The sequence below is a fragment of the Siniperca chuatsi genome, linkage group LG23, assembly GCF_020085105.1.
Source record: "Siniperca chuatsi isolate FFG_IHB_CAS linkage group LG23, ASM2008510v1, whole genome shotgun sequence".
Taxonomy (NCBI): Eukaryota; Metazoa; Chordata; class Actinopteri; order Centrarchiformes; family Sinipercidae; genus Siniperca; species Siniperca chuatsi.
In genome coordinates this window covers 2,430,641-2,574,247 of record NC_058064.1, presented here as the reverse complement: position 1 = coordinate 2,574,247, position 143,607 = coordinate 2,430,641, and the positions used below count along the sequence as shown (strand labels likewise).

Genomic DNA, 143,607 nt, shown 5'->3' with positions numbered 1-143,607 from the left:
GATAAATAGGCTGGCTGACCCAGCAGTGGAATCCAGGCTGAAGATACTGTTTCCAAATAATCCAGACAACCCACGTTCGAATCCACTAGAACTGGTACTGCCATGCTAGCAGCAGAAAGGTTTGCTACCTCTGTACCAGCCCTCTGACTCCTCCTTGAGACCCCTAATTCTCTATCAGCCCTTCAGACACCTCTCTTACCCCCTTTAGACCTCCATACCCCTTGATCAACTTGTAATACCTCTCTTTCAGCCCCCCACACCACTCTATAGACTCTATCATCCACCCAAAACTATTCCATCATCTCCTTTTTTTTTAGACCATCTATCTCACCCCGTGCCCTTCCATCAACCCTTCAAACCCATCTATCATCCCACTATACCCCCCTGTTAACCCTTTAAAACCCACATCTTCCCTTTCAACCTCTCTACTGGCCTTCATCAGCCCTTTATGTGATGGGCACATCAAACCCTGCCAAAGGTGAGGAAATACTGATCATATTTGAACACAAGAGACGGAGACCATGTGGCTATTCAGTCTCTGGAGTTTATTCTAAAATGATACGAGTGCAGATTTCACAATAAAACAGTTCCTGTCACAGTATTTTTCTACCACTTAAGTCTTTGTCAATGGGGGGTGAGATGTTGTGTGGGATATCTGAAAACTTGTAACCCTGAGCTGTTGTTTGGTTTGTCACATGGCTTCATCCTCAGTGAAATTAATCCCCAGTAAATTCTGGGAGAGTTATGTAATCTTATGTCTTCTTATCATCTTGTATGTGTATGCCAGCAATTCATACAGCTGTTCTTAAGGCCAACAAAATGCACTACATTTAATTTTGTTGTCTGTGAATATGTTTTATGCCTGTTATTTTAAACACCCATCTAGGGATGTGCATTGGAAATTAACAGCAGCTATAAATGCTGTGATAAACTGCATGGGATAATTATTATGCAATTCTCTATGTATACTGTATCTGTCCCTATCAAATAAACATTAAATGAAAATTAGATGAAATACACATACACACAGCTTTGGAATATATATATATATATATAGTCCATTGTCCTACATTTTTTACAAACGCACAGACAGGTGACAGCTTAAGTGTTCTTCTGACGTGTTTTTAACCCGAGGAGGTTCTGAAATTTTTGTTGGTACCTTTTTATGTTGGTAATTCCTTCAGAAATAATCTTCAGGTTGCTTTTTATTTTTAAAATTTCGAGTGCAATCATAGTTTTTACAAAAACATTTGCCTGGATATGAAGAGTCTTTTATCTTATGTCTGTATGCTGATGTTTCAAGAGCAATCAAGTCTGGCAGTTTTGTTTCCCAGTCCAGGGCCTAAGATGGAAAAGGAGGATTTTCCAACCTGTTATACAGACGGTGTAGTCCCGCATTCGTCCAGGAGTGTTCCATCGTAGAAAAGGTTTCAGTCGTAGTCATCTGGACACTGTTTTCAGAATCAAGACGTTTCGGCTCCCATCCGGAAGTCTTTCTCAATTGTGAATGAGAATGTCCAGGTGACTACGACTGAAACCTTTTCTACAACCTGTTATACAGTTGCTGTTAAAATCACAGGTAGTAACTCTGATGTTATGATCTCCTCGGGTTAATAGAGCAGTAGTCAGATGTGGTGAAAGTTTAAAAATTGCCTCTTTTCTACAATATGTCTCTGTTACATAAGACCACTATAATACTGCATACCATCAAATAACACGAAAGAGATATAATGATTCACAAAAATAATTGCAATATTTCTTCAATAGCAAGCTGAAAGACAAAAATGCTGCAAGGCTGCACTTTTGCTCACAAATTAAATCTCTCTGCAGCATGCCACATCCTCCCTCTCCTGCTTTCGCTGTCGCTCTCTTAAAAGGCAGAAATGGCATTAAAAAAAAAGAAGAGATCATGTATTGACCACTGGGTCAGGGGCTGGGTACGAAGGGTTCCCTTCAGTATCCCTTCATTGCAATGGACGCTCCTCCTGCGCTGTCATAACGTTTGACTTGATGGATCATCAGGAGGGAGACCAGCAGGCCCAGCAACTATAAAGACAGGTAGTCAGTTAGAAAGACAGACAGACAGGTTACAGGTACAGTAGACAAGCTGTCAGACACCTTGAATTCACACCAGAAGTGAAAGACATTAAGCAAGCCATCATCTGTCCAGTCCACACTGCGTGCAGCTGCTGTTGTGAATTTAAATGCTGACTGGAGGCCAACAGTTGTTATCAGTTTACTACCTGCATATTGTTAGTTTAATAGCTGAATGAGTTGTTGAGCTTTCTGAGTGGAGCTCAAACGACAAACTGTCTTCAACCACTATACGTTTGCTTAACGGGAGGCCCCGCTGGTTCTGGAAGTGTTTTTCCCCACTTTAAATTTAAATTTTAATGCTTTTAGAGATCCTCAATGTTTCTTAATATAGAAACATAAGTCTTCTGGATAATTTAACAATAGGTTCATGTTATGGCGTTCAGATTAAATTATTTCAACTTTGTATCTGAGAAATAAGGATTTTTCCGGCAGTTTATTAAGGAAGATTACAGTTCTCCACGGGCCTAAAACTGAGACCCGAACCCAGCCTGTACTTGCGTCTTTAAGACCCGACCCACGTGAACCCAACTGACCCAAGGCCATTATTTGCTTACTAAATTATATTTGAAATTAACCAAACCCAAACCCGACCTGAAGATACCCGACGCAAGATAACCGCTCGAAATCGATCCAAAACCCGACACTTTGTTGGGACCCTGTACCCTTCTAATTTGAAATTTTAGGCCAACATTTATGCTGTATGGCCAGCTGTGGCTAAAACTAACATTAGCTAAGAGCTAAGTGCTAAGCAGTTTACTTTGCAAACATGAACTCAAGCAGCCCTGGCCACAGTCAGCAAGGTAATGTAATCTTTGCATCCAAGATTTGGTTATCTCTTAAAATCAATATACAATCAGCATGGTCCAACGTTAGCTATCTGTATTGATGGGTGGTCACCAGTAAAGTAAACGTTGGTGCTATTCCTAACTACATAATGACTTCTTTATGCCTCAAAGTTTAGACTCAGAATCTGGAAGTGGACTGAAGTGCATTTTGGGACTCGTAGTTGACTGAAGTGTGAATTACACAGGCTTGCACCTTTTTAACTTTTCATTAAAAAAACATTTTCAGACACAGTTGCTGATCTTTTGTACTCGTGATTCACCCAGGAGAGTTCCATGTACGTCCAAGCCTTGCATTTCCATGACTGTCCGACACCTGACATTGTCCGTGCAGAAAATGATCGTGAATTTTATTTTCTGGAAATTACTCCTCACACTTTGCAACTCCTTATTACCAATTATTGGTCTGTGAAATTTAGAAAACCAATTTTCAGTATGAGGAGCAAGAGTTGGTCAGGAGTCCACAAGAGGAAAACAGGGGTTAATGCTACTGTTTATATTGGTGTATTTTCCCTCCTCTGAAGCTTTATATATCACAATAGTGATAATGGATCTTGAAAGATTGCTGTTGTTGACAATATCTTAACAATGCAGTCACAGAACATGACAAAAAACAACAACATATGCGAATAACAGCGGAGCTTACTGCGGTGACAGCAAATCCAAATAAGAAGCCCATGAAGATCTTGAAGACGAAGTCGGCCAACGAAAAGATGAAGTCACCACAGGTCTGCAGAAGAGGAGATGGAGAAAGGGTCATTATCTGGAAACATCACAGACTAGTAAATTGGATGGTTGGTTGATTGCTTGATTGAATACCTGTTTGTAGATTTGGTCTGGGCCTTGGGTTCCCTGCAAGAAAACAAGAGGTTATGGTTATCATACTAAGAAAAGCAAAACAGTCAACTGCTATATATATATCCTGTTATAAAACCAACCTGAGGTCTGGACATACATTCTGATCCAAATACTCTATATTCTGCATGTGAGCTGCACTGACAGGAGTTAGGGATAACATCACCCCAGTCCTTGGCGCTCACCACTCCACAGCACTGGACCTGCAACCACATGAGAGCGTGAGTTTCAAGAGGTGGAAACGGTCTTTAGCAGTAACCTGCGTTGTAGATGATGGGATATCAATAATATTAAGTGAAAGAGAGAACTTAAGATAAATTAAGAAATAATTACACCAAAGTATTGAGCACATATTAAAACCTTTCTGAATTACTGTAAATCTCACATAGTGGTTAAGGTTTTTTATTTAGCTCAGCTGTAGAGATTTTTTGAGAAAGGCTATATTTTTCAGTTTCCCTTGTTTTATGACTATATTTGAACAACCCCCCGTACATGTTGCTTAAAATTCTCCATATCGGGGAGGAAATATGTGTTTGTAGCAGCATGATGGAAAAGTGTTTGGATTATACAGTAACTTACTTTATGTCAACAAGAACACAATAAGGATTGTTGAACCTCCTTGAGGGTTTTTCTGCGTGCCCTGTTTTTTTATTTTTTATTTTATTTTTGAACAACATAGCAGCTATTATTGTGACTGTAATCCAAAACTTTCAAGTGTAAAAATGTGATTATATGAAGGTTTTCTGTATACTTGAGAGTACCCTCCTCTAACATCCACTGGAAAGCATTTATCCTAGAAGAGCCTACAAGAAGCAGTGTTTAGCCTAGCTAGACTAAACTCAGAGGAGTTAGAACATTATACGCAGAACATTACAGATTGCTGTAGGTCCTCGAGCATAGTTCGCATGTCATCGTTTTCCACGTAGATCTTTGCCACCTCAGAGGAGGCGCTGTGTAAGCTCTCCTTCAGCTACAAGAAGAGAAAGAACAACATTTGCATCAAGATAGACCGAGAGAGAAAAAACAGAGAGAACAATGTTAGCATCATGGTAGATTTGCTCTGTAGTGAGTAGTAAAGTGAGACTTCTGTCACTTCTGAATATATTTGCACTAGAAAATATGGAGTAAATTTGGACACAACTAGAGAGATCAATGTTAGCGTAAGCAATGGTAGCGTTAAGATGGAGAGAGCAGAAAAACAATGTTACAGAAAAAGAGAGAGAGATATTGTCAAGGTAGACAGAGAAAGAAGAACATTAGCATAAATATTATACGGGAGAGAGAAAATGGTAGCATCAAAATAGATATAAAGAGAGAACTAGATATAGACATCATTAGCATCAAGAAACTGACAGAGAACAGTGTTAGCATCGAGATAGATGGAGAAAGAAGGAAAGAGAATGAGAGACAGGATGTTAGCAGCGAGATAGAAAGAGAAAATATTAGCATCAAGATATAGAGAGAACGTTAGCATCAAGGTAGATAGAAAAATGCAAAATGAAATATACAGACAGAAAATAAACAAGATAAAATGTTAGCATCATGGTAGACATGTGCTGTGTCTGATTTATTCACTATTATAATCTATTATATACAATTTACTGTGAAGAGAATGGGAAATTAAGATTACGGACACTCATTTTATGCCTTAACTAGCAGGTGTAGTGTCTGACTGTAATTTTCACATTCATCAAAGGCAAAGCAACACGTAGAGGGATTTCTAGCAAGAAATAGTGTACATGCTATGGACACTGAGACTGAAAGGAGTGATTTTAGACGCAACTAGAATTATCATCAAGATACAGAGAGAGAAGTAACAAAGCAGCAAATGTTAGCATCATGACAGAGAGCAAAAAAACAATTAAAGCTTTAAGATAGAGAGAACATCAGGGTAAACAGAGTAAGATTAGAATCAAAATAACAGAGCAAGACAGATGATGATAGATGATAGATACAGAAACAGCACTGGCATCAAGATTGACAGACAGAAAAAGAACACAATTAGCATCAAGATAACAGAAGGAGACAGTATTGGTAACATACAGATATGTAGAGAGAACTTCAGCATGCTAATAAACACAAGGAAAGGGAGAAGAACGGGGTCAAGTTAGGGGGACGAACATTTGCATCAAGACAGATCAGTACATAGGTAGCTTGATAGGTAGATGACCTGGTTCCTTGTGACAGCAACAATGATGCCAAAGATCAGCATGATGATCATTCCAATCCCCATGAAGCCTGCAAACTGTACATGAAACAATATGAACAATATTCAAAGATATCATGACACATTTCTTGTTTTGTTGATTGAGTGGCTCGATTGCCCAACAAAGTGATCAAATTAACAAAAAAACGGATAAGCTGATTCTCGTGAGTTCTTCCTCTGTTTGACATGGGCTCTGGTACGTACTATTTTGAGGGCGAGGCCTTTCTCGGAGCAGCCTGCATAGATTCCCAGGCAGGAGATGCCGAGGACGCCGATGGCAAACACCCAAGACCAACCCACGGCCGGGCCCCCAGTCACCGACAGCTGCTCCGCCATGACAGGACAATAACACAACACAAACACTGAATTAACAGTTGAATAATAAGGCTGGCATTATTCTACATTTTTCTTATTGTAAATAAATCCCATGAAAAAAACAAAAAATGTGGGACTCCGCGTCGCTTAATACTTTCTGTCTTCCCTTGTAGAGTTTTGTATAACCCGGTACGTGTTGAAAAAAATAGTCGGCATGCTATTCAAATACAGGCTATGATCTAAAAACTCTAAAAGGCTTTTAACGATATTTATTCAAGTTTTAATAGACGGCTAGATATCTTCGTAGCCACAGTTCAGGCAAAGTAACAATGCAAATGCCACTCAAAACTGATAAATAATGAATGGACAACAACAGTTATTATAACTAGAGGCTAGAAGTAGCCTGTAGAGATTAACCGCTGCTCAGAATCTGTGTGACATTTGAAAACGAGAGCGGATCATAATCAGACAGAGACAGTAAGAGAAAGTTGCAGTAAAATGTGTAATGATTTTTTTTAACATAAGAGCACACCATTTTTTTTTCAAATGTAATTTCCAGACAAACAAAATTTTTATGGGCCAATACTATATAAAGGACCATATGGGTATCAAGTTTCAGCCCATGGAAAAATGGATGTTGGAATGCATGAAATCTATCTAAAACCTGATGATGTGTTTTGGAAAATCCTCAACAAAAATGGAAAGTAAATTTGATTAGTTAAAAACAATGAGCGGAACAGATATATTCCATGAAGAGACATGTTTTTTCCTCTCAGTTTTCTATCTGATAACATTGTCAGAGCCATCTTGTTTTTCTGTTCCAGAGAAAGTCTCTCGTGACTCCCCCGAGCTGCATCTGTTCTGCATTAGGAGAAATCAAAGCCTCCACTACGTCTTGGCAGCTGCTCGCCTCCTTATAAACACTCACAGTCCCTCACCTTAACTTGTTGCAAACATTTAGTATTTTCAGATGTGTACTACATGCCGGATTATACATGTGATGTCCTGACTAACAAAATCAGCCTTGATTTTCACCAACGCACAACAGCTGCTTTTGTTTTATTTTCAAAGCCCAAATAAAGAATATTAACGTTCTGCCATAACCGAGTCTGAACCTACATAGTATTTATACTGCTGGCTGTAAGTGGCTATGCAAGGTTATTTAAACAATGCCATAAAATAGAAAGCCCCAATGATTTTAAAAAAAACTACTCTGTTTTTCCACAGAAAGACACTTGATTCTTGTAAGTGTTCGCCCTGTGAGTCACATTACAGTAAATCTGCTGCTCATTCTGCCAGCAGACATCCTGTAATGGGACGTTGTAAATCTTTGGCAGCGACCACTGACCCAACAAAGACAATGAAGGAATTCATCTGGCAGCTCCCAGCACACAATCATGATTTCATACCCCAGCAGATAAACATCCCCATTTCTGGTTTAGTTTCTGTTGACAGCTTCTGTAGTCTGTTCAACAATTAACACGGCCTATGTGATACGATTTTCTGACAAGTGATAGAAGTGGACGTAGTGTGATGTTCTTATACTGAGATAAAGTTTGGGAGTGAGAGGAGTTTAGGCCAAGAAGTCCGGCTCAACGTGTTAATCAGTGAGCTTCAGAGGTGCTGTTAGGCAGATATTATTACCTTTGGACAGAGCCAGGCTAGCTGTTTCCCCCTCCCTCCAGTCTTTATGCTAAGCTAAGCTAACTGGCTGCTAGCTCCAGCTACATATTTACTGTACAAACATGAGAGTATCGACCTTCTCATCTAACTCTCAGCAAGAAAGCGAACAAGCGTAAAGGATAATTCAGCTTTTTACAACTTGGTTTTTTTTCAGTTATAACATTCTACATTCAGATTATATAAACCACTTTGTTTGGAAGTAAAACTGAAAGTGAACACACCTGAAATGGCGGTAACAGTCCCTCATTGTATATGTAAACTGTGCGTACAACTACGACAAGTATGGTGGGTTAAATTCCATCTATAAACTGGGATGGATGTTTACAACGGACAGTTTGGGTAATAAGTTTACCGTTCTCCTTCATTTTGTCTTTCAAAAAACTTCGGCTGATCTGAGTGCTGTTTACAACCTGTCTGATTGCTGGTTTTTGTTGTCCTGTTGTACTTTTAGTGCTGTTGCTGTGTTCCCACATCTAATTAACTTTATGAGTGTAATATTATTATAACCCATAGAAATGATGGCCAAACTTGAAATGAATTCAATTAAGATCCAAGTTGTAAAAAACTGGAATTATCCTTTAACTCCAACGTCTCTTAGCCATGACTGTGATCATGGTTAAATGGTTAGCCCATTTGCCAAGCATTATTTGGCTTTAATAACATAATGCATTTTGTTCAGGGGGACACATTTCTGTTCAAAAATGATGTACTGTTTGGTTCAGGTGCCAACTTTTTTTCTATTAATCCCCACATCACTCAATTTAGCATATTGCTACCTAGTTTAAAAAAAAAAAAAAAGAAAAGACACCGAGCATAAAAGTGAAACTGAACTGTATTTGGCCCTTATTTCATTGAGATTACTTTTGTAAAAAAATTTAAAAGCATATATTTCTCTTTGAAACAGTCAAGTAGTCAAGATTTTATGTTTGCATTTTGATGCCACTGTGTAGAACATGAAGTGGATTCACCACTGTTGTTGTTGTTGTTGTTGTTTACCTGTTGGTTGTAGGTGCTAGCCCTCACCGCCCCGTAGATCAGCAGACATCCGATGATCTGGGGATAAATCACATTAGTTAGTTTGTGCTTTAACAAAATTGATGTATGGAGGCTGAAGTGTGCCACCAAAATATTGATTCTTTTAAAAAACTAAATTAAAGAGTGGACAAAACAAAGTGTAGACAATGTAGAAGGACAAAGAATTAGCAGGAAATCAGATATATTACTAAATGGATTTTTTTTTTTTTTTTTAGAAACAGCTTAAAAAACAAAATACATGTTTAACTTGTAGACCCTGCTAGACACCCCAGTGTCTCCATCTTTACCAACACATTGTTTGGCAAAACTTTGTCAAACCGACATAACTTTATTTTAAATTCTAGTGGGGATCTTAAAGTTTCCAACAACACAACATGAATCATTTAATTTGTGGAAAATTTTTATAAAATGATGCACAAGACTTTTAGAATATTTCCATTTGGTGACATGATTCAGCCATAAGAAACATCTTATACTAGGCTTGAATATTTCACTCGGTGTAAATATTGTACAAATAACAGTTGGAACAAGCTAAAACATAATATAAATGATACCAACATAAATAAAACTTAAAGCAGGGTTCCCAAACTCCCAAACAATCAAGACGTTTCGGCTCCCATCCGAACCTGACCTTCTTTTGTTTCCATGATGGCCCGGTAACAATAGGCCTGATTACTGGGCCATCTTGGAAACAAAAGAAGGTTCGTTTCAAGTGAAACTAGGCAGGGTAATCAGCAGATACTCAGGAAGACTCCTTCCTGAGGGCAGGGCTTAAGTAACACAGAGTAGCTTAAATTTCGGAGTTCTCAGACCATTTTCACAATTGAGAAAGACTTCCGGATGGGAGCCGAAACGTCTTGATTCTGAAAACTGTATCCAGATGACTACGACTGAAACCTTTTCTACGAGTTTACAGGAAGAGAAAAGATAGATTTTGGTTTAAAAATACTCAGAAATGATTTTTTTTAAAACACATATTTAGCATGTTATAAGAGATAAATGAACAATTAAGACAAGGACACTAGACGTGTATTTTTCATTTCACTGTGTCTTTAAAAGCTTTAAGTGGCTGGAAAATAGTGTCACCTCTCAGAGGAGTTTGAGGGCATAAACCACCAAAACCATGAATATGTAGTTTTCACATCATCAAAATCTATCAAAATTTATCCAGGCATTACATTTGTACTCGTGCCTGTTGGGGTTTTCATTTTGTCTCTCTGGTCTCCTGGTAGAGTTTCTGTCGTTTCTGCACAGAGACACTAGAGGGACACAGAGCTCTAAAAACACCAGAGACATTGTCTGTCACGCCTGATCATATCAAGTGAAGGCTGCTGCAAACACTCACGTACGCTGTAAACATCCCACCCTGGAAGCATTTCCTGGAAGTCCATATTATATGCAATACATTCAAGAATCTAATCTAAATTAATCAAATCTAATTTATGTAATCTAATCTAAGACATTCTAATCCATATGATCTAATTTAAGAATTTTATCAGACACAATATTTCTGTTTAAATTAATTTAGAAAAATAAACCAGTAACTGGCAACAGGAACTCGATAATGAACCTGGGAAAAGGAAAAGGGTGTGTGTGGGTAGGGGTTGGGTGGGGGGTGGGGGGGTGAAAAAGGAAAACACATTTGAAAAGCTTTGTTTTTTATTCATGAATCACATTTAGTCTGTTACACATTTTTTGTGATAAAGTGACACTTTTTATGCTGTTTTGTTTTATTTTCCCGGCAAAAAAGGGAAAGTGCATCTTAACTGTAATCTGCCTCTTCGAGCTCCACCCTCTGTACAATGCTTCTCTTCTTACATTCCTCTCTTTTTTTTTCCATCAGCGCTGGAAGCTGAAAACATGCCTTCTCTGTTGTAGAAAGGAATGAAACTACACGAGACGAAAAGGGGGTCGGTGGGCTGGACTGAAACGTGAACCAGATCTCTGCTGCAGAGATTTGGCCTTTCCCTCTTTTTTTCTGTCTGTGTTACTGGAAGTGACTGTTTACTGAACATGAACAATAAAACAATCTGTACCTCTTAATTGTTCTAAAGAAAATCATTTAAACATTGATACTTCACACCTTTGTTTGATGTTTTATCACTTCACTTTCGGTTTAATCAAACACTGTGATGTTTTTAGTGTTGTTTTTGATATATGTACTTATTTGAGGAGTTTAGACTTTATTGTTAACAAAGTATCTTTTTTCTCTCTTTCTTGTTAGTAAAGCTGTATCTTTTGTGTTCTTTTGAGTATACTAGACCTTTTTCCACCCTCATTTTTTGTTTAATAAAAGCTGAAAATTAAACAATTAGCCAACTTTTTACTATCTTTTTCATTTAGTTTCATCTAGACCATACCCCCCTATTTGTTTCAGAACATATACAATTAACTCTGACATGTTTAACAAAAGACAAACTTTTTTTCTGGTGGATTTATCCTTCTAGTTTTCATCTTCTTTTTTATCTTTTGCTCCAAACACAAACACTAAAGAAAAATAAATAAAATCAGAAATCATCAGAAAAGTGTTTCTACTTACTGCAAACAGCACATTGAAGAAGATGAAGAGGCACTTGAGGCATCCGTTAATTTTTCCCATCTTCAGTTGTTAGTGATTGACTCTGAGATGAAGAAGTGAAGCTGTGTGCATGTAACTGTGTGTGTGATGATGTGCGGCAGTGTGTGCTGCGATGACCTTCCTGCAGAGTGAATGTGAGTGAGGGTGAGGGGGGGAGCGCAGAACTACAACACACAGAACTGATCTGCAACAGGATTCACACAACTGTGAAATAACAAACTTTCATGCATAAGCTGCAGCATGAAGTGCTTCACATAGAATTATGTTAACACTAGAAACTACAGTGAAACTTTAAATAGCAGTTGTTAAAGTATCTAAATTGATTCATTTTAGCTCCTTTTGATTTTAAAAGGGTTTTTAAAAGTTTTTCGGGATTCAGTTCAGCACTTTGAGCTGGCTTTTTTCTTATTTAACTTTTATTTAATTAGAAATCTTTACAAAAGAGACTTATAAAAACACAGACAATTAACTTACAATATTCACATATAGGACTCGAGGCATGTAAAACGCTGACAGTCTTTATAAAAACACATTTTGATTGTGGCATTTGATTGAAGATTCTCCATCTAGATGATCTAGTATGAAAGCTGTTAGAAACACGAGAAGTATTTGACGTGTCGACAGGAAGTTTACATGTGGCTTTGAAAGATAAGGCTGTGATATTCTATATTATTTTTGTTAACAAATCCCATGAAAAAGTCACAGCCATCATCTCTTTATACCTCTGACTTTCTGGTTCCTACTGAAGATATAAATCTGTAACAACAAATATTTTTAAAAAGGTTCAGTGATTTAAAACAGCTGCTCACTGAAGTTTTTATTGAACAAACAGGAGAAGATAGTGCATTTGTTGGGGACTATTTTCAGCGGCGGATGAATCCACATTTGGAGCTGCAGTGAGTATTTGGGGCAGCAGGACGCAGTATGTGGGACTGGTTACGTTTGGAACTAAAACTTCTTGTTTAGGGTCAGGAAAGGATTGTGGTCATAGTTAAACAAACTGAAACTTTGAGTTTCGGCATCAAAGTCACACAAAAGAGGTGGTAAAAATACAACAAGTAAAACCATAAAGACCAAATGCTACATGCTATATTTTATTTTCTCTTAAAGAAAAACAGAAATGATTGCACAGAATCCTGAAGGCTTTTCTCGACCAGATTAGATGTCGACTGAACAGTTGTAAAAACTCATTTGCTCCATCTTCCATTGAGATTTGAAATAGCAGCAGTTAAATGCTGTATTGGTGGAACTACATGGTCACACAGGACTTTACTAGACCTGTCGGATTTACTGTTTTATTGTATTTTTTTATTGGTTGGAGCAGTTTGATTAGTGCATTGGTTTTATTGCTGAATGTATGGACACTGGCTTTTTTATGTATATATTTCAATGTATGAATGATTGTCAGGATGCTGCTGCGTATGTCTGGAGATGCAGTGATTCTGAGGCCAGGAAAAGTTTCCCCAAGGGTCGGAGCAGAGAGAGAGCGAGACCGGACTCTTCCATTCATTTAATGACAGAGGTTTAGAAGTCACTGACATGTAATCGTGAACGAACATCAATATTAGCGCCACATTTTAGATTGTTGTCTGTCCCACAACTGATCTGCACTTGCCCTCCAAACAGAGCATGGAAATGACAACGTTTGCCCTGGTGTTGCCAATAACTTGTATCTAATACAAATGTTTCACTGCACTTCTGTTCAGTTTCCTCCAGCAGCTCAGTTCACCCAACACACTCTGAGAGGCCCCGAGTCATTTCAGTCAGGAGAGACTTCATCATGAGTGACAAAAATGTAGTGACATGCACAATAATGATGAAAAATGCGTGATTAGGTGATTAGGCTCCATCGTGACGTCCTCATATTTTAGGGGGGTAGTGAAGCCGTGAGTAGTGTAGGATACCTCCCCAATAGAGATCTGATGTGATGAGGAGTGGACTTCTGATGAACTGGAGGTGAATGGGGTGGAGGAGGGTTAAGTTTGACTGCAGCAATATGATTGACTTGAAGGAGATTGTGGCAAAATCTGGTTGGTTACTGAAAGAGTACACGCCCATATCAGCTGATTAGAGAAGCGGGAAGAGAGACACAGGATTTGCTCCATTTCAGTGCACCACTTAACACGTCACGGCGAGGGCCGGGAAAACTGTTTAAAGGGAGCGTAATCTGTCAGCCAGCGGAAACAGGTGCACCCGGGGTCAGATATATTGAGTGTTGTGGACTGTTTTTTCTTTTTTACTCAAAGTAATGAGTAAAACAGGAGGGAAAAAGGAAGTAACTGTGGGTAGAACAGAGGAATGGTCATGCCCCCGCACATTCGAGGTGTCACTGAACTAATACAGATGTTAATGAGAAAAAACATCCAATCAGAGCTGCACAACCAACTTCTGCTCGTACTGCCTAAAAACAAAAGTCAAGCAGTAAAGTGGGGTCATGAATAAGATGCCAGTAAGTTACTGATTGGGTAATCTGAAAAGCAAATGACATCAAGACATAGAGGTTAAGCTGGTTGAAAAGAGAACATTTTTTTAGATGTCTATCTTGCATATAAGCAATGTTTCACTTCCCAAAGCTTTTTTCCTTGGTTTTCACTTATGTCTCTGCATGTCTTAAAGACAAAGTGAAATGAAAAGAACATTTTCTAACCCTGTGCCTGAGTCAGTTTTTCATTTATCTCTTGTTAAATGCTAAATATGTATCCTGTACCTGCAGTGGCGGCCGGCCTATACGCTGAATACGCAATTGCATAGGGCCCTTGAATCCTTATTTTTATATATATATATATATATATATATATATATATATATATAAAGAAAGTTGCTGGGAGACAGAAGCCAATCAATGGCTCTGACCCAGAACATGGGTCCACTTCCTCAATGGACAGATCATGTCAAGCCAATCATCATCAGCACAATCTGCATCACCCAAAGAGAGGACAGAGAGAGCGAGGAGCGTGCACATGTAATGGCTAACGCACGGGAGAGAGAGAGAGAGAGAGAAAGAGAGAGAGAGAGAGAGAGAGACTTTGACCTTTAACTTCCTTTACTAAAACATGTCTACCAAGTACTAGTTACAGCGCTGTACGACATACACACACACACACACACACACACACATTAAAGAAAACATCATTATATTAACAAAAAACTTTTTATAATCCAATAGCCAGTTTAGTCCCCCTCAAAGTACAAACAGCAGCAGTTAGCCTTGGAGCTACATGTTTGTTGACCAATTACCACTGGGCACGCATCTCAAAAGTCCTGGGCTCTGTGCTAACTCTACGGCCACCTAAACCAAGCTGACCATGGGATGGACTGGTAACTAGCTTGCTAGCTAAAAAGATACATTTAAATCAGACAGCTTTGGAGTTGGTGGAAGGTGAATTTGTTATTGTCAGCTGCAAGAGATGGTTTGTTCTGTGGTATTGAAATAGAAACAAAACTAAAAGGAGGAACTAAAAGCATTTTGCCTCAACCACACCTAAGTAGAAGTATCTCCAGTTACTCGGAGCTACCAGAGCTTTAGCAGCTTGAGTCCAGTCAGAGCTCTGAGGAAATGCCAGGTGCACAAAACTGATATACAGCGGTGTGAAAAAGTGTTTGCCCCCTTCCTGATTTCTTTTTTTTTTTGAATGTTTGTCACACTTAAATGTTTCAGTTCATCAAACAAATTTAAATATTAGTCAAAGATAACACAAGTAAAAACACAAAATGCAGTTTTTAAATGAAGGTTGTTATTATTAAGGGAAAACAGAATCCAAACCTACATGGCCCTGTGTGAAAAAGTGATTGCCCCCTAAACCTAATAACTGGTTGGGCCACCCTTAGCAGCAACAACTGCAATCAAGCGTTTGCGATAACTTGCAATGAGTCTTTTACAGCGCTGTGGAGGAATTTTGGCCCACTCATCTTTGCAGAATTGTTGTAATTCAGCCACATTGGAGGGTTTTCGAGCATGAGCTGCCTTTTTAAGGTCATGCCGCAGCATCTCAATAGGATTCAGGTCAGGACTTTGACTAGGCCACTCCAAACTCTTCATTTTGTACACCACTGTATATATAAATTATATATATATTTATTTCTGTAGCCTTAAATATGGAAGTGCAATTGACTAACTCTTGAAACTGCGACACTTCGCTGTTTTTAACTATTTTGGATGTTTTTTTAAAACTGAAAGTAAAAGATTGTGAAAAGATGTTATTGGCATAAACAGTAAACAGAAAAAAAATATTCTTTTAAATGCTTACAGTATACGTGGTCTGTTGTGAATGTGGAGATTGCCCTGGACTGATGTTAGATTCCTGGCCTGATTTATTAGCCCAGTCCGGCCCCGTTGACAGCAGGTCTTAAATTAGAACCACCTTCACAACACTGCATACTGTCTTTGCTGTTAACATGCTCATTATAACTTAGTGAACTCTGTAACGGCATATTCTCTTGGCCAGATCTACTTTGAAAAAAAGAGATTTTTCACTCTAAGGGCCTCTCTCATTCAATAATTTTTAATAAACAAAGACATAAATCTCCCCAAAATTTACCTGGCATGTTTGGTATTTTTGTAAATTTGGGGAAATTTTGGAAAGTTCTGTGGGTTTGATAGGATTTAAAATGCATTTTATTTAGAAACTAAACCTAATGTTTACAGTGTTTAATGGTTCAGAAAAATTGATACAATATATTGCTGACAGGTTGGTTTGTGTGTTGGATGTTTGTCTGTGGGAGAGTTTTTCGATGAGGTTTTCACAGTTCTGAGGAAACAGGATGGAAACTTAGAGCAGATACCGCAACCTGCTCAGACTGGAAAAAAGGTGGCATCATCATCATCGCCCACCGCAGTCTAAATGTGAGTGCTGCTGGCAGTACTTCTGCATAAACACACCCGGCTGAGGGGAGATGTATTTATTTATTGTTTTTTGCAAAAGCTTTATTATTATTATTGTTGCCATTTCTCATGTCACTCATTTTATTTGTATCTTTGTTGTTATTCTTGTTCTTTTTAAAATCTTTTATTTTTTTATTAGGTTATGAATCCTGTTATCAGAATCAACTCTATTTGCCAAGAATGTTTAAACATACGAGGAATGTGACTCCCGTTTCCAGTAGCTCTCAGCGTACGTACACACAGTGCCGAGACAAAATGCACACGCAGATGAACATACAGACATCAGACATATCTTCGCAGTAACTATATGCAGGTCAAACTGTTACTGTATACTGTGTATAGGGGACTGTGGTCTGGTCGATACTGTCTTATAAAAGCACATCACAAACTGCATCACAGTCGTTGCAAAAAAGTATTACAAATATTGAAATTATGTTGTTTTTAGTCATTATAATAAATGCATATTATAAACAGTGAGACAGTCAGAAAATTGTGTATTATCTAAGTATTTTGAATTTCAACTCAATTTCAACTGTGAGGAAACCTACAAACAGAAAAGCCACAATACAATCAAACACCCTCCAACAGGAAGAAGAACGCGGTGGTGGCGAGGACCCGCGGGTGAGGCCCTTTGAGCAGTGTGCATGATTAACTGGGTCATGTGTGAACTCTGCAGAGAGAAAAAAGAAAACGTTTAAAATAAAATGAAACAAAAATAATTTTGTAAATTAAAAGTATGAAGTGAAATAAAATTCCAGCAAACGTTTGCACTTAAGTTATTAAATATTTTATTTAACATTGAATTTCTACAGTATGTTTTATGCTTGAGTTATTGTCAGTCACTTATTAAGTTTAGACAAATTAAATATATTGCACTTTGCTGTGGGGTGCACGGTGGCAGAGCGGCTAAAGCTCCTGCCTCCCAATAAGGAGATCGTGGGTTCGTGGGATCGATTCCCGGACCAGACCAACATCACACAATCTCTCTGGGTGGAGTCTGCATGTCCTCCCCGTGTTACCGTGGGTTCTCTCCGGGTTCTCCGGCTTCCTCCCACCGTCCAAAGACATGCATGTGTAGGTTAATTGATAACTCTAAATTGCCCGTATTGAATGAATGTGAGAGTGAATGGTTGTCTGTCCTTGTCTGTGTCTGTGTTAGCCCTGCGACGAGTTGGCCACTGTCCAGGGTGTGCCCTGCCTAAGGCCCAAAGTCACTGGGATAGGCTCCAGTCACCCGCGACCCCTAACGGGACCAAGCGGTAGAAAATGGATGGATGGATGGATGGCACTTTGCTGTAATACATGTATATTTATTCAAAACATACTCAAAAGTATGAAAAGTAAGTCATAAAAACATGATGCAGTTTGATAAAAAAAAAACACTTAATTTCAAGAACCCTTAATTTTGTAATAATTTCCAAAGAAGTTTTTTATATCCATTTATAAAAATTATGTTTAACTAAAAGTGTAACAGAGTCTTTAGGTCAATGCACAGCAGGTCAGCTGAGCATGCAAAAATGTCAAAGTTGTCCACAGGTAAGCACACAATTAAAAATGTATGAACAACAACGTAAAAAATAAATGATGAATGAATATTCACTTCAGTTTAAATGGAGCTTTTCTTTGAAGGACATTGCTATTTTCAGTGTTAGTACAGTGCTGGTATCCACTTACATAGTTCTCTCCAGGAAACTTGAACATTATTCAGAAATTAGAGACACCTTCATTAAATAATTCCAAATACCTTCTGCATTTGAAACCAGTCTGTGTGAAGCAGAGTAAGGTCAAAGTAGAGCACAGGTTGAGCACTTTAGGTGAGCTGTGGCTTCTGAAAGGAGGTCATGAGGTTTAGCTGCCGTTGCTGCTGAGCTGGTTGAGATGTCAGCAGACAGTTATCCTCGGGTGAAATCCCCCACCTTTATTCTGTTGTTCATATACAGTTGTATGCAAAAGTTTAGGAACCCCTGACAATTTCCATGATTTTCATTTATAAATATTTGGGTGTTTGGATCAGCAATTTCATTTTGATCTATCAAATAACTGAAGGACACAGTAATATTTCAGTAGTGAAATGAGGTTTATTGGATTAAAAGAAAATGTGCAATATGCGCATAAATTTGGGCACCCTTGTCATTTTGTTGATTTGAATACCTGTAACTACTTAGCACTGATTAATTGGAACACACAAGTGGTTTGGTGAGCTCATTAAGCCTTGAACTTCATAGACAGGTGCATCCAATCATGAGAAAAGGTATTCAAGGTGGCCAAATGAAAGTTGTTGTTCTCTTTGACTCTCCTCTGAAGAGTGGCAACATGGGGGCCTCAAAACAACTCTCAAATGAACTGAAAAAAAAGATTGTTCTACATTATGGTTTAGGGGGAGGCTACAAAAAGTTATCGCAGAAATATAAGCTGTCAGTGTCCACTGTGAGGAACATAGTGAGGAAATGGAGGACCACAGGCACAGTTCTTGTTAAGGCCAGAAGTGGCAGGCCACATAAAATATTGGAGAGGCAAAGGCGAAGGATGGTGAGAACGGTCAAAAACAGCCCACAGACCACCTCCAAAGACCTACAACATCAACTTGCTGCAGATGGTGTCACTGTGCATCGTTCAACAATTCAGCGCACTTTGCACAAGGTGTATGGGAGAGTGATGCGAAAGAAGCCTTTTCTGCACACACGCCACAAACGGAGTCGCTTGAGGTATGCAAACACACATTTGGACAAGCCAGCTTCATTTTGGAATAAGGTGCTGTGGACTGATGAAACAAAGATTGAGTTATTTGGTCATAACAAGGGGCGTTATGCATGGCGGCAAAAGAACACAATGTTCCAAGAAAAACACTTGCTACCCACAGTAAAATTTGGTGGAGGTTCCATCATGCTGTGGGGTTGTGTGGCCAGTGCCGGTACTGGGAATCTGGTTAAAGTTGAGGGTCGCATGGATTCCACTCAATATCAGCAGATTCTTGAGAATAATGTTGAGGAATCAGTCACAAAGTTGAAGTTACGCCGGGGCTGGATATTTCAACAAGACAACGACCCAAAACACTGCTCAAAATCTACTCTGGCCTTTATGCAGAGGAACAAGTACAATGCTCTGGAATGGCCATCCCAGTCCCCAGACCTGAATATCATTGAACATCTGTGGGGTGATTTGAAGCGGGCTGTCCATGCTCGGCAACCATCAAACCTAACTGAACTGGAGATGTTTTGTAAGGAGGAATGGTCCAAAATACATTCATCCAGAATCCAGACACTCATTACAGGCTATAGGAAGCGTCTAGAGGCTGTTATTTCTGCTAAAGGAGGCTCTACTAAATATTGATGTGATTTTTCTGTTGGGGTGCCCAAATTTATGCACCTGTCTAATTTCGTTTTGATTCATATTGCACATTTTCTGTTAATCCAATAAACCTCATTTCACTACTGAAATATTACTGTGTCCTTCAGTTATTTGATAGATCAAAATGAAATTGCTGATCCAAACACCCAAATATTTATAAATGAAAATCATGGAAATTGTCAGGGGTTCCTAAACTTTTGCATACAACTGTACTTTTTAGAATATTATCAATTGACAGCCAACAATGTTGAAGCCACAGCTGAAGCTTTTCAAGGGTTCACCCAAAAAAGCATGTGATACCTTGCTATGCAGATGGTTTTGGTTTTCTTTGCTGAGGTTTAGCCCCTGCTGTGTTGCGGCGGCAACAGTAATGCCAGAGATGCTAGAAACACGCCAGCATGGCTACAACTAGAAATAAATTAAAAAGTTTAGGTTTTGTGATCTGGGTGAGCTGATGCAGTCTCCTTGGTAGTTTTGTGTCTTGGACTTGTCTGTTTCTTGCAGATTTTGTGAGAAGAACATTTCTTGGTCATTTGCCATGGTTGGCTTTGTAATGTAATGGTGCAGTGACTTTGGCTTGTGTGTCATGTAGGTTATTGATTCAGTTGTGTCTTTATATTGTTGGCATTATGACTTTCACTTGTCTGGGCCTTGGCCACCTTTGCGAGTTTGACCTTTGTCTGCCACAAAGGTTTTGTCACTCTGACTTGTAACACAGACTTGTCATGTAGGTTTTCTGACTTGAGCTTCACCTCGGACTTCTCTTGATCATGTGGGCTTTGTGATTCGAACTTGTTTGGTCTTCTAGGTTCTGTGACTTTGACTTGTCGCGTTCACCTAAGATGCATTGTTCACATTTTACTGTCCAGGAAGTGAGGTGGGACTCTGCAAGCAGCCACCACAGCATGCATTTTGCATTTTGGGCGTCATTTCCTGACAAGTCATTCAAATCAAATGATCAAGGATTGGTGGATTTGCAAAGCAGAGTAGCGGCCTTCAGGCTCCAAGTAGCCCAATCCCTGAGACTGTTGGAGAGGCTGAGAGGCCAGGTGCTAGACTCCCTGTCTGCATCAGCACTGTGCTCCTTCAGCTATGCAGCATGTGCAGCCTTAAGCTAAATGAATAACAGATGTTAGTTTCTGTATGTGTGTACTGTGTTTATACAGCAGCAGCTAGTTGCAGCTAGCTAACTGGCTAATTCAGATAGCAGTTGTTGAGCTTGCTAGCTTAAGAGGTAGGGATTGACAGAAAGGTGAGAGGGCGGTGACAGCACCACTGTCATGAAAAGTGACAATATTAAATAAAAAGTGGCATGAAATACAAGCGTTATCGGGGGAAATAGATTATAATTGTGAAATAAAAGCAGACTTTTGAAAAAGAGCTCCGATTGGCTCAATGAGCCAGACCTATTCTGGGGTCAGGAACCAGAGGAGCAGCAAATCAGAGAGGAATGAAAATACATCCTCTGGAAAATTAAGCGTCAACATTGCAAGAAGTGTTGCTGAAACTGACAGTGGGAGTCAGTGGGAGCGATGCGTCTCACTCAAACCAGCGCTGACGTCTCTCACCCACTCATTTGTGTCAACACTCATAAACAGCTGCACAGCGAAAACTAATGCACACTGTACTGAAATACACAGAGACAAGTGCATAAAATAAAAAAGATACAATAAACATAGTAACGTCATGGCAGTGATGGGAATTACGTCTCTTTTGAAGGGAGCCAGATATTATGTGTAAGACGATGTATCATCGTTTAAGTTGGGGGGGGGGGGTACTAGGATTATCTGTGAAATAGTCAGTAGGATAATGACAGAGTAAGATCTGGATCAAACTCAGACATTGGCTTAGCTCAGCAATAAGAGCGGCTCTTCGTTTCGCTGCTGGTCACTGCCTCAGCTACTTTCTTATTTGTTGCGAGAAATAAATGTGCAAGATTCTTCATCTGCAACACACTGAAATATTCTGTGATGCTGATGGTTAAAAAGTGTGAAAACTGTCCTAGTTGTATAACAAAAATAACACGCTACTAATGAGATAGTATGGTTAGTAAATAATTACACAACTCTATACAGACATGTGTTTCAATTTCTTTTGTATGATATAATATGAAACACAAAATATTTCTGCTCCGTTCAAAAATGGTGTTTGTTCATCGTCATGCATTTCTTTGTGTGCTCGGGGGTGGCGTCTCTCAGACGGGAGCCGGCTCCTGGGTATCGTTTGAAAGATTACGATACCAGTTCTAATACCAGTACCCTTAAAGTGATACCGAAACCAATACAGTACTTGATTCACTACCCATCAGGCATGGAAGCATTCAGCTGCGTGAAGTGCCACCACTTCTCCCCATCCAAAGCATTTTTACACAAATACATTTTACAAGTGCTTTACTTTGTGTGCACGAGATCAGTGTAGAGAGGCAGAGAACACACCGGCCTTGTTTATCAGTGTTGAGTAATGGGAAACGTTCAGTATGACTTCAGACCATTCTTATGGCTTCTCAACTGATGCTTTGTCCTCCATGATTTTAGGCTCCTTCTATATAATTACTCAGAGGACAATGGTGACATTTCTGTCGTTTAGTTACTTAGATTTTAATAATCATTTTTCTCATGTATCGTGTGTACCAAATGTTTGTATTTTGTCACTTTTGCTTAAACAGAATGGGGTAATTTCACAAAGAAGCTTTGTTTGGTTTTAACATAACTGCGATACTCATTAGTTGATTAATAAATCAGAATCAGAAAGACTTTATTGATCCCCGAGGGGAAACTCTTTCATTAAAGCAGCTCACTGTCACGTCAGCGCACACAGGAAGAGAAGCACTAAGCAAAAAATAATACAGGTCTATAATACAGGTCAGAAAATAAATTAAGTACCAGGTGGGTATAAGTATAAAATAAAATAAGTGTGAAGTACAAAGTGGGTTGACCGGTTGATGATAATAATACGGTATAAAGTAATAGTGCATGAACTGTCAAGTTAAGTGTAGCTTATTAAGATTATAATGAGACGGAGGATATTGCACAGCAGTAATAGAGTTATGAATAAATATCAATAAATAGGGAATTTTAAACTGAAAAGAGTACATGGCACAGCAGTATTAACACAGAATATTACACAATTATGTCAAGTATTGCAGAGATGTTAATGATCAATGTCCAGTTTAATGACTTAGGGTCACACAGACTGACACTCAGAGGGAGGAGTTATAGAGTCTGATGGCCACAGGCATCTCGCAAAAGATCCCACTCTCCGCTCCGTTCCTCCGCTCATCCAGCCGCAGCTCTCTGAAGCGGCTCTCTAAAGCACCCAAACGGCTGCAGGCGAGGAAACAATGTTGTTTTCAACCACCAAAGATGTGAAAGTAACAATTCACAAGTCACAGAAGTTAGGTTTCATTTTGATGCTGCCGTTTTACCAAAAACAAAAGCAAAACAAGTTTGTCTGTGAATCACAACTCCTGATCATTTGTCACCATGACGGTGTAGTCCCTCACCACTTGTCCTCCATTTCTCACCATCCTTTTTGATGTTTCTACAAATGATTTTCAAACTTTATTTAAACAGCACGAAACTGGGAATGAGATTTGTAAAGAACTCTCTGTCTACAGAGATTTGAGCGTGATGATTATGCTGTTAAAAAAAAAAACACCAGACACGTTACAACAGCTCCACAGAGAAATCACTAAACCTCCTCAAGGGACCGAATGAAAATGTCCTAGAGCGGAAAGGGGGCCATGAAAAGAGAGTGGATTTTTTTCTTTTTGCAGAATGGAGATTAGTCTGACTTTTATTTAGGGGGGTGGGATCTTTAATTTTCTCTAATGCCAGATTTATATTTTATTTCAGCCTTCCCTTGTGAGATTCACTGTATTTTAAAAGAGAGCAAGCAAAATGACATGTATGTATCATAAAGGTGCATTTTGACATATGCAGAGGACAGTGATGGAAGAAGTGCTCAGATCTTTTACTTGATTAAAAATACCAATACGATAATGTGAAAATACTCCATTACAAGTAAAAGTGCTGCATTCATTCTGATGGAACAGCTGATGTCCAGATTAGACAGCAGGAAATATAAGTAAGCGTGCGTGAGAGGAGTGAATGGCAGCCTGTAATGAGAATTACTACGCCTAAGCATGCAGAAGTCTCATCTTCTCAGACTTTTCTCTAATACTTGATTTTTTTGTGAGATGTTGGATCATTTTACATCTTTGAGCCTCAAACAGTTATTTAAATGAAACCATCTAAAATGTTCAGAGGGGAAATGTCTCCTGAGTGGAACTGCTAACAACTCATATGTTTTTCTCAACTGTTGTTTGTAAGAGATCACAAGCCCAAAAAACCCCTGGTGTAATATAAAACATGTTGTATTTTAAAAGATCATCATGTTTTTTTCTTATGTAAAATCTCAATCTGTAAAGTAACTAGTAACTATAATTGTAGTGGAGTGTACTTAAGTTCAGCCCTTGAATTAATGTGATTAATGATTAAATGTGTTATTTTCTACCACTGGCAGAGGACAGACAACATTCCTGTCTCTCAAATCACATTCAAAGTAGCTATAGGACCAACATGTCGGTCTTATAAGGTTAGTCATTTTCTTACGGTCCCTAGATGAGAAATCTTGCTCGTACAGGTTTGTCAGTTTATCGTATACCTTTGTTCAACATGTAGAGACACGCAGCTAGAGCAGAGTAGATTTCTTTGCATTCCTCTTAAAGGTCAAACTGCAGAATCCGCTGCCGTCTTTGTCCTACCTTAAGCCTGACTGTCCCATTTTCTACACACAGATTTAATATGACAGTCACGCTGGTAGCAATACCTTCAACTTTATGTGCTGTGGAAGACACGGCAAGACTTATCGCATGTGGCACTGACCTGAAATTCTAAGTTTAAATTGCTGTTGAGTTTGTTTGCTAAAAAGGGGTCCAATAAATAAAAAATACCAAAACTGACCTAAAAAATAGCAAAAAACTCCCCCCATGGTTGCAAAAAATCCCCAAATTATAGCAATGGTCCTGAACAAACACTTAAAAAATCTAAATTTAACCAAAAAACACCAAAAGATATCTCTAAACACTTTTCATTTAGTTCATCAATAGTAAAAGCATGTATCACACAATCTGAAGTGCTAGTCTTACACAAACTGCAGCTGATTGGTTAGATCCATCTGGCACCGTGTGTCATACAATGAACCTGGAAGTTCACTGTCATTGCGCAGTCCGCGGGTGTCTCAACTGACTTTGCGCAACATGTGAAGAAATCTAACGTGTGAACCACAAACCAGAATCTATCTATTCCCACATATGAGAACAGCATAGATTATCATGGGACACATGATGATTTCTGTGTGAAATGACCCCTGCAGATTCAGATAACACTATAGAAACAATAGTGCACATACTTTGGTGTACTTTTGAGCTGTTTTTCATGGTTTGGGCCTCTTAATGAGGGGAAATCTTAAAGCTACAGCGTGCAGATTTCTCAGATTGTGGCAACAGTTTTCTTCAGGTTTTCTGCCAGGGCTCAGTTCTGGCAGCACTTTTGTCCAGCTGTCGCTGTAGTCCTAGTTCAGCAGGAGACAGTAGATGTAGTAGTACTAACTAGTACTAGTACTAATCCTGGTCTGTTCCTGGTCTCTTGGATGCCAGCAGGCTCATAATTATAAGGCTGTGGTCCCTCATGTCTGTGTCAAAACCAGCACAGGGATCCATATTTATTGATGTTAATAATAATCCCTCAGATGACACAACATCCGGTTTGTCTTTCTTTACTGTAGTGCATATAGATGTATGTAGATGTTTTTTTTAAATCTAGTTTCACTGGTTTCTAATTCACTGAGGTCTCCAACCTGCAAGCCTCTTAAATGAACTCATTTATTGATATATCAATGTCCCTGAACTAGAATAATGTTGAAATAAAATGGAAATATAAATAATATTTTAATAATTCCATTATTGTTTTTAATGATTAATGAACACACACACAATAAAGGGCCCGTCCGAGGTAATCAGATCTACATCCAACAAGTTGCTTTAGGACTGTGGTGACCTTTCCCAGAACAAGATCTTTGACTGAGAATAGAAATTAATTAATAATGGATGGCTCATTCCCATAGCGGATAGAAAGCAGAGGTAGAACATTTTGCCTCGGGCCTTGAGCCTGGAGGTGCCAGGCTCTGCCACCTCCCTTTATGATACAGGAAAGGCCCTGACTGGGGAAAGGATCAGATTTTGAAAACACTAGTCTTAAACAGGATGTTAGCATGTGCTGATGTTGAAAAACCCAGAGCCCATAAAGGACAGGAAATTCCAGCCCAATCACAGCAGTCAACTAAGAACTCGCAATCCTGTAAATATGTCATCATATGACTATATGTTTCTACATTGTGATTTTATGAACGACTGTACGTGTGGGGGAAACTGAATAAAGCATTTAAAAAACTTACATTACATAGCTTAACAGTGAACTTGGCTGAGCACAGGACTGTTTAGTTTTAATGCCGGACGTGTACTGATGTGTTTTCTCGTGTGTTTTCACTGTTAGGTCTTTTGGTCACATGTTAAGTTGATGTTAGTTAATGTTGTGCTTCACACAGACAGTCTTTGCGTGCTAACGAACCCGGCACCGTTATCCTCAACAGACCACACACATACAGCTCCGGTTTAAACCAAGTTAAAGGCAAACACACCCGGCGGAGCGGAGCGTTAAAGCTCCCGCTGCACACGCTTTCTTGTCATACGGAGGCAGAACAGAGAAACATACACACATACTTGTTTGACACCATCGTGGATGCATGCACGCACACACACTTTGTTCTGTAGTACAGTGCATTTAGAGTTAGACTTTGTGTTTTTGCTTTGTTATCTGTTGTGTAAATGGACTGTATAGCCCCTTTCTAGTCGGAAAAGACTAGAAAGGGGCTATACAGTCCTTTTCCCGACTAGAAAGGGGTTTCAGTGTCTTGCACAAGGACACTTCGACACGTGGGAAGCCAGAATCGAACTGCCGGCCTTCCGATTGGTGGACGACCCGCTCTACCACTAAGCCACAGTCGCCTAGTTCACACTACAAGAGTGAAAACCTCTGCTATGTTGAACTCCAAATCCTTCAACCTGCTAGCTATTGGTGGTCATTCTGGTAATGCCCCATATAAAGAATGTGTTCCCTGACCCATCGTCTGATTCTCTGAACTGTGGGATTAGACTTTAACACAAACAGCCCACACACTGATGCACACATTCCTAATGTGGGCTGATTATATCATTACTGCCATCTTGTGGCCGCAGGTGGAAACTACAACTAAAGACCACACAAACATCACTGACAAAATAAACTTTATTTATAACGCACTTTTCAAAGACGACAGCCAAACATGTCATCACAGCCAGCAGCCGTTCCTCTTTTAGTTTTCCTCGCAGCAGCTCTAAGCTGAGTGCAGACGTCAAGAGCTCTCTGAGAGGAGTCTGTTTCTGTGAGTCACTGCCACTGCTTTTAATATATCACATAAACATCATGACTGGATAAAGTTTTCAAATATCTGTTCAAAAGCAGAGATACGATTTATCTACACGCATGCTGTTTTGAAATGAAATTCAGATTCCTGAAAGAATGGATGATGTGGTTTTATTGAACTCTTGCGATCATCACCAGTAGTATGACTTGATGCCTGGGTTCTGGGTGAGGGGTCAGAGGTCAGGTTAGGGAGGGTTTGGGTTGGTATTTCACTCTGTTGAAGTCATCGACGGCAGTTTCTACCGGAGGCGTCTTCCAATATTCCTCCAGACCCAACGCCAGACACAGAGCAATGGCCGCCATCTGCAACACACACATTGTATGATGGCATTCGTTATGTTTAGGCATCACATGGTATAGACTGTATAATGTCGCATTGCTTATTTTCGTGTGGTATTAAGAAATGAGTGTGATGCCATTCAAAAGCCAAATCAGAGCATCTGTAGCCCCATTCTCTAATCCAGATGACTTCTAGAAACTCAAACTTTCTTTCTTTTTGCCATTCCATGCTGTATTTCCAGCACACTCTCAGAAGTACATCGTCTTTGGGGTTTTATCTTCATAATATCATCATACAAACGATGTAAAGCAATGACAACAGAACTGAAGTGAAGCAACATCAAAGTTCATTCAGCTTGGAATATCCATCCATCCATCCATTTTCTACCGCTTGGTCCCCGTTAGGGGGTCGCGGGTGACTGGAGCCTATCCCAGTGACTTCGGGCCTTAGGCAGGGCACACCCTGGACAGTGGCCAACTCGTCGCAGGGCGAACACAGACACAGACAAGGACAGACAACCATTCACTCTCACATTCATTCAATACGGGCAATTTAGAGTTATCAATTAACCTACACATGCATGTCTTTGGACGGTGGGAGGAAGCCGGAGAACCCGGAGAGAACCCACGGTAACACGGGGAGGACATGCAGACTCCACCCAGAGAGATTGTGTGATGGGAATCGAACCCCCGAACCCACGATCTCCTTATTGGGAGGCAGGAGCTGTAGCCGCTCTGCCACCGTGCACCCCCAGCTTGGAATATGTATTATATAAACAAACCCCAGTTAACCTGCACCTCCATCCAACCCCAAGGTGGCTAAATAACATATACAAATCTGAAACTCAAATTCTTTAAGAAACTTGAACGTATCTCGAATCTTATTTATTATTGCAGAAACTTGTGAAGTCAAAACTCTTTTAAAACGTGTATTTTTCAAGAAACTTGTAATGCTCATCCAGAAACACGTAAACTTATCTACAAAACGCTTCTGAAGACGCACAATAATCCTGCCTTAAAGCTTGTAATGCCTCCAGACATACAGTGAACTGTACTAGAAACCAATCTAGAAACTTTTATAGCATCTTGTAAACTCTAACACTTCTAGACTTCTAGAAACTCGTTACACATCCAGAAATTCATTAAGTCCTAGAAACTTATTACATTACAAACTCTATCTTGTACCACTTCCAGAAACATGGAAACTGTTCTAGAAACTCATCCAGAAATACATGAACTTATCTAGAATCTTGAAAGCTCTTTTATCAACTCCTAGACACGTATGGAATCTGTCAACTTCTGGAAAGTCATTAACTCCTTGAACCAAACTTTTCTAGAAACACGTAACACGTTCAGAAACTCATAAGCTTTGGTAAAGACTGGTAATGGTTCAAGAAACATATAAACTCTTCCAGAAACTCCTAAACTGTGTTAGAAACATATCTAGAAACACGGAAACTTGTATTTATCTAACCCATAACTCTAACTCGTAAGACTTCCAGAAACTCATCTAGGAAGGTGTAAACCTTTTACAGCGTCTTGTAAATGCTTCCAAATCATAAACATTTATGGAAACGTATTACACACCAGCAACTCGATCTCTTAAAACTCATAACACTTTCAGAAAGTCCAATTGTTCTAGAAACTCAACTAGAAACACACAAACTTATCTAGAATCTTGTAAACTTTTCCAAAAACCATGAACTCTCCAGAAAACCGTATTCATATCCAGATAAACTGGATGTGAACTCTTCTGGAAACTGTTCATCTTCTCCCTCTGGTCATTATCAACTTGCATTTGATGCAGTTTGTTAGAGTTTGTCATGGTTTTCCAGACTTTTCCTTCTCATGCATCAATCAATGTAAAGTCTGCAGCGAAGATACAAAATGATGCCAAAGTTTTAAAGAAACAACATAAAGGAAAGAGAAGGAAGACAGCGTGTAATAGTTTACCGCGATGGTGGCGAAGGCTGAAATGATTCCTATCCTGAGTTTGATGGGGAAGCTCAGGTAGCTCTTCAGGATGTGACCACAGGGCTGCCACAAACACAGGTCAAAGGTCAACATTAATAAAAACATCTTTTTTCCTGTTGGTGTACATTAGGAAACCTAATTTCCTCTGTTAACCCTCAACAGTGAGGTTAGCGTAAGTTAGAGAGAAGCAGCCCCGCAGGGTGAGTATCTGTTGAAAGCTGGGTTTTAATACTGGTCTTTCATATAAAGGAGTGCAGTGTGGGGAATAACACTGAAGCTCAGATCAACATCCGTCTGTCCAAACAGACACCACGACGAACAGAAGAGGTCATTTTATGGGAAATGTTTGTCTGTTAAGCTGAAAAAACAAGCAAAGTGAAGCGTAGATCCAGTAGCAGCAGAGAGAAGAAGCAGAACTGTTGACAGAAAGGAAATAAAAGACGAAACACAGGAAGAGAAAAAGAAGGGAAGTAGAAGAAAGAAAGAAGAGAAGGGAGGAAATCAGGAAAAGTCAGAAGTGGCAAAGGGAAGAAAGGTAAGGGAAGTAATGAGACCATGCAGTTACCTTGGAGTGAACCCATAATTTATCTGTGACCTTTGGGCTCGGGGGGTCACTGACCACCATCACACAGGGGCCCTCTGAGCTGGAGTTACCAGGCTGAGAGCTGTGAGACAAAGGAGAGAAGAACAACAAAACCTGAGCAGCATTTCTGGAAGACAAGCGAGACCGGAGCCACAAAAACATGACGAAATCAAAAGCAGGAAATGTCGTTTTTAGGGGGGGTTACTATTTCTGTCCCTCTGGTGCAGGAGCCTTAGGATGTCAAGGTTTGTCTCTCAAACAATTGTAAACTCTCCAGAAAGTTCTGAAATTCTTCGAGAATCTTGCAAATCCTACTAGAAACTCAAGCACGTGAGAAACACAAAAACTCTTCTAGTAGCTCAGACAAAACCCAAACTCTTCTGGAAATCCAGAAATTCATCTAGAAGCTCAAAAGCTCTTAGAGTTTTCCACGTTCCGCTGTCTTACCTCGGCTGCAGCTCGGAGGCAGGAGGTGCGCAGAAACAAGACACAGGAAGTTGATTCTCCCAGTCCTCAAAACTTCTCAAACCACAACAAGAGTCCTGAGGAACAGACAGACGTTTTGACTCGTTAAAACTCAGCCTCAGGTTATCTTCAGTTTACTCTGACTAGTCGTCAAATTGAACTCAGCAAATTTCGAAAGATCAATTATCATTTTGGATATATAAAACTAAGATTACTATTGCAAAGACAATTGTAGATATCTGAAACTGGAGTTCAAACTCAAACCTGCTGTTCTTTCATTAGCAGAGAAATAATCTCCCACAGCAGCGATAAATTATTATGTAATTTTGTGCAACTTCACTGATATTTTGTTATTCTCTGCTGGTAGTGTGTGTGTGGTGTGTGAGAGAGAGAATGGATAAAATGCATTTGGTTTATTGTTTTCAGGAGTTGGTCTGTGTAACGTGTTTTAGAAAATATGGAGAAACGTTCTGTAATATTTCAGAGCGCTAAAAGGCGAGGCTAATGGCACAAACTGACATGTTTCTCTACATTGTGATCTTTGATGTGATTCCTTCTGCTTTATTTCAGTCTCTCACCGAGGCCTGGAGTTTGTTTAGTTCGCTCTGGATGTAATGATCTGCTCTGTGGAGGGGAGTTACGTTCAGAAACACCTCCTCCACTGCGCTGTCCATCTGCACAACAGAATACAGAACAATACAGTGGAACAGTGATGGAGAAAAGCAGTTAGGAGAAACAGTAAAGATAGATTAACTTTGATCTTTTTCTTAATAAAAAGTTTACAGTTTGTAAAAAGGCAATTTCTAATCATTAAAATCAACCTCTAATCTGCTTTCAGCATACATATAAATAAAATTTCTCAAAAGTACCACAACCTTCTGGAAGTGAAATACTGAATTACTGGATTAATAATACTAAATCACGTTACTGCTCTAATGCACAGTTTGAATAAGCAGGTGTGGTCCTGGTCCTTAAAGATTTCAATTACTTATATATAAATCCTTGATGAACATATTATATTGTATTATACACAAATTTAAACATGTTTTTTTCAAGTGTTTCCACATGATCAATATGGAGCTCCCTCTATGCTCTTGAAATTAAATACAAATGTAAATGATACTCAAATTTACATGACGACTCTCAGATTGCTGGGGTCATGAGGATTTTGGCAGCTAAAAATATATTATCACAGACAAGAAAAGGTGGAGAAACTGAGCTGTGCCCTAAGAAGATGTGTACTGCCTGGATCATTCATATTGTGGGGCTGCGATGAACACTGCAGCCTCTGGGGGGCGCCAGTGGCGGCTAAGAGTTATCAGACAGTAATAAGGGAGACAGAGCCACAGACAGGAAGAGTTACCTGAGCTTGAACCTGGACCAGCGGAGAGGCAACAACCATCAGAGCTACAAACTCCACGAATATCAGAGCAGAAAACTGGAGAAGATAATCACAGGTTAGCTCCGCCCCCTCTGTGTGTGTGTGTGTGGACATGTATTACTCATGTTGTGGGGACATAAATATGTTCACACAGTCACATTGTGGGGACTCTACGTCCTTTTGGGGACAAAACGCAAGTCCCCATAATGTAAATCATTCAATTTTAGGGTGACGACTTGGTTTAAGGCAATGGTTTTTCAAACTGGGGGGCGGGACCCTTGGGGGGGCCGTAGAGCCACTGCAGGGTGGGGGTGGATGACCAGGGGGAAAATATGGAGTGGAACAAAGTTGAATCAAATTCCTTTTTTATTTGTTGTTCCCTATTATTGTTAATGCCTGATACGAATTGAATCTGTGGTGGTGGTGGTGGGGAGGGGGGGCTTCTGAAGGGGGACATGACAGAAAAAGAGAACCACTGGTTTAAGGTTAAGGTAAGGTTAGATTAAGGTTGGGTTAGAAGATAGATGGACTTCATCCCATGGATGAAGGGTTAGAGTAAGTCTCCAGGAAATCAATGTAATATCCTCTGAAGTGATGGAAACACGACTGTGTGTGTGTGTGTGTGTGTGTGTGTGTGTGTGTGTGTGTGTGTGTGTGTGAGTGTTTGTGTGAGTGTTTGTGTGTGTGTGTGTGTCTCACCACCAACAGCAGAGGTTTGACGTCCAACGTCGCAGCACAGATGCCCAGAATAGACAAAGCCACTGTGACCGGACCGAACACCTGCAGGACCAGTAAACCATCACTACTGGACAACTGGTCAAACAACTGGGAGAGAGAGAGAGAGAGAGAGAGAGAGAGAGAGAGAGAGAGAGAGAGAGAGAGTTGGCCACTAAATTCATCCAATCCGATTGAAGCTGCTGATTTTATTACTTTTTTTTCTAGAAAACGTTTAGCATCTTCCCGTCATTAGCGGCACATGGAAAATAATTCAAAGCTCTGTGATTGGATGTTTCTAATTGAAATGCACCTTGGGATATAGTCAACTTCTCCCCCTCAATTTCTACGTCCACAAACTTGTACATATAGTTAGTTTATTACAACTTTGGGTTGCATTTGTTTCTGATATTATAAAGACTTGGTGTGCATGTCATGTACCGCCCCACCTTTAACTATCTGAGGTAATGTGGGTGTGGTTTAATGTGAGTTAATAAAATGCTCATTTGATATAATTTTATATATATATATATATATATATATATATATATATATATATATATATATATATATATATTTAGCACTTATTTGTTTAATTCCCTCTCCATTAAGATAATTATGTTACATCCAGTCTTTGGAAGGAAAAGGGGGCTCAAAAATAGACCAACAGGCAGCACAGGACAATAAAACTTTAATTTTAAAACACACACACACACGCACACGCATACACACACACACACACACACACACACACACACACACACACACACACACACAGTTACCTCAGCAACTGGTGTGTTGCCGTCGATGGAGGAAAATCCGACGCCCATCATCACCACGCCAGACACCTGCAGGGAGGTAATGAAGGGAAACGTTAAAGAAAAGTTAAACTGCTGTGAATGTTGAGTTTCACAGGAGGAAGAAGTCTTTAACAGCAGCAACATTCCTCTGAAACTGTTCTGCTTCCCCAGAGAGACGCTCATCAGACTCCCATCAACTGGGAACTCTGACAGCTCTGAATCACAGACGTAATCTGTCTCGCAGTCAGAGTTTAAACTTTCACAAACACTCCTGCTGCACAGAAAAACCCATGAATGTCTTTAGATTCCAGTTTCTAGGCTCCAGCATCAGTTTTAGTAAATATTCTCCCACTGAAACATTTTCTTGCAACTAGTTTTTGCAGCTACAGTACTGCAAAACAATAAAAAACGAAGTGTGAAGACAAACATAAAATTTAATAAATGGAATATATATATATATAAACACTACAGCATGTAACACAAACAAAGGTGTGATGCAAACCTATTTCCAGAACAGAAGTGAAAGTCTGGTTACTAATTATTGTTATTAACTGATATAGTGTAAACAACACAGGAGCCACAACAGGAAGCAGCTGAACAGGAGCCAGTAAACACAAATCAAAATAATGGAATGAATAGGGTCAGTGTTAGAGTGAAAATATTAGAATTAAAAAGCTGTTTTCCAGCTAGTTATAATAATATGAATGACCAATATAAATTAATGCTAAATATAAATGATGAATCATGATCATTTTATTAGATAAAATGAACTTTGAATATTTTGGAGGCAACAGGAAAAGGAACGAGTGGATGAAACAAGGGCAAGAATAAGGAGAGCACATTAGGAGAGGAATGAGGGGAAGAAGCGAGAAGAGGAAATATAAAGAGAGTGAGAAGAGGAAACAGTGGGAGGAGAAAACAAGAAGAGGAAATGAACAGGAAACCTAAACAAAGATCAAGCACTAATTACACGAATAAAAACATTATGTATAAACACATAACATATATAAACACATTACATACAGTAAACAACATTTTTGTTTTGAAAAGCTCTTCAATTTGTTTTTAATGGCGACAGTGTTCATTAAATACATCTATGACAACTCTGTACTGCAAATTTTTGTTGCTCATTGGCTAACTTGTCAATACTGATATCAGTTAATCAAACTTTATTTGTATAACATCTTGTACAGGTTAGTGCAATTCAAAGTGCTTCACAGGTGATTGACAAGCTAATAATATGACAGCACAAACACAAACAGTGAAACAATTGGAGACAAATGCACATGGAAAATATGTTTATTTTATTATTTATCATAAAACTCAAGATAGATTAAAGGCAATAAAATATTTAAAACAACAGAACAATATTAAAGATAAGAATTATATAATGGCCATAAAACATTTTGATTAAAAGCCAAGCTAAAGAGGCAAGTTTAAAGTTTACATTTATCACTTTATGCATTAAAATGTAAAAATACATCTAAAAAAAGAACATCATTTTGCCCTGTGTCATCAGAAGACACAGTCACAAAACAGTGTGTCTTCAGCATATAGTATCGTCAGTAACATACTGTATACAGATTAAAAAGTAGAGGCCCTAAAATCGATCCTTGAGGAACCCCACAAGTTATCTTAGAGTATTTTGAGAAATGAAAGCAGCACTCAGATCAAGTAGTACCAAAATTTAACATTTATTGGCATCTAGTTTTAAACTAATATCCTTTATTTCACTTGTACAATGATATGCCTGACAGAAAGAAACCATTTTCTCTAACATTTTACTTAGTTGGGAGATTACGGACAGTTTGTAGTTACTTGGTATATCTGTGATAAGTGAGCAGCTTTTTAATGTTGTAACTAATTTACATGCTCATTGGGAGATTATTCTATAACAATGCGTCATATTTTATAATCTAATTTTATAATAAAAAAAGTTTTTAGAAAAAATGGAAATAGTACAATTTCATGACAACCTATCTGCTGATGAAGATCATGTGATATGAAAGTTTCACATGAGGTAACGGACTGAATGGACCTTGTGGTGAAATTAATTTTTCTTGGAAAACAATTAAAACTGCTGTTTCCACTTTGAACCTCAATTTATAAAGTGAGTGTAAAGTAATTAAACTGGCATGTAACTGATCTATAAAAGCTATTAGTCAAAAGTTTTTAAAGTGAGCATCAAATGCATCAGTTAATATAATATATATTTAAAGAATGCCCTCATTAATAAGATTTAATTTATATTTTTTACCTCACATTTTTGTATTTTACAAAAAGATTTTACCACTATATTTTATTCCAGCTTTAATTTCATTGCACTAGACAGTAAAAGACAGTTTTGAATAAAGCTAAATAAAAGTTAGAATTCAAATAAAATACATATGTTTGAAGAAATTATTTAATTTCTTTTCGTTATCCGATTAATCTCCCCGCTGCCGAAGAGTCCAGCTGCTCATCATCACATCCATCATAACCAAACACAAACATGCAGTTAGCAGTTAGCAGTTAGCTTACCAGTAGCAGCACAGTGACACAGATGGCAAGTCCTCGCAAGTAACTCCTGCAGCGAGCCATGACCGCTGTCTCAGAGAGTCAAGCTAAAATAGAAACAGAGTAAAGACCAGAGCCGACCCATTGTGTGCGTGCGTGTGTGTGTGTGTGTGTGTGTGTGTGTGTGTGTGTACTTGTACTTGCTACATAGTGAGGACTGAAACATGTTTTTTTTACCTACAGAGTGAGGACATTTTTGGAAAGTGAGGACATTTTGGCCGGTCCTCATAACTTCAAAGGACTGTTTGAAGGTTAAGACTTGGTTTTAAGGGTTAGGTTAGAATTAGGTTATGTTTAGGGTTAGGGTGAGGCATTTAGTTATGATGGTTAAGATTAGGGTAAGGGGCTAGGGAATGCATTATGTCAATGACTGTCCTCACAAAGATAGAAGTACAAGGATGTATGTGTGTTTGTGTGTGTGTCTCTGTGTGTGTGTGTGTGTGTGATGGATGTTGTTTAAAGATCAAGAGTGTTTGGCTGCAGAACGAAGAACATGACCAAGTTTGGAAGATCAGCTGGAGAGGAGAGGAAACAAGAGAGGAGAGAAGAAGAGAGGAGAGGAGTAAACAAAAGAGGATGGGGGAAAGAGAGGAGGAAACAAGAGAGGAGAGGTTACTCCAGGTAACAATTGTATCTAATAAAGAGGAAAGGAAGGAGGAGAGAGTGATTGAGAAGTAGATATGAAGAGAAGGAAGAAAAACTGGAAGAGAGAAGGAAGTGAGAAAGAGGGATGAAAAAGAAAGTGAAAGTATGATGAAGCTGAAAGAAGGATGGAAAACAAGGAACAAGTGCAAGGGAGCGGTGAAGAAGAAGAATATCTTTAATATAATTACATGACTGGTAAAGGCATCTATAGACTGTGATGACAATTTAATTTCATATCTGTCATGGGTCTAATCAAATTTTGGTCTCATTCTTTATCATATTGAACAATATAAATTTTGAGGCATCTCAATTGTCTTGATCATTTTGAGATGTAAATAGAGACATATCATCATCTTGCGTCATCCATCTCCATCCCTCTCATCGAAAAACCTCCAAAGAGGAGGAGGAGGAGGAGAAGGAGGAGCGTTTGAAGCCGGTCGTGGCAGGAAGAGGAGGAGGGCAATATAAAACACCCATTCTGCAAAGTTAGTTTGGGGTAAATTAGCAGAAGCATTTCACGATATCACCAGTGAATTCTGTATCATTTCATGTGGGATTCTGATTGGTGGGAGTGTCGTGGGTCGTAGCAGCAGTCACGTTGAACTTGGTCCTAAATGTTTCAGAATTTGGACACAGCCGTTCTTTGCCAAAACTCTAAATTGTCGTGTCTTACAGTGCGTTCTAGGGCCACCATTTTTGATTGTTGACCAAAGATTTCACCACGCTCCATCTTACCTTCACTCGTGAACAAGATCCTGAGATACTCAAAGTCCTTCACTTAAAGCAGTGACTCGTTCCCAACCCGGAGTGAGCAATCCACCATCTTCCTGAAGGTGTGGAGTCATGTCCAAGCTGTTTTGCACTTGTCTGCAAACCAAACCAAACGTGTACTGGAGATGCCAGTCTGTTGAGGCCAACAGAGCTACATCATCTGCAAAAAAGCGCCATAACAACCAAAATGTTTGGTTAATTCAGTTGTAATTTAAGATATCAAAGATAATTAGGTTTAAAATATTAAAATAATAAAGGAATTTTCAGTAGATATAAGAAAAAAAACATGTCTTAAAAGTCGAGATTGAAATTTTATTCTTGGAGACATCAGTTGACAACTGAGCTGCTTATTGGACCTTGTGGTGAAATTTCTTCTTCATGTCTTTAAAGTCTTTAAATCTTGTTATTGAAGAAGCCAAACGTCCTCAAAGTAGAGCAGAGTAGAATATGTAGATAGAACAATAAATACTATGGAGTAGAATAAAACATTTTTCAAAAAAAGTAGTTTGGAAAACATTGGGTTTGAAAATTTATTTTTGACCTTGGAAATAGTAGTTTGATTTTAAAATAAAATCTTAACGCAAGACTTTTTCCTGAGCTTTTAACCACTTATCACTGTCTTCGTCAGGTCTTCTTTTGTTCAGTTTTAATGTGAACTTAGAACCGGTGATGACAACTGAGCTATCTCCATCTGCTGAAGAAGACCGTGAGATGCAGTTGAAAGCTCCAGATAAAGCTAGTAAGTGAACCTTGAGTTAAGATTTTTATGCTGTTGGTTTTACTGCTACTAACTATTTACTTTTACCAACGATAACTCAATGTACCTGGGGGGTGGGTGGGTGTCTTCTTTATTTTATTTTTATTTTATTATTATCATTTTTAGTTTTTATTGTTCTGTTAATTACTGTAATTATTTGTTATGTCTTCATTCCATATAATTTATATTTTACGACAACATGTAAAATGTCATGCCAGTAGAGCCTGTTGAATAGATATGAGAAAACAAAATAGAACAGAGAGGAATTCAGTGGCGTCATTAAGCACAGTGCTGTGTTTACTTTAGACTAAAAATAACTGCAGGGGGCGGGCTGACTGTCTGGGTGTGTGTGTGTTTATGCCCATACGTGTGTGTGTGTGTGTGTGTGTGTGAGCGTCAGTCATAAACAACGTTCCTGCTCTCTGCTGGTTTCCCAGCAGACACTCGGTGTGTTTCCAAAACATTTAAATATCCTTTGTATTAGCCAACACAGTGATAATGATACACGACGACAGACACCTCAGCTGCTCACCACTGTAACGTGATGGAAGCCAACTGGAACGTTTTCATGCATCACTGTCCCTCGTTAGTAGCGTAAACACCCACCAGATGCCAGATGCAACTCTGTTCTATGAGTAGTTTGTTGGTTTGTTTTGTCCCACATTTTCATATTTTGGTGTATAATTAACATTGCGGCCTCCAGAGGGCGCTATTAGGACTTTATGCTGTTAGTGGCCATTCAGGACGGCAGTGGCACACTGTTCAAACAACGCAATGTCAGTCAGAGACGCTTGCATCAAGGAACTGGCCATTTATCGTAATGGTTATACGGTTAAATTTGGCAGATTTGAGGCAAGCAAGGATTCTTCTGGGAGAAGTAAACTCACAAGAACAGAGATCTTAAAGTAAAGTCAATCCCAAAAGCTTCAATGCATAAAGAGGAGGCTGGGCCAGAAGCAGTAAGCAGTGTCATGTTATTGAGGCCGTATGTAAACCTGTGCGATATGACTGATTTTACTTTACTTTTCTTTTATTATCCATAAACTGCGGGATCTGCTATTAGCTAAGATGACATACTTTCAATGGTGCCAATTAGCCAAAATGGAAACAAATCTAGGGCTCAGAAGTGAGCTACCTGTAGCTGACATTACAACAGCTCTTTTCATGAGCATTTACAGGGTAAATGCCTGACATGTGTTTCATGTCTGTGTGTTCAGCTTTGATTGAGTCATGGCTCTGAGCAGGAGTACACATTTTGACACAAATTGCAGCAATTCAACTCGTGCAGATCTTTGCCTCATGTGACTCTCCCTCACCTGTTTAAATCCATCCACCTCATTAATCATTTTACGTCTCTTCCCTGCAAAATAGTACATTAGCTGCTTTTAATGATAAAAAGTATCAATATCAGGATTGATATTAGTGATTGTTGCCCTGGTATTACTTGGTATCGGACCGAAATCAAAGTTTGTAGCGTCATCCACCTCTTGTAAACAGTATTTTCTTTTGCGGTCTCTCTCTCTGTCCCTTCCTCCTATTCTCTCTCAAGGTGCCGTTAGCTGATTACTTTCCACCTGTGAGCTCCAGGTCTGACTCCTCATTGGTCATTTTGAATCTAAGGGACCCAATTACCAACAAGCACGCCTCATATAAGAGGAGACGCCAAAGCAAGGGCTCAGAGAGAGTTCAGCCTCGTGCATCTGCTGTGGAAGAGTTTCTTGTAGAAAGCGGTACGTGATTTTTCATAAGTGATGATGAAAGCGCACGGTGCATTGGCCAGTAGTGAAGGGCGGATGAAGCTTTCTTTCTGTTTGTGCTGAAAAATGATTCAAAGCTTCAGGGCTTCAAACACAGTGACATCTGGTGGATATAAAGCAGATAGCAGCCCTTCGAGCCTGAAGCTCTACAGCACCTCTCCGATTTTAGCCTCAGAAGCCTGCGTGTTATTATTAAATCTGTTACACTTTTGTTCGGAAGTGCTATATTAAATGTAGATGTTATTGTGCAATATGTAAAATAATTAATAAATGCATTGTCAAACAAGCCAAGATATAAAATATTTGTTCTGACACTAAATATTTATGTACCTTATTGGTTTTCATTTCATACATCACCATGTTTACACTACATACACGACCATGTTACTATCGATGACAGTCTGCTGTAAGACCATGGCGCATCTAGTTTTCCAGATCTTTAGACAGACGATGCTGATGACAAGTTGAAACAGTTCTTTTTGTTTTGTAGGCAAATTCTCTTCAAGGAGGCCGTACATGACAGAGTTGTAATTGACGGTGAAGGATAGTCCGAGTCCCTTCAAAGTGGACCAGACCTCCTGAGCCCTGTAGCAGTCCATCAGGAGGTGCTGTTGTGTCTCATCGGAGTTGCAAAAAATCATTGGACAGACTTTAGTGGTGACGTAGCAACTCCATGAAACCACAGCTCTCACAGGGAGTCTGGCGACAGAGACGAGCCACCGGACATCACGAATGCTCTCCGAGAGGTTTTTGCTTTTTAATATTTTTAATATTTCTGTGCATTCACCATCACCCACCTTTCTATATTTAATTAAACCACCATATCTACAATCATTAATTTTGTTAAAAATGATTTTACTTGTAAAATCACACCAGTTAATCTGTAAGTGCTGATATTGTGCAGTGAAATCACTGTAAGTGAGTTTGTAATAAGGGACACGTCTGTCCCTGCCCCGTCTCTTCTGCCACAGTGAGCCGTCCCCGACCCAGAGAGCATTCCTGGAGATGGCAGCACTTACTCTTCTTCTCCCTCTAATGTTCCGTTCACATAGTTTAGCTGCAAACCTTTCTAAACTGTTAAACTGAATGAGACTTTCTGAAGCAGCAGAGACATTTGAAGCTTCAGACGTCATCGGTCAGGTGATTTTCTGTCATTTGACGCGAGCTCCGACACAACGTGCTGAAACAGTGACGCCACAGGAGTGAAACAAGCTTCAGAGCTTCGGTATCATCCGCCCATCTCGAAAGTTTTCAAGTCTCTGTGTAGAGACGTTAGCGAGGTGTTTGTGTTTTCTAGAGGAAGAGTTCAGTTAGGGTGATTTATTTTATTTTATTAATACTGCTTATTTGGCCCAACAGCTCTGTCCTGTTCCCCCCACTTTAAGAGAATATCTTAACATCTTGCGCAATTAACAGTGTAATATTATTGCATTATATGCAATATATAATATCCTTATTTATTTATTTATTTATAGAGCACTTTTCTGAACCCCACGTTGCAAAGTGCTTCACACACAGGCAACAGCTTCACAACATGCAGCTCATTAATGCAATCTGATAGAGTAATAAGTAATAAGGAAATACAACAACTAAAACCGCTCAGTGTCGCCAGCAAAAGGGCAGAAAATCAGGAAAACCTCTCAGATGAAAGTATGTTTTAAGAGGAGATTTAAAAGCGGTCGCTGATGCTGCTGACCTGATTTCCTCAGGCAGCTCGTTCCAAAGCTACGGGGCTCCGCTGGATGTGGTGAACTAACAGAGTATGTGACACACTGTGCTCTAACATATCCATCTATAAATCCTGCACACTGTATATAGACATGTACACATGCATATACTGTACATAACCACCCTCTTCATGTATATCCATTCAGTGTTTATCTCTTTGCACTATTTGTATTGCTTACTATCTACAGAACACTTGACTTGTATATAAACATTGTATGTTGTTGGTATTTATATATATTTCACCTACTTGTATGCACATTATAGTTAAATGTTTGTTTACCTGTCTTTGTTCAGCCTTGTTGTCCTTGTTTTTAGCCGTTTGTCTGACTCTGAGAGCAATGAAAAAAACCAGTCACATTCCTTGTGTGTTCACATACTTGGCTGATAAAGCTGATTCTGAAATAATCTGGCCAAAGGTCCACTTACTATCTTTCAGAGGTTTCAACCGCATCTTACAGTCTCAGACTGTCCACTGGCTCCTGGTCAATGACCTTCGACCCCTTCCAACTCGACGCTGTAACTGCCTTTGGTTTAGTGTTCACAAGACAGCTGATGTTGTCTTTTCCGGTGTTCATTCAGTCTCTAGTAAGTGGACCTTTCTGAGCTTATTTTGTTATAGACAAAAGTAAACTTGACTGACTACGTGAGACTGGATCCTGTGAACTTTGTAGAAGCTGAATGGTGAACTTTAGGTACTTCACAGTTTTTATTCCTGTAAGAAAAGAACTGTTTGGATTTATGTGGAGGAGGAAGGAAACTGAGTCCTGGCATTTATCAAAAATTCAACATTTAACGACTTCACTTGTGACACAGACAGAGAGCCGGACAGCTGCAGCCAGAGCTTCCCTTCATCCTTTATTGTATTTAGACAGCTGGAACGGTGATAAAACCATTTTAAACAACAGGCTGCAGGCGCTCACACAGGAACACATCAGGTTCAGGGTGTCAAAATAGTGAACAAACAACATCCTCTGTTATATTTCATCACGGCATGCAGAACAACGATGCTCAAAGTGTGGTCCGGGAACAATCAGAGGTCCTGGAGTGGGGTGAAGGGGGTCCACGGAAAACATCTAAAGAAGATAAATTTATTCTTTCTTTTAAGCTTTTTTTGAGAATATTGAAGAATATGGAAGCCCCTTCTTGTAAGAAAATACAAATTCTAAAGCATCTCATATATATATATATATATATCTTAGCAACTAAAAGTTATAATGATTTCAGAATTTAAATGTACAATTTTTTTAATTTATAATTATGGGAATACATTAGAGTTTTTATTTTAATCTATTCTAGTTTCTATTTCCCTGGTGGGAGTGGACTGCAAAATAAAAGACAAGCTATTTTTGGAGAACTTCGTATATATGAGGACACTTGATGTCCCAAACAAAATTCAGTTAGGTGACAAAAAAATTACAGTTTTCAACCTGTGCCAGTAAAAAAAAAAAAAAAAGAAATTATAAATGCAACAGCAACAAGATTCAGTGGAAAGAAACAAGAAATCAAGTTTTACTCCACAAGATTAAACTACTTCTACACTAAAAATAATCAAGTTAATCAGTAATCTAACAATGTGGTCTAAGATATCAAATCTATGCAGCAGTGTCATATTCAAGGGTTATTGTTTTATAACGGCAATATTGTTACTATATCTTCTGTTAGAAATGCACAAGCACACACTACAACTTAAACTTCCTGAGGATTATTTTGTAATATTTTCCAAAAATGGCAGCAGATATTGCAACAGACAGTTATAGCAGTATATGTTTAGACATAATACTATGGTAGCCCATTCCTGCCAAAAAAAATAAACATAAAACATAAGCCATTGCAGAAACACCAACTCTCAGATCTCTCAAAACTATGATTCAGTACTTCATTATAATAATAATAAATTCGATTTTAAGCATCTTTCATGTAACACAAAGACACTTTACATGCAGAAAACAGCAAAGCAAAAGTCTTAAATCTGGATTTATGAGTATTTAAGTCATTTTTTTAAGAATTTGTCATAATTATGAGAAAATGTAATAATATTGACTTATGTATAAATAATTCATATGAGATTGTAACTTATTATGGGAATGGGAAATTTTATATTTTTAATCATACGTAATCACGTATTTATCGATTTATTATTTTGGCAGTAATGGACTTCCATACTTAATAAGCCCCAGACAACACAAAGGTGATTTAAACAGCGTTTTTGACAATAATTTTCCTTCATTTTGTTCTTTGAGGCCACAGTATGAACGGAAACACAGACTAGTGTTTTTGTTTTACTAGTTAAATACTTTGGTTTTTATATGAGTGTTTGGTAAAATTTCTATAAAGTAATTGTTACCACAGGTTTTCTGTAAAGTTAAAGGAACACTCTGATATTTTGAGAAATCCACTTGTTTTTTGTTTTACCCCAATAATAATATCACTTTTATTTCTGTGCGTTCAAGAAGAAATGTGTTTAATTTATTACGTTAATTAAAAACATATATTTTACTCTCCCATTATCCTTCACTGGTTCATTTTACACCTCTTCACTTTAGGACACATTGAAATCATCTATTTTACATTCTTCACATGCAGCATTTCTCATGTTTGCCCAAGATATTTCTACATTTAACTTTTGCACTATTTTTGTCACTATTGAGACTCTATACAGTACACACACCAGGGTGTGTATTAACTGTTTTAATGGCATGAAATTTAAACCAAAATATCAGAGTGTTCCTTCACAGTAAAAGCACAGGTTAAGTTACAGTTGCACAGAGGTTACATGATACATGTTCCATGGGTCATTTGGGCACTGCTGATTGGCCGTTGCCAGGCAGCAAGGGGGCGCGGCCACGTGTGGGTGTTCAGGCAGTGGTGGTGGTGGCGTCCTTCCTGCCAATCTGACAGTAGAGAATCATGGCGAAGACCATGCCGAAAATCTGCAGAGAGAGGAAACACATCAGATAAGCAAACACTAAAGACAGCCACCATACTTTAAAAATATCATTTAGTTTCTTTTTATGCTGTAAATCATTGTCTGGTCAAAACATTTTTTATATTTTGTCTTTAGTTAAAACATTATGTATCTGTAATATAGTTAAATATTATAAAACATTATGTTTTAATACTATATCATTTATGTTTGATGGTTGTATGAGTTCTCATCATAAATATATTTACTGTAAATTCTCAAATAGCGGCCTCAACTGCCGAGGATACCAGGCCATTATATCTAATTCCCTCTTTTTAAAATGTATATTTGGTCATATTTTAGTTTGTTTTCTGATCTGTTCTCATCGTGCTGTTAACACAAACTCAACGCTTCCTGTATCGGTTTCAAATTAAAACCCCTTTTGCGTTTCAGTGGACAGAATCCCTTCATTTCCTAACAAGGCTTTAACTGTGAAACATTTGCAGGACCGTGTTGTGGAAAATCCAGGGACGTGCACGGTTCCCTTGCGGTACTTAAAATGTAGCTATTGGCATCTTGTGGCACAACTTTTCAGACTGTTTTTTTAACATACAAAGTTTTACTTTATTTTACCTCAACGACACTTAGTTATTTACATATACAGATTTTAAATATTTTTGGTTGTTGTCTCTTCATCTTTTGTGAAGCACATTGTAATGCATCTTTTTGTATGTTAATTACATGTGTTAAATACTGTAAATATAGGTTTTATTATTATTATTATACACCTTTTGAGGTGTTGAAATATATAGTTTATATTAACCGCTTAATTAAACTTGAATCTTTACTGACAACAAAAAGCTACCAATAAAGTTATTTACATTACAGATAGTTAAAAGCCTTGGTTGTCGCTCCAAATATTTTTAATCTGACTGTTTTTTGTGGGGAATGAAATCGTGTGTGTATGTTTGTGTGCTGACCAGCAGGATGGCGATGGCAAAGGCGATTCCCAGCACCACCTCCATGTTTTTCTCCATCAGACTGATGATTTGGGTGGAGCAGGGCTGCAGGAGCAGACCATGACATCATCATACTGTGCATCACATGGTTTTATGTTTTGTCCAGTTTGTTCCACGTTTATTCGAACTGATACCAAAACCATCATTCTATTATTTCACTGTAATTACATTATGAGATTATATGTTAAACAATGGACTGATTCATTTTCATAGATATTAACTGACACCAGTAGCTGTCTGGAAGGAAGGACATCAATCTAAAAACTCTAAAATATCCAAAACCATGAAAACGGGTTCACAGCTAAGCTTCTGTGCAGTCCAGTGATATTGCAGTCACACCCTCGTGCTCTGGTCTCACCGTGTTGTAGATGGCGGAGGACTTGCAGTCTGATACGGTGGAATTGCAGCGGCAGGAGTCAGGAGGCTTCTCCCAGTCTGATGGTCCGTTCACAAGACCACAACACTTCAGCTAGAAGGAAACAACACGAGACTCAGCTGTCAGCAAGGCCGCAGCAGAACAGCAGCTCGTGTTCGGTAATTACTTCCTGATTCAGTTTATCCAGAGCTGGCTGAACCCAAACTGCTGCCACACTGGAGCAGCAATTCAATTTAGAGCTGAATCGATTGACAGACAATTAACCGGGAGGTATTTTGGCAATTGATTAATTGTTTCGGCCATTTTTAAAGCTAAAATGCCAAACTGTCTGGTTCCAGCTACTCAACTGTGAAGATTTACTACTTTTCTTTGTCATAATGTGACAGTAAACTGAATATCGTTGGTTTGATCAAATAAAAACATTTGAAGATGCCACACTGAGCCCTGGGAGATTAAAAAAAAGGCATTTTTCACAATTCTTTGACAAAACAATTAATTAATGATGAAAATAATTGTTAGTTACAGCCTTAAATCTTTTTTCCCCACAAATATGAAAAATAATTACAATCCAGGACATGACCTCCTCTGCATAACAAGTGAGCACACATAGGGTCCCAACCCTGAGGTTGAGAAACTAGTTCCAGTTCTCCCTCTCGATTGGCTGCAGACTTTATCAATATCATATATTTATATTGTCACTGTGTCTGTGAGAGAAACTTGGTGGCAGCCTGATGCATGTGTGCCCTCTAGTGGGTCTCCATGGCAACTACAGTTCAACTGATAGGAGAGCAGATCGATATTTGCAGCAGATAACTGGCTGATACCAACTGTGTGTGTTCTTCTATCTTTGTGAGGACTAAGTAGAGTTTTAGACTTTGGGAGTGACGACATGCTATGGCCGGTCCTCACTTTTCCGTTTGTGTGTGTGTGTGTGTGTGTGTGTGTGTGTGTGTGTGTGTGTGTTACCTCCTTCTGCAGTTTCTCCAGGTCTGCCTTCACATTATCTGGTTGTGTTTTCAGCGGGACAAACTTTTCCAGCCGCTGCTTCACCCAGTCATTCACCTGCACACACACACACACAAAATAAACAAACACAAACCACGTCCGTCCTCCCAACAAACTGCTGAGACAGCAGGTGACGCGAGGACGCCGTCACTTCCTGTCTTACCTTCGCATTGCCCACGGCGCCCAGGATGCCCGCTGCCAACAGGAGGATGAAGATGAGGAGGAGGCTGATGAAGAACTGAGGGAATAGAGAAGCAGGGTTGATTTTTTTTATATGTAATTATGTGAAGATGATAATTATCTTCACCAAAACTTCTCTATTCACATAAGTCTCTGACAACTGAGCCGAACATCAGCAGTTACAGCTGAAATTTTGAAAGAGAATATTACTTTACATTTTGAAAGTTTTATAATATATGTGAGATGTTTTAATACAGACTCCACTCCTCCATGTTTACCTGTCGTCTTGCTAAATTCTGTATAATCTACATTTCCACAATCAGTACAACAGTTGTGTCATACTCACCACTCTTTTTATTCACAAATTGTTTGTTTTTATTTTGCTTCTTTATTTGTTTTTATCACTGATAAGCTACTGTTAATGAAATGTAATACTTTCTGCAGATCTCTTCAATCTTAATCACAATCTATAATTTATTTAATTACTTTCTGAACAATAACTCTGCTAAATAATAAATAATTAAACGAAGGCAATACAGGGTCTTGCTCTTTTTACTTAAGATGCAAATAAGACATTACGTGACAATAACGCCATTTCTAACTGAAAGTATGAGAGCCAATTTCATCATAATGAGTTATTTGCTAAATTGATATAAATACATATAAATGCCCCCCCCCCCCAGTTTCTGAAATCATTTGCTCTATCCACATGTTGGTACAAAGTCTGGCAGGAGGAGCTGCCTGAAAGGCTTAACTCAGGGAACAAGATCGATTTTGTCCAAGTTCAATGATTTCAGTCAGGGATGAATATTGTTTAAAATGTACTGGCACCTTTGGTAAGTGTTGTTCTATAAAAAACAGAAGACATTCTTCTCTGAAATCTTCTAAAATCATGATTTAAGTCAGAAAATATCCAATAAGAAAGAATAATGTGATGATTCCCACCAGCAGCAGCATGCAGCGGTTCTCTCTGATGGCTCCGCAGCAGCCCAGGAAGCCGAGAACCATGATGACCACTCCGATGGCGATCATCAGGTCGATGCCCGGAAGAGATTCATTGGTGATCTGAAGACAGGACGAGGTGGAAGACAGAAAATCAGTATTTTACACAATAATAACATCTGGATTGTGTGATGGGCTCTAATAAAACATTAAATAAGAGGACAGAAAGTTGGATTCTGATGCTAATGAGGAAGGTGACAATCGTACATCAGGTTTCTGAATTTAGTACAACTAAGAGCGATTTGGAAGAGCTCAAGTTTAGATGGTGAAAACCTCGACTCAGTGTGCAAAAGAAGGAACAAAACAGTGAGTTTTCATATTAATCTGCATTAGTGTGGATGTGGTGTCAGTAACAAGGAGGAGCTGCAGGAGTCCTATTAATAAACTGCGAGTCTCACCACGTTTCCATCCTTGCTGACTTTCAGGTAGATGGAGACTCCGAGGATGATGCAACCACTAATCTGTAGAAACAGAGAGAGAGAGAGAAGAGATTTAAATACAAACTGTGCAACGAGCATCACTTGAGTTAATTGGTGAGAATCTGGCCACATCTGGTTGAGAAAACCTGCAGCAACTCAAACTCCACAACCTCACACACACGATATCTCAAAGTCTAACGGGCATCTGGAAACGTACTGAGAAGATCTTTGATCTTTGACAGCTTATGTCAGACAGTTCAAAATGTCTGAAATGCAGAAGCTACTGCATGTCATATTATTTAATGTTCCCTCATCTGTTCGTGTCTTTTGTTGAACAGTAAATCAAACTGGATCAAAGACAGAACAAGCAGCTGATCCTCAGTGAGGATCAGGACTCTCTGAGGACTACATGGAGAGACTTGTGTCCAGCTCCTCCGTGGGCGGGGTTCAGGATTGATGAGTGACATGTATTATTCAGCACTCGAACAATTAGCCGACACAAACACACCACTGTGAGTAATAATCTGCCATCAATATTTCATCCTCCGAGCTGTCGGCACGCAGCAGAGAGAAGCCGGAAAACAGAGACGAGTCAGAGGACACGGCCGCAGCGTTTCCATGGAGACAAACACAGGGCGGATAATTACAGCATAATGTTGATTAAATGGATGCACATGAAGAAGAATACAGAAATGCACTGCTTCAGTCTGAGCTCACAGGAAATTTGCATTTAATCAAAATAAAAGTTGTTTTTTTGTCACTTTGTCATTTTTAATTAATTTTATGTTTTTATTTAATTTTTGCATGTTGCCTTTATGTAAAGTCTCATTCGGTTATGTGAAAGGCGCTTCAAGTCAAATTTATCATTATTATTATTATTATTATTATTATAATACAAACACTTTAAACACCGCAGTACTTTATATTAAATCTTGGCCTGAACCTCTAGATACAATAAAATAAGATCAAATCTTACAGTCCAGAGTTTCTAAAGTCTCTAAACATTACATTTATTCTCTCTTTGATATTATTTAAATGTATTCATTTACTTCATGATGTAATAAAGTAATAACAATTGTTTATTTCTAAATAAACAATTGCACTTACCAAAATCACAGCGATTACAAAGTAATTAACAAATAAAAACAGATCACATAAAACAAATATTCAATACTAAAAATTATGTAACAATTTAAATCGAATGCCAAGAAAATTAGGAACAAGGATGTATACGTTACATATACACATAAAAACACAAATACAGTATAAATGATACCATTTGTGCACATTTTTACACACATTTGTTCAATTTAGAGCTGAAAGGATTATTCGATTAATTCGAATTAGTTGAAAATGAATCAGGAACTATTTTAATAGTTGATTAACTATTAATGATACTACTTCCAGCTTCTCCATTGTGGTGATTTTCTTCTTTTTTTGTGAGTAAAATTATTTGGTTGTGTTTTTTATTTAAGTATTTTCAAGCCAAGCAGAAGATAATCTCCACATTAAGCGATGATGAAAATAATCTTTAGTTGCAGTCCTAAACTTAACTTCCCTGTTTCATTTTATTTAATTTTCCCAAAGTCAATATTTTCCATTTACTTCATAATGTTAATCACTCTGTGTAACATTTGTGTATGAAATTCTATTCAAAAATACTAGGCTACATAAAAAAAGATGGATCATTCACTTGACTTCTGAATGAACGGAAACAGACATGACAAACACAAAAAGGACATGACCTGTGTGCTTACAATGGAAGCACACACACATACATGCAGTGCCACCACACCCTCTGAATAAATACCAGCCCTTTACTGAGTCACACCTGCACAAACACACACCTGACCAGTGAAACTCGTGCAGCCACAGTCTGGTGATGTTCCTGACCAATGAGCAGCAGCCTCAGCTGAGTGTTGAAGTCAATGCTTCAGGCTCAATCCTCAAACACGGCGCCATTTACTTTACTGGTGACATTATATTGACCAAACGCTGTTTACTGACCTAAAGCGGCTCGAAACGATATTATTATAATCATCAGTGAGAATGTGAAAACAATGTGAAAGGTTTCGCTCATAGTGATGAACCTCCAGAGAATCCTCAGCTGAACCTGCAGCTCCGCTCGGCTTTACGGAGCTTCATCGTGACTTTCAGCTCGTTGTTTATCTGTTCGGCTGCAAATTCACTGTTCTGGTTCCCTCTCGGCGCTCTCATGGCGTCGTTTTCAGAGAAGAAGCTGTAAAAAGCCTCTGAACGCTACCTGCTCAGCAGCAAACAGCAGGCAGATGCAGTCAGAGTCCAGCTGCTGAACATAGCGGAGCATCTAGCAGCTAAAGAGCCAGATGTTTCCCTCAGCAGCTGCTGGAGACCAAACCCAGAGCTGACAGAGAGAAGACCGGACTGACGTCCATCAGGAGACACAGACACGCCTCCTGATGAAGCGTCATGTCTCTCTGCAGCTGCTGGAGGTGGAAACAAGCAGCTGTTTGCGAACAAGTTCAACACATCAACTTAAAAGGCGATGATTTGTCAATGTTGCCTTTAAGTGGCCAAAAAAAATCAGTTATTGCAGAATTGTAAGAATAAATGTAACAACAGTAAGAGTCTACAGCCATGCTAGTGGCTCTGTGTACAGCAGTGCTTTGAGCTAAATGCTAACATCAGCATTGTTTATTATGTTCCCCATCTTAGTTTAGCATGTACACAAGTAGAGCCAAAGTACAACAAAGTAAACCAAAGTTGGATCTGCTGGTGGCGCTACAGGAGAAGTCAGAGGGTCACCATGAATGTCTGCACAACATTTCATGGCAATAAATGTAAGAGTTGTTGAGAGATTTCAGTCTGGACCAACCACCAGACCGACATTTGCATCGCTGGCTGTTTGCTCATGTAAACAAAGTGGATGGAGCGACTCTTGACTACTTTTCTGCAGTTTTACTATTTATACTTACATATAGAAAAAAAGATCAAAACATCCGCACACTTATTTCCATTGCACTCAATTCATTATGTAAACACTTGAACTTTAAAATTCATCTCCAACAGGAGCTACGGTTCTGACGTTCAGATGGAGGACAAACACAAAGACAGGCGGCCTGCTGGTGGGGACACAGCCTGAGGGAGAAACCTGCATTAGTCAGCTCACACTGTGTTTGTTGTCGAGACGTCCGCCCTCACACAATAAGGAGTTTAAAGATAACAAAAACTAAAACTGCTCCAACTGTTCAGGATCATAATGGTTCCACAACAGATTTAAAAGAAGATTTCTTCTTCTGCTTTTTCTTTTTCTGTCTCGTCTGTTTCTTCTTCTGCTTTGTCTTTGGTTGCTTTGTCTGTACATGTCTTTCTTTTGTCTTCTGATTCTTCTAGCTGCCATTTACTTCTAAAGCTGCATGTGTCATGTTATCTTGAGCTGCCACTCAACCGTCAGCACGCGACGTCCCGTAAAAAAGTTGTGGAAAAGGAATGAGGACAAACAGGAAACCTTTCAATTACTGGATATGGATTTCACAGTGGAGAGATTTCCTGCATTTTACCTGCTTTATCGCTGGAAAAACAAAACACCCATACAAAACTGATGTTTTCCTTTTTAAAGGTGGTTGCCAACAGTTACAGGCGGGTCACAAAGAACCACACAGACGTTCATTGTACAGCGTCTATACATGGATTAAGTTATCACTTAAACATGAGCCTGCGTGACTGTAACATGAACACCCACAGAGCGAACCTGCGGAGCAACATAGCATCACAAACCGGAAAAACAAACACACCCTCTGTGCTCGCAGCAGCACGTCGGCTCTGACGGACTGATCCAAGATCAGAGGACGTGATTACAAACCGGGATTACAGCTGATCAGGAGTAAAGTTGACTGGGGTGACGGTTATTCGGGAGAACATTTATCAGGATTGAAGTTCGATGTAAGAGTCCGATGGGGATTACAGTTGTTTGGGATTAGTTAATTATGGTTACAGGTGACAGGATTGAAATCAATTAGAATTACACTTAATCAGGATTACAGCTGATCAAGGCTACAGTCATTTGGGTCTAAATCAGAATTACATTGATCAGGACTGACGTTAATTCAAATTACAGTTAATCCAGTTTACAGTTGTTGATCAGCATTGCATTTGATCAGGAGTGAAGTGAGTGAAGTGTCAGGATTACAGCTATGCAAGATTACATTTGGTTTGGATTACAGCTAATCAGGATTAAAACTGATCAGGATTACACCTGAACAGGATTAAAATTAATTAGGATTTCAGTTAGTTACAAGATTAGTTGATACAGATTAAAGTTAATTTGGATTATTACTGATCATGATTCCAGTTAATTACAGTTAATCAGGATTACAGTTCCAGTATCTTCTGTTTGTTTTTCTTACATTTAAAGCACTTTGAAACCGCCTTGAGTATAAATTAGACTATACAAATTAATTTGTCATGCTTGTGTCTGAAATCACATCCTCGTTCATTCAATCACTGTACTGTACGCAAGTTCCCTGAGCCTTTATGTCCCTGCTGGGCTCCTGTAGACGTAGAAAACTGCAATGTTGAAATCACTGTTGATTGTACACCAAGTATTTCTGCTTCTTGTAATAATAATTACAAGGTCAATCAACTGGTGGGGCAGTTCTTTCCTCAGCGGTGACTCACAGGCAGCGAGTAACACAAAGAGTCACTGTGTAACTGAGATACAAACTGATCTGCTGGATTCATAGTAAATCCATCAGACCAATGAACAGACGAGACAGTAACATTACACATTTACCACACACAGACACACACACAAAATTACAGCAGTGTCGCAACTGTCGTAACTAATAACAGGCAGGTGTGTAAAGTCATGAGCCCACAGAGCCTGTCAAAGCCATCCAACAGGGTTGTGCACTTTTTAATCTCTATCTGGCACAACAGGCATTCAGTTCAGACAGACTCCGTTTTTAGAAGACTATACGACAGTTCTCTCCTTTACTTAGACATCAAAACGAACAATGTGAACATATGAACCTGACTAGAACACATGGCAACTGTTCTGGAAACGCCGTCTCTCTCTCAGATTATCCAAACCAGTTTATGAATAGCAGAGACGGGCTGCGCAGCTGCTGAGACAGGCTTCATTTTCAATCTAAAACTTCTTCTTTAAATAGCTGCTGATGACGTTCAAGAGTTTGAAGATGATCTGAACTATAGAGCAGGACCAATCTGTGGATTAAAATATCCGTTATTAAATATCGGATGATAATTTCCTTTACACAACTCAGGACATTTTACATTTGAAAAATAAACTTAAACTCCAGTTGACAAATTACACAATGGAGACATTTCAAAATGTATCTTTTCTGTACTTCAGTTTCCTGTCAGTTATCGGCTGACATACCTGATATATCTGCAGTGATACACAGTACAATATATATATTTTACTAATACTGGCCGATATATCGGGTAACCTGTATGCACCAGGTCTGCATCTTAAGTATTAATTGTGTATTTTTACTACGAACTATGTATTTGTGTATTTTAACTAGGTAATGTATATCTATTGAGTATTTGATTACGTACTGTGTATTTATTGTGTGTTTTATTATTTATTTCTTCATGTGGCTTGGGTGGTCATCTTATCTATTTCTTTCGTGTATGTTCATGTTTTTGTAAAGCACTTCGTGACTTGTGTCTGTGAAAAGCGCCATACAAATAAATCTTACTTATTCATGGGGTATATGAGAGCACTCACTCTGCTAAAAGGAGTTAATGTACAGAGACAGAGCTGCACTTAATCGGTTATTGGTTATGGCTCGCAGGCCATAAAAGCACTGCTGTTTGACAAGATGTCTGTCTGGAGGAGTTTTTCTCTTAAGTGTTCAGCCACAGAAACTACTGCAGACTGACTGAGACTTAAAGATGCCAAGAGAAACAAGGATGTGAAAGCCAAGAATTCTGTTCTGTCCCTGATGTGGGATCATCATAATGTCTCACTCCTTATCGACACTCGGACGAGACTGACACAGCTCACGGAAGAAAGAAGAAATAGATTTTAAACAACATTATTCATATGATCTTTTCCACAGCGTCCGTGTTTGATTCCTGTTCCTCTTGCGGGTTTCCGACTGCAGAGCTCATTGTGGCTGCGTTGTTCAGCAGATGGGAAGCATCGCTTAGCAACTAAAAGCTGCAGAGCCACAAGTTAAAAACTTTACGTAAATAACAGCCCTACCCCACCCTCCCCATCATCATCATTAGGTAAACACATCATGTCCACTGAGTGGTTAGAATCAAGTTAGCATCGATTTAACATCATTTCTGGGAACATGAGAGAAGGACTGAAATAACCTCAGCAGGCAGCAGGACTGACGTTCAAACAGCAGGAGGTTTATTTTAAACAAGACTCACAGCTAAAGGTGGACTTTTGATTTGTTTAGATTATTTCTGGCACATTTGCAGTTGGCAGAAAAACAGGAAGGATGTGATACGGGAGATCTAAACAGTTTGGAGAATGTTTCGAAGCCCGGAGTTAAGTGCTCACTTCCATTTTTATTAGTTACTAATTCTAATTCGAGCAAAGAGGGCCAGGCCTCAGTGGATCTTAGAGTACCCAACAACAAGCTGTGTGATAGGCTAAGAAACCTATGATTCAAAGCAAACACAACTCTTCCACTGAATCAAGAAAATATAACTTCAGCCAAAGAGCTGAATTGCAGAATAATGACACAAATGTCCTGAGAACCACTTCAACAGTTTTCAGTAGCCTTGCTAGCTTGTCTTCTTGCACTGTGAGAAGCTAATCAGCGAGGAAGCGAATAACACAACTGCCATTGAAAAATTAGCATAACTCACTACAGCAAAGAGAGAAACTCGACAAAGTTTGTTAATCAGCGTGTGTCTTTATTTTTAATTAACTCTATTTCGTTTTGACTAAGCAGCACTGTAATGTAATCAATGCAAACATTTTCAAATGTAACAGTGATGATAAGTAAAAACTTGTACAAAGCCAACCTCTATCCAAAATATGACATTATACCCTTCATATTCATGTAAACATAACTAGTTAATCAGTTTATTCATTTAAGGATTCCTTCAGTATGTTACTTTCTAATGTCTGTATAAAAGTGCTACTATCGCTGTAATACATGAAGACATTGTAGCAAAAAGACAACAAACACCATTTTTAATAACCACTTCCTACTGAAATGTGTCCGAAACTTATAATACAACATCATCGAAGCCACAGCCAGATGTAAACAGCGTGGACAGCCGACAGTGGTCAGCCAGCAGCAAACATGCTTGAGGATTAGCCTGCTAGCAGTAGCGACCCCTGTTGGTCCCGTGACCCTCGCTTTGCCTTCCCTCGAAAGTCTCACATACAAACTAATATCACTCCAGTTTTGAGTCTTCCTGGTTTTGATCATATCCAGGATATGATGATGACACGGAGCACAAGAAACCTGGTTTTTCACGCCCCTGAATACATGATCCCAGCAGTATCCAGGTTTCTCATCGTGGGGGTTAGTCGTTTTTTTGTGTTTGTATTATTCCCGGCAAGTTGTAGTGGTTTCCACTGGTTCTGCCTCTCGCTGCCACAGTGGGTGGAGTCTGTAATTTATGACTGAAACATCATCAGGGGAATTTGTCTTGTGTGTGTGTTCACTGTCCAGATTCTGGTGTGTCTTTGATTTCTCAGCATCTCAACCCTTTCTGTCCTTTCTGTACCTGATCAGAACCGTGATATGTGTCCATGTAAATGCACACATTGAATGTTCCTACATTTCCCAAGATGCTCTTAGTCATTTAATGATGTCATCATTGGGCATCATGACTCAGAAAAGCAGGAAACAACAAACGTGGCGAGGTACTGTCTTTAGTTCCTGTTTTACTCCAGTCATAAAACCACTAAAATGTTTGTTACAGGCTCAGCGTGGTGTAATAATAGCACAACTATAGGAGAGCGTCAGAAATGTCACTTACACAGATATATCTGCTTAGCTAATTTTAGCTATTAGCATCTGGTCATAGCTAACCCTGTAAGACTGTAGCCACAAAACCCCAAGTTAAGGTTAGATTTTTCTTATTAAATTTGTCAGGGAAAGAACGTGTTATTTCTTCAATCAAAAGCCATGTTTTATACTTGTGCTAAATACTAAGCTAAATTAATCAAAACATTTTAAAAGGAACACAGAGTCAGATTCGATGATTGTTGTGTCCAATACAGAAAGAGGTCCAGGAAGTGTTTACGGGTTCAGTGTGAAACACACTAAGTTGTCCGAATACATCTAGTGTAAGTGTTTCTACCTTTTCTGGATGGCCACACTCAACCCTGCATCACACCGGTCTATTAACCAGTAACTTTTAATGTTTTCTTTGAAAACCTTTGAAGTGGAGTTACTGGCTTGTGAGGTTTCATTCTGTATCAAACTCACTGCTTTCACACAGACTTTAACTCAGCAGTGGTCATTTTGGAAAACAGAAACGAGTGCCACTACAATTAGCGTCGCGTTCAGCTGGTCACACGAGAAAAGTGACAGAAGTAGTCGTGTAAAGATTGAAAACCCTGCCCACAAACCTGACCAATCACTGAGTAGGTTATTAGCCGTGTGTCACCATCCAGTTATATTTAACCTCCTCTGTCGGAGAATAAACTGCTCCACAAAAGAGGAATGGTTTGCAGGAGGTTATGAGACAGCTTTAGCAGCCAAGATAAGCTAATGAGCTAGTCAGCGAGCTTGTTAGCTCAGAGAGCTTTATTTTCCCTCTTCAGTAACTTTTTATAGAACAAAATGGTACGATGGTGAAGAAGATGCCTGTGGGAGGAAACAGCCCAGTGCAGAGAAAAGAGAAAGAAGGTCAGAGAGCTATGGTGAACGATTAGCGCTAGCTTGGCTGACTAGTGTTTTAGCTGTTAGCTCGTAGTTCACCAACCAGCCCTGTGATCAGTCACGATGTCACTGAGCTTCTGGGACCAAATATTTTGCCAAGACAAGCTGAATAATTTCACAGTGACACTTTCCGGTGTGACCAGGCCTTTAGATGATCCGACACCCTCTTCTTTTGAAGCATACTGAGGCCTTTAGCCTAGCTTAGCACACAGACATGAAGTAAGGGCAAACTGCTAACCTATATCCACGAGAAATAATACATTTTCCAACATCTCCAAAGTTGTCTGATTGATAATCTGAAGAGGTTGTTAGTCAACAAATAGTCAACTGATAAAAACCACCACGTCTCGTTTGATAAGCTGCCTCCTCCTTTTCGTCCTGCAACAGTGTGAATTTCTTCTGCACTGTTACAACAAACCTTCAACAACAATTACCGTCAGGTTTGTGTTGAGTAAGAACTTAATCCAAAATGACTGAGTGGAGGTATAGGTTAACCGACATGGACCATTTGGTTTTAATGGGGAACTGCCAGCAGAGAATATGAGGAAATCCAGAAATGTGAAGCAGAGTGGGCTGAAGCAAACTTTCCACTGAACGAATAAAGAAAACAGTAACTACTGAAACTGAACGGCATTTAGAAAACACTCCAAACATTTACTCATTCATTTCAAATCTAACCACGGGCTGAGGGGTGATACGGCTGCATGACTGACGTGATGATGCTAGGCTGAGGTGTGGGCCACACCCTGAAACTGACCAATGTTTGTTTGTGGAGAGAGAGGCAGAGCGACGATAAAGAGCTGACAAAACCTGTTCTACACTCCTGACCGGAGAAAAACAAGCCTGGCAGGAGAGCAGCGCCACACAGTAACAACTGAAAAATACAAGTCTATTAAAATACTAAACATATAGATTGAAAAAGATCAAATGAAGAAACACCTGTTTGTCTAAAACACACATATATTATATATATATATATATATATATTGATAGATATGTATAGATATAGATATATAGGTAGATGTACTGTATATAAAAGAGAAAGAAAGAAAAGTCCATATACTGTATAAAATGTCAGACACCTGTTCAACTGAATGTTGGGAAAAAAGCAAAAATAGAGTAAGAAACAATAATAATCTGTCAGTTTTCCAGTTAAAAGCTACATCTCAGCCTCCTAGATCAGTATAACACACCCATAAACTGAACAGTGCAACAAATGAATGCTGAAATCAAAACTGAGACCAAATTTAAGTGAGAAAACCAAAGAAACCTGTCACTGATACAGAAACACTTGGTGCATAACCTCTTGTCCAGTGCATCGCCTGTAAGTCAAAGTGTTAAGAAGCGTGAAATGATGTCAAATGATCTTAAATTACTATGTTTTGTTTTCCAGACTCACCCAGAAAAGAAGGTTGAAGAAGAAGAGAAGGTATTTGATGCATTTATTCACAGCCATGGCTTTTACTGTTCTTTAGTCGTTCCTCCTCAGCGGCTTCTCCCTCGCGACTCGCTGCTCTCGAGAGACACAAGCTTCCTACAGAACGGAGGCAGAAACAGAGACTCCCTCAGGCGAGTGGACACACCAGCCTGCTCTACCCGTTTCCTCTCCCCGAGGGTGCGTCCCTTTAGTCTTTCCTCCTCCCCTTTCCCCCCTGCACCATCCTTTCCTACACCTGCTTTTCTTCTATATCATTTCTTTCTCTACCTGCCCCTGTCCTCCTTTGTCCCTTCCCTACCTCCTCATTTCCTGCCAAAGGCATGAGCCAATAAAGCGGAGACGAGCCCGTGGGCCTCCAAACCAACAGATTGCAAATCTCTCTTAAGTCTTAAGAAATGGAGGAGCGTGTAATCTTTGTAATTATTTGAAAACATGAAAACCCCTGAAAACTACATGTATTTATTTATTAGTTTATTTAACAGGGACACATTAATTAACATTGCTGTAAATGGGCTGTTTTTCATCTGTAGTCCCTGGACAGATGTTAGAATATAAGATTGAAATGACAAAGTTACTGAGATCATTTGTAAGCATGCAGAACAATAATAATAATGAGAAAAGAGAATATTAATGTTAGTAAAAAAACAAACATCAGGCCTCATGCAAGAACATTTTTGGTTTTATGACTAAATCTCTCGTACTGAAGGGTTTGTTCGAGCGCAGATTCAGTCGTTAAATCGCTCCTTTCAACCTCATGAATGTCACCTTCATCAGGAGTTAAAGTGATATCAGGGGACAAAAAATCCAAATATTACTACGGTTGTCATTGCAGAGCTGTACCGTGACAGACATAAGGAGGGAATGGTTTCACTATGAAGTCAGACGCCAAAAAACACCTTGTCTGTCAGTCCGTCCTCCACTTCGGTCCAGACTGAAATATCAACTACTGACATAAGATCTGGTGCAAATGTGCCCCGTTGATGAATCCATCGATTTTGGTGATGGCTTTACCTCTAGCACCACCAGCAGAACAAAATGTTCACTTTCATCATCATCACCTGGATGGATTGTCATGAAATGTGGTTTAGACATTCATGTTCCCCTCAGGATGAATTCTAATCGCTAGCGCCATCATCAGGTCAAGTGCAATATTTGTATTTAACTTTAAATTGCAACTTCATTGACTTTGAAACTATTTCTAGATGTTCATAATGTGCTGTAGTATTCAAGTTTCATTTTCTTAACCCTGCTTCTGTTCTTGTACTTCTGCTGCTGCAACGCTTGTTAAGGCCGCTTTCACAGTATAAAATAATCACAACATACCTGAGAAAATGGGAAGACATGATCACAAAATGACAGGATGCTGTTTCCTCAGTGAGAAGTTTATCGCAAATGAGTCTAATATCACAGTTTCCCTTAAATATGTGGGTGGACACGAAAGCAATCGATCTCAGGTACGATCATCAGATAAACATAAAGATTTAAATGAACAAAAGGTAAATAATAAATTTTATCCTTTTTTAAACTATTTTCTAATCTGTTTTAGTCAACTCTTATGAATTGTTAATCATAACACTATGATCATTTTAACCTTATTGCAGCCAATGAATTTCCTCAGAACATACAGAAAATGTATGTAATATCTTATTTTTGTCACATAAAAACATGTAGTGAAGCTCAAGTAGTATAACAGCATCAACACAATGCCACAGCCTTTACTACCATCTGGTGGCGGCTGTCTGAAACTACAACACAATCAGCAAACACTTCTCCACAATCCCCTCCCTTCTTTATTTGACTAACAAATTTTCTCACCACTAGTTAGCTCACAGCTACAGTCCTCCAGAGATAAGACACGACGCTACATGAGTTCAGTGTTTCTACCCAACTTCACATTTGGCACTGGTAAGTCTCCACATTTCCACCATCGTGTTGTCATCGATGCAGTCAACACTGACCTGCTGTCACTAGAATACGAGTCCAGCTGGTTAATAACTAACTTTAAACCAACTCCGACTTGTTTGTCCAGCTGGTGATTATCAAACTGGGGTTTGACTGGCAGTTCTGCTTGAGTTTTGCCTCACATTTAAGTCAAATTTATTTAGGAGTGCATTTAAAAACAACAGGGGTTTACTAAAGTGTTTTACAATTAAATTATCATAAACACAAATAAATAGATAAATGGCTGTAACAGACCAAATTAAGACTATTTTATCGTTCTAACGATAATTAAAGGGACTCAAAGGCAGTTATATAAAGGTGGCTCTTTAGATGGGATTTAAAAGTGGTGATAGATGGGGAAGCGGGAGATGAACGCAGCAATGGAGAAAGCTCAATCACCTTTGGATTTTGACTGGGAACATGGACTGGTGAGGAGTAACTGATCGGAGGACCCGAGGAGTCTGGATGTCCAATATGGACCGAGATCGGAGGCTGGAGCCAATCCATGCAGTGTCCAGGCGAGGGTCTAAGGATAGAGGGTCAAGTCAAGCTAATTTTATTTATATATCCCAATATCACAAATTTGCCTCCAGGGGCTTTACAGTCTGTACAGCATAGACTCCCTCTGTCCTTAGACCCTCGAACAGGTTCAGGAAAAGCAACAGAGGAGGGATCCCTCTCTGACAGACAGGAAATGCATGTGTGCAGAATAGACCAACACAGTACAATTACAGTGTGGACAATCAGGATGACAAAGTTATTATCAGACAGGTATGAAGGGGCGTGCCCATTTACAATTTTGTAAGTCATCAGAAGCTCCTTAAAGTGTGATCTGACGTGGATGGGGAGCCAACGAAGGGAAGCTAAAATTGGTGTGACATGGTCGTGGTCAGGGTGCTGAATGCTGTACAGACTGTAAAGCCCCTTGAGGCAAATTAGGGATTTGTGATACTGGACTATGAAAATAAAAAGTGGCAGACACAAGCAACAAAATACACATAAAACAGAACAAAATGCAAAAGAGAGTGCGGTGCAGATCAACGCACATACTGTGGGGTACAGTGAGACTCGGGTGCATTAAGGTGAATACTATCGAGTGATCGCCCCCCCGGTTCCCCCATGTTCTAAAAAACGCTGCAAAAGTGCCCTCTTGGATGCTCCTATGGTAGATAAAACATGATAAAGGGCCCTCTAGGCCCCCCCTCCTCCCTTCCAGTGGAGAAAACGCGATAGTGCCATGTAGGCTGCACTACATGCTGGAAGTTTAGTTGGCCTCCACACGCTCCTGCGTGCGAGACAACGTGCCCTCGTGATGCCTCTATACTTGAAGATGCCCCGCTGTGTTTTTTGTTTCGTTTTTTTTCTGCGTGCTGGGGCCCCACCGCGTACAGCTGGTGCCCTTTTTATTTTTCTTGCCCCTGCCCCTCAAACAGCCCGAGTCTGCCACTGTGGATTTGTGGGTCTTTCATAGAGAGAGGAGGGATGAGGAGAGGATGTGTGTCTGCGTGGCAGAGCGACGGCGGGGGAAGGGGTTTAGTGCGAGTCTGTGCAGCAGAGGGGGTAGAGAGAGGGAGTGGCTCACGTCCTTATCACGGTACAACTGCTCCTCTATAATCTCTCCACTCAAACGTCTGCTTTTTTCTCTCCTCCTTCAGCTGTTTTCGGATTGATCCCTTTTTTAGGTCTTTGTAGGATTTCCCGTGGATACTGGTCCCTGGTCCCTGGTCTGTTCCTTTTAGCAGTCTCCCCTGTTGTTGAACTACTTTCTTTGTGTTGTGTAGAATTTCGCAATAAGCGCTCGTGGTCGGTTGTTGTTGTTCGATCCCAGGCGGTGTGTGAGGTGGAATGTGATGTTGTCGACTGTCTCTGCGGGTAGTTTGACTTGTGTGGTGATTAATTCCTTTGCTGATTTTTCGGGGTCGTTTGGGGTTTGTTCGGAAGTGAAAACTAAACTGCCTCTCGTGCTGTGAGCTTGTAAGTCCAGAATAGTCTCTTTCGTGGCTTTGAGGTGAACCGGGTGTCTTTTTGGTCCTGACTGAATTCCCTGTGCAGTACTTCAATGAGTGCGATCAAGTCCCGTAAGTTTATTGTCAATGGAAATGAGTATGTCGCTCGCCTCTGTGCAGCATGGTGGCTTCGGAGATGCTGAAGGAATGCTAACCTGGCCTGGAGAGGGAATCCGTGTCTTTTGGGGTTTGGGGTGGAATATCACCCGTTTTGTCTTTGTTCATGATGCAAAGCCGGTTGAAACACTTGTTTACATACGGCTCCAAGCGGTCCAGGTCGCTTGATGTTATCGTCCAGTTTTGAAACGGAGAAAACGACGCTATGAGAGCGGTGAGAGTGAACCAAAGCAGCGAAGCTGCGGCCGGAAGGCTAAACAATGAGCTGAAACTCACTACAACGCTCTGTAAAGCCGAGGAGCTGCAGGTTCAGCTGCAGGTTCAGAACTACCACAGACTTTTCACATTGTTTTCACATTGGCATTTGATACATTATTATAGCCATTTAAAGGTTAGGGAAATATTGTGGTTAGGGTTTAAAAAAAAGCAACCATTAATGTCTAAGATGGGACACGCTACCTGCAGTCTGAGTAAGACAAATCAAGTGGATATCCTCTAACGTTACAGTTTTTTTTAGTGAAATATTCTTTTTGTTTTCCTGGACAGTGTTTCCTGTGGTGGAGGGTTAGTAACACAATAAAGGAAGTTTGTACTAAAAAGACTAACTTTGGAAGATCCGCGCTTGATTTGTCTGACAGTGTAACAGCAGGAATGATTACAGCAAGCAAATCTGCAAGTGTACATATGAGCACCTGACTAGTGCTTTAAGACAGGCTTGAAAAAACGTGAACCTATCCTTTAAAAAGGGACAGTTCACCCCAAAATCAAAAATACAGATTTCTACCTGTAAGAGGAAAAATATGTTTTGGTGCAAGCTGCAGAGTTTTGGAGATATCAGCCGTAGAGATGTCTGCATTTTTTTTTTAAATATAATGGGATTACATGGCACTCGGCTCAAAGCGCCAAAACGATACAACTCAACAGCAACGTCTCTTTCCACGAATCATGACCCGGTTACTCAAGATAATCCACAGATCTGTTGTGAGCAGTTTCATGTAGGAACTATTGGTAGAAAGAAAATAGTTCCAACATGAAACTGCTCACAACAAACCAACAGACAAGCCGAGTGCCATTATATTCCAAAAATGCAGACATCCCTACGGCCGATATCTCCAAAACTCTGCAGCTCGCACCAAAACACTCTAGATGGATAAACAGCTCTACAGGTGAGAGGGAACATATGTATTTTTGATTTTGGGGTGAACTGTCCCTTTAAGCCCCAGCATATATTCCAGCCACTCTCCCTTTCCTCTATGCCAGCTCATCAACGTGATGATACCAGTGCGAGCCACTCCCAGTATCCTGTCCCTGACTCTGTTCTGTAGCCAAGCAACAGGCGGTGTGTCACCTGCCAGTCTGACCTGCTCCCTGCCTAAACCCTGTGGGGTTTGTTTGTCTGGTTGGACTGCTATCAAGTTGCCAAACTGTGAGCTTGGTTTTGACCATAGCCCCTTTATTTCAACCTGCTCTGCCTGTACACGTCTGCGTTGTGTGTCCTCTACCCTGTTGTCTTTTGTACCGGCATCGTCACAATTTAAGGTATACTTTTAAAAAAATGATCCAGTACATCTTTATCTGATTATTTGCTCTCAGTATTTACTACATCAAATCGTTATCAGCCTCCAAATGCAAATATTTGGTGTGGAGCCAACAGCTGACTGTTGTTGTCGGCTCCACGCCAAACCTTTGCATCCATGCTGTAGCCATACTCTATTATTTAATTTCTCTATTAATATGTAGCATGGAAGCACAGCTGATAGGTCAGTCTGGTCTGATGTCATACTGATGTTGTTTTAGGCTGGGAAGGTGAAGGCTTGAGGATTTGATTGCAGTCAGACACTAACGGCTGAAAGCTGCTGTGACCTCATCTGCACAAGATTAACAGGTAAGACTCCTTTCAGGAAACATTCGACACAGTGGTTTATCATAACTCACCATAGCGTAGTGTAAAACATACTAGTATATGAAAACTGTGATGGATTTTCATTAATAAAACACGTATGTGCAGAATGTGTATGACATGACAAAATCTGAAATGTTTCTAGTGTGTAGTGTTTTTTTAACTCTCATTTCATCACAGTTATTTTAATGGGTGAGATCCGGCATGTCAGAACTGGCCTCAGAATCCTTTCAAATCTGTCAGAAGAGATGTTTTATATTTTTTCCACTTTTTATTCAGTCTGGGAACAAAACGTCAGGCAGTTTTTATCCCTCTAGAGACGTATTTTGTCATTTAACTGGAGTCATTTATGGATGTCAGCCCTGAGGCTGTGAGGGCAACCTTGTGTAGTATATCTGGCTTTTGTTTGCCAAACTAACGTCAGGGCTGGACATTATCTGCGTTTCGACAGGATGAACCTGGGTCAGAATTTAGTTTGTCAGCCATAGTTGCAGGTGCCCAAAAAGTCCCTTCACTAGAGGTAAGACTTTCCACTGACCCAGGAACTATCAAAGTTACGGATGGGTGAAATACAAACCTCATGACTACTACAACTTGTGTACAGCTTAATTCACATCGTAAGCACTGAGGGTGGATATTTCTTGTAGTTTACTGATATTAAAAACAAAGTTATTTAGTTTTTTTCCTGACTAGTCTAAAAAGAGAGAAATATGCAAACAATGTGTGTGCAAACAATCTGAAAGCATCAGAGAAAGAGAGAGGCGAGTGAACGAGAGAAAGGTATTCCTGAGTTGTTTTCAGCTTCCTTTTCCACCTCCATGTCTCCTTTGCAACCGTTCATTACATTCATCACAGTAAATATAAAGAACAACATGCAATGACTTTGTTATTATTTCCTTATGTGTGAAATGCATCTCAAACATCCCAGTATAGTTTGATAAGTGATAAAAACTTCACGGTGCCTGTTTATTTGACATCTAGCTCTTCTTCCTTCTGAGTTTGAATCCACTGATTGTAAGATGCTTTGGACAAAAGCGCCTGCCAAATGAATGTAATATAATTTATTCAGCTTGAACTCATATGTGGATTGTCATGAGTTTATCAACAGTAATAAGTATTTTAAAAAAGACTGAAACAATGAAAATATCAAAACTCATGTGATCTGTTTGTCAAGCAGTAGATTATTTGAATTTAATATGCACATTTACAACAGTTGCTCTGGTGAAGTGGCATGAGATGAGAAAACACAGTATGTCCCTCCGATTGAGAATGTCTCTTATTTTTAGCAGGGAGCCATAATGGTGAAACTTGAAGAGCTCTGGGAAACTCTGCAGGAATTAGAAGAAAATGAGTTTAAGCATTTCAAGTGGTTCCTGAAGCAGGATGGCATCCTGGAAGGCTTTTCAGGCATCCCAGCGGCTCGGCTGGAGAAGGCAGAAAGGCAGAACACAGTGGACCTAATGGTACAGAAATATCACGGTCCTGGAGCTCTGAAGGTAACCTTGACGGTTTTAGAAAAGATCAGCAGGAATGATCTAGTGCAGCGTTTGGAAAACTCCAGCTCGGGACCAAAAGGTAAAAATATAAAGATAAGCAAGTTTCACATGCATCTCATATATTATTATATTCATTATGGATTATGTGTAGTATTCAAACAATAATCTAGTTTTAACTAGAGATGTCCCAATCCTAAGGATCGGCATATTTTAACGAATCAGTTTCCGATAAAATAAAGCCGATCAACATCCAGTCCTTTCTTGACTGAACTCTGCTGCGTTCTGAGTTCAGACGCGCAGATTCGCTGAGCTCTCTCATTTCTCAGTAGCAAAGAGCAGTGTACAAACATTCAGCTAGCAGCTTCACATTTTTAGTTGTCACTAATTAATATTAATTCTGTAAGTAATTTGACGACAGTCCAAATTAAACTTGGCTGTTGTCGGGTTTGTGGTCTCTCTGCAGCCGGTGTCTGTAGTCAGCCAAAGATCATTTCTGAGGGAAGAACCTCCACTCTGTAACACCACTGTACAACGGCGGGTGGACTGAGTGTTTCTGTAGTTCCCTCAACTACAACAGAGTGAGACGTCTTCTCTCTAGTGGATTGCATCACGTCAATATCAGGTGTCACATTCTTCCAGTTAGCTTTCATTCATATCAATAATTTAGGCTTACAAACTTAATAGTTTTGAACCAGAACCAGTATTTGATTAAGTAGCTCATGAAGGTGGGCCAAATTTAGTCTACAGCTGTTATTTCGATGTGTTGGATACATATTTGATTCACATTTAGGTAAATATAAGTATCTGATCTGACTTGGCATCAGCAGATACCCAATATTAAAAGGACTCGGATCAGGATCGGGGCCAAAAGAAACTTAATCAGACATCCCTAATTCGAATAGTAATTTACACAAGCAAACCACTGACACTGTAAACCACACCAAGAGCTGTTCTGTAAGACTGTCCAGGTGTTTTTGTGTTCTGCCTTGTTTTAGACCTCAAGAACCATGACTCTGTTCCTCTCAAAGGTGATTATGAAAGAACGAAGGCCGAGCTGGGGGCTAAAATTGAGCTGATGATCCAGGAGAGACAGATGAAGATCAGGGAAATCAAACACTCAGCAGAGCTCAGCAACAAATCTGCAGACAGACATATCGCAGACAGTGAGCAGGTCTTCACTGTTTTCCTGCAGTCTGTCGAGAGAAGTCTAGCTAACCTCATCAAGGCAATTAATGAAAAGCGGAAAACATCACAAAAACAGGCCGAAACATTCATCCAAGAGCTGGAGCAGGAAATCTCTGAGTTGACAAAGAGAAGCAATAAGATGGAGCATCTCTCGTGCACCGAAGACCACCTCAACTTCCTCCAACGCTTTGCCTCCCTTAATGCTTTTCCACCCACCAAGAACTGGACAGAAGTCAGCGTCCCTCCGCCATCATATGGAGGAAGTGTGGGGGCTGCTGCGACTCAGCTGAAGGAAACACTCAGCAAAGACATGGAGAAGTTGATCGCTAAGGCCAAGCTGAACAGGGTCCAGCAGTTTGCAAAGGATGTGACTCTAGATCCTGATACAGCAAATCCCTTCCTCATTTTGTCTGACGACGGGAAACAAGTTTACTGTGGAGACGTAAAACAAAACCTCCCAGACAACCCAGAAAGATTTAATTCTGCTATAAATGTCTTGGGAAAGCAGAGTTTCTCTTCAGGAAGATTTTACTACGAGGTTCAAGTTGAAGGGAAGACTTCCTGGGATTTAGGTGTCGTCAAAGAGTCGATCTACAGAAAGGGATCGATCACAGCGAGCCCCAAGAATGGCTACTGGACTATATGTTTAAGGAATGGAGATAAGTACCAAGCTTCTGCTGTCTATCTCAGTGTAAAATGTCAGCCAAAGAAGGTGGGCGTGTTTGTGGATTATGAGAAGGGTTCAGTCTCCTTTTTTGACGTAGACTCTGCAGACCTTATCCACTGCTATACTGACTGTTCCTTCACCGAGAAACTCTACCCATTCTTCAGTCCCAGTCTTCATAATGATGGCAAAAACTCCACCCCTCTGACCATCTCTCCTGTCAATGACACTGATTAGATTTGATCAATCATCCAGTCAAAACTGATTCTGCAATTTCAGAAACATCAAAAAGTCATAAGCAATTGTGATGTTAGTGATTAATAATTTGAAATAATTTGATCAACAACAACAATATAGGAGATGAGGGGCATGCTTTGAAACGGTCAGAAAATGTACTGGGGTTTGGTTGTAGTATCTGGTTGTACCATTAGATGGAGCCACTTTCTGTTTGATGAAATGGAGTTACAGATGTGTGTGCTGCACAGTAGTTTCTCCTGAGGAAGGAGTTGGTATATGCATGTCCATATTCTACCAATCATGTATAAATAAAGATGGTAGTGCCTGGCATTGTTTGGTTTATGAATACTGCACAAAAAGGTAACAGTGTGAAAATCCATACTTTTTCTTTATCGTAGAAAAGGTTTCAGTCCAGTAGTCATCTGGACACTGTTTTCAGAATCAAGACGTTTCGGCTCCCATCCGGAAGTCATTCTCAATTGTGGAAATGTTCTGAGAACTCAGAAATTTAAGCTACTCTGTGTTACTTAAGCCCCGCCCTCAGGGAGGAGTCTACCTGAGTATCTGCTGATTAGCTAGTTTCACCTGAAACTGACCTAATTGTTTCCCTGATGGTCCAGTAATCAGTAATCAGGCCTATTGTTTTCTGGCTGCACCTCCCTCATCACTGTTAAGTACCTGAGGTGTCAAAGAAGCCATTTCTGTGAAAAAAGAAAACCCCTCTTTGAACAGAAATGGTGGTCTGAGATTCAATCTGCCAATCATATGCTAATCAGGTACTTAACAGTGATATATTGTATCGTAGAAATGATTGTATTAGGACAATGTAGGACAAATGAGGGACTACACCGACCAGTGATATATTACTTTGTGTTACTGGGACATTTTTCCCTACAAGAGCTGTTTGTGAGCGTTAAAAGCGTTAAAACCCTGTTTCAAAGTCCCATTAAATGTGTGCAGTTTTAGTTAAATTATAATATGGGCTGTTGAGTGTGTTAAGTTCTTACTGTCATTGACAACATACTGACATTTACTGAGTTTTCTGGACCTCCAACATTCCTATGTAGTCGGTTTGAGTAAAAAGTTAGAGTTCCCCTGCTTTAAAAGCAATGCATTGATACACCTGCATACAAAGCACCCAAAGTGCAAAGAAAGGGTGAGGGAGTAAAAAGGCAGTAAACTTCATGACTGCTTCTACCACAAACTGTATGAGGCTTCGGCAGTGAAAGAGTAAATTAGGTGCTGATTTCTCCAGAGGTGTTTCATCCTGGAAAGCATTGTGTATATTTTCTCTTGTAGTTGGCTAGTTAGCAAACGCAGGATTTGATTTTTGTGCCACATTGTTCAGCTTTAGTTTAGAAAATGGAGTTCCTATGTTGGTCTTACCTATTGTAATTGTCTAATTGTATTATGGAAGATCAGTGCAAGAAAAGTACGTATCTTCGAACAGTGTTGCATTCAGGGACATGTCAGTTATAGTGCCAAAGTACTTGCTGTGAGGTGGAGCCACAGTTCCTTCCCTTACTGGCGTTCAACTGATAGAAAGAGGCCAAGCAAACTCCAGGAACTGTGGAAACAGGAGACAGCCATTAATCTCTATTTCCGGTTTACTGTTTCACGTTAAGATAAGCACTTTTATTTGTCTATGTGTATGAAATGCAATATAAATAAACTTGCCTTGCAGGTTTTTGCATCGTGCTCAACCAGAGGAAACAGGATAAGTGTTTATCACAAACATCTGTAGCAGCATTAGCAGAGGATACAGGAGTCTGAGTGCTTCTTCTAATCCAAATGTTGACAGGCATCTTCCGTGCTGAACTGTCCTCGAGAAAGACACTGAAGAACCTGTCAGCTCCTGATCAGCAGCTGACCTCTGACCTCCCGGTTTAAACACCAGGAATGACAACAGCGAAGTGCAGTATCTAATGGTGATCACTTTCATGTCAGGTTTTCTCGGGCTACGCTGCTCCCCTCAGCGCCCAGCGTTATCAACTGACCGTTTCTGAACTCCTGTAGAGGTATGTGAGGTAAAAATAAAATTGTTTGAACCCCATTGATTCTGTTCCAGTGTAAATAGACACTGCTCTGGAATACAAGTAGAGAGCACCACTTCATTAAAATAGTACTGCCTACTGTAATGTATAAAAACCTGAGATGAGATAAATAAACACTTCCCCAGAAAAAACAGAATATGTCCCTCTGATTTAAAATTCCTCTTATTTTTAGCAGGGAGCCATAATGGCAACACTTGAAGAGCTCTGGAAAACTCTGCAGGAATGAAAAGATGAGTTTAAGCATTTCAAGTGGCTCCTGAAGCAGGAAGGCTTGTCCAGCGGCTCGGTTGGAGAAGGCAGAAAGGCCGGACACAGTGGATCGAAGGTGAAAATATTAACATCTAAAAAACACACAGGTGTCACATTCATCTCAGAAATTGTTACATGAGTTATGTATATTCTATTAATAAAAATGCAATACCTAATTCGTCACTCTTTATGGTTTTCCACCTTCATCAAAACAGAAGCAGGGTAAATAATAATCCTGCATTTAGACCAGAAAGAATACAATAAGTAGCATGTGATTCTGTTACATGAGAAAGAGTCGACGGTCAGGACGGGTCCTGAGAATGGTTTCTGGACTTTAAGGAATGGAGATGGGTACGATGCAAAGGAAGAAAATCCTGTCTGTCTCTCTGAACTGGCGTCCTAAAGAGGTGGAGGTGTTTGTGGATTATGAGGAGGGTCTGGTCTCAGATGGTGTTCAACCATCCAGGCATCAAAACTGAAATCCTGTTGTCACGGACGAGAAGCATTTTTGAAAAATCATGGCAAGATCTTGGTGCACAAGGGATTTATTATTTTCTGAGCACTGTAAATAAAATAAATGTTCGACTTTTACAAAAAGGAGTAGTTAATTAGTCACATGAAATTCTGCCATGTGTTTGTGATTAAAACTAAAAAAACATGACATTAATAAATACTCAGTAATACTGAAATTCAAAATGAACTTAATCTTCAGTGCTTTTTGTTCTGCTTTTTCAGGATCTAGTCTCTTGTCACTGATACATTTTGTACTATTTTATACTTTTGTTCTACAAGTGTAATAGAAACAAAAACAACAGTGACCCACTGCCTGTACTATGAACAAAATACAAATTTTAGAAGCATTTCTTCTGACTTGAAATTTGTGATTGTATTTTTCTACTGAAAACAGTCAAAACTGTAAACAACTGATTTAACGCTGGAAAAACTCAAAGTCTCTGCATCAGAACTGTAAAAATCATAAACCAAAACGGTTTAGCTTCAGTAGTCTCTGCTGAAATGCTTGTTGACTTTGAAAACAGAAACGTAGACGGTGAGGCTGATGAGGAAGAACTGCTTCTGCTCCTTCAACCAGACCAGCTTCATCTTCACCTGACCGTCTGAGTTCTGGTACTCCATCAGAAAGTGCTCGCCGCTGTAGTCGAAGGACAGCGTCTTCTTCGCCATCATGATGCAAATGGGTGAGCTGACACACCAGAAGGGTTTCTGGAACTCGTCCAGCAGAGTCAGCGTTATGATGCAGCAGTTCTACGCGGTGCAAGACAAAACCATCAGAGCTGAAAGACGGGATGTGACCCCTTTTGCCCCCCCCCAAACAGCTGAGCCAAAACGAAACTTACTTTGCTGAGTTGTCAGTCAAAACAGACGTCTACAACCACAGTGTGTGCAGGTTTGCTGGCTGAATTATTACAGCATCAGTATACATCAGCATTCAGCTCATCAGCAATGACGTGTGATTGGTTGAAGTGGTCATATTTTTGGATTATTTCCAGAGTTGAACTAGTTTGAATTATTTCTTATAAGTTTCTTCTCATAAGTTTTTAGTTTTAGTTAGGTATATGTGAGCAGCTGGAGTATTCAATTAATATCATAAATTCAAAAATAGGAGACAGGGACTTCATTTAGATTAATTAAAGAGAGATATAGCATTTAGAGAGGCTATTATTAGAATATTTCAATATTAATTATTAAAGAGTAACCTAACACTAAATCCAGTTTTTTGAGTTAGTTACATGTACAGTCACTTTATTACACTATTAATTGATCCTGGTCTTTAGTGTTCAATACAACAGAAGTTATTTCACTTTTTGGAGGGACTGAGAGTGTAGTACTACCACTACTACCGCTAGTGTACAGTGTTGATCAGTGTTACAGTGTTGGGGGCAAATTTACCCTCTCTATACCACTCATTCACATCCTCTTTTCTGTCACTCTCATTTGCCAAAGCCTCACTAAGCTAGCAGTTTAAACGGGTCTGAACCGCTGTTGGGGGGACTGGAGTCACTGCCACCGCTTTCAATTTCGGCCAAATGCAAGCTCAAACCGGCTGGTGAGGACTTTAAAACGAGAGTTACATATGTAACTACAGTTCTATGAATTCTGGATGAGCGGCGGAGGGAATATCTAGGCATTAACACGTCTGAAATGCGTCGGTGTAGACAGTTGATGGTATGACAGTGCAGCAGTCTGGGTTTGAATGCATTTTTTTAATTTGCGTAGGGGGGGGTGTCAAAGCCAAAACAGGGTTTTAAAGGAATAGTTCAACATTTTAGGAAATACACTTATTTTTATAAAGAATCTGGAGTCTCTGGACCTTAAGTCTCCACTGGTTGCCTGGCAACCTCATGGTGACAAACCCTAGGAAGTGACTGCGTTAGGCCGAGAAATAGTCTGGCACGTAACCAACCAAAAAAACCACAACATGTCATTTCAAGACGGATGAAACAAGCGAGATATAACGTGTTAAATAGCTTTAGCGGTGCTGGTAGATAGATGTTACCACCTTTGGACAGAGCCAGGCTAGCTGTATCCAGTCTTTATGCTAAGCTAAGCTAACCGGCTGCAGCTTCATTTACCGCACAGATGAGAGTGGCATCAATTTTCTCATCAAACTCTATGCAAGAAAGCAAATAAGAGCATTTCTCAAATGTCGAACTATTCCTTGAAGTTGCTAGTTTTACATATATCTATTTTTTGATCATCAGATGGGGCAAACGGTTATGATTGGTCAAATTTTAAAACACACTCCAACATACTGCCACGACTGGTTAAGTGTGTGTTCTGTGTTAATGTCTTTATTGTTTTGGACAGATGTACCTCCACTGAGCCCTCCAGTGCCTCGCTCTTCCAGGGCAGTTTGATGTTTCCAGACAGCGATCTGTGCTGGGACAAGTTGGTCCTGTTGATGACCTTCAGCTCCACCAGTCCACGCTGGATCTGAACTGATCGCAGCAACACAACAAACGTTAGGTGTTTACACCAAACCCAGGACAGTTCTTTCTGTCAGGAGAGTTATTTTTCAATCTGGATGTTATTAATCAGATGAAGAATCACAGATTAAAGTCAGAATTCTGAGTTTAACTTCTACAAACATTTTAAATGGTGACAGAAAAGTCAAAATTCTCAAAAAAAAATCTGATATTACGGCCAAAACACAAGTCAGAATCAAGAGAAATGTTTCTAAAATCGCATTATGTAATCGGATCACCTGTGTGACAGGAGAGCTGGCGGAAGTGTCCGGACATGATCTCAGTGCCGGTGTTGTGCAGGACAAAGTGCAGAGTGTAGCCATGCAGACCAAACTCAGGGTCCGAGTTATCCACAGGTGGAAGGTCCACAGGCTCAGAGTACGGGCTGCAGGAAGGGACAAACAGGACAAAAACCAGAGGGAAAACCTGAACAAAGTGAAGATGAATGAGGCCCATATGTGAACATATGTGATTATAACAGCTTATGAAAGTGTAACTACACAGATAACATGTCTTTTAAATTCAACAACAGATAATATTGAGGCACGACTCACTGATCTAATTAATATATTTACTCAAATCATTCAAAAGTGATTAAAAGACTGAACCGATACATTTGTTTTGAAATTCAAAAAGGTGCTCAAACGTTTATTTTAAATGATGAAGTTTGCTCTTAATAATATTTTGAAACGGAGCATTTTGATGTGAACTAATCCCCATCAATAATCACACAACATGACTTTCTTCACTCTTATATGCTATGTTCTCTATTTTCTGATCTTCTTCTAAAGATCACATTTTGATGGACACTGATTATCTCCATTGAATTTTAATAAAATAAACGATTTAACAATTGAACATGTATTTTTTTGTCTATAAATGTTACGTGTTACGGGCTGGGTTAATAAAGCTGCAGTGATGTGTTGTGACCAGCAGATGGAGCTCACAACTTATTATCTGATCATGACCCAGCTGAACCGACTGACTGGGCTTTACAGAACTTCTTGGATAAATTCAGCAGTTTGTCACAGTTCACGTTCGGATAAGGTGCCGTTTTGTTCCTCTTCTGAATATTTATCAGTCTGACAGTTTAAGCAGCAGCGTTAATGAGAGGTGAACTTACCAGACTGGAGATCCCAGCAGACTCCTCTCCACCAACTTGTGGAAATGCAGGCTGACCATGATGAAGGCAACACTGTTCTGACCCTACACACACACACACAAATACATGTTAACTAATTTTTCACATAATAAAAACATGGGAACTAGATGGGAAATCAGATGTTTAGTCAGGCACCTGTGAAATTTACATTGAGCTATTGTGTTACTCCGGTCTTCTTTTGCACCTCCAATACCCTGAAGAAGACTCGTGTCGAAACGTTGGTAAATTATTTACATTTTCTTGCATCGTGGCTACGAGTGTGCGACTCCCTTCCTCTACACCTGTACTTTCATCGTGGTCGGCACCGCTCCAACACAGGTGAGCGTTCCTCCTCTCCTTCTTCTTCTTTTGCACATTACCATACCATTACCTTTGCACTACCCTCTTTCCCACTACCACCTGCACTGTCTTTTTCACAGAAGACATTTTGAAGACATGATGTCACAGTAGGAAAAGCCCAGGTGTAAATTATAAAATGAATGATGGCTGAATTGCAGTTAGCCAGGTGGAAGTTTTTACCTAAATAAATAAATGCCTAAATACCTAAATAAAATCAAATGAAATAAGAAATAAGAAGTGAGATGTAATACACATTGTTATATGTATTTCATTTTTTATGTATGCATTTACTGTGTCATAATTAAATGAAAAACATGTTTAAAAAGGTCAATTATTTCGCTTTTTGGCTTTAATAACGAATAATAAATACATGCACTTCCTCCTGAAAACTAATGACAGTGCTTTGTATTTAGTGTTGGCAGGTCTACGCTGCTCTCTGCTGGACAACACTGACATGCAATATACCTTTTCACTTTGATTCTGATTTTAATGTGGCATATATATATATATATATATATATATATATATATATATACACATATATGCAAGGTGAGCATCTCTGCACACTCGTGATGGTCATTACTGAAGCGGCAAAATAGGTTTTAAAATCCGTCACTGACGCATCCTGTGAGAGAACCGAAAACACTCTTCTTCCTTCAGATCATTATTTCATCTCATCTTCATCATCAGCATCGTGGCTCTTTTTCTTAAATGTCCCGTTACGTCTTAGTTAAGCTATAACGAACATTTACGTAACAGACACCCAAGTCTGAGTAACAAAAATCCATCACTTTCAGAGATGTTACATACGTATCCCATGTCTGTAAACGACTACAGGGAATTATGGGGGACAAAACAACAAACTTACCTTTATTTTAAATTCTAGTAAAGATTCCAGAGATACCAGATACGTCAGCTTAACACTTACCCTCCAGATGCCTATGATGAAGCCGGGCGACAGATGCATCAGTTTGATCAGTCTGTCTTTACCAATGAACCGACCACGCTGAGTCTTCATGTCCAGCTTTAAAATCAGAGAGCGCCAGCCAGGCCTGATGGAGAGGAAGAGGAAGGAGTGGTGAAGGTGTGGTGGTGGAAGGGATGGAATTGTAAAGGAGGCGTGGAAGCGTATCTTACTTCCTGACTTTGGGGCTCTTCAGCTTCTCCTTCCTGACTCCGTGCAGCTGGATGTTGCTGATGTGATGGTATTTGGGGAAGCTGCCTCCACTCCAGCGGACGACCACAGACGACTCGAAGAAGTACGCTCTGCTCTGCTCCAGCGTGAGCTCCCGTCCCAACAGATCACGCACCGTCAGCTCCCAGCTTACATTCAGGTTCCTGGAAAACACACAACACAAGGCTGAAATATCCAGATGCGACTATTATTAGGTTTTTCCAGGTTTAAATTTTTATTTTTTTAAACAGGTTTGATTCACAGCCTCGAAAAGCCAATTTTAGATATGATCATCTGTTTCTTTATCATGTAAACTACCACAAAGTGAAAAAGGGCTTTAGAACAACATCTAAGAAGTGGTTCAATTTCTACCAAAATAACAACAAATTCGCTTTGCACTGCCACATTTGAATGAACCTCTGCACCATGCGCTCTGCGCTGGGCACCAAAATACCACACAGGCGGGCAAAGAAAATTTCAAGGTCAGGAAAATGCCAAATGGTCAAAGTGCTGCTTGCGCTGGTCGTTACGAAAATAGGACCCTAAATGTGATTAAGATGGATCATCTATCTACAGAAAGTCTCAAGTCCCTATGATGATTTCATAGAAATGAAACCAGTAAATGCCTGGAAGAAAGGAAATAAAAGTACAATCTGATGCCATTACAATAGCCAGCAGGAATAACATAAGATAATATTTTATTGATCCTCAGAGTGGAAATTCAGGTCTCAAAGCCTCCATTTACAAATGATTGCAACACGTTACAACAACAAGCTAACATCTAATTACAACAATTACAACAAGCTATCAAGACGTTTCGGCTCCCATCCGGAAGTCATTCTCAATTGTGAAAATGGTCTGAGAACTCAGAAATTTAAGCTACTCTGTGTTGCTTAAGCCCCGCCCTCAGGGAGGAGTCTACCTGAGTGTCTGATGTTTACCCTGCCTAGTTTCACCTGAAACTGCCCTTCTTTTGTTTCCATGATGGCCCAGTAATCAGTAATCAGGCCTAAATTACTGGGCCATCATGGAAACAAAAGAAGGGCAGTTTCAGGTGAAACTAGCCAGATGACTACGACTGAAACCTTTTCTACGGTGGACCACTCCTGGACGAATGAGGGACTACACCGTTTTAACCTTATGGGATGGTAATGATTGTTCCAGGTATTAGTCAAACCCTCAGGTGTTACCAGGGAAACTGAGTTATGGCTTGTGAAAAAAATGTTTTCTTTGGCAAGTGACCATGGTATAAGCGGGATAATGCCCTTCGAGGTGTCCATAATCAGGAATTAATGGACTGGCTGGTTCCGGCCTCTCTGTCGTCCATTAATTCCTGATAATGGACACCTCGTTGGGCATTATCCCTTACGTATAGTATAGTACAGCAATAAAGCACAGAATATAAAATATGATAAAATAAACTATATTCATACTATACTTTAATATATATTAAATAATAAAAAATAGAGTATATAGAGAGAATAGAGGCTATACCTGATTTTTGGTTAAAAAAAATAAAAAAACAAGTGGGATGGGTGCTACCTCTCGTACCTGAGGACCCACTCGGTCTGCCTGGGTAGCCCGGTGTACGGGCTGATGTCCCTCAGCTCTCTCCTCCACTTGTTCATTTCTTGTCCAGCCATGGTCCTGAAGTACATCTTCTTCCAGTGGCCCGCCAACCGATCCTCCACCGGGTCAACCTTCAGCGCCGCGTCATCCGCCGACTTTGGCTTCCACGTTTGACTCGCAAACTCTGACATGTAAATCTTATGCCACATGACACTACAGTGAAAGAAGGTAGACACTGGCTGCAGAGAAGTACTACTTACTGTGTGATGAAGTCCTATTGTCCATTTTTAAAACTTTATTTAACACAAGATTACAATAATTACAAGATTCTGTACAACCAATAGGTATTCAATAACACTCTGCTCTGTTCTGCTGCCAGAAAAGCACTCAGAAATATATAGATTTGGTTTAGCGGCCATATGGTTAGCATTCCAAGCTAACTGTCATGTACATTATCGGCCTGCAGCTGCTTCACAGTCAAAGCCCTCTGTCTGACACTTCTTTGCGAAAGCTTACTCATCATTGGCCAGCTGGTGGAAGAGCTTGCTGACGTGGCTGATGCAGAACAGCGAGGAGGCGTCCAGGTACGACAGAATCTTAATCAGGATCTCAGACGGCAGCCTGAAGAAAAGTTCGTTACTACGAAGAACTGACGGCAATCAAGACAATCAACACCTGCAGGTGAGTGCTGAAGCTAGAGCTCAAAAAGCTGATACTGCAGCTCCTCTTATCACCACTACATATCGGTACAAAGAAGATGACGGAGGCGAGGTGGAGAGGGTGAAGATGCAGTGGCCAGAATGAGACTGAGGCTGTGTTCGAAATCGCACACTGCGTACTAAATTAACGATTAAGTATGCCATTACCAGCAGACTGTTCCCACTGAAGTACTGAAGCAATACATCTTCTCTGCATCACATGACTGTATCGATCACATTGCGGTAATGTGATCGATACAGTCATGGAAGGGAAATGTGATCGATAGCATTCCCTCGTGTGGTCTAAAGGGTTTGATGTCAAGAACGTTTGTTCGCTATGATTGGATGATCAACGTTTCGTGCTCATTAACTATTCATGACTTGACTTCGTCATGGGAAAAAAATATTTCGCATACTACTAATTCTTGCTAATCTAGCTTACATCCGGGTCTTTCTCGCATTCGCAAAATCCACGTACTATGCAGTTGGAACGCACTACATACTCAATTTGACGTCATACTAATAATAGTATGCTAGTATGCGATTTCGAACACAGCCTGTGCCTTTCTGTACAGGTAGCCACACCCCTCTGCAGGTAGCCACACCCCTCTGCAGGTAGCCAACATGCCACAGATGAACATAGACCCCCATCTTTATACAGTTTCACTCAACACCATGCATTTATTTTCCAACTAAATTCTATCAACCTGTAATTTAAAGACATTTAGTAGAACTAGAAAAAAACATTACTTTAAAATTAGATTATACAAGCAATTTGTGTTAGTGTTAAGTTTATTAGCTAAAGTGGCTAACGCTAAGTAAAAAAAAAAAAAAACATAGTGGGCAGTGTCTTTTAAATAGACAGTGGTGGCTATTGTGGTTAGCTAACTTACCTTTCCATTAAGCCTTCCTCACATGGGGAAGGTTTAATTTGGGGAAAATCTGTTTTCTGTAACTCTGGGCAGCTGGGATGCAAATAAAAGAAAATAACACGCCATGGTAAAATTAAACTCTTCAAAGAAATGTAAATAAAGCTTTTGTATGGCAGAAATCGCCCCGGAATGCCAGGTGCTATCCGCCCTGTCACCTGTGATCATTCCCGCTAACCGAGCTCGGTGCTGCCTTCGGCGGCCTCTTCTTCTTCCTCTTGCCGCCCGGCTGCCCTTTACCCGGACCCGACTGTCCAACGCCCGCAGCCGGCTTTCCTCTACCACGACCTGGCTGTCGTCTACCCGGAGCCGGCTGCTCGGGTTTCCTCTCCAAACCCTCCAAGAAACTCCGAAAAAACTCCCCTCGTCCAGCCGCCATCACGGACTTTATTGAAGAAACCGCCAATCACGGTTAGGATGCGACTTCCGGTCAGCCTTATTTTTCACAATAAAACATCATTGGGTGATCATCAAACCGCTAGATGGGTTTTGTGTAAATGACATTAGGTTATTTTATCCCTTAGATTTATCCATTAAATTAACAGTAATAATTTATTTAAAATACCAAAGCTTTAAAATAATAAAGTCCCTATTATTACGGATTTATTCTCAGGTTGAATCTTGAATGCTCTTGTGATTAAGGGATTAAGGGCCTTTGTTCATGGTTTACAGGGTGGATAATTGATTGTTAAATAGAAAAGACAGTTTAAATGTTTCCAAACTCCAGTACATGACCCCTGACATGTTAAACCCATTATCATTAGAATTCATTCATTATCATTAGAATGCACACAAGTATGCACATATTGTATACTTCATATATAAAGATATATATATATGAAGTATACAATATGTGCATACCTGTGTGCATATATTGACATACATTTCATATATGACGTGTGTGTGTGTGTGTGTGTGTGTGTGTGTGTGTGAAATTGAGAGTGACAAATTAAAGGAAAAACCAACATGAAGTGTGTTAGTGTGGAGTCCGGCCACCACGAGCCTCCAGAACAGCTTCAGTGCTGCTTGCCAAGTCTGTGTAACTCTAATGGAGGGATGAACACCTCCACAAGATGTTCCCTCAGTTATATATACAGCCTTTATTTAATCAGGTCCTCTCTTCGAGATCAAGAGACACCTGAGTGCAGCAGATAGAAAGAAAAACAAAAGGACATACGGCATCAGAGACAGTCACAGACATCACTAAAGAGATCTGTAGATGAAAGTTTACATTATATAATTTGGTGTGATGCAGACCCCTTATTGGGTCCCTGTGCCTGGATGGCCCACTTTGGCGACCCACCCACGGTTCTCTTGGTGCTGAGTAAAAACTCAGAACCATCAAGAACCATCAAGTCCAGAGCAAAGAAACTCATAGACCTTCTTGTTGTTCTCTTACCTGAAAAGAACAGTTAAAAAGAAGGTGTGGTCATGTTCTGTGCTTATTTCTGCTGTGTGTGTGTGTGTGTGTGTGTGTGTGTGTGTGTGTGTGTGTGTGTGTGTGTGTGTGTGTGAGTCAGAGTTTCATGTTCTTATATCCCAGTGGGGACTTTAACCTGAATGCCCACTAATCCATGACTTGTGTCACTGTGGGGACAAAAATTGAGGTCCCCGCGGGCAGAGACTGCTTTTTGAGGGTTAAGACTTGGTTTTAGGGTTCAGGTTACAGTTAGGTGAAGTTTGGACACTTACTTGTGATGGTTAAGGTCAGGGTAAGGGGCTAAGGAAAGCATTGACAGTACTCATTATTGCACTATTACTTATTACTTGTATTATTACATTGTATTATACCACACAGACTTATCAACCTCTAAACCCACTTTGGTACTCACACTTATTTTAGCTTTTATACTTTATATCCACTTGTACTTAAGGTATCTGACCTGTATTATAGTGTATTATATTTTTTGCTTAGTACTCCTCTTCCTGTGTGCACTGACGTGACAGTGAGCAGCTGTAACGAAAGAGTTTCCCCTCGGGGATCAATAAAGTCTTTCTGATTCTGATTCTGTCAATGACTGTCCCCCACAGGGATAATGAAACAAACATGTGTGAGCTGTGAACCTGAGACCACACACACTTACACACACACACGCGCGTTGATTGGACAAACTTTATTGTCAGCACAACACTGCAACACCAAGAAAGCTCTGTGTGTCTCTGATGTAAACACGCTGGTCTCCAAGCAGCCTGATAAACAATCACACACTGTGTAAGTGATGAAGTCCTCTTACGGGAAACACTGGACGAGACAGAGATGAAGAACACCGCTCAACTCTGCTTCACCTTGAGCAATAACTTTCTGTTTTCTGCGACTCATAGCACAGAGTCATCCTCGGTGGCTTGTTTTTCCTCCAAACGAGAAAAGTCGTCCCCCATGGTTTAAACTTCCTCTGGCTAACGTTGTGAGTATCATGGGTTTCACCATTACTTCGTTTTATTGGTAACATATTGTGAAACATCAAGGTCTACTTGCTAGCATTCTGGGTTGAAAGCTCTGGAAAATGCTGGTAAGTAGTTAAGATTTTTTTCTTATTTTTCCAAGGTCAAGAATGAACTCTGAAACTCCTCAGCACTACGAACAGTACTAGTCGAGGAATGTTGCTTTTAATGTAATCTGGTCTCTGGAGAAAGCCTTTTGATTTGGATCTCCACTGTATGTTAAAGCTTCCTTTAAAGCTGCACTAATCAATATTTTTACAGTAACAGTGGATCAAAGGACAATGTGTAATGTGAAAGGGGTCACCCCTTGTGACGCACTCACAGAGATACATCACCAAACTCTGCACTTCCCTTCAGCTGTACGGACCGATTTTAGCCTCTTTTAGCTCCTAGTTTTGGTTTTGCGGCACATTTCCTGTCTGGTTCAGTCTCAGTGTTTCCAGCAGCAGCAGGCAGCTCTAAAAAAAAAAAACCCTGAACACGAGCTGCTCAGCAGCAGACAGCAGGCAGACGCAGTCAGAGAGCAGCTGCTGAACATAGCGGAGCATCTAGCAGCTAAAGAGCCAGATGTTTCCCTCAGCAGCTGCTGGAGACCAAACACAGAGCTGACGGAGAGAAGACCGGACTGACGTCCATCAGGAGACACAAACACGCCTCCTGATGAAGCGTCATGTCGCTCTGCAGCTGCTGGAGGTGGAAATAGGCAGCTGTTTGTAAAGACATTCACCGCATCAACTTTATACTGTGAAAGGATGTCAGATGTTGTGTTTTCAGCTTGTTCTGCTGCCCCCAAGTGGCCAAAAAATATATTAATGCAGCTTTCAATTAATATTAGCAATCAGATAAATTTTATTTGATTCTTAGGTACTGTGTAACCTGCACCCAGTTTCAATAAAAAACATTACTATCACTATGTTTTAATTTTGCATTGGTAATATTTAAATAAGATAAAAACTTTATTGATCCCCAGGGAGGAAAGTCACATCACAGTATGTCACAGATAAGGAACAATTACAAATGATAAAATAAAATAAATAAAAATAATAGATTAAAGAAATGAAATTATTATTATATACATTGTAGAAATAATTAGTCCAGTAGTACAACTACTTAGTGAGATAATGTTAATGAGTCACTATGCAAGTAGAAATATAACAGGTAGCTATAGTGATATACTATGTACTAATATACTCTATATATCTATATAGATATATAGATAGATATAGTAGTAATACAATATCGACATGTGAAAATATCTACAGCAATTTTATACATAACATATATTCAAATTATATACCATACACACAACATAATGATAGAAATAGAAAAATATTTTGAAATAGTGTATACAGAAATATAATGTATATAATTAATTATGGTAGTGCTACTACAACTATTAGGCTACTACTATTATTGGCAATATTAGCATTAATATTTTTATTCGAGGTTAAGATGTATTTGGGGAACTGTGTGAGAATGTAAAAAGTGCATGAGGCAAAAAATAAGACTAAAATGTTAAATTGTCCTTTTAATGATAAAACTGAGTGAGTGTGAGGAGGAAGAGAATGGCTGCAGGAGGAACTCAATGTTGAAAACACTTCATTTAAATTATTCTGAGTTATCCCGGAGTGTGAGGGAGTTATTGGGATTAGAAAGAGGAGGAGCAGGGAGGAGGAAGAGGAGGCGCTGCAGATGGAGGAAGAGGAGGCGTCCTGTCTGCCTGTGTCCAGAGGAGAGGAGCGGCCGCCATGTTAACCAAGAAGCCCGGAACCTCGATCCTCCCGACGGGTGAGCACAGCCTCTGTAGCCGGCCAGAGGGGGCCTGAGCCCGGCCAGTGCGGCGGGGACACACCGCTGATTCCCCGCCTCTCATTACCTCTGTTTAATCCAGTGTAAATTAAAACGTAAAGAGTCAGAAACGGAGGAAAACACTAACTAAGAGAAGAGCTTTAAGCTCTGCTAGCTAACAAGCAGGAATAGAAACAGACTCTGGCTCGCCTTTCTTACCTTTGCTCCTTTGCTCATTAAATGATCTGTAATCTAAAAAAAAAAAGGAGGGGGGGAACCAGAGGAGAAGCGGTGGTTTGAATGTAGAAACTAAGCAGATTAAAAGCAGATAAAAAAAACCAAAACAACCAAACTGAAAGCTGCTCCAGACGTCTTCCTCCTCTTGTCTGTCAGGTTTATTTTTAGCTAGCGTTAGCTAACCAGCAGAAGAGAGGTGACAGCAGCAGCAGTAGAAACAGGTTTCCCTGCTGTTTACTGCCTGTTTATGTCTCATTTAGCTGTTTGTAAAGCCTTTATAACCGCACCACGGCTGTGTTTTGGTGCCTTTTAAGATATTTCTCGGTGTTTTGTTTTTTTTTGGGGGGGGGAGGGTTTGTGTGTGCTATGTTAGATGTGGTGTTTGGTGCTGTTTAGTGTGTGTTTGCGTGTGTTTTCCGTTGCTGGGTAATTTTTGGCCTCCAGCTCCGCCAGACAGAAATAAAGCCTCGGTTCAGTTCAGTCAGAGGTCAGTTGGTTTCTCTTCGGTATTTTAACATCAGTATAATGTATTTTTTCTAGTTGTCACTTCTTAAATATGCAACAATCAAACGCTTTGTCTCATTAAAGTAGCTTGACAAACATGCTAATGCTGTCATGGACTGCTAGAGCTATCATTACAGGTTAACATTCATGCTGTAGCTTTGTGTTAGCCTCAAACTCTTTGAGTCATTGTTTTACAGCTTTATAAACTGCTAATGTCTCTATTTAAACCATTATAAGACATTTACTTTGTTCTCTACAGGTTCCTAGCATGTTCATGGGTATTTACAGAATGCTATAATGATTTATCATAATTTAAATGTAAATATGTAGTGTTTCTTTAGTTACAGACAGTACGATTAGATGTATTGGCATTGCCACTATCGTTGGCCAGTTTTAGCTTATCAGTATGTACAGTACCGCTCAAACGTTTGGAGTCGCCTGCCACAAAAGCTTGATACGGTACAGTCAGATGGCTGAGAGGATTACTCTGTTTTTGAATGGTCTTTCATGCTTTTAGGTTGCAGAAAGTCCCCTTTACAAATAGATGTCGTTTTGTATGAAGGGTTTGCAACAACAAAAAAAGTAATGTTTTGTACATGGAGAACATAACGCTGTACGATGGTTCAACCAGACTGACAACTGAAAGGGCAGAAAGAGACAAAGATACCTCTGAGCAACAGTTAAATGAGAATATAAGAAATCAGCAGTCACTGGTGAAAGAAACTGGAAGCTGAGCATTAAAATCAGCGCAGATTTAAACAGGAACAGGTTCCTGTTTCAGTGTCAAGTGCGCAATAATGCCTCAACAAGCTGGAATTAAAAGGCGTCTTGTTTAGCAAAGCTATTCTTAAAACTTCAAATAGAAACAGCAGGTTAGTCGAGGGTTAGCGCTGTTGGAACTGGATCACAGAATAGCAGCTGAACATGCTGTGGACGGACAAATCACAGTTTAAACCTATTCAGTCTAACCACTCAGGAGACTAATCCTTTAATTATTCTAAAACTCTTTCAAATGTAAATAATACATGTGGTGTATAATCTGTTTTTATCTATGTTAAAATAGCCATTATTGAAGGAAAGAAGAAAAACATCAATATAACAGGCGACTCCAACCTTTGAGTGGTAGTGTATGTTTGCCGAAGTGATGTTTGAGATAATTCAGTATTTGTCCACCAGAGAGCACTGATACGTTCATCTTTCTACTGTTAAATGTCGTGCTCAGTAACCTACAAACCAGGGTTCAATTCTGTAATAACCAAATTTAAGGGACGCTTATCAAAATGTTTGTGTTTAAAAAATTTTAAAAAACAAGTGGCGGTTGATATATATCGTCACAGAAACTTTCAAATATTGATATCAGCCTCAAAAATCCCCTATCAGTCGGGCTGTAGTACCTTTTAATAATGTTACTGTAAGTCACCTCAAGACAACTATGTGTAATGACAGGAAGTATTATAGACTAAAATGTTTAATATTGTAGATTCATTAAATACTGTTTAAATACTGTAGCGTTGTCAATTGTAAGACAAGCTACTATTTTCCACCATTAGGTTGCCTTATTAGTCACGACTAACCTGATCCAGTACCATCATGTTATGTATCATGATTCTGGAAGGCCGTCTTTACTTTAGGAAGCTGGACATTTCAGCTGCTAAGGCGTTATAAAATTCGATATTGAAAGAGTTTTAGGGTAGGTTGTGTTCTTAGCAACTTTTTAAAAAAATCTTTTGGAGACATTTAGTGAAGGAACAGTAGGGAAATGTTAAGGCAAAGAAAGAAGTGGATGAAATTCTTGGTCAAATTTGAATTGGGAACATTATGGTTACATGGTATTGGTCATAAACTTTTGGAAACCCTGACGCCTGTCTTAGCAACTTTTAAGGTGGATAAAACCTATGTCATGTGCGTGTAAAGTAACTAAAAAGTTATTCTGACAGAGAGCGCTATCTTCTCTTGAAGTCAATACGAACCATGTAAAATCAAAGACGACTCACCAACTGGAGTGTTTCTCAGCAGCAGTGCACTCAGTGCTGCCACTGGTGGCCCGCAAAATGTATAAGTAAGACTATTATTTAATGTCAACATTAATGTAGCTTGGAGATTATTAATTCTAATACTAAGTGGACAGACTAGTGTTACAGATGGTGACTATTAGCTCACTGTTAGCTTGCTAAGGTTGCTTGATATTGTTAATATTGCAGTTTAGTTTGTAATAATTGATCAACAATAATAATTATTATTAAATGTCCATTAGCCTTTATTTTGCCAGCATTGGCTTCATTATATCAGTGTGATTGTTACATTTATGAATCAAATTGTTATTCTAGTTTATACCACTATCAATGTGATGTTAAGGGTATTTTTGATCTTGTTTTTCAGGGGCGGATTTGTAATTATATATTATAAAATTAAAATTACACATGCATGTTGGCTATTAATTTTTGTAGTACTAAAGGTTGTTTGAACTTCCTTCTTAGCAGGACTTTTCTGTTGTAGTTTGTCAAGCCGGGGAACCAGTAAAGCCGGTGTTGAACCCAAATGCAGACACACAGGCTGAGTAGGTACTGGACTTTAATCATTTAATGAATAACAAAAGGCATACACTGATCAGGCAGGCAGTGATCAACGAAAACAGCTGCAACTAATCAGTGCAGAGCAAACAACCAAAACTGGCGAGAAAAGCAAACAAAGACGTGAAGTAAAACAACCAGACACGTGAGGGAAAAGAGCATTTCAAAATAAAACAGGAAATACTATGCATAAACCCTCAACCCATGACATTTTCATACAACTCTGTATCTGCAATTTCTGTCTTTCATCCCTGCTTACCACATGTATTCACCATATTGGTGGTTTTATAACCAGTTCATTAGTGGTTTGGATTTGTATCCAGTGTTTCCTCCTGTAGGCTGTGTGGTGACAGTTTGTGCTGCTTCAGGCTGCGTTTTCAGTTTTGTTCCATTTTTATGTCCCAGTTTCATGGCATACACCAACACTATACAGCATACATTGTAGTGAATGACAACCAACAAATGTCAATCAAACTAGGACTTTTAGCCAAGAACAATACAGCCAAGTTCAAATTTAAAAGCGTCACAAATATTGAGTAAATTGTCCAGCTGTGAGCAGCTCCTCCATTTCTGTTGAGCAGTGGGAACATTGTCCAATACTACATTCACCACCAGCTGTTTTTAAGTTCTCAGTATGATGATCTAGTTTGTACGATGTTTTGCGTGTCTATGTAGTCTTGGTGTATTGAATTGTACAAATGGGAATTTGAGCACACTTTTGGACAGTCTCTTCAGAGGCATTCATGATGGTTTAAGTTTAAATCCCACTCACCTTCACACCTCTGTACATCTGGCCAGTCGCTGCATAAAGTGGGTACAATTGTTGGATTGTCTGCGTTGGAAAATTGTAAATATTGTGGGACGCATGCTGTCCAATTGAATTTGCTAAAACTCCTCCTCTAAACAGTGATTGTCCAACCATAACTTAGCAACAGTAACTTGGCACTGCAGGCCTGTCAAGCTTCATATTTCTCAACACGTTGAAGCAGTGTACATGGGGCTGTAGTAAGAGCCATTCTCCATATAGAGTGTAGAGGGTGGTGACTTCCAAAGTGGATTAAAGCAATTTGTCTGCTGTAACGTTGCAAACATTAGCATTTCTGGCTAACTAACTTACTACCTAAAGTAGTAACTGAGCAATACTTTCAAGGCCCTTTTCATACTACATTATATTGTGGGGTGACAGTTTAGCATTACATTGAAAAAAACAAAAACATCAGGACTAGCACATCCAATGTGTAGTGTTTTCCCACTATGTGGAAGTCTGTCCTGGATTGTACTAATATCAGAGATAGGCTAACGTTAGCGACTCTGTCCTGCTCTCTTTGGATTTGGGGAAGTTTACACTCCAGCAACTCCAGCCAGCGTTACCCGAGATGACGTTACGTTTGCGAGACACGTTGGTTAGTCCTCATCCTAAAAGTCTTGTAACACTAAAAGTGAAACCTGCTGTTTGAAAATACAAACAGTAAAGAATAAATCTAACCTCTGTCTTGCCTATGCAAGTATGTCGAGATTCACCGACTGTTTTGATAGTTAATTAATCGATTTGAGTAATTTTTAAGACAAAATGCCAAAATTCTCTGGTTCCAGCTTCTCAAATGTGAATATCTTTAGGTTTTAGACTGTTGGTCACAGGGTCCGAAATTAACACCTGCTAAGCGCCAAAGGCAGGTAGATTTTCCATTTGGCGAGTAAATCTCAAAAGGCTATCCGCCACACTGGCGGGCAAATGTTTGAACCAAAACAGTCAACAAACTATGCTGAGAGTCTCTACTGCGTTTTGGTGTCATTTACGGGCGCGCTGCTTCTGTCCTCTGCTGTCCGTGTCGGAGTGACGCGTACGCACGCTACATATGTGTTTTTACACGCGTCTAAACGGTGACGTGAAACTGAGAGTATCAAGCGCTCCTAGTTACGGTGGTGTCACGTTTCACACAACATTTCACACGGAAACGAACCCTGTTTCCCGAATTTCTGTGTTGGACCCATTGCTTTTTTGTTTGATCCTTAAGTACATTTAATAGCAAATACTTAAGTTACTAAAGTTAATTTCAGACACTGGTTGGTCAGACAAAACAAGACATATGACGATTTCACCTTGGGCTTTGGGAAATTGTGATGGCTATTTGTTTCACCATTTTTGACGTTTTATAGACTACAAATACTAATATAATGCCTTTTAGAATGAACTGATACTGGCCTTTAAACTTGTAATTATACTTAATGTAGTTGTTTTTACAACGGGAACTCAAAATGTTGTTAGAACCAGTAGATAGTATGCAGCTGGGATCCTCAAAAACATCTACAGAGGCCCACTGTTCCTCCTCATCTGTAATTTCCAGGTCACTTTCTGAACTTTGTAGTTTCTTTACTCAGCACCTCTGCTAGTCTCCGACCCCGCTGAGCGTCACACAGCTGCATGTGTGCTGTCACGTTGCTGCAGATTTTCCCACTCGTCCTGTCGAGCAGCGTGCCGAGCGTGCTCGCCGGCGCTGTGGCATCTCAAGCTCGGTGTCAAGTTCACATTCAGCACGCTGCTTTTCCACTCTCCTAGCATGCATCTGCCAGGCTCGCAGCAAGGAACACTGTATGTGCTTTCCAGTATAGGTCCCTGTTACATTATAAGTATATACATGTACTGTACAGGCAGAGTACAGTGTCATCATATACTGTAGAGTATATGAGGCCCTGTGGAGCTGATGAAGGGCGGAGAGGCCAGTGGGAAACTCCGACAGTTTGAATTAAAGCCTGACAGATACCGGACTTTTTTAGGCTGATGTTATTGGTATTTTACCATATTAACACTGCAATAATGTTTTATTAGTTTTTTGTTTTTCTTACAAAAATAACAGCTCTTTCTAAAGTTTCTTCAAGTTTGTTAATTAAAAGTTATGATAAAGATGTGTCTGAGGCAGGACATTAATAGCTCAACAATGTTAAAGGTGAAGATATCAATAAGATACCACATTATTATTATAAATAACTATAATAATATAAATATATATTAAGCTATTATTAAGAATTTAAGAAAAGTAAAGGTCAAATATACCTTTATTTTTTCATACAATATGTGCCAAGACATAAGCTGATATTGACATGTTTGTGATTAACCAAGATAAGCTGATATAGATACATATTGATATATTGGTCGAGCTCTAGTTTGAATGAAGTATGTGTATGTTTTTGTTGGGTTTATTTTGTATACTGCACTGTAATGTGTTTCTAAGTCACTTTTAGGGGTGGACAATATGTCAGTAAATGCCTTGAGAGGATATGATTTTGCCATAAAATGAATACCGTGGTACATATCTGTTTAATATCTTAGGTTGTATTAGACCATTGTGAGTGTGAAAGAAAGTTTAATTTCTCGTATACAGGTGTATGAACAGACCAGACCTTTATTTATCATTTTTTAATATGACAATTTTAATAATTTCTTCAACAGCAGGCAATGCTGCAAATCAATGAGCAAGACTGATTAATCACCATTTTGGATTTATACATGATTTTCACATTGACGTAATGTTAAAATGTACCTTGATTTGTCAGATATTTCATTTGCTGAATGAGCCAAAAACAGACATTCATTTCTTTCATATTAAATATCTATCTATCTATCTATCTATCTATCTATCTATCTATCTATCTATCTATCTATCTATCCAGTATGTTTCCAAAAATCACAGATTTGCCTTAAAGGGCTTCCCTTACCTGTAAGAAAGTGACAGAGATCAGTTGAAAGAGAAAATGTCTGAAGTAGGGCTGTAACTAATGATAATTTTCATTATCAATTCATCTGACAGTTATTTCTTAAGTTAGTTACTTTATCATTTAGTTTATAAAAAAGAAAATAGTTAAAAATGTCAATCACAATTTCCCAGAGCGATGAGGTGATGTCTTGAAATGTCTTGTTTATGTCAGTTTACAATTACATAAAACATTTGAGAAGCTGGAACCAGAGAATGTTTCTCACTTTTGCTCAATAAATGACTGAAACAATGAATTGATTATCTAAATTGTTGACAATTAATTTTCTGTCGATCAACAAATTGATTAATCGCTCACTCCCTCTCACTTTAATGTTGAATATCTGCAGCTTGTATACAACTGTAAGAGGTTGAGAGAGAAAGTGTGAGAAAATCGGACCCACGCTCCAAAACCCAAAGATATTTAAAACAATATAAAACAGAAAAGCAGTAAATACTCACATCTGAGAAGCTGGAAGCAGAGAATATTTGGAATATTTTGTTGATAAATGACTTAAATTAGTCAATTATCAAAATTGTTGTTTTCTGTCAATTGTCTAGTCATTTAATCAATTAATCGTTTCTGCACTAGTCTGCAGGAAAGTAAGACAACGCCTCTGATTCAGGATCACAACAGAACACATTTAAGTGCCTGTGTATTGATAACACTATCAGAACATATTGTGATATTATATTATATTGATTGTTTGTCCCAGCCTCAGTCATTAGCAGCATTACAGTGAAGATGCATTAGAGGCTGCATTGTTTTGCTGCAGCGTGTTTGTGCTGCGTCTGCAGTTTATATTCAGGTTTGAATGCAGGCTGGAGGTTGTTGTTCTGAGTCCTCATTGGCTGTATCACAGCGATGTTGCACATCAGATGCTGTATTGTTCGCTGCATGTACTTTGCCGTGTAGTAGTTTTACAGTGTGTTGGCAGTCCTGCAGTCTTGAATGTGATTTTGTCTCTGCGAGTCGTCCTCATTAGCAGGATTACAGTGAGCGTTCAGATTAAAGGCAGAGAGCGGCAGCTGAGACCATCTGTCTGCTTTAACCTGCACGCTGCTGCACAAACACAGGAAGCTGCTGAGAGCTGGACGGTGGCCTGTGAGGGTCTGAAGCTCAAAGGCTCAGAGCTTGCCTCTGTTTCCATTCATTCGTTCCATCGCTTTGATATCTGTTTATTCTGTCCATGATTAGCCAGTTGTAAGACTTTCTCACACAATATCTAGATATTTCCAGCAGTTCCAGAAAGTACATCTGTGATCTTGATCAGGGATCTCAATGCTAGATCCAGCCACAGCCTAAACAATTGTTTGGTTAATTAATTAGTCAACTGAATCATTGTTCAAGCAAAAAATCCAAACATTTGCTGTTCCAGCTTCTCAAATGTGACGTTAGACACATTAAATATCTTTGTGTTTTGGACTTTTAGTCGGACAAAAACAAGCAATTAGAAGACGTCGCCTCAGGCTCTGGGACACTTTCCACTATTTTCTGATATTTTGTTGACTAATAGATTAATCGAGGAAATAATCGTCAGGTTAATCAATTATTTTGAAATAATCCTTATCCTTAATAATCCTTAGTTGGAGCCCTAGATTAAGCTATTATCATACAGCTGCAGAGAAATTCAGGTTCCTGCATTTCCAGTCCAACCACCTCCCTCACCTGTATTGTTGGATTAGGACGAAGGAGAAATGAATAAATTAGACATTAAACATATTCTTTGTGATTATAAACAAGGTTTTTGCCAGCTGATACCCAAACACACACCTCTGACCCCCCTCACCTCTGTCAGCCACTAAAACCCTCAGGGCTAATGGTCAAGTGCAGTTTTTTTGTGATGAGCGAAATTAGCTAGTCGTTCTGAATCACATTTGAATGGATAAATGTATGTTTACACCCTCAAACAAGCACATGGGGTGTGCGCGCTCTACCAGGTGAGCTACTGGGGCCACCCTTTCACTGGGTCTTTAAACCTACAAAACATAACATTTAGTTAACTGGAACATGTTTTTCGCTGAATATTGGGAAGAATAAGCCCTCCTCTGAGTGTTATGGTGTGTCTTCTTGATTACTTTGGAGACAGAAGAAGTGCTAACTAGATTGTGTTTAGTTGTGACTGACCTGAATGCAACAGCTGGTGTACTGAGGCAGATGTTCTGGTTGTAAAACTCTTGCTCTGTTGAAAGGCTTGCTGAAAAAGTATGACACCTCTGACTGAAGTAGAAACGGATAAGAACGAGGAAAGTCGAAAGGAAAGTCGATACAAAGTCCACTTATCAGCACTCTTAACTCTTCAATGTATTAAGATAATGGTTTGTTGTGACCTTTAACCCCACGGTGGTGGTGGTGTTGTTATGTTTCTGTTAAAGGTGGTGAAGCTTCAGAGAAAGATTGAGAGGTAGGCAGTGTATTGGGGATTATCAGGCTATATTAAAACCTTCATCCTCCTTAGACTGAGTCGACCTGCAGGACCCACAGCCTCCAGACTAGACTGGATCACTTTGGCCTGGGTCAGTCCGGTCCAAGGCTGTTTGAGGCTGTTTCAGTTCAGTTCAGTTCAGGTATACAATCAGTAATATTGATCGTAACCTGTAAAATCTAATGCAATCCAACACAACAGCTCAGCCATAAATTCTACCTTTTTGTATGTTATGTTCAGTTTTGATTGACACTGTCAGAGAGGTGTTAATTTAACCATGTGTTTATTATGGAGGTTGTAGTTTGCATTGATGTTGAACTGGACTACATTTTATTGAGAGGGGAGAGAATTTCCCATTTCTTATTACACATTTCAGTATAATGTAGTCCAGTTCAACACCTCCACTAACTACGACCTCAGTAATAAACATATAGTTGAATTAACACCTCTCAGAAACAAAAACTGGCCATTATAAGCTTCATTAAAGTAGAATATGTGGCAGAGCAGGATTATATTGTATAGGTGTACTTAATAAAGTGGCAAGGGAGTGTATTTGTTTAGCTTAGTTCAAAAGCTGGAAGCCAGCTAGCCTAGCTGTATCAAAAGTGGGGGGAAAACGTTTTCCACCAACACAAAGCTGTCTTACGCCACATTCAAGGCATATTTTACAGTAATTAAAAGCAGCTGAGTGAGAAAAATGTTGTAATTCAGAGTCAGTGATATCGGAATAGCTACAGCTAAGTGTCCGCAGACTGCTAGCTGGCTGCAAAGCCACTTTCACTAGAAGTTACATTGAAATGCAATCCAAAATGAATAATAATACAGTTGGCTGAGCAAATTCAGAAGAAGCTTTACGCTGCTTGTTTGTATTTGGTTTCACTTGTTAATGAACCGCTTTTTAAAAATAGCTCATTTCTGTGTAATTTCCGCTTATCTGGTATGACTACGTGGCTAGTAGGGGTAAACCAACTTGGAATAATGTGTGAACTGGGGCTGCAACTACCTGTTATTTCCATTATTGATTTATCTGAAATAGTCTTTGATTATTTTCCAGATTAATTGTTTGCTCAGTACAATCTGCCATAGACGTTGACGTCTTTTATATCGCTTTCAAAGAAGACTTTTTGTTTCTTATCATAGAAGACTGAGAAAAGAAGCAAATATTCACATTTGAGAAGCTGGAACTAGTGAATGTTTCGCATCTTGGTTGCTGGCTTTGGAAATAAAATTAAAATACCATCGTCCACATGATCAGAATGAGTGCTGCTGCTAGATATCCCCCAGGCACATCTTGTGAAAAAGTGTCTTTTTAGTAGTTTGTGGCATATAGCGTAAAGAGCGAAAAGATGACAGAAGATGTCCGAGTTCATGATTAGCTGTGATTGCTGCATTTAGGGAAAGAGGTGGTGCTTAGGATCAATCAATGCACTTTTTTTTTTTTAAAAAGCTGTTATATATGGAGGACAATAAAGGACGTGTCTCTGTATCAGTCTCTGTATGTGTTTGTCTGAGTATGTTCCTGATGTGTGTTGCATACCGAGCTCTTTTTGTGGTGGTCATGACATGTGATACTTGGTATGTTGAGGGGAGGCATCGACACATCTTGTACTTGGAAAGGTTGATACTTTGTCATGTAGTCTGCTTCCAGTGTAGCATCACTAATTAGTCAGAGCTCAGACATGGCAACCCGACGATGAGAGCAAAATCTTAGAGATGCAGTCAACAAATAGCTCCAAAGCTAACTGCTGCTAACGCCACAATGTCTCCTTTTTACATTTCTCTTTCAACACCTGTTCAATAAACAAGATACAAAATCAGACTTGGAGTTGTTGGACGCTAGATTTTTTTTCACTTTTGATGGAGCTAGGCTAACAGTTTACCCCTGCTTCCAGTCTTTGTGCTAAGCTACGCTAAACACTTTTATCCTGGAATAATCTCTGTACTGGACGCAGAGAAATGATATCCATCCTTTCATCTGAATAAGAATCATCAGAAAAGAAGATGAAACTTATCCTCTGTCGCTCTCTTTTTATTTCCAGGCAAAGTGGGCGAGCCGGTCTACTCTCCTGGTCACAGTGGCTCTCAGACAACGTCGCCTGTCGCCTTGCCGCGGCTCCGCAACAACAACCATAACCCCCTGACGGTACGAACACACGCTCACGTCTTTCTTTTTACTTTATCGTGATATCAATTTACTGCATTAGTTTTGTTGTTGGTGGGTTTATAACCCAGAATTCATTATATTTTACAGATGTGGGTGTAATAATATGAACTCTGATCATTAAAAGAAAATAATTGCAATGAAATAGACTAACACTCACACATCTTAACAGGTTTGGCTGTGATTTGCACTTTGCATTGAACATCAGTACCTTTGCGTGCAGACCGACAAGTTTCAATGGCATTGAGTATGAAAAACCGAATTCTTAGGGCTGCTTACTTGTTCTTTGATCAGACAATTACTGAGCTAAATCAAAAAACTCTATTTTATTTAGGTTTACTTTGAGCAATTTGACATGAATGAAAAAAACATGTTTATATTCCCCAAACTTGGGTAACAACAAAAGTACTGTTTTGGAGTTTGTACTGAAGCTCAGGTAACATATTGGCACCAATATGGAAATATTTCAAGCCCCAGTGATGCCCTAGGCTTCGTGCATCACTGCAACATAACTGCAGCACAGAATGGAAAGTGGAACACTGTCAAATTTTCAAGGGGCAAGCAGCAGCAAAACTCAAAGCAGCTGAACATTGCAAAGCAAAGCTACATGCTAATTAAAGTCATTTTTGCAGTGCGATTCATCTGCAAAAGTCTGAACGAAGGTTAAAATCTTCTTTTGATCTATTCATCCTAAAGAGAGATTTAGCTTAAAGAAAATGAAAACAAGGAATTGACTTTGTACATAAAATCTACTCAGTTAGAGGTATATAAGGTAGGAATGTAGGAACATAAAACAAGCATTTCTTTTTTAAATCGAAATATGTTTGGGGACCATGTGGACAATATAAACATCAGCAGCACATCTAGAAACATCTGCCGGTGTCCTAGTTGGACTGCATTTATTTTTGGGGTCATCACTGATCAGTAAACTAACTGATCATCATTTATAAGTAACACGCAAGTACAGTTGCTTTGTGCAGCTGAGAAGACTCAGCCAAGTCTACTATAAAGGAACATTGTGTTTGTTATGGTACATTATATACATTTGGCTTTTTTCCCTCTACATACATATACGTCTGGAGCAATTTGCTTAAAGGCACTTGAACATGTGGTCAGAAGGAGCCCTGGATTGAATTACCAACCATATAATTTATCGACAACCTGCTCTGCCACCTGAGCTACAATCGACCCGTTGCTATGCTTGCAGTTTGGCTTCTGAAGGTTGGTTCCAACCATTTCTAGAGCTGTATCAACCTGCCACTGTATCAGAGTCATGTTGGCTTTAGATGGCTGACTAGCGAGCTGCAGTTAGCATGTTAGCCTGCTGTTAGGAAGGAAGGGATCCCTCCTCCTCCTCCCCCTTTTTGGGCAGTTTTTCCTTATCCGAGTCGAAGGCCTAAGGATGCTGTAGATTGTAAAGCCCCATGAGGCAAATTTGTGATTTGAGATATTGGGCTATATAAATAAAAATGGACTTGACTTGCAATGAGCCTGAGCAGCAGTTCTCTGGAACAGTCAGCTGTAGCCACTCGGCTAATAATAGCCCTCTGCTCCAGGATGGTTTAAACAGCTGATTGGTTTATAGGCTGGTGTGAAGGACACACACGCACACGCAGGACTAATGGTATAAAGGAACTGATGCAGCATTTATTACCTTCAGAGTGATGTCCTTGACTATTAGCATTAGCAGTTTTTCCCGTAACATATTATAGTGAAAGCTCTTATGAAGTATAATATTAACTTCCAGGGAAATCGATCAGAGGCACTGTATCACTCAGCAATGGCCACATATTTAACATATTTGAAGAGTAAGGCAACTATTTATGCTGGAGCAGATTTCACAACCTTTTGATAACCAAATTTCTTGGGGGAAACGGCAGAATATCAGTAGTTTTAACGTGGTAGTTGCAGTGGTTGTGTTATCATTAGTAATGGTAGTAGTACTATTAGTTGTAGTGGTAACACTTTAAATGTAAACAGTTCAGGGGTTTCCCCTGGGGACTTGGTCAGCGGAGGTGATAAGTGCTTGTAGAAACTGATCAGGTTAAAACGCTGCCGGAAACCCTGCAGTCATGTTTTATCATGTCATGTTTATCTAGTCCCAAGTATTTCAAGTTCATTTAGTACTTTTGTGTTTCCAATTTTACTACATGAAGAGCCATACGTATGAGGCAAATAAGATTAACAATGGATTCAAAATTCTCTGATCCCAGCATTTCAAATGTGAGGATTTGTTGCTTTTCTCTGTTTTCTATGACAGTAAACTGAACATCTTTGGGTTTTGAACTGGACAAAACGAGCAATTTGAAGATGTCAACTTGCACTAAAGGAAACTGTGATAGGAATTTTCAGATTTAAATTTAAAATGTTTTAGACAAAACTCTTAATTATGAGAGATTATGAGAAAGTCATAGGTAGATTAAACGACAATGAGAATAATCATTAGTTGCAGTCCTAGTCAATTTTTTGTGAACAGCGAGACAGAAACCTGTGTGTGTCAAGGTGTTGTCCGGTGAGGGAGGTATGCTCTCATATGTCACTGTAACCACTGACAACACACACACACACATTCACACACACTACCCCGACTGCTGTGTGTTTATGTATGTGTGTGCGTTATTGTACCATAGTCCCCTCACTGGCCAGATTACAAAAACACACACACACACTGTTCTTTGGGGTACAGCAGGTCTTTGAACTGAACCGCTGTGTGTGTGTGTGTGTGTGTGTGAGAGAGAGAGACAGACAGTGAACTGAAACCAAATGCACCTCTGTTATCTGAAAGGACCCAGGTGTGCTGGTCACCATGGCAACAGGGAGTGACTCACTGAGCAAGAGACAAAATGAGAGAAAAAGACAGCTGTCTCACTGTTAGTCATTCAATCACAATTGGGTGATTAGACTGTATGAGTTCTTCATTCATTTTAGGGAACAAATTACTAATTTGTGGGCATTAATTACCCAAATCTTTACCCCGACAGTCTCCTATGTTGTGTTCAAGAACACCCCAACATCCGAGATTTGAGAGTTGGCTCATGTTATCTTTTTAACATCATCAACAAAAGTTCATTGTCTTGTTGATTTTCAGACAGACTCCACAGATTGTTATTGCAATATTTTTCAGCAGATATCACCAACAGCAGAAAGTTTTTACCTGTCGCAGCAATAACATCACTTTGACAAAACGTTTGAAGGAAGATGAGGAAACAAAGTCAACAGTAGTAGCAAATATATGATTTCTAGATTAAAAAACATGGATGGCCCTTTAAGATAAACATATTATGCTTAAAAAAGATACTCAGTAACAACAAATGTTTTAGCTGGAGTGAATTTTACTACTTAGTTCTCACTAGTGCTGAAACCACTGGTCCATTAATCAATTAGTCGATTGACAGAAAATAATGGACAACCACTTAAATATTAGATTACTCATGTAAATCCATAAATCCGGTGGCATTTTTCCCTTTCTTGGATAAATGACAGTTTAGATTCAGACAGGAAACAGGGAGAGAGACAGGGTTATGACGTCCCTGTTCACCGCCATTTTAGAGACATGGGGTGCCCCCTCAAACAAAATAGAGGCAGTTGATGGACATCACAGATTAAATGAAATTAATCTAATCTGCTGCTGCAACTACTGACTGTTGATAATCGGCCAAATCAGCAGCCAAACTACAATAACTAACTTCCCGTTGTTTTTAGAATACCAGCATGCACCTGTCCCTTTCAAACTCACCTGTCCGTTTCAACTTTCATTATTGTTGCTTTCAAAATCTCTGTTGTAGACTAAATGTTTAATTAAAAAAATCAACAGACGTAATTATTGAAATCATTAGTTGCAGCCCTGCTTCTCACATTATCCAGACTATCTTTAGGCTGTGGCTGATGTCATGTCTCTTTGTGTTTCCCCTCAGGGAGGCTCTAAAGCCGCCATGTCGGACGCCGTCCAGCTATCGTCGCAGTCGCAGGTCCACGTCACCCAGCTGTACGAGGAGAACACCAACAAGCGTCCGGTCCTGACCTCCCAGCCCAATGGCCTGGCTCCGCTCAGCTCCACCCGACCGGGCCTGCCGCTGCCGGACCGCCAGACCTTGGCCTCAGAGCCCGCCCTCCACTGCCGACAGGGCAGCACCGCCTCCAACAAGTCGACGGACGGCAAGCCAAAGCCCGCCTCCTTGTCCCCGGAGCTGGCCATGAAGCAGTTCATGTCCAAAATGTCATCGTTCGAACACCACGAGGTGTTCAGCTACCCCGAGGGTGAGTGGGTTTAAACTGTCCTTCTAAAGATGCACGTTTTCATTGGTTGATGCTGATGATAACAAACCAATAATCTGTAGTTGTTGAGGTAAATTCCATTAGACGACACAATAAAACTGACCCAAAGTAAAAATGGAACAGATTGTTTTGATCTTGATCGATGGGAATGAGAGTGATGAATGATGTCCTTGTTTCTCCTTAGTGTATTTTGTTGGTCCGAATGCTAAGAAGAGATCAGGGGTCATGGGCGGAGCCAACAACGGCGGCTACGACGATGATCAGGGATCCTACATCCACGTTCCACACGACCACATCTCCTACCGCTACGAAGTCCTGAAAGTCATCGGCAAGGGCAGCTTTGGACAGGTACAACTAGTAATAGTACTGCTAGTGATAGTTAATCCAACTATGTCTGCTACTAATAATACTGATAACTGTTACTACTACTGTTACTACTACTGTTACCACTGCTGTTACCACTGCTACTATTACTGTTACTACTGCTGCTATTACTGTTACTACTGCTACTACTGCTACTACTACTGCTACCACTACTGTTACTACTGTTACTACTACTGCTACTACTACTGTTACTACTACTGCTACTACTACTGTTACTACTGTTACTACTACTGTTACTACTGTTACTACTACTGTTACCACTGCTGTTACTACTGCTGCTATTACTGTTACTACTGTTACTACTACTGTTACCACTGCTACTATTACTGTTACTACTGCTGCTATTACTGTTACTACTGCTGCTATTGCTGTTACTGCTGCTGCTGCTGCTGCTGCTGCTGCTGCTGTTGCTGCTGCCGCTGCTGCCACTGCTGCTGCTGCTGCTACTACTACTGCTACTACTACTGCTACTACTACTGTTACTACTGTTACTACTACTGTTACTACTGTTACTACTACTGTTACCACTGCTACTATTACTGTTACTACTGCTGCTATTACTGTTACTACTGCTGCTATTACTGTTACTACTGCTACTACTGCTACTACTACTGCTACCACTACTGTTACTACTGTTACTACTACTGTTACTACTGTTACTACTGCTGCTACTACTACTGCTACTACTGCTGTTACTACTACTGCTACTACTACTACTACTGTTACTACTACTGTTACTACTGTTACTACTACTGCTACTACTACATTACTACTACTGTTATTACTACTATTACATTTACTTTCACAATCAAAAAGTGAATAGTAAATGTTGTATGTTATAAAGCTGTTGCAGTTTATGTAGTTTTATATCACAATATCAATAAAATAAATAACATTCATGACATTTATAGAAAATTAGATATCTAACAAGTCAAGGCATGTCATCACATTGATGTATAAATCTAAGTCTTATTTGTTGGTTTACAACAAAGCCCACAATGACCTAATACAACCAGAGACACCGGTGGGTCATTCAGTACAAACTCGTGCTGTGCAGAAAAACATTTTTTTTTTTTTTTAACCTTCAGTAATTTATTTCAGTTCTAGTTATAGAGATCCCAAAGTTTTCAAAGATACCAAATATATTTGGCTGAATTTGGGGGAAATGGGTCTAAAATGATGCACGAGATATATAGAATATTAGCATTTAAAGCAAAAGTTTGTAGGTTGACTATTTCCCTCAATGGAAACATTACATAGCTTCAATAAAGAGCTGGAAGAAGCTAATACACATCATATAAATGATTGAATAATATGATTTTTCAAACTTAAAGGGGAAAACTGGATCTCAACTGGTTAAACTAGCAGGAAGGAAACAGATGTGTAATGTTAGTCCACAAACCCTGAAAATATTTGATCATACTCTCTTCTATTTCTTGACTCCTTGTCTAGCTGTTGACAATAATTGTTTTGTTTTACACTATCAGCTGATCATAGTAAGTACCATTTGGTGTAATGGATTTAAGATTAATGAGAGCATCATGTATTTCCTCCCCCTGCAGGTGGTGAAGGCCTTTGACCACAAGTCGCAGACCCATGTGGCTCTGAAGATGGTCCGCAATGAGAAGCGCTTCCACCGGCAGGCAGCGGAGGAGATCCGCATCCTGGAGCACCTGAGGAAGCAGGACAAGGACTCGAGCATGAACGTCATCCACATGCTGGAGAACTTCACCTTCCGAAACCACATCTGCATGACCTTCGAGCTGCTCAGCATGAACCTGTACGAGCTCATCAAGAAGAACAAGTTCCAGGGCTTCAGCCTCCCGCTGGTCAGGAAGTTCGCCCACTCCATCCTGCAGTGTCTGGACTCGCTGCACAAGAACCGCATCATCCACTGCGACCTCAAGCCAGAGAACATTTTACTCAAGCAGCAGGGGCGCAGCGGCATCAAGGTGAGTAACAGCCGCCCAAGTCTGTTTCACTAAAGGCTTGTTAATCCGTCTACAAAACAAGCTTTCTTTCTGTTTCTCTCTCTCTCTCCAGGTCATAGATTTTGGTTCTAGCTGTTATGAACATCAGAGAGTTTACACCTACATCCAGTCCAGGTTCTACCGAGCGCCAGAAGTCATTCTAGGTAAGAATGAAAGCAGCCTTTGGTCGACACTAAGTTACCATATGCTAATGAGCTGATTTCAGCTTTTCACTTCGGTTTGGTTTTGGCCATTGGTTTCGGTTCATTTCAGCCGTGAAATTCAACTGACGCTTTCTGCAGAGTCGACGTTTACTCAACGTTATGTTTTGGTCAAAGTTTTGTTATCAGCATGCAGTTTAAAACTCTTCCTGCTGGTTTGTTGAAGGACACTCTGATGTCATAGATTTAAACCACCATCAGTGGTCTTGTATATTTAGCCCATTCACTACAAATCTCATAGACTTAACATTAGAGCTCACCATTTTGCAAATTTTTTCTTCTACCATTCCAGACATCCATTGGCTTCCATTCATATCTGTACACAATAAATGTCTATTAGCAGACTCTTGAAACTTGCTTGAGTTGTGTAATCATCACAGTGAACACAATAACATAAGACAATAAGACTCCAGTAAGTTACTCCCGGTCAAGAAACGGTCCAGCACATAGTCCCCATAAAACCAAAACTTGTTATTTACACTTTGTTTTTTGTATGGATTAAACAAATAAGATATGACGTGTAAATTAGGGAGCTTTCAGAGGTGCTGGTAGGTGGATTTTGTTACATTTGGACAGAGCCAGGCTAGCTGTTTCTCCCTGTTTCCAGTCTTTATGCTAAGCTAAGATAACAGGCTGCTGGCTGTAGCTTCATATTCAATGTACAGATTTGAGAGTGGTATCAATATTCTCATCTAACTCTTGGCAAGAAACCAAATAAGCTTAAAACTTGCACACACACTGGTGTGGTACTTTAAGGATCAGCTGCTAAACAGCAACCTTTGTAATCTTTAACAGCCCACTGTTACAATCTTGGTACACTAGCACAATGTAGAACTTTCATGGGCTGATAGTACTATCAAAGTTACATAAATATGAACATGTAATGTAGAGTATGTATTGAGAGATGACACTCTTTTGTTACTGTGGTTAAAAAAAACAATCCTGTTGTAAAAATAATACAGGTACAATGCACAACCTTCAGAGCAGTCTAGTAGTCCAATAATGTAATAAATCCTCGAAGGTTTCATGACCACATTCATTGCAATTGTCTAACTTAACATAATCAAAAATAGTCCTTGTTTTTTCAAATCATGGATAAATGTTACTGCCCCACAGTAACTTTGACAGAAAACTAAATGTGACTAAATGTTGTATGTAATGGATTATCCATCTGCAGCATGTTTCTAGTCCCTGCAAGTTAAAATTCATAGAAATATATTGAAACCAGTGGCTGATCAGTGGGAAGGTCAAGTATTTTTCAGCAGATCATTTTGATGGTTGAATCTAGATTTTGACATGTCAATCTTTGCCGCCTCCTCCAGGCTCCAGGTATGGGATGCCTATCGACATGTGGTCTCTGGGCTGTATCCTGGCTGAGCTGCTGACTGGTTACCCGCTGTTGCCGGGTGAAGATGAAGCCGACCAGCTGGCCTGCATCATCGAACTACTGGGCATGCCCAACCAGAAGCTCCTCGACGCCTCCAAGAGAGCCAAGAACTTTGTGTCGTCCAAAGGCTACCCGCGGTACTGCACTGTCACCACGCTGCCCGACGGCACCACTGTGCTGAATGGCGGCCGCTCACGACGAGGGAAGGTACGCGGCCCGCCGGGCAGCAAGGACTGGAGCGCAGCGCTGAAGGGCTGCGACGACCCGCTGTTCCTGGACTTCCTCAAACAGTGTCTGGAGTGGGACCCGGCACTCAGGATGATGCCCAGCCAGGCGCTGCGCCACCCGTGGCTGAGGAGGCGACTTCCCAAGCCACCAACAGGAACCACCACGGGGGAAAAGACCTCCTCCTCCAAACGGGGCACCTCCACCACCGACGGCGCCATCACCTCTATCTCCAAGCTCGCCACCACCTCCTCAACAACCACCTCCTCCTCCTCCAAAACCAGGACTAACTTGGCAGCGATCACTGATGCCAACGGAAACATCCAGCCTAGGACGGTTCTGCCCAAGCTGGTCAGCTGAAAGTGAATGCACTCCGCTCGCTGTGGTGGGAGTTGTTAGCTGTGCTCATGAGCAACCGTGAGCTACCAGCTGGGACTGAATAAAACAGGCTTGTCCAGTTTTGAAGAGCATTTGTTTTTTTCACGCTGGTTTTCACAGCGTTGTTGGAGTGCGTTCAGGACAAATGGAAACTTAGCGCTGGGGTGTTAAAATGTGCAGAATGGCCAGGCTGGGATGTAAGCTGAGCTGAAGGAAACTTTATTGATATATTGGGGTGTGTTCAGACTCCTCAGATTCTCAGTCGGAGAAGACAGTAGTTGTCTTACGTTGTGAGCAGCGAGACAGGAAGTGACCACATATGTTTAAAGTGATTGTGGGGCTGCTCAGACAATCAAAACACACCACACCACTCTGTAGCTCCACACAAACATGTCAAAAAACATGGTGCTGATGGAGGGAACAAGGCTTTTTTATGTTTTTAGCAAAGAATCTATTTAGCTGAGCTGATAGTCGATTAATCGATTAGACACCAAAAACAACTTTTTATGACCTTAGTCTTACAAGGTTATATCTACAGACAATTGTAGAATAATGGCTCATGTATATGTTCATGTGGTTTACTGACGAAAACGTCAGATATATCCTTATAATACTAAGGTAACAGCTGCAAAAAAGCAATGATTAGCTTGCTAATCTTTGTTTCATATCACCATGAAATAACACTTTTTTTATGTTTCAGTTTGGGGAACATTGGTGGGCATTTGTCATTACTTTTGACTTAAATTACTACACAATTAATTAAAACAAAATCCTAGCAACCCTAACTGAACCATCTACCTGTTAGCTGGCTAACTTTCTTAGCTAGCTTTTGTTTTACAGTGTGTAGCTAGCCTGTGTTACCATGCCAGCTTTGTGCCTGTCAGCTGGCTAACTGTTAACTGGCTAATGACCACTGGTTAGTTGTTAGACAGCTATTTGTTTGTGTTTAGCTGTCACTTTGCTACCTATTTACCTTTTAACTGGCTAGCAGTTAGCCTAGCAAACTTCAGCTAGCTATAGCTGGCTCACTATTTGCCTTTTTTGGCAGTCTGGTGGCTAGCCTTAGCCTTTTTTAGCCATAGCCTGTTAGCTCTCCACTGCCCAGCCTTACGAAGTACAGATTTAGAGTTTTAAAGTGTTATAAGTTTTCTGAAAGTTAGCAAAAAGAGAAGAGAAGTATGTTTGTGTTAACTCACAACATTTTGTTACCTATTTAATTAAGCAAATCTGATTATTAAGGACACAAAATGACTGAAGGAGCTGTGAAGATAGAGAAGAAGGTAGATTAAATGCAGTGTTATGGACAAGTTATAAATCATGTTAAAATAAAAGGGCTCTGATTAAAAAAAAAAAAAAAAAAAGGAATGTTAGTAACCAAAGTCTTTCCTATTTGAAAGGAGAAAAATATAACAGTGGCAGTATGACCTGAAACAGCAGGCTAGCATTTAATTAGCTAAACCAAGTGAAGCTTTCTGATCAGGGAACTTTTGTTAAAAGCTGATATACAATTAACTTATATTTGGCCAGATATGGGACAAATTATTGCCTGGGTAAAATAACAATATGCTAGATGTCTGTGTCATTGATACACTACTTCTGATCGTTCAGGACCATTTTAAATTATATTTAGGGGTAGACATTTTAAATGATTACTTTCATCAATTAATGTTTATTGAAAAGAAAAGAAAAATCAATAATTCAGCATGGCAAATTAATTTTTAGCATGCTAATAAAATTCGAGGCTTCAGGAAAAGACTTTCAGACATCACATGACGCCAAAAATATCTTCCATAATGTCACAGCACAGAGCAGCGGCATAGTATAGAGAACTGACTCGTCTTTTCCTTCTGGCTGTTTGGAAAACACAGCGGCTCTAAGGATTTTACAGCTTTAAATAATCAATTGAAATAATCTATATGGAGCCATGGTGAACAATAGACGTTTTATGACAGTTCTCAAACTTTTATGTAACTTGAGCTCAGCAGCAGCAGCAGTGCTGATGCAGCTGCAATAGCCTGACGGTACCTTACATATAGGCCCATATAGACATATATCCTTCTGGGTGGATTTTGTCTCACGTGTAGGTGGGAACAATAAAAGATTTAAATTTCTACACCAATTGAACACATCATGAAGTCTTGGCTCCAAGTAAGGGTGAAGATTAAGACAAGAAATTACAGTGGATTTGGAACAAAGGCCTTGTGAGCAGCATATTCACAGAGAGGTAGCCAACTCTGTAGCTAACGTGATGTTAGCATGTGACTGATAGTGACGGTGTTGGATGGGAGAGAGCTCCGGTTTTAATTCAGGGTTTCTTTCGAAGTAATAAACACTTCTGAGAGAATTTAGACACTAAACATATCCACTAAAACGCATACAAATAATATCATTAAAAAGGGCTCCAGTCACATCAGTATGTGTTGCAGTCATTTGGTGCTTAAATGTTTTTTTAATGTTTTTTGAGCTGGTTAGCAGGTTGTTGCAGTGGCTCAGTAGCAGGTTTCCATCCAAATATAGCGTCAATTTTAACCAAATTTACAGGAAATCGGAAAAATAAAATGCGAATTAATGCACGTTTCCATCCACTACCTTTATGGCAATATTAGTTGGATGCATCGAGATAAACAGTTGGTGGTGCTAATTCTCCAGTCAGGTGTCATTAAACCACTGCAGAAAAAGAGGACACAACAAGATGACTTAATTAAAAGAGTTCGGATAAAACTTTAAAGAATGTAAACGAGGTGGTTGCCTCCCACAGTTCAAAGACATGCAGGTTAGGTGAATTTGGAAGTCTAAATTGCCCGAAGGAGTGCATATCAGCTTGAATATGTTTATCAGAGTGTTTACATGCACTTAAGTAGTCAGGTTAATGCTGGCTTTCCGCAATAACCAGCATGTTTACACGAAACTCTGAGGCCGTGGTAGGGGATTAGAGAAACTTGATTTCCTTCGCTAGATTTCACCTGGAGAAAGCTAATTTATTGTCCATTTATACATGTAACTGATTGGTTTCAAATCCTCCTTTTATATGTACACGTGTATGGCAACAAATTAAGACAGTATTACGTTGATTACTATATACTGTGAGACGATACAGATGTGTCTACCGTAGAGATTTTACAAGTCAGTGAGCAGCACAGATGCAATGTTAGATTTTTATGATTTTTACATCAATGTGAGTACCTTGATTTGTCAGCTATTTAATTTACTAGGTTAACCAAAAACAAACTGTCTGGTTATCACATCTATAAAAAGCTTATTATTAGATTTTCCAGAAAAATATCACAGTGATGATATTCAAAGTGCTTCATACGAGGCAGTAAATTAAAGTTATAAAAGCAAATATAAAATCTAATCAAATGGGGAAACTTTTAGGTAACAAAAGACATTAACTGGACCAGAATAAAATAAGTAGAACGAATTCCAGTAATATCAGATAAAATAAAGAGATGTTTCAAGTAAAATCGGAATACGCTTTCCGATAAAAGTATGTTTTTAAAAAGAATTTAAAAGATGATACTGACTCACTTCTAGCTGGCTTGTGATACTCCCTGTAATCTCAACATCACATGAGGGAATCCCTCCTGGTGTGACTGGGCCCGAATGCGATCAAACAATATTGATTTATACAACAGCGCCTCTTCTAGAGCACCACTTCTACTAGATTCTAGTACAAAGCGTATAGAGTAGAATATTGCAAAAAAATATGAGATGAAATGAAACAAATGGATCCAAAACATAAAAATAACCAATTACAATCATGTGTAGACGAGCAGTAACTCTGTGATCAGTCATACTGACTGGTAATATATTGATCAAAGGTCAGTATTGATAAATGGATCTATCAATGTGATCTGGGAGGTGTGGGTTGTTTGAAGATGCTTCTTATTTATTTGCTACAGTTTAATATTTATTAATCTAATCTACATATTTACTATGATGTGCAGTTCATACCGTATACTTGAATGTGTGTGTGTTGTATGTAGCAGTGTGTATGTGCAATGTCGACGTTACGAGAGGTTTTCTTAAAGCTTGTTCCCTCACACGAACACACATATATCTATACACACACACACACAATTGTATCCGAACGCACTCTGTGGTTTGGCTCCACCCACAGGAAGTCGAGTCATACTGGGATGAGGATGAAGAGGAGGAGGAGGAGGAGGACGAGGAGGTAGAAGGGCTGTGTGCACCGTCGGCCTGGCAACCGTGATGTAATGTAGCACGTGGGAAGTGGACGATAATGACGTGATGCACAGAAGGAACTGATAATGTAAAACACACAAGACACTACCTGCTCCGCCCATCTCAGGGGAAGCTCCACCCCCTCCTGGAACTGGACAGGAAACAGGAAGTAACTAAAGGGGGAGGAGGAGGAAGTGTGTGTGTGGGGTGGGGTGGGGGGGTCCTCTCTGGTGTTTTTGTTGTTTGTTTTCTAACGATTTGATTGGTTGGTTGATTGTGTTTTTTATTTTTTTTTATTTTTTTAGTGAGACGAGTGCTGAGAGTCGTAACTTTGTGCCTTCGGTATCTCATCGCCATGCCACGCCCACCCAACCACACACACACACACACACACACACACATTTACACTGACAATGTCATGGCAACAATTTATAATATATTTAACAAAAACTCAGTTTTCAGAAAATAATTTAGTATCTTTTGGTGCAACTCACAATGATGTCATAAAGACTCATATCAGGTGAGTTTCGGCTGCCAAAGTCTGCATGCTGATTGGCTCCTGGTTTGTTTCAGCAAAGCCCAAAGTCACCATGTGAACCCCATGACCTCTGACCTCTGTTTCCCAACCCCTGAGAAAAGTGTAACCATAATAGAGCCGTAATAGAGCAGAAAAAACAAAGGAAGTGGATTTTTTGTTCATATGTACTGTATTTTGGGGTTTTTTTTGCCCTCAACAGAGTCTGTCTGGCTGTCTGAAGGGCTGAAGGTTGCTTCAACTACCCTGAAGGCTCAGAAGAAGCACCCTCATTAGCAAATATTTCTAAATAATTACACAAAAGTGTATAAAAATTGTAATTAATGCTGTTAATACAATTTTCTGTTTAATATCAATTTGAACACAAACTAAAAAACTAAACATTCAAGGAATTGATCGCAGAGAAGTAATTTGAGAATTGCATTCAAGACAGTAACAACAATAAGTAATGTTAATCTGAAGGTTGGTTAAGACTGTGCCAACACTTTGTTTCTGTTGATGGAATATGAATAGACAAGAGGCCATGGTATAAGCTGGATAATCCAGTTTAGATCTTGATCCGGTCTATATGCAAAAACAAATAGAGGCTAGTAGAACTCTCTATTGCCCCAAAAGGCTGGACACCAGTTGTCTTGAATGCAGCATAAATAGCAGATGCTAAAGCGAGTGTTTTATGGAAGCCCATTCTCGCCAGGAAAAGAATTTAAGTTAGGAAGGATTAAAAATAAAAATACTCAAGATAAATCAAAATTATGACATATGTCACAATAATACATTAGACAGACATATAACAATTGACTTACTATCTTACAATTTTAACTATCTCAGAATATTGTATCGTATAATTTTGATTTAGTAAGTCCAGATTCTGACATGTCATGATTTTGACTTAGTAATTCATAGTTATGACTTTTTATCTAATCATTTTTATAGTTTTTATAGCTCATAAGTTTCACATAGAAAGTCATGTTACTTTGATTTTGCATCTCATTTATACTTAGAAAGTCAAAACATTGACATACTATCTCATAATTTTCACTTACCATCAGTAGTTTTTGTTGTTGACACCAAACAATTTATCTGGGGTTTTTTGTTTTTTTTTGTCCAGCAGAAGTGGGCTTCCATAGTGTTTACAGAACCAGCAGAGCAGGCAAACGCACCAACTACATATTGTAGCTTTAAACTGATTAACACTGACATCTACAAGTGTTTGTGTGTGTGTTGGGGTGTAAGGGTGGGGGGGTATAACATGGCTGCACAATGTACAGACACATATCAGCCAACTGTCGCCACTTGTCGCCTCGGGACAGACGGGCATTGCCTGCTGACGACATGGCTAAGCTAACACTAGCCGATCGACCGCTAGCGTCCAGCCGCTAGCTGCTGCACTGATATTTTCTCTACAGTGAAGCTAACACTAGCCTACTGCTAACTTGACTGCTAGTAGCACATAAGTTTGTACCTGCTAGCTAGAGTCGCATTGAGCTCCTCACAGAGGAGGTCACGCAAGCTGTTAGCATTAGCGTTAATGTGGTTTTAAAGCATTCTTTTTTCATGTTGGTACCTCAGACTGCTCAGTTATCATTATTATTATGATTATTACTGTTGTCATTGTTGTGACTAACACCCAGGGCATTTGGTTGAATCTACCAAAGTGCATTCCTTTACAAAGCTAGCTGAGAGCTAGCTGCTCAAACAGAGAGACAGATATGGTAGGTAGAAAGTAGGAGGGCAGAAAGTAGAAAGTAAGTGAATAGAGAGGCAATCAGGAGAAGCAGCAGCCGCCTTTCAGACAATAAGGAGGGAAGGAGAACATGTGATGGTGTTTTGTTTTTGTTTTTTAAACAGATTATTATTAGCAGGCTGCAGTCCCACAGGAACATGAAGTCTGGTTTAACTGACCTCTTGGTAGCATTCATAAAAATAAATAATAATAAAAAAAAACTGCTCATGTGGAAGCAGCTGTAGCCTAACTAGCCTGCTAGCTCGTTACCAAGCTAGCCAGTTAGCCTACCAGCTCATTAGCCATTTAGCTTCTATGGGGAGGTCTCTGCAGCCAGAAATTAGCGCTGTATTTCTGTGACGTTTGCCAGCTGGGTTTTATTGTGGATTTTATCTGTAAATAATGTGGAAAAATGTTTGAATAATAAATTTTTGGGGGGTTGAATGCGCTGCTGTGCCACGCTGCGGCCACTTTTACAACGTACTGTATCTACTGTACAGAACACAGAAGTTGACACTTTTTCTAGTGAGCCTTTGTTAAATTTTATTGTGGTGGAAAAAATTATTATTAATAAAACAGTTTTATTGTTCAACTTTATGTATTTTTCATTCAGTGAGTCCGTGTGTAAAATAAATGCATACGGTATAAGGTACAGGTTGACAGTAGTATCAGGTTGTTTAGAATTTGAAATTATATGCTGTTGTGAAATTTGATCAAAAATCTAATTTAATTTCATATTCTAAATTTTATGATTTTATGATCATGTTGTTTAGCTACCAAGCTAATGTTACAATGTTTTAAGTTAACAAGCTAAAGTAACTACATTATGTTAGCTTGGTAGCTTTTAACGTTACTACATTAGCTAAAAGTGTCATGTTAGCTTATACTAGCTAGGACCAGGGTATAAAAAGTTTGTCAAAAACATGAGTGCAAAAACGATGAGTTTAGCTTGATAGCTAACCTTCCATATGCTAACAACCAACCAAGGAAAGGGAATTTAAAGAAAATGCAGCACCTTAAAAAGCTAGATATCAGATTAGTCCTGTATAAAAATAAGTGAATTTCTCCCACTTTTGGATTATACAAGTAATAATTATGCTAAAATGTTTGTTAGCTATTAGTTAATTGATTGTGTACACTCTTGTCAAATAGTGCAGTCAAGTCAGTTGCTAATACTGATTGATACCAGAGCTGTTGAGACTGTGTCTTCATAGCAAGCCTGATGGAAACAATATTTAAAAAATCTAATTCCTTTTTTTTTTTTATTACAAATCACACACGGAGGTGGAGAATATTTTAATATATTCTTGTAGAGTCGATGCTTCTCTTCCTCTTTCGTTCCAGGCAGAAATACATCCAACTCCCATCAAACATCCACACGCACAGAGGGATCCTGGATTAGGCCGAGGTTACCATGACAACACAGGCGCTAATGAATGCAGCGTTGTCCAGGGGGGAGGATGTGACATCACAGCTCTATGACGAGGCGCCAGGAAGCAGCGAGGCGCGTTGTCACGACAACCAGTAATAGCAGTGCAATGTAAATAGCACCGTTTTAGATTAGTGCACGCACAACAGATGGTGCTGAATCCAACACACACACACACACGATGTAAAAATGTAATTCAATAAAAATAACCTTTATTTACAAAAATTGAAGTAAAAACACAACTGACCTTTTTAACCACACTTGACTCTTTGGATGGAAATGTCGGTTTTTCCACCACTTTGGTCCAGAGTTAAATATCTCAACATCTATTTCATGGATTGGCACAAAAACGGATACATTCATGGTTCCCAGATGATGCATCCTAATAACTTTGGTGATCCCCTGACCTTTCCTCTAGCGCCACCATGAGGTTAACATTTATAGTTTTTGCCACCAATTACCACACCAATAGCCTATAAAGTTATGTAATTAATATTCAGCTTTTTTTAATGGCCAAATCATATAGTTTCCTCCAGGACCTGGTACTAAATGTTCTCTGGAGTGTTACTGGTCTACGGGCCAGGGGTTTGGAACCACTCCTGTAGACTCTTCAGGGTCAAAACACCCGAATCCATTGTTTTCTCAGTAATCCTGCACACCGGCTGCAAAGTTACGTGTTGACACACGTCAGCTCATTGGGACTCTGTGACACTGTGAACGCTCCAGAAAAGGAAGTTAAGTCTTCTTTAACTTTAAACATGACAACCATGTGCGTTTAGTTGAACTAGGGATGCAACTAACAGGTATTTTCATCACTCGTTTTGTGTATAAAATGTCAGAAAATTGTGAAAAATGCCCATCCCAAGGTGACGTCTTCAAATTGTTTTCTTGGGCCACCAATCCAAAAGCCAAACATCTCAAACTTACGATCAGTGGGGGAAAGTAACTAAGTACATTTACTTAAGTACAAGTTTAAGGTACTTGAGTTTTTCCATTTTTATGCTGCTTTATACTTCTACTTCTCAATAATTCAGATGACTTTTAATTTTGGTACTTTAGGTGTATTTTGATGATAATACTTTTGTACTTTTACTTAAGTAAAATTTTTAATGCAGGACTTTTACCTATAACAGAATATTTCTACACTGTGGTGTTACTACTGGTACTATTACTACTACTTAACAATCTGGTAGCAGAAAATATTGTGCTGTTGTAATGTGATTCAAATGGTTAATCGATCATCAAATTAAGATGAATTTTCAGTTGATCAACTAATCGATTAATTGACTAATCGTTTCAGCTCAAAGTGGAACAGCTTTACCCAGACTGTTGATCTCCAACTAAACACAAAATAGTTGCTTTGCAAGTATGGATGTTAGATGATCTGATATTCTGATTAACACACACAGTTTCTCTTTCACACACTCTTTTTGTCTTTCTCATCCCGTCATTGACAAGATAATTAGTTCGCCATGGTAACGAGGAGCAGCCATGTGATTGGAGCAGCTGTGTTCCATATTAGGCAGCGAGGAGATGAGCAGGAAGGACACAGCTGCTAATTATAGAAGCTAGCATGAAGCTAACAGGCTAACTGCTCAGAGCAGCCCTGCAGGAGCAGCTGCTGCCAGGCTCAAGGGCAGGTGGTCGGAGGCTTCTACCCATAATGCAGCAGTCCTGCAGTCTGTGTGTGTGGCACAGAAAGCATGGTCTAAAAACTAATTTAATTATTTAATGGGGCACTGCACTGATTTTGCACATGAAGCCTAGTTTACTCATCGTGGTCAGTGGTGGAAGAAGTATTTAAATAATTGACTTGAGTAAAAGTAACAATACCGCAGTATAAAAATACTCCATTACAAGTCAAAGTCCTGCTTTCAAAATTGCACTTATAAGTAAAAGTACAGAAGTATTCGCAACAAAATGTACTTAAAGCATAAAGTACTCATAATGCAGAGTGGTTACTGTCAGTGTTAAACAATAATATTATAGGATCGTTATTATTGATGTATTAATATGTAAGCTGTACTTTAATGTTGTAGTTGGTGAAGGTGGAGCTAATTTTAACTACTTCATATACTTTTGGTAGTTTAACAATGGATGATATATTATAAACGCATATGTTTTGTATGTAAAATCCTAATTTGAAAAGTAACTATAGCTCTTAAATAAATGTAGTGGAGGGAAAAGTACAATTTTGCTCTCTGAAATGTGGTGGAGTCGAAGTATAAAGTAGCATAAAATGGAAATACTCAAGTAAAGTAAAGTAATTGTACTTAAGTAAACGTACTTAGTTACTTTCCACCACTGATCACGGTTACTAAACCTGATCTAATAAACAATAGTTTTACCTTAAAGTCCATTTAGTAGCTGTTCTGGAGCTTTCGATCATGTCACGCTTGTCGAGTTGTCATGGAAAAGGAGATGTTCAAATTTACATTTTTATTGAGCACTTTTAGTAAGGATTCCTTGGACATGTTGGCTCAAAAGGTGAGTTTCATGGTTCATTCTCGACCTCGGAACCAGTTGACAACACAAAGTCAACAAAGTCCTTAAAATCTGCTGATGTAGACCATGTGATGTGACTAAAAGCTCCAAATCACCTACTAAATGAACCTTAAGGTGAGATTGGTTTGTCAACAATAAAGAATGTCGTGTTTTTTAAAGCTACATTACATAAAAGTGTTTTGTATGCATTTATACATTTTATACAAATTTTAACAGTGTGAAACATTTAGTATCTTTAAATATTATCAAAAAGCATTTTCAAACCGTTTCAAAGCATCAACATGTTTGTCCACAGTTGTTTGGAGAGAAGGAGGAGGAGGAGGAGGAGAGGAAGTGACTATCAGATTAATCTCCAAAATAAACGTTGTTTACCCCGCTCCACCCCACGCCGCCAGGTCAGCCAATCAGAGTGTGAGAGAGCCAGAAGAGCAAACAGAGGCACAGGTGAGTCAGCAGGTGTGTGTACACAGTACTGTAGCTGCGTCACGGATATAGAATAAAACAAAAGACAACAGACGTCACAGTATTCAGCTAAAACACTGTTGAAGTGAACGGGAAACACCCCAACTTCTCTCCAGAAATACAAAGTCAATCATTTCACTTCTTCTAACATTTTGTATTACTAGAAAAAAAAATCTTGGCATTGACCAATATGCTAAACCCCTCCCCCGATCAGCAATTTGTCCAATCGTAGCTTAGCAATCGTAACTAGGCAGTCTTTGGATTCCTCTGCATGTTGAAGCGGTGTGCAGGAGGGTGTAGTAAGAGCGATAATCAGCATTTAAAGTGGTGGGGGGGGTATACCCCAGCCTTTTAGCAAACCAGAAGTACAAACAGTATGTTTGTCTGGTCTAACAGCTGCTCTTTTGGATTTGGGGAAGTTTACACCCCAGCACTCACAGCCTAACTCATTACCTGACATAGCGTTGCAGTTGCCAGGCACACTGGTTAGTCTGCATCCTAAAAGCCTTTTTTCCTTGTAATGTTAAAAGTGAAAAAAATACTGTTTGAAAATACAAATAATAAAGCCTAAATCTAACCGTGTCCAAGTAGGCTATGTAAGATAAGCAGCCACACAGGGTTATGTCAGAATGAAATAAATGAATTAAAAATCTGATTTTAGGTTTTTCCTTATCGTTCTTACAATATTGGGACTATCTACCTCTACAGTGCAAATAGTCATTTTTAAAATGAGTCAGCTTGAAACATTAACAAGTCAGCCGGAGACGATGCTTTCAACCAACTCGTGACGCTAAATGTTAGCTTACTGTAATCGCTACAGAAAACATGTTTGCTTTTTAAAATTTTAAACCGATATGAACTGAACTGACAGTACACGGATCATTTTTCTCATCATCTTCTATTCCATCTGTATTCCTCCATCATATAATCTTGCTGATCTTTTATATTTCAGTGTCGCTTCTGTACAGTCTGGAGTCCGGACGGGTCAGACAAACATGAAACCTCCATCGGGCAGCGTGAATGTGAGTAACACTTTGCTGCTGAGTCAGTTAACGTCTGTGAGCTGGCGAACAGTGACGTGGGGATGGAGGTTAATCTGGATCCTCTTCTGTTTGGGTCGTTTCCAGCGTCAAGGATGGAGGTTTCACCATGTGACGCCTTCTGCTGCAGCTCTGATGTCAAACAAATGAGTGTGTGTGTGTGTGTGTGTGTGTGTGTGTGTGTGTGTGTGTGTGTGTGTGTGTGCTGTCTATTTAAAACTGGGTGTAGCTCAAAGCTCAGCAGGATCATGACGGACACACACACACACACAAACACACTGGTAACCTGATAGAGTGTGACTTGCTGCAAGGGATTATGGGTCCAAATTAATATCCACTTACTGTACAAATGTCAAACCACCTTCTCTCCCAACACAGGCTGGATGTACATACAGTACTGAATTCTTCATAATGGAGCAGCTGTTCAAAATGCAACCTCTATATGACATTTATTGTATACCATAAATTCATACACTATTTTACCGACAAGAACCAACCAGACTAGGCTCTTCTGTTTCACTTTTTAAGCGCTGTTGCCAATAAATCTGTCCAGGAGATCCTGTAGAACCGGTCAGCTGTTGAACATGGCATCAAAATAATGGTTATAATCTATAAAACTTGAACTTTTCACCTAAAAACAGTCCAGTTTTTACAGACAGGTCCTTTCCTTTTACTGTCAGCTGCTCCAACAACAAGCTGATACTTTGGGGGAAAAAACGAAAAGTTAAAGCCGCAAGCTACGAAATCAGTTTTACTTTTATGAATCTACATTAAATCCTCATGTTTCAATTACATCCTGGGCGGCGTGCTGACAAAGGATCAATCAGGAACCGCTAAAGGCCGAGCGATTTGTCTACACGGGGCTGAGGGTGAGCCGCTAATGCCCCACATATCTTGCCTGGGTCCAGACCTTTGAATCCGCCCACTCCACCGAGTTGACTTCTGGCCCTGAAGGTGGAAATGGAGTGTAATGAGTTGACAGTTCTGTCTGATATCAGGCAATCACGTATCTCTTGCTAGCTTGGTACTACGTTTCCTGGAAATTCCACTATTACACTATTGTGTGTTTCCGATTTGTATTATTTTATAAAAAATTTGGCGACTGCCGACCGATTAACCCCAAACATCTCTGCTTCCACTGTCAGTGTAAATGTGTTTATGTCCACTCTGCCCACGCAGTATTGGCGCCGGCGCTTGAGAGTGCAACACGTAAATCTGCCGCCGGATTCGTCTATACAGTAGTAGAGTTCTGCTACTTGATCCAAACCCGACAGGCCAGACCAAGTACGGGGTCTTGGGTCATGTTCAGGCCGTTTGCCTGTTGTGTAACGCTTGCAGCTCAGGTTCAAGTTTAGTTGTTTTCAAATGTAATTTATTAAGAAATGTCTCTCTTTGTGGTGGTAACTGTCTGCATCCATGTGTATCATAGGAATAGATGGATGAAATAAAGGAAAAATATAGCTTCAGGTTGGGTCTGGGTCACAAATTTGGCCATGCACATCGGGTTGAGCGGGACGGGTCCACGGGTATCGGCCGGGTTCGGCTCGTTTTGGGTCTCTGTTTTATTCCTGTGCAGAACTCTAATGTATAATAGGGCTGCAACTAATTATTATTTTTTATTACTGAGTAATCTGCTGAGTTATCGTTTGGTCTACAGAACATCACAGTACAAACAGTGAAACATCACAGTATCCTAGAGCACAAGGTGACGTCATTAAATGTCTAGATTTGTCCGACAAACAGTCCAAAACCCCCAAAATATTACATTTTCTATAATGGAAGACCAACAAAAGCAGCAAATTCGCACATTTGAGAACCTGGAACCATTAAATGTTTTAGTGTTTTTGTTTGAAAAATTACTTAAACAATGAATCAGTTATTAAAATAGTTAAGGTCATTAATTTTCCTTCAGTAATTGTTGCAGATGTAATGTAAAACAATTGTTTGTTTGTTCAGCTGTTTGTCTCTATTTCTGTCTCTAAATCCTATTTGAAACTATTATTGAATCTAATATTCATTTTATTTAATTTTTTATGCCTATTTAATTTATTTAAATTTGCCTTTTGTATTTAATTAAATAACTGTTTACCTATTTTTAATTCCGTTGTATGTTTTGGCACTGCATGGCAGCACGCAGAGCTGCTGAAAGTGAGTCAAATTCCTTGATTCTGATTCTTCCCTTGACACCTGACTCCACCTACCTCAGGATTCAGACATTACAACACCTAACGCACTCCCGAGCAGTCTTAAACCCCCGCAGCAGTAGGCTGTGTTGTGTGTGTACTTCAAAGCAAACGCACCTGAACGTCTCCCCCAGCTACGTCCAGGAAATGTCTTTAAACTTCGTGCCTAACCTCAACTACGTCAAAGATATACCTGAGGATTACTGTTTTTATTCTTAAACCCAATTTTGAAGTCCAGAATGAAGAATTAAAGAAAATTCACATTTTCGCACTGGAATTTCAGACCAGACCTGGTTTGCAACTGCTTTTTGTTCAATTTTCAGAGTTATTGCTCCATAAAAAAGATATTTAGATTTTAAAAGAGGGAGTTTTTTCAAATATATATATCTAATATATCTGAAATTGAAGCTGAAACATTTTTGGGTCCTTTCTTATATCCATGAATACGTGAAATGTTTAAGGTTATCTTAAAGGATATTTTGGAGTACCCTTGATTATTTTTGAACATTTAAATAATATAATTTCTCCTTATTTGCGAAAGGGTACGTGCGTCCAGGAGGTGTTTAGCCTAGCTTAGCACAAAGACTGGAAGCTGGGGGAAACTGCTAGCCTAGCTACATAAAAAGTATAAAAATACACTTTCTAATAACCCCAAAGCTGCCATATTTCCATGTTGTTTCTTGTTTATTGAAAACAAATGCCTGAGAGTCCAGGTTGTGGGAAAAGAGAGCCCCTGCTGTGAAGAAGGCCAGCAGACCAGCTGAGTAGATGACAGATCCTTTCTCTATGACCGGGAGCTGACTCTGAACCTCCCGCCAGCTCTCCCAGCATGCACTGGGCTGTCACCTGAGCAGGTGTGTTGGGGGGGGGGCTCTGACCTACAGACCCAGACAATGAAGAGAAAGGATGGAGAGAGAGAGAGAGTGGTAGAGCAAAGTGGGGTCAGCTGATGAGAGCATAGAAGAATTAGCAGCAGGTATCACACTCGTCACTGACGGCCATGTTGGCTCCACAGTCTTGCTGTGATGCTGTTGCTGTGGTAACTGGTGACTGGTGTCTTGTTTACGTTGCCATGGTAATGTTTTGACCAAACTGTGTCTGTGTGGCTCATTGTATTTTTACATTTTAATGTTAGACGTGTTTTCATTCATACCTGGTCTCTTTTCCAGCTCATTTACACATTCATTCATTCATTTATACTAAACATGTTTAGTATCCCATCCTTTGATGACAAAACCCCATAAAACTCATTCTGACCCCTTTTAAAGCCCAGGGTAAACCTTCTACAAGCATCCTAAACCAATCTAAACCCCAGTCTTACTGTTATTCCCCATGTAAACCCCCTCTATACCCACACAAATCCATAAAAATCGACCCCAATTTAAATAATTAATCTAAAACCACTCTAATGACATTATAACCCATTTAAAAACATTTCGAACCCATATTAAACCCAGTCTAAACCTCCTACAAATATCCTTATCCCATTCTAACCTTCCCACAACCCATTTTATACCCTTTCTACACCCACACTAACTCAACAATTCTAATCTAAATTGACAAAAAACCACTGCAAAACCATTAAACCCCATTACATCCCATTATAACCCATTCTAGTCCCATCTTAATCCTAACATGAGCCACTCTCAATCTCGTTACCCATTTTAAACCCATTCTAAACGATTCTAATCCATCCTAAATGTAACTAAGTACATTTACTCAAGTACTTTACTTAAGTACAGTTTTGAAGTACTTGTACTTTCCTTTATTTCCGTTTTACGCTACTTTATGCTTCTACTCCGCCACATTTTGGAGGCAAATATTGTACCTTTTACTCCACTACATTTATTTGACAGCTTTAGTTACTTTGCTGATTCCGACTGTTAATACAAAACAGAAATCACGTAATAAATTATGATATATTATTGTAGGTTAAACTAGCCAGCAGAATATAAAGTAGCTTAAATTAGCTCCGCCTTTACCAGAAGCAACAATACACTTACACATTCATGGCTCGCTAATTAGAATCCAGTAATGTAATATATATTACATGTGCCATTTTGCATGAGTACTTTTACTTTTGATACTTTATATTTTAATGCTAAAACTTTTGTACTTTTACTTAAGTAAGATTTTAAATGCAGGACTTTTACTTACTTTACACTGTGGTATTACTACTACTTACATCTCTGCATTCTGAATACATTACAACCCATTACTATTATAGCTGCTAGCTATACAGCATGTAGCTATTTACAGCTATACGGTGAATGAACTTTCAGTGTATTCTGACTCATTTTAGAACCATTATAATCCCATTCAACCCCGTCTAAATCAATTATAACTCTTTCTAAACTGACTGGTTGAATCAGTTTGATAGTGGAACCAGTTTGTGAGATCAGAGTTGGTTCTTTGTTTGTTCGAGTCAAACGTTTCACCTTCTCCAGACAGTTTGAAAGCCTAAATATAAAACCAGTCATGGAAACTGTCTGTCTACCTGTCTCTCTCTGTATAATTTAATATAGACTCCAGCAGGCGCACACTGATCTACTGTAAGGGTCTCTGAGTTCAGGACAAATGGAAAACCGTGTGTGAGTGTGTTCAGATGGTGTCAGATTTGTCAGGCCAGAGGTCAGTTTATTTCCAGCGTCTCTCTTCATCATACAACTGTCTCTCACACACACTCAGTCTGATCTGTCCGTCACTCGCTGCTTGACGTGGAATTTGTTGAACGAACAATATATCAAATAATAATAAGCAGTAAGTATTAATACTAATGTTGGAGATATAAGTACCGGCGAAGATCCAAGAAATGTGACTGAGGCTGATTCAGATTGTCACCTTTCTGCAGGAAATGCAGATTTTACGACCTGGTCTCCCCTACTGGAGTATTCGTGGATACTAGTATCTAAAGTATGTTTTATTGTACTGCAGAAGACAGGGGCTAAAGTGCAAAGATTCAAGTGCAACACTTCAGTTTCAGATTTTCAGATTCATACTCTGCTGCCACCTAGTAGTTAAAAGCTGTCACTGCACCCAGTGTGATAGTTCTCATTACATTTGAATCATTTGGCAGAACGACTCACACATCGGAGCGCAGGAAAAAATACTCCATTACAGGGAAAAGTCCTGCATTCAAAAACTTACTCAAGTAAAAGTACCGAAGTATTATCAGCTAAATGTACTCATAATGGAGAAACAGTGTTATATTATTATGTATCATATGTTTGGAATGTGGCATTTTACTGTTGTATAAAATCTAGTAACTATAGCTGTTAAATAAATGTAGTGGAGTGAAAAGTACAATACTTCCCTCTGAAATGTAGTGGAGCAGATGTAGGGAGTAGCATAAAATGGAAATACCGAAAGTAAAGTACCTCGAATTTGTACTTAAGTAGTAAATGTAACAAATAATGAGCAAGAGCAAGAGAGTGAATGGTGAGAGGGAGCGGCGTTAGTGAGAACAAAAGCAGTGAAACCTCACAGCCGGCACGCTGTTATTGGCTGAAGGCTCTGCCAAAGGTCGACGCCCAGAAACGCTCCAAACACAGCAAACCAATAAGAAAATACAGGCAGAGGGCAGCAGCTCTGCAGGTACAAACACACACCTCTACTGGGTCATCAGTGATGACTGAGAGGGATTATTTTTCTATAAGCCTATACATTGTTTTTTAGATACATCCTACTCATTCTAACTTTAAGTAAGATTTGAATGCTTCTACTTGTAACAGAGTATTTCTACACTGTGGTTCTGTTACTGAAAGGTTCAGTGTGCAACGTTTAGGAGGATCTATTGGCAGAAATGAAATATAATATTTATAAGTATGTTTTCATTAGTGTTTAATCACCTGAAAATAAGAATCGTTGTGTTTTCCTTACCTTAGAATGAGCCGTTTATATCTACAGAGGGAGCGGGTCCCCTTCCACGGGGGCCGCCATGTTTCTACAGTAGCCCAGAACGGACAAACCAAACTCTGGAGTTTTGCGGCCACCGTAGTTTCTCCTACACGCTTGGAAGGGGAGGGTGAGGCGAGCGGTGTTCAAATGGTTGCAAACTGCAATTTCACCGCTAGATGCCTCTAAATCCTCCACAAGTGAAGGATCTGAGTACTTCTTCCACCACTGCACATTACAAGATACAGTCCATTTATGGGTCCACACGCCCGTCCACAAATCCAGCATGAAAGGCCTCACTGCCTAGTTAGAAAATAAGTAAGAGAATGAAAAAAGAGAGTGTGAGAGAGAGGGGAGAGCATAAAAGTGAAAGTAAACAGTGGATCATCAGCCCCCCTCACAGCAGGGGGGTAACAAGGCACTGCCAGGTGCCTCCAGTAGAGACTATAAAACACCTCAGTGCAGATGTTTATTTTAGCAGGACACTCTGCTGCCATCTAGTGATTGAAAGGCATCATTACACCCAGTGTGACAGTGGGGATTTTCTCTCCATGAAATCAGAAACAGGCTTATTGCCAGGTAGGTTTTATACAAGGAGTTTGCCTTGGTGTTTTGGTGCGTAACGGTCACAGTAAACACAAACAAGAAAAAACAAGTACTGCAAATTTAAGAATCATGAAAAATAAAACGGAAATTTACAATAAGAAATGTGTAAAAGACTGGACACAGTGTTTAAAAGGATAGAAAGGAAGTTGCGCAGTTTGCCCACCAGATGTCAGCAGAGACTTTGGATTCTTACGTGAAAGCGCAGAACACCACAGAGTTCAACCAAGGTTAATTTCTCAGTGGAAATGAGTTTCCCTGCCATGCTGAAAAGTTTCTGTCATGATTGTGTCACCACTACAAAGTGTGTTTTAGGTCCCAGCAGAGGCAAAGCCTTAAGGTGGAAACATCCATCCATCCTGCTCCCAAGGCAATCTACCATTCAGTTTTTATGACCCTGTGACCTTTCCTCTAGCGCCACCTTTAGGACAAACTTTACATTTGTCCAAGCAGAAACTTGACAGTCATGTGATGTATCTAATAGTTTCTTATTACGCCATTTAAAACCTTTGGATTCCTTCAGACTAGTTTTCCTCCAAAGACACTTTCTTCTTTCTGTTTACAGAGCTGCTTTTATCACACTGATAAACCTGATGTCTTTCACCCGTTAGCTCTGCTCTAAACAAAGCCAATGGGGCAACAGTTAGCAGTCACTGTTAGCTTCAGTTCATCCACAGTGACTGGATTTTAGTCTGCATCATTCAGAACCCGATTCAGCTGAGAAATACGCTTTTTTTAATTTTAATTTGTGATTAGCTTCTGCATGTCTCTCTGTTATTGATCAGAAAGAAAGAACGGACTTGTTAGAAATATATGAAATCAATAATAATGAAATTTTATTTAAACTTTTTTTTTTATATTTATGAATGATAATTCTTGTTGTTCTTGATACAACTGAGTGGTCTTCACGACAGCCAATGCTGTCATAGAAAGCTATCAAATCTTCTAATTTTTCATTTCTGCTTTCTATTCTTGCTTAAAATCACTGATACGAAACATAACTTTGTGTGTGTGTGTGTGTGTGTGTGTGTGTGTGTGTGTGTGTGTGTGTGTGTGTGTGTGCGTGCGTGGTTGCTGTGAACCCCTTTTAGAGTTTCTTTTGCAACAGGAAACAACACATAACTTCATGGAAATGCCACAGTGCATTTCTGTCTGATATGTTAACGAGCTGTGTGTGTGTGTGGGTGGGTGGGTGTGTGCGCGCGCGCGCGTGTGTGTGTGTGTGTGTGTGTGTGTGTGTGTGTGTGTGTGTGTGTGTGTGTGTGTGTGTTTAATGACAAAAAGCTATGATGCTTTTTTTTTTTCCCCTTTTGAACAGTCAGCATATTCACTGAAACTATGAAACACACTGAAACACTGGGGGACAAACACACCTTAAGAACAACGTTCTATCCCCACACATAAACTCAGGTTCCCTTAAAGGGCCAGTTCATATATAACATACAGTATTTTAACCCTAGTAGTATTTAACCATGCAGATCATTTTACTTTTATGTGCTGGGGTTTTAGTACAATGCACGTAAACTGAATTTCATTTACTGAGCTAACCCTCACACCTCGCTGTGAACACTTACCACTGAGACAGAAATGTATCTGATTGTCACGTCGGCCGCCTCAGTTGTTTTTATATGGATCAGTCTGCCCCTCTGCCTCCAGCCGCCTCTCACTTTCCAGACCTGCCGTTCTCCATCTGTCCATCCATCCTGGTCACCTGACTCCCACATCCACCTGCTCTACCTCTTCTCATTCCCAAACCCTCCCCAGCTCGACCTGCTGCCTGGTTGTGGCCTGCCAGCTTTGCCCCTCTGGGTTTGTTTGCTTGTTCGCCGACTTGAGAATTAGCGCCACTAACTGTTTCTCTGCGTTCCCTCAGCGGTTGGCGCTGTAAAGATGGATTGCTATTGTGAAATTCTCGTGTCAACGTTGGCGCGCAGATTTACTTTGCAGAATGAAATTAATTGATTTTGCTGCAAAATGTTGCCATTTTAAACGCCGGGCCTTTAATGTGACTCATTTTACGAACCTTCCACCTTAATCTGAATATTTTAAAAGAGATTTTTATTTATGATCTATTATTAAGTGCTTATTAGTGCTAGATTCTAGTCCTCTCTTCCACTTCCTTTAGCTGTTGGATCAGCAGCACTACAACCAGCTGACTCTGAAGAGGTCAAAGGTTACAGACAGACAGCAGGTTGAATTATATAATATATATATTCTTTTCTCCTCCCGATCGTTTATCATTTTAACATCTTTCAGTGGTTAGATAGCAATCTGTGTGTGGTGTGTGTGAGTGGGTGAGAGAGAAAGAGAAGCAGACAGACATTTCCTCTTGATACTGTTGTAGAGAAGTATTCTCTATATTCTCTCACACTGTAACTGACTGGGAGTCTGCGATGCATCGGCAAGAACGCAGGGATGTTTGGATGTTATCTTCAATATAATAATAATAATAATAATAAACTTTATTTATAGAGCACTCATCAAAACAAAGTGCTTCACGGAGAGAGAAATAAAAGACTACAGTGAATGATAAAATACATGAACAAAATAAGAAATAATAACAATAAATTAAAAACCAATAAAATAAACAGCCAGTTCAGGTAAAATCAGGATCTGCTTTCAGATAAAAGTGTGTTTTGAGACGAGACTTAAACGAAGACTCTGACTCAGACAGCCTGATGTCTTCAGGCAGGTTGTTCCAGATCCTCTGGGCCCTGATGGCCAAAGCTCTGTCCCCCTTAGTTTCCATCCTGGACTCAGGAACAGACAGGAGACCCCTGCCCGAAGATCTCAGACTACGTGAAGGTTCATAAGGGATTACAAGGTCTAAAATATAGTCTGGAGCCATGAAGAGCCTTAAAAGTAATCAACAAGATCTTAAAATCGATCCTGAAACCAACAGGGAGCTGATGTAAAGAGGCTGAACCAGGTGTGATGTGGTCGCACCTCTCGGTTAAAAGCCGAGCATACCGTTTATTAATAACAGGAACGTGGGTGTGTGTTCCACAACAAACAAACCCGCATCAGCACACAAGCACAGCTGTAATCATACACAGTGCTAGTGCTAACAAATGCTAATCCCATGCCTCATGGCTGCATGATATTACTTGACCCAGGAGGTAAGCTGCACAGCAGTAACATGCAGTTATTCACCATTACTGTTGCAACAAACGGCCCACAGGCTTTATGCTAATACAGCCCAACTGAGCATCTTTACACCGCCAATATAAAACTCATGTACTGTACATACGTTACACAACTCAACTCTGTGGGTGGCTCCACGATGTATATATCCGACGCTCTTCTCTCATCCACTTTCTACGGCAAACTACCATCAAACAAACGCAGCGGCCGGCACATAAAAGCGTTTGTCGGCAAACCAATAACAAGGGCACTGATACCTGCCTCCCAGGCGAGTGACTAACCCAAATCTAAAAATATACTTCCCAAATGAACACGTCCTTCATCACAACTATGAACCATAAAACAGAAACCCTCGCTCGAGTGAAGCTGTTTGGATTCAGCCTCAGTTTGTTCAGTTTGTTCCGGCAGCACGGCTCCGTGGACGGCCGCGTCGATGGTCCAGGCTGAAACATCCCAACAACTGCTGGATGGACTGTAATGAAAGTTTGAGCAGCCATTCGTGGTCCCCAGAGGATGAATCCTACTGACTTTGGTGAGCCGCTGACTTTTTATCTAGCGCCACCATCAGGTCAACATTTTAATTTGTCCAATACTTTGGGTTATGGCCAAATATCTGCAAAACTAATGACATTCCCATCAGCCTCAGCTGGACTTTGGATAGTCCGCCTACAGATAGCTTCTAGACTATTTGTAACATTTCAAAATCTTGTTAGTTGAGATTCAACAATTCAACTGTTTCACAAATAAAACCGTTTGCTAAGTTTGGTTAGGCACCGAGAACATCTGGTTCAGGGTTCGTTCATGAACTGTCACACATACTCGATTGATAATCTGTTAAACATCTACAGACAAAGCGAAACAGTTCAAATGTTACAAATACTCGACTATCCAAATAAAGTGTTACCCTTTGTGCTAATTAGCAAATGTTAGCATGCTAATACGCTAAACTAAGGTATGGTAAACTAATGGTAAACATTATACCTGCTAAACATCTTGGACTCACAAATACATTCTCTGTAACTTCTGGCAAAGTGCAATAACCTACATCTTTTTAACTTATAACTTAAAATTACATCCATGTTGCACACCTTGCAGCATATTACACACTGTGTGCATGCACATGTTACATTTATACTGTTACTTTTTACTTTTATCTCGTTTTAACTTGTTTTTTACTTTTGCATTAATCTTGTGTGGTTTGTTCGTGTACTTCCGCTGCTGTGACATGAGAATTTCCACCAGCGGATAAAAAAGATATCTATCTATCTGTCTGTCTATCTATCAGCATGCCAGCATTGTCATTGTGAGAATGTTAGCATGCTGACGTTAGCATTTAGCTCAAAGCTGTGCCCAGCCTCACAGAGCTGGCTGACGGCTCTTAGCTGATCGAACGCCATCTGATCTGTTTCCTTTCCTGCAAACACAACTTTTCAGCAGGCAGTGTGAGTATTAAACAGGGTGCTATTGGCAACATAGAACTAAATAAACATTTGCCGATGTGTCCTCACTCCATCCTGCCTCTCTGCAGCCTGTTTGCAGCTGCAGCAGTGCAGTGTCATTTATAGACATGCAAAATCTCATTTCCTTTCTCCTGCAATAGCATCTGCAACATGCTGACTAACACTGAAACCCACACACACACACATAAACACAGAGCAACTACAGGAACAGAGGTGGGGGGTGAAGGTTGACTCCCAGTGTCTTTCTCGGAGTTGTCATGGTTTCCATCGCTGTCCTGCTGAAGTGACCTTTACCGTCGCAACAGTCCGCCCCCTCGATGCCCCCACCCCTAGACGACAGCAGAAACATGTGGTTAAAGACAAAGTCCAGACAGAGAGCCGTTATCTACTCATTTATAACTGCCAGCCACCTCATTCACTCCAGTATGTCATTTATTTATCATTTGATTGTTTCCTCATTTGAACTTGAAGCTTCTCTGCTTGTGTTTATCACAGCTGATGGATCTTCCTCCTCTGAGCCGCAGAGCTCCACTGTTGTCCAGAAACTATGAAAAACACATGAACACACACACTGTAGTTTGTTCTGACTCAGCCCCACACACACCGTCCTGCTGCCCCAAACACTCACTACGGCACCACATGTGGATTCATCCGCCGCTGGAAATAGTCCCCAACAGATGCACCGTTTCCTCCTGTTAGTCTGATAAAAACTACAGCGAGCAGCTGTTTGAGGAAACTAATGAGCCTTTTCAAAAATCCATCCATCCATATGGTAAACCTGCTAATCCTGCAGAGAGCTGCGGGGGGGCTGGAGCCCAGCTGACGCTGAAACTATACATTAACATTTTCAGTAGGAACCAATGAGCCACAGACAGGAAGTCAAAGTATTGAGAGACGGACTAACGTGTTGTTGCTTTTGGTCTTTTCATGGGATTCATTGACAAAGAAGAAAACAGAATAACACCAGACTAATGCTAAGTCAAGTCTAAGCAGATTGAGTAGACTTAGCTCGAGGCCTGATTAAAAATAAAAAGTAATGTAATGTTTTTGTTTTATGGCTCTGTGGATGTTGCATCTCATGTTGAGTTTGAGTGATTCTGTCGCTGGCTGGCTGAAAAATGTCTCAACACCACCGCTGAGGAAGTCACACCACCCGCTGACAAACAAAGTGACAAAACAAAACATTGTCCTTAAAACAAGATTGAAAAATAAAATATCTGTTAGTTAGTTTGTCTTCTACAATGTGTATAACGTGAAGTCCCTCTAAGACTGTTTTCTGACCACACACTAACACACAGCTCTGCTCTCCAGCTGCTGTGGGGAAGCACAGCTCTGGTTCTTAGAAGTCACAACCTCACAAACGCACAGAGCACTCGGGGTGCATTGTGGGTAAGGGCTGCAGTTACAGTAAAAGAAGTCTACCTGCCATTTACCAGAAGTGATGTCACAGGAAGTGACTTCATGGCTGTGGGCTTGAGGGTGGGTGGGGGTCTGAGTTTTTGTAGCGGCAGAAACACATCGACCCGCCCGTCTGCCTGCAGAGGATCGTGGTCTCTGTGATTCAGCACATCACAGAATAACAGTTTGTTTGATTTTTGTTTGCAGCAGAAGCTTGTTCTCCATGGTGAAGTTACTGCAGCTACTAGGACCTTTGCAGATTCAGATTTTACACAAAACACATATGATAAGCTTATAAAGTACTATGTGTTGTTAGCACTCTCAACTTCTCCCATGCTTTCCTTTAAATAACAGTTCGGGGCCCAAAGAGGTCAAATCCAATATTTTACAATAAACAGAAAAGATTGGAGACAAATCCCCAAAATGAAAACAGATGTGTGTTTCAGAACTTTGTTTCTTCTTTCCTCTCCCATTAATCATCTCACGACCCCTCAGATTTATCTGGTGACCCTTTGGAGGGGTCCGACCCCTAGATTGGGAACCACCGGACTGAGCTAGCTAGCTGCATGTGTTTGTACTGTGAAGGTTCACGGACTCGGTGAGGCTCGCCTCGGTTGCAAGCTCTAGGGGCAAAGCTTCGAGACCGGTATGTACTTTGGAGTGTGTGTGTTATGTGTATGTTGGGATGTATTGGTCGGATTATTGAACATGTTATTCCTCCGATGTTTCGAGGGGGAGTTGGAGCGGAGTGTCGTTGAAACCTGAAGACCTGTCTCACTGTTTTTAGGGGTTTAACGCGTTTCACTGTAAAATGACTCGTAGCGGATGCATTTCGAGTTGTGATACGAATAAACTGCGCCTGTTGAGAAAGCAGTTCCGGGCGTTCGCATTTGTTGACAACGTTACAATTCAACACGTTACACCCCTAAAAACAGTTGTCAAGGAAATGTAGATGTTCAAATTTCCATTGAACATCTGCAGTTTCACGACATCTGGTCAAACTGCCAATAAAGATCATGTGATAGGATCTTGAGGTTCCTTTAGTAGAACCTTGAGGTGAGATTGTTTGGTGAAATCAGTGTTGTGTGGTGCCTGAACTTCCTTCAGCTAAATACAGACAAAACGGAAAAACTGTCGTTGCTGCGAGAAAGAAGGCCAAGAATCAACTGATCTCGACGCTCTGCTTCAGAAAACACAAATAAGTCAGAAATCTTGGTGTAATCATGCGCTAAACTTTAATAGCCACATCGAATCAATAACAAAGTGCAGCTACAAAATGATGGCAGGAATCAGAAAATGATGTTCATTCTGTTTTATTCAGTTGTATTTGTGTACATGTGCCAATCAATAAATACGCAATAAATAAACAACAATAAGTCACAACAGTATGATTCACTATTAAATATGTAATAATTAGACAACTTAAATACAAAATAAATATAGAAAATTACAACATTTTAGAAAAATATAAAAATCCCTGAAGAGTATCGTACTTCTGCTACAGCTGCAGAGCACCTGTACTGCAGTGAAGTACTTCAGTGCTGGGCCTGAATGTTCAGAGGACCTGTAGTACATTTAAGTACGTCAGCATTGAACTCTGGTGCACTTTGTACTGTAAACATCATCATCATCATCATCATCAGTTCTTTAAGCCGTACAGTGCGGATGTTGGTGGGGGGGTTGCTGGAGCGACAGTCATTGACAAAACATTCTGCGTCACTGGTGAAAAGTCAGTGGTTCAACGTTGTGTTCACGACGACGTAAAAAGGGAAATCAACTGCGATTCCCAGAGATCTCTGCGATAAAACCCTCCAATCACAGAGCTTAAAATCTGGCTGGAAATTTTCTGTAATTTGAATTAATTCACTGTTTGGGTTTTGGATTTTTGATCAATCACCCTAGGAAAGGAATTTCACATGTTCGGAAAACCATTTCACATGTGATAACTTTACATGATTGTGATAGTGAAGACATCACACGTGAAAACAACAATTTCCTGTGTAATATTCCTTTCAAGTGTGATAAATTAAACAAAAGGTGAAATATTGTGAACACCATATTTCACATGTGAAACATGAATTTCACTTGTGCTTTGTCAACCAATCAGGGCTCTCCTGTCAGTCTGGCACCGCCCACCTCTCCACCACTGTCCAATCAGAGTGCATCAAGGAGGAGTTTCACTACAAAGAATTCAGACTCTTAGCCTTGTAGTAAGTAGCTGATCCGTTACAAGACAAGCTCACATGGGATTTGCCATACAAGTAATTATACTTCATTTTGAACCTGAGCTGCTGATTTTCTGAGCATTAAATCATCTGCCGTTTTTGAAATTCAAGAAAACAAGTATTTCCAGGTGATACTGATTGATACTGTGATTGATGAAGTGAGTGAAACTCCATGTTGAATACAATTAGTTATTAGCTCTCTGGATCCTGCAGGGACAAACATTTCACAGGATCAAACCGCCACGCTGCTTAGTATCGAGCACCAAACTTCCTTAAAAAAATATATTAATTTTACAAAATGACCATATTTATTAGGCTTATGCTGGTGGTTGACAGTCATTGCAATAAATATCTTATAATAATAATAATTATCTCTTTGATAACCTCTAAGAACAGAAAACAAAATCTAAAAAGTTGGCACGCTGGTTTAAATTTGGATATTTTTTCTCATGTTATTTTATCCATTTATAATTTGTCATTAACTATCCTGCATCTGTGTTTTACTGTTATTTCTTTTTGCACTTTAGTTTTATTGCTGTCATTGTTGACATCTTGTGCCTTTTTCTTTTTTCAGGCTCTCGGACGATTTTTGACTCTCCGTGCTTGCCGCCGCCGCCTCCTCCTCTGCATCCTGATGTTTTCAGTCAGTGAGCTCGCCTCCTCGTACAGCCACGGCAGCTCCCACAGTGCTTTGCTCTGAACGACAAAGTTATCCATCTAGAGGAGGCAGAGAGACAGGGGGAGAAATTTTACATTAATTCTAACAACCACACAGTCAAATGGTGGAATTTCTTTGCAGCAGTAACAGCACAGTTCACAGCCACAACGAAAAATAATAACACATCACACAGCCACATGTAACCTTCAGTGAACCTTCCAAATAAGTAAGGCTTATGGAGGTTTATGAAGCCGTACAAAGAGCTTAAAAAGGCCTACAGTAAAGCTCATGGAAGGTTTATGGAGCAGCCTTTAATATGACTTACTTTAGCCCCTATAAGCCTGCCAGAAACTTTCCATAAGCCTTACTTTAAGCTAAATAAATCCTCCAGGAGCTTTACTTCAAGCCCTACATAAGTCCCTCCAAAAACCTGCTAAAAGCCTCACTTTAAGCTGTCCACAGGCCTAATTAAAATCTTAAATCAGCCTTAGTTTAAGCCCTACATAAACTCTTGTTTTTCTTTAAGCCTGACTTAAAGAACCTTCCAAAAGCCCTAATTTAAGCCCTCCATAAACCCTCCTTAAACCTTAATTTAAGGCCTACATAAACATCCCCTAAACCTAAAATCCGTAAGCCCTTCATAAGCCTTACTTTAAGCCCTTCATAAGCCCAGCACAGCTCTTACTTTAAACTGCACATGAGCCATCTGTAAGCCCTGCACAACCCTTCAACAAGCCTTACTCCAAGTGCTGCATAGGCCCCTGGTAAGCCCCATAGTAACCTTCTGTTTTTTTCAGTCAGAAATCAGTCCTCCAAATAACCATTTATTAAGCCTTACTTTAAGGCTGCATAAGCCCTTCATAGGCCCTACATAAATCTTTCATAAACCTTACTCAAAGTCCTACATACACCCTCCGTAATCCCTCCACGAGCTTTACTTTAAGTCTACATAAGGCCCTCCTTAAGCCTAATACAGCAGGCCAGAAGGCCAGCAGTCCGGTTGTTGCGGCCCATGTACATATATTTTTGGTCTCTCTCTCTCTCTCTCTCTCTCTCTCTCTCAGTGTGAGTCTGTGTCTCTCTACCTGGATGTGGTTCAGAGCCTGCAGTCCCTTCAGAAGCTTCTCCTGCTCATGGTAATTGTGTTTCCTCAGATCCTGGATCTTCTTCAGGATGTAGCTCAGCTCCATCCGGACTTTCCCGCCGGCTCCCGCCTCAGCGTCACTGGCAGTGCTGGCGGCGGGGGTGACGGCAGAGGCGGGACGCTGGTCGTTCCCGGCTGTCTGGGGACTCGAAGTGGGCTGCTGCTTCAACATATGGCCAATCAGCTTTTCGTACGTCTCCAAAACACCACCCATAAACACCATCTTTGCCTGAAAGAGAAACATACAGGAGATCAAATACAATATTTGGTTTCTGGTAGGTGATATTTAAATTACTTTTACTTAAACAATACTGATAGTCTACAAATCCTAAATATGTCTTTTTTTTCCGTAGCAAAAATGCAGATTTCTGCAGAAAGTTTCAAGTTGTTTTTTTGTTTTTTTTTGAGAAATGAACTGAAACCAAAGCCTGCAGGAACTCAATCTGAAAAACTGATGGTATGAAATATGAAAGTTCACATTTTTCGTTATTTTGCTAAACCATATAAGAGCAGTGGTATAGTCATTTTGATAAAAGATGAGCTGGTTTTGACGAACTAACCTCAAGGTGCTGAAAACCTTTCTACACAGTGGAAAAACTCTGTGGTTTCTCATACAAGAGTTAAATTAAGTGTAGAGTAGGCTTCAAAGGGGAATGCCACTCATTGACTGTGCAGCATGAATGTCATATTCCAACGTCGCTAACAAGTTTGAAATTCATTTGGACGCAAGAACTCAAAGACGTCACATGTCAACGAAGTCTGACATTTTATTAATCAGTGAAGACACATTCTTAAGACTCATTACATGTCAGACCTGTGCTGGTTTAAGGTCTAAACCTGGTCAAAGCCCTGTGTTAAACTGTATTTGTGAGAGTCTTGATGACCCACACATGTTGCTGGAGTTTTGATTCTAGACCATTTCCTTCATGGTGCACCGTGGAAGCGGGTGAAGTTGTGTTATCATCATTACTCTGCTAAAACATTTTTTTAAAATAATCTCATGGGTTTTCAAGGAGTTTAAAGACTTTCTTCAGCCTACACGGAGGCATGTAACATGCATATATGAGATTTTCGCTTAACAGGTTAATCGTTGCAAAACAGTGTTTCACCTCAGATGAGTCACACAAACTTGTTTGTAGCACTTTTTGTGCTGAAGGAAAAACCCAGAGGGGTGTGTGGGGTAGCTGGCCTTTAAGTCTATGCTAAATATCACTTTCTATTTAACAACCTGGTCCCTATATACCACCTAAATATGATAAATATTCATCCTAACATGAATTTTTTACTCATTTCAAAATATTTCTCAATACCGAAACAAAGAAACGAAGAATATGTGTCATTCATAATTTTTCCATCAACCAGGTGTGCTGGACTCAAGACAACATGACATGGTTCTGGTTCCAACAATGGGCCAACGCAGCTGATTGGCTAAAAAGTCAAAATCTTGTTCTTCTTGGGTCAGAGCCGGCTCACTTTTGGTTCTCTGTTGCCAGAACACGCCGACTGTGCCGACACTCAGCCACAATCGGCGTAACTCAACTGGACACTTTCTCAGAGTTTAGAGAGGCTTTTCCATCGCGACTGACAATATTTTCCTCTACATGAACTTGAGAGATCACAAACATTACTTTAAAAAGTTCCTTTTGGCTGAGGAGGAACAGGAAGAGAAAACAAAAATATGCTCAAATTGGCATTCTAGTTTAAAATCTTCAGATCTAAACTTCAAATGATGTTATTTATTCATTTTATTTAATATTTATTTTCATAGGGACAAATATACAGCATGAACCAACGCCAGATACCATAGCATTTGTAGCTAGTTTGCAATGCCCGTCCCTCGATCTTATCTTACCTAGATATCATCTTGTTAACCACACAGGACTTGACAAAAAGCAGCACTGCAGACAGATTCTGGGCTGGCGTTTAGTGGTTTGACTCTTGTATTAGCGTTTAGTAATCGAAACCAGCCATGAAGAGGCTTTGCATTATTGTTGGTGAAGTTTAATTTGGAACCTGAATAGTTGCAAAAAGGTTGCACAATGCAGAGCCAGCTGGAAAAAACCCACAAAAACCTCAACACAAACTCGATAAAGCGATAAACCGTTCACACTTTCAGACTGCTCTGTGAAAGACAGAAACCCGAGGAAAACACCAGCCAGCTGCTGACTCTGTGATTACTAGTTAGTTAAAGATGGAGGAGCGCAGCAGGTGAACATGGAAAGCAGCTTAAAGCAGTCCAGTGTATCTAAAGCACACTACAACACTTTCTAGTGCACTTGGAAGTACGTGACCACTCTTACTGCTTACTGTGAAACTTACTGCACTCTGAAGCTCTTTAACAGACATAAAAACACCCTGAATAACCTTAATGCACCTTCATTTGCCAGGCTTTGTGTTTTAGCCCTGTGCCTCAGAAGCTAATTTGAAGCTTATTTGCCTTCTTTTTGAGAGTTAGATGAAAAGATCAATACCAATCTCATATCTGTGCGTTAAGTACGGAGGTGGAGTCAAGAGGCAGTTAGCCTAGCTTAGCATAAAGACTGGAAGCGTGGGGAAACAGTTAGCTGTAGAGCTGTTGGTAGTGCATTTTCTCACTTTGGACAGAGCCAGGCTAGCTGTTTCCACCTAAGTCCAATTTTTATGCTAAGCTAGGCTAACTGCTTCCTAACTCCAGCTCATACTTAACACACAGACATGAGAGTGGCATCAATCTTCTGATCTCACTCACGGGAAGAAAGTGAGGAAACATATTTCCCAAAATGTTGAATTATTCCTTTAAGGTTATGGTTGAGACCATGGTTGGAGTTTTGATTTGTGCGCAGCCTGAAACAATGATGTGCCTTACAGGTCAAGTTCAGGGCAAACATCCCACAGCTTCCACCGGAAGCTTCACTAACACTTTCTATGAAGCCCGTACAGCGTCTGTTATGTTTTATACATATTGCTTTGGATGCTTTGCATGTTTAAAGAGAGAAGGCTGTGAGGTTAAAGGCAGTGAACATATGAATCACGTATATAAAACCACAAACTGACCGCAGAGACTTTATGTTCCTATCTGTACATGTATAGAAGCTAAACTGGTTGAAAGATCAAGTTGACTTTTATTTACCTCGGTTTTGCCAGCCAGTGGTTCCCTGGAGAAGACAGGCCGCCCGTTAAATCTCTCTTTAGGTGGAATTTTCTGCAAAAAAGACAAAAAAAACAAAAAACATTCAGGTTACTTTTGATGTAAATCACGTTTCTTCCACCTTTAAGGCACCAGATCAGTGTTTTTTCATGTATTAGTCCAATAGATACAAATCATGTATGCTCTCCAAGACTGCTTTGAAAACTGCAATTATTGGTGCATTCAAGGACAGTTAGACATTGGATATTTCAGAGCTGTCTGTTGCAAAGTATTTAATTAATGAGCTAAAGTATATCGCCAAAAAATCTAATCCAAAAAATAATCAATCATAAAAGCACTATTTCGTATTTATTTAATGCATTTACACTTTACCAGGGGTGCAAACTGTCCTTGTTGGCGGTGAGTTTAAGGACAGTCTGACATCTGAGGCATCGTTGTTAACGAGCTCTGTTATCATAATAATCAAAAAACAAATAATCAAAAAAGTTGTGACAAAGATTACGTAAATTAGGTCATTTCTTACATTGAATTAATAGTTTCCTAGACTTTTACATAAAAACTGTCTTGTTGGTGTGTTCAAGGACACCCCGACATCTGAGATTTGAGTGTGAATGTGGTCGTTTCTTGCGTTAAAAAGGTTTCAGCATCCGTCTCTCAAATCTCAGAAATCGCAGTGTCCTTGAATGCACCACCAAGGACAGTATCCCTGCTCTCCTCTGCATTACCACATGACGTAATGTAATGTAATATAATTTACATAAATTTGACTAACTTAGAAAAAGTTGTCTAATAATAATAATGAATGTGACGCATCATATGTGTAGTTAATGGACTGAGACATGAAAAAACACCAGAAGAGTCCTTTAAATATACATGTAGTAAATGCTAGATGAAAAAAGGTGTGTGTGCGCATGTGTGTGTGAGTTCATGTATGTGTATTTGTGGTGAGAGGCTTGGTGTGTGAAAGAAACAAGAGGAAGCAGAAAGTTTGCACCAGCATCTGAAGTGCTGCACAACAAATACTGATGCTGTGCCGGTAGTAGAACAGGTGCAAGTAGTAATAGCATCAGTAGAACTCACAGTAGTAGTACTCGCAGTACTGCCAATACTCACATAGTGCTGCAGGAGGTTCTGGATGGTTCTGTTTATCTTCTCAGGCATGTGGAAGCCACTGATCTGACACACACACAACCAGAGAGATAGACAGACCACTGCCCTCGCCATGGCAACCATCGTATGACCACTTGTAATACCCCTGCCCGCTAGTCGCCGGTTCGATTCCCAAGCCTGTCCGTGCCTGGTGTGACTGCCGGTTTCAATCCCTGTCGGAGAGACGCAAAGTACCGAAAGAGGCCGACCGAAGACCTGTCTGGCTGACTGTGTGGTGATCTTGTGTCTCTTGCCCTGAAGTTGGATGAAACTGTTTGACTTGTCATGAAAGCTTATATTTATAACTCGGTGAGAGAGTGAGGCAAAGGGGCAGAGAGACGTAGACACACACAGGGGAGAGAGAGAGTCTGATGCAGCGATGATCTAGGTGTGAAAACTGTGGTTGTGCAGTTTCCTTTAAATCACCAAACTTCATAGAAGTGGGTGAGGGGTCTCCCACTCATGCATGTCAAACACAACTCATGCATGCTGCAGAAATGCACATCGCCCAATGGTTTTAATGTAATTAATGGTTTTACTGGTCATACTGGGAACTCTAATGGTCTTTGATAGAGGCCTGCATTTTCATACAACTCAAGAAAGTGTTGAGGTTCGAGCAGACGCCATTGGAAAGAGTTCTGCCTGAAACCGTTAGACTGCACCCTTCGTCGGAAATCATTAGATCCAGTAGAAACGTAATGGAAACCGTTACAAAACCTGAGCAATCCATTGCATCTGGTTTTACTGGGAACTCTAAAGGTTTCTGATGGCGGTTTGTACTTGCAGTGAAGCTTATCGAGGTGCTATTAAAACCATTAGAGACCACTTGGACATTATCAGAGTGTTCTGGTGTTCTACTGGAAACCACTGGGCCACAGCCTGTGGAAACCGTGATCTTTTACAATTCAAGCTGCACTAATCACTATCTTTATATTAACAATGGATTAAACGACTGTGTGAAATGTGAAAAGGGTGCTGGTGGTGACAAACCTCCAGAGAATAATCCCCAAACCTGCAGCTCTACGGAGCTTTTAAGCCTCTTTCAGCTCCTAGTTTTGATTTTACAGCACAGTTACTGTTTTGGTTCAGTCTCAGTGTTGTCATCAGACACGCTCTGATGAACCCGCTGAACACGAGCTGCTCAGCGGCAAACAGCAGGCAGGCGGTTAGAGACCAGCAGGTGAAGAAAGAGGAGCATCTAGCAGCTTAAGAGACAGAGATTTTTGTCAGGAGTGAAAAAAATACACTGCAGAGTTAACGAGTTCAGGTTAATCCTCATTTTTCAGCGTCATCGCACTCATAATTCTGCATTAATCAATAATAATGATCCAATAAAAGTGTAATAATATAACATTGACAGGGACCATTCTGCATAATGAGTACACATTCACTGTTGGTTTGGGTCTTTTCATGGGATTTCATGGCAGAGCTGGGGACTTCCAACATTGCTGGCAGCTGTACATCACCTGAAAGCTGTCTTCAGTAGACATTGTGTAATATACATAATGACATAGCACAGTTTTCCATGCAGGGATACCTCAGCAACTTTGTCAGGGGATACAATGATTGCTCAACTACTTGAGTTACAAAAGAAATTGTGACTTGATTAAAAAAAAATACATCCACATATTTGTGTTAAGGAGTTAAGTAACTTTACAATAACCAGTGAGCTCAGAGTCAGTAACACATTAACACCACGCGCTGCAATTGAGAGTGCATGAAAACTATCGCAAGTGAGCTGAAATAGCTAAAAGTAATACATAAACAGTTGAAAAAGTTAGCTGATAGTAATGAAATCGTTAGCTAAAAGTTAGCTAAAAGTAATACATAAACAGTTGAAAAAGTTAGCTAAAAAAATCATACTGTGGGACCACAGCAGAAGAATTGTTATGTTGCCCGATGAGGATAAATAAAGGGTTGGAAACTTTCTCAAAGCAGAGTTTTAACTGTGAGCTAAACCTGCGTCCATTCCTGTATTCAGCTTTCTAGGTATCCTGACAGTCAGTTAACTTATAACTTATAATTATCTTCATTTTGCACACCTTACTGCAGTTAATTTGCACACTTATATACCCGTGCTTAAAGGCCGCACTTTTTTAGTAGGCTACTTGCGTTTGACATTTGATTTTGCATCTTTGCAGCCCGAGATAAAGTTAGGGGGTCACAGGATGACTGAAGAAAGAAAATAACATTTATGTTACTCAAAATATTGTTTAATTCATTGCTTTTTAATGGGAAATTCTGAATAACATGCTTCAAACCATAACCATACCAATAGATATTGCCGACATTTGTTTTGTAATTTGGCCTTTAACCTCTTTGCTCCATATGGCCCCTTCACACCAGAACATTGCTTGGTGACAGACTACTCACAGGGCTAGTTGGCGAACTACTGTAGTTGGCAAGCTAAGGGCTAACACGCTAGGCAGTGGGGAACATGCTGGTGCTAGTCAGTCAATAGCTCTCTTTCTGTTATATTACTTTTCCCTTGCATTTTGTTCCCAGGATTGTCCATTATTTGTAACAATATCCACTTTTATATAGTTAGTAGCGCTAACATTCATACGGACATATTTGAGCGGTGGGGCTGATGAGGCGGTACGAGCGCCTCTGATAAAGCTGTGTGGTTATGTCAGACAAAAAGACCACTGATATAGCATATCGTACATGATATAATGCTAAACCCTAGTATTACAGTAGGCTTTATGGTGTAACGGATGACAGCACGGCAGAGACTAAAGGCCGAACACAGACAGGAAATAATGTCATAGATAGATACCTAGGCTGGGTGTGAGGTGTTACTAGTGAGTAATGCACAGTGAGCAGTCTCTCGTTTAGTTTAAAGGAAACAGACAAAATATGAGGCTTTTCTTGTCAGCTACACACACCTATTTATATGTAAAGCCTACACACAGTGTGATAATAGTCTGGAAACAAATAGAAGTGAATTCCTGGGGAGCAGGAACACTTAAAATATCAGCGCAGCATGCAGGAGGTGGTAAAAAACTCGCTGCAAGCTGCGACAAAGGAAACAAACCAAGAAAGTGAAACCAGAGGAGGGTCTGTGCTTCAGAGAAAGTGTTTTATTGTAAATGAGTGGAAGCTATAGGGGCTTAATGGGAATGACCCCTGGCAAGCGTCTGACCAGTTAACAATACGGAGGTTTTTTGCCGCTACGACATTTTTAAATGTTCACTGCCAGTATTTTTTTTATCAGATTATTCCAACAATATTCACACATGGCAACTTCAGGATGGTTGAGGTGTGATGGCGGCTGGTCACACTCGCATTTAAAAAGGGCAAACTTTCGTGGCAAAATCAACACATTTCAGTGGAATCGCTGCGATCATTTGCTCACAGGGGTCAAAGTAACTGCTTGAGCGTCGAGTTTAACTTCAGCACCGTTGACCAATGACAAGCCATCTTTACAGTGCTGACCTTTGAGTTAACGGAGAGCCGGAGAGTCCAAAATGGAGGACTTCGTAGCGTATTAGCTGTGTTGCACCATCCAGTCTTATTGAACCTCCTCTGGCGGATTTAAACTGCTTCACAGACGATGCTACTATTGTCCCGTTAGTGACCGAGCTACTGAGCTTGCTAACTGTCAGCGAGCGAGCTAGCTAGCTTGAAGAGCTTTTATTTTCTTCATTTTAATAAGTCTTTATTTAATGACATAATGGACAATCCTGAGAACAAAAGGGGAAAGTCAGAGGAAAACGGAAAGAGAGCTATTGTGACGGGGGGGGGGGGTCATGCAGAGCAAAGTGGTTAAAGGCTCAGTTCACCCAAATTACAAAAAAAATAATCAGCAATATCTATTGTTATGGCTTGAAGCATGTTATTCAGAATTATTCAGAATCAGAAACAATAAATTAAACCTTATTTTGTGTAACATAAATGTTATTTTCTTTCTTTAATCATCCAGTGGCCCCCTAACTTCATCTCGGGCTGGCTAGATGCAGTAAGGTGTGTGAAATTAAGAAGTTAACTGACCGTCAGGACAGCAAGGAAGCTGAATATAGGAATGGACACAGGTTTAGCTCACAGTTAAAACTTTGAGACAGTTTCCAACTTTCTATTTACCTTTATTGGACAACATTACAGTTCTGGTCAGGAGCGTTAATACAACTGATGAGCCATCGTCCTCTGACCTTTGATCTCCTCATCTCGGCTGCAGGTGTCGTGGCTCGGCTCGAAAGGGAAAGTGAATTTGGTGTTGAGCTCAGCAGGAGGTAGACAAAGAAATGCAGAAAACAGGAAGACAAACAGGAAGCAGGCAGGTAGATTTTGGTGTTGACATTCAGGTGTGATGTATGTGCAGCACATGGGTATCCCCTCCTCACACATGCAGACACAAACACAGGAAGAGGTTTGGCTCTGTTTGGAGGAATTCACAGCCGTTTCTTCACAAATATCACAATGTCAGAACTTTAATGATCTTCTAATGAATTTCTGCTGAAGTTCTCCTAAAGCTCTGAAAGTCTGCTGGGTGGTGCCCCCTTTTTCTGATCCCAGACTTATTACTTTACTTCAAAATATTCCCTTTTTTGATGATAAACTTTGATGATAGTTGCAAATTGCAAGTGTTGTTTATCAACAACTTTTAGGTTTTTGTGATCTAGTAAAAACATTTTCATTGCAAACCTAACTCTTCCTTACATTCATTGCCTTCGTGAATGAGGTCTCAGGTCCTGGGACACCTTTGAGAGGTCTGTACGGGTCCATTTGGTTTCTAGCGACTGAAACTCAAGTCAGACTGGGATCAAACTGTTGTATTGCTGCAGGTCTTGAGTCTGTGTCAATATGTCTAATACCCAAACACATCTAAGTGAACTTACTGTCAGCTCGAAACATGTGGTGCATCATCATCGTCACGAGAAATCTGTTTTTGTGAAACTGATTTATGCACATTGGGTTTACATTTTTTCACAGCTCCATTTCAAGTCTGGTGATATTGTATATTTTGCTTATTGTCAACAAATCCCATGTGCAGAGCCAATACCTAACAATACTTATGAGTTGATCCTACTAATAATTATTGTGTTTGTGTCCAAAACCTGATATATCTAATTCCTCTGTGCCACAGAGCTCTATTCAAGGGCGTAGGTTTGTTTTCAGAAGACACAAAGTTAAAAAATCATATATATTGATGAAATTGGTTGTGCTGGCCATAATAATGGTAGTATAACAAAAAATATAAAAGCAAAGTTAACCTCTGTATTGTTACGCTAAACCTACGTGTTGTTTCTGATGCTTTCTGATAGAAGGTGCTGTATTTTCATCTTTACCACAAAGAGCAATGCGCTTAACTGTCTCTGACTGATGTTTTAAGGGAATATTAACTGTAAATAAAAATATTACCTGAAAAACTAAGTTGGAAGAACATTTTTTTCAACCCTGAGTAGTGTCTGCAGGTATGACAAACTTCACAAATGAGGTAAATCACTTGCTGCTGCTCGGTAATAACTGAAGGGGACTCATCTGAGTCTACCAAATCAGATCTTCTCTAATCTGAACTGCGGTGGCTGGACAACAATGTTCCACCTGAAAATCCACCTGAAACAATAAAAGTGAGGGAGACCCAGTGGAACTCCGCCCCCCACCGGCTCTATTATTATCCAGAAACTATTAAAACACATCAGCGAGCCGCTCTGTTGCACTGGGTAACATGTTCCTTCATCACCATGAACACACACACTGTAGTTTATTCTGACTCCGCCCCACACACACCGTCCTGCTGCCCCAAACACTCACTACAGCACCACATGTGGGTTCATCCACCGCTGGAAATAGTCCCCAACAAGTGCACTATTTCCTCCTGTTTGTCTGATAAAAACTACAGCGAGCAGCCTTTTTAAACAGGAAACTAGACATGATGATACACACTTGCACGACTAGACTGCACGAAACAATTGTCTCATGTGTCTCCTGCAGCTGAAGTTCATCTGTAAACAGAGCCTTTCGAGCGTTTTGTCAGATGCAATAAAACAGAAAAGTGATTCTGTAATCTGTGACGGACTACTCCAAACTTTTACTCCAAACACTTTGGGATGCAGGACGGCCCCGATGTGGCGTGGAGAGGACTGCACACTGACTCAAAGGGAGAACTCAGACTGATTTTTCCAAACCTCACTCTGTCCATCTTCATCCGTCAAGCTGATGATTCAGTTTTTCTAAACTTTGGAGCAACGTTTTCTTCAGCTGACATCACCTTTTCTCCCCTCTGAGTGAGAAAAGTCCCATCCTGTGATTTGCTTTGAGGGGAAACCCCTCCACTCATCACACATCACACCTGACTCAGAAACCGTGGCTTAAAACGCAGTTCAAATCTGTT

General features: G+C 39.8%; 7 protein-coding genes and 2 long non-coding RNA genes across 32 annotated transcripts in view; 4 read left to right on the top strand and 5 right to left on the bottom strand.

Annotated features, from left to right (window-relative positions):
- Positions 1-681, top strand: part of LOC122871560 — a 2,318-nt gene extending 1,637 nt beyond the window's left edge. The window contains exon 2 of the long non-coding RNA XR_006376908.1: positions 1-681. This exon is cut by the window's left edge and continues 177 nt beyond it. This is a non-coding gene — a long non-coding RNA (uncharacterized LOC122871560).
- On the bottom strand, positions 525-11,811 carry LOC122871558 (tetraspanin-6-like). Of its 2 annotated transcripts, XM_044186813.1 has the most exons (9): positions 11,573-11,811; positions 8,995-9,051; positions 6,205-6,324; positions 5,965-6,039; positions 4,669-4,764; positions 3,878-3,997; positions 3,759-3,791; positions 3,586-3,669; positions 525-2,046 (listed from the first exon to the last, which is right to left on the bottom strand). In XM_044186813.1, exons 1-9 carry the CDS (start codon positions 11,630-11,632, stop codon positions 1,954-1,956), a joined length of 738 nt encoding a protein of 245 aa, XP_044042748.1. In that variant the 5' UTR covers positions 11,633-11,811; the 3' UTR covers positions 525-1,953. The 2 variants fall into 2 exon arrangements, with proteins under 2 accessions (XP_044042748.1, XP_044042749.1); XM_044186814.1 differs by lacking the exon at positions 5,965-6,039 and having other exon boundaries at positions 11,573-11,742.
- A 15,358-nt stretch (positions 11,812-27,169) lies between these two features.
- LOC122871557 (23 kDa integral membrane protein-like) lies at positions 27,170-42,219 on the bottom strand. Of its 2 annotated transcripts, XM_044186811.1 has the most exons (12): positions 42,201-42,219; positions 42,055-42,103; positions 37,497-37,692; positions 36,081-36,163; positions 33,543-33,608; positions 32,746-32,871; positions 32,029-32,103; positions 31,244-31,339; positions 30,648-30,742; positions 30,183-30,282; positions 29,597-29,680; positions 27,170-27,667 (listed from the first exon to the last, which is right to left on the bottom strand). In XM_044186811.1, the coding sequence occupies exons 4-12, from the start codon at positions 36,138-36,140 to the stop codon at positions 27,545-27,547; spliced, it is 825 nt and encodes a 274-aa protein (XP_044042746.1). In that variant the 5' UTR covers positions 36,141-36,163; positions 37,497-37,692; positions 42,055-42,103; positions 42,201-42,219; the 3' UTR covers positions 27,170-27,544. The 2 variants fall into 2 exon arrangements, with proteins under 2 accessions (XP_044042746.1, XP_044042747.1); XM_044186812.1 differs by lacking the exon at positions 36,081-36,163.
- A 391-nt stretch (positions 42,220-42,610) lies between these two features.
- Positions 42,611-59,085, bottom strand: LOC122871559 (tetraspanin-8-like). 2 transcript variants are annotated; one of them, XM_044186816.1, is made up of 8 exons: positions 58,947-59,085; positions 48,657-48,719; positions 48,202-48,321; positions 47,240-47,314; positions 47,038-47,133; positions 46,054-46,164; positions 45,657-45,740; positions 42,611-44,704 (listed from the first exon to the last, which is right to left on the bottom strand). In XM_044186816.1, exons 1-8 carry the CDS (start codon positions 59,001-59,003, stop codon positions 44,630-44,632), a joined length of 681 nt encoding a protein of 226 aa, XP_044042751.1. In that variant the 5' UTR covers positions 59,004-59,085; the 3' UTR covers positions 42,611-44,629. The 2 variants fall into 2 exon arrangements, with proteins under 2 accessions (XP_044042751.1, XP_044042752.1); XM_044186817.1 differs by lacking the exon at positions 45,657-45,740.
- LOC122871555 (E3 ubiquitin-protein ligase TRIM21-like) lies at positions 59,028-68,861 on the top strand. Of its 14 annotated transcripts, none has more exons than XM_044186803.1 (5): positions 59,507-60,439; positions 60,811-60,890; positions 64,847-64,934; positions 66,236-66,524; positions 67,441-68,861. In XM_044186803.1, exons 4-5 carry the CDS (start codon positions 66,248-66,250, stop codon positions 68,529-68,531), a joined length of 1,368 nt encoding a protein of 455 aa, XP_044042738.1. In that variant the 5' UTR covers positions 59,507-60,439; positions 60,811-60,890; positions 64,847-64,934; positions 66,236-66,247; the 3' UTR covers positions 68,532-68,861. The 14 variants fall into 14 exon arrangements, with proteins under 14 accessions (XP_044042743.1, XP_044042741.1, XP_044042738.1 ...); XM_044186802.1 differs by having other exon boundaries at positions 60,807-60,890; XM_044186799.1 differs by adding an exon at positions 64,310-64,588 and having other exon boundaries at positions 59,507-60,890; positions 66,239-66,524.
- A 2,500-nt stretch (positions 68,862-71,361) lies between these two features.
- LOC122871477 (F-box only protein 15-like) lies at positions 71,362-80,112 on the bottom strand. 6 transcript variants are annotated; one of them, XM_044186645.1, is made up of 10 exons: positions 79,848-80,111; positions 79,654-79,725; positions 78,579-78,683; positions 78,036-78,275; positions 76,457-76,657; positions 76,248-76,371; positions 74,942-75,024; positions 74,058-74,203; positions 73,667-73,791; positions 71,362-72,097 (listed from the first exon to the last, which is right to left on the bottom strand). In XM_044186645.1, the coding sequence occupies exons 1-10, from the start codon at positions 80,066-80,068 to the stop codon at positions 71,831-71,833; spliced, it is 1,584 nt and encodes a 527-aa protein (XP_044042580.1). In that variant the 5' UTR covers positions 80,069-80,111; the 3' UTR covers positions 71,362-71,830. The 6 variants fall into 6 exon arrangements, with proteins under 6 accessions (XP_044042580.1, XP_044042578.1, XP_044042579.1 ...); XM_044186643.1 differs by having other exon boundaries at positions 73,667-73,786; XM_044186644.1 differs by having other exon boundaries at positions 73,667-73,786; positions 78,045-78,275.
- On the top strand, positions 71,896-74,676 carry LOC122871478. Its single transcript, XR_006376877.1, has 2 exons — positions 71,896-72,030; positions 73,661-74,676. It is a non-coding gene; the product is annotated as an uncharacterized LOC122871478 (long non-coding RNA).
- Positions 80,113-83,638: 3,526 nt separating the features above from the next.
- On the top strand, positions 83,639-111,444 carry dyrk2 (dual-specificity tyrosine-(Y)-phosphorylation regulated kinase 2). 3 transcript variants are annotated; one of them, XM_044186092.1, is made up of 7 exons: positions 83,639-83,919; positions 95,445-95,548; positions 99,481-99,823; positions 100,026-100,189; positions 101,788-102,177; positions 102,269-102,359; positions 103,739-111,444. In XM_044186092.1, the coding sequence occupies exons 1-7, from the start codon at positions 83,880-83,882 to the stop codon at positions 104,386-104,388; spliced, it is 1,782 nt and encodes a 593-aa protein (XP_044042027.1). In that variant the 5' UTR covers positions 83,639-83,879; the 3' UTR covers positions 104,389-111,444. The 3 variants fall into 3 exon arrangements, with proteins under 3 accessions (XP_044042027.1, XP_044042028.1, XP_044042029.1); XM_044186093.1 differs by lacking the exon at positions 83,639-83,919 and adding an exon at positions 84,510-84,643; XM_044186094.1 differs by lacking the exon at positions 83,639-83,919 and adding an exon at positions 85,099-85,119.
- Positions 111,445-130,250: 18,806 nt separating this feature from the next.
- Positions 130,251-137,738, bottom strand: LOC122871487 (interferon gamma-like). Its single transcript, XM_044186663.1, has 4 exons — positions 137,238-137,738; positions 136,107-136,178; positions 132,939-133,226; positions 130,251-131,912 (listed from the first exon to the last, which is right to left on the bottom strand). Exons 1-4 carry the CDS (start codon positions 137,355-137,357, stop codon positions 131,766-131,768), a joined length of 627 nt encoding a protein of 208 aa, XP_044042598.1. The 5' UTR covers positions 137,358-137,738; the 3' UTR covers positions 130,251-131,765.
- Positions 137,739-143,607: the final 5,869 nt, after the last annotated feature.

Excerpts from the sequence above, each read along its gene's own strand:
- LOC122871555 (XM_044186808.1), top strand. The coding sequence starts at position 66,248 with ATGGTGAAACTTGAAGAGCTCTGGGAAACTCTGCAGGAATTAGAAGAA. Across the intron at positions 66,525-67,440 it reads CTCCAGCTCGGGACCAAAAG|ACCTCAAGAACCATGACTCT; the intron begins GTAAAAATATAA and ends GCCTTGTTTTAG.
- LOC122871557 (XM_044186811.1), bottom strand. The coding sequence starts at position 36,140 with ATGGCTCGCTGCAGGAGTTACTTGCGAGGACTTGCCATCTGTGTCACT. Across the intron at positions 33,609-36,080 it reads GTGTCACTGTGCTGCTACTG|GTGTCTGGCGTGGTGATGAT; the intron begins GTAAGCTAACTG and ends ACCTCCCTGCAG. Across the intron at positions 27,668-29,596 it reads CAGCCTTCGCCACCATCGCG|ATGGCGGCCATTGCTCTGTG; the intron begins GTAAACTATTAC and ends TGTGTGTTGCAG.
- LOC122871559 (XM_044186816.1), bottom strand. The coding sequence starts at position 59,003 with ATGGCTGTGAATAAATGCATCAAATACCTTCTCTTCTTCTTCAACCTT. Across the intron at positions 45,741-46,053 it reads CCTCCGCCATCTACAACACG|CCCTGCTCCACCCAAATCAT; the intron begins GTGAGACCAGAG and ends CTGCTCCTGCAG. Across the intron at positions 44,705-45,656 it reads TTGCCATCGCCATCCTGCTG|ATTTTCGGCATGGTCTTCGC; the intron begins GTCAGCACACAA and ends CTCTCTCTGCAG.
- LOC122871477 (XM_044186643.1), bottom strand. The coding sequence starts at position 80,068 with ATGGCGGCTGGACGAGGGGAGTTTTTTCGGAGTTTCTTGGAGGGTTTG. Across the intron at positions 74,204-74,941 it reads CTGCTGGGATCTCCAGTCTG|CCCGTACTCTGAGCCTGTGG; the intron begins GTAAGTTCACCT and ends CCCTTCCTGCAG. Across the intron at positions 73,787-74,057 it reads CCAGCTCTCCTGTCACACAG|ATCCAGCGTGGACTGGTGGA; the intron begins GTGATCCGATTA and ends CGATCAGTTCAG.
- LOC122871558 (XM_044186813.1), bottom strand. The coding sequence starts at position 11,632 with ATGGGAAAAATTAACGGATGCCTCAAGTGCCTCTTCATCTTCTTCAAT. Across the intron at positions 6,040-6,204 it reads AAGGCCTCGCCCTCAAAATA|TTTGCAGGCTTCATGGGGAT; the intron begins GTACGTACCAGA and ends TTTCATGTACAG. Across the intron at positions 2,047-3,585 it reads TTGGATTTGCTGTCACCGCA|TTGCTGGGCCTGCTGGTCTC; the intron begins GTAAGCTCCGCT and ends CTGTCTTTATAG.
- dyrk2 (XM_044186092.1), top strand. The coding sequence starts at position 83,880 with ATGTTAACCAAGAAGCCCGGAACCTCGATCCTCCCGACGG. Across the intron at positions 83,920-95,444 it reads AACCTCGATCCTCCCGACGG|GCAAAGTGGGCGAGCCGGTC; the intron begins GTGAGCACAGCC and ends TTTTATTTCCAG. Across the intron at positions 102,360-103,738 it reads AGCGCCAGAAGTCATTCTAG|GCTCCAGGTATGGGATGCCT; the intron begins GTAAGAATGAAA and ends CGCCTCCTCCAG.
- LOC122871487 (XM_044186663.1), bottom strand. The coding sequence starts at position 137,357 with ATGGTTGCCATGGCGAGGGCAGTGGTCTGTCTATCTCTCTGGTTGTGT. Across the intron at positions 136,179-137,237 it reads AGAACCTCCTGCAGCACTAT|AAAATTCCACCTAAAGAGAG; the intron begins GTGAGTATTGGC and ends TCTTTTTTGCAG. Across the intron at positions 133,227-136,106 it reads CACTGGCTGGCAAAACCGAG|GCAAAGATGGTGTTTATGGG; the intron begins GTAAATAAAAGT and ends TTTCTCTTTCAG.